Here is a 144,179-nt window from a genome sequence, read left to right as displayed (position 1 = left end):
TAGTGAAACAGGAGTCTGGAGAAAATGCCATTAGTAAAGGAGAATAAACATACTAAGCAGGGATTTCAAATGCATTTAAAACCACAGAGTTTCCATGGCATTTTGCCTGCTAACAAGTAAATGGAACATATCCTGAATTATTGCAATCTGTCAAGGAGAGCCAGGCTGTGTGAAACCACTATTCTATGCTTCAGAGGTATTTAATTCCCAAAATCAAATGGCCTGCATAAGCTTTGATTCAGCATGAAATTTTATTTTCCCCAATGGCAACATGCATTTTTTAAACTGAAAGATTACAGATTTTACTCCCTCCCTCCTTTTTTTTCTCCCCCAGAAAATGCTCATGAGAATTATCCACTAGTTGATATATTAGTGAGGTTATCTTTTCCAAGGCCTCCACAAAACAAGCCAGAAGCAGGTTTAAATACAATAGTCTGTTAAAAGTAGTGCTAGCTAACTGTATTCCCTGACCTTGTTCACCTGTTTACTTCCCATGGAACTGCCATCCAGGGAAATATGAACTGTCCCCAATAGGATTTGAGAAGCCAAAGCCAGGATATAATTTGCATTTTCCATATAATATTATCAGGACTAACGGCATATCTCGGCTAGCTCTCTGTTCCCACAATGATTAAACATAAGCCTCTGGAAAGCCACAAAGTGGGGGGATAGGTGCAAAAGCCCATTTCCATTTGGTTCTCCAACAATTGGTATTCAAGAATATAATATTTCTGATACTCAAAGAAGACATTTAGTAGTCCAATTCCTCTTACTAAAAAATTGATTCAGCTCCTGCTGTATTGGTGGTTATTTTCAGAATCTTTCCCAACTTCTAAATATTTATTTAGTTTGTTTAGTTTAGTTTGTCAAGCATGTATGAGAAAACAAGTAATAGGTATGAACGTAACATATAAACATAAACAGGTATAAATATAGACATAATAAATGAGTACAAATAAATAAGAACAGTAGGACAGGGACAGTAGGCACGCTGGTGCGCTTATGCAAGTCCCCTTACAGACTTCTTAGGAATGTAGTTAGGTTCACGGTAGACAGTTTAAGGTTAAAGTTTTGGGGGGGTTGAAGAAGTAACACAGTCAGGTAGTGAGTTCCAGGTGTTGACCACTCTGTTGCTAAAGTCATATTTTCTGCAATTGAGTTTGGAATGGTTTGCTTTGAGGACCTGATGTGTTGCAGTACCCTTCCTATTGTGACAGAATTCTTTCACCTGTAAGCAGTTTATAATAGCTTAAGAACCTGGAAAAAAAATTAAACTATCTCTTTCAGATTGTGGAAGAATAAACAACAGCAATGTTGTGATCTTCTGATGATGGAGGATATGCCCATACAGAAATCTATACCTTCTCTTCCAAATCAAAGACAAGATTTCAGCAATGAATATGCTTTCTGAAAATAATGTTTCTTGCAAAAGACAAAGCATGGTGATAAACAAGCTGTGATGAACCATGGAGTATTATGTGGAAAAGATGATATTACTACTATTCTAAATATGCAACAGGCAGTATGTTCCTATCAAATATCAAGTTGTACAAGGATATGACAACAATGATGGGTTACAACAAACAAACAATACACATTTCATCCAGACACTATTCTCTTTTCTCAGTTGAAAGAAAAGCTACATCTCCTCTTTCTTCCCCTTTCTGGTTGGTAACTCTAAAAATTGCAGGGCTGATAGAAATGCCTCTCCTTCTCAATTTAAATGAGTAGTCCTTCTCGAAAAGTAAAGTTGAAGAGGTGAAGAAATCTGTACATATCAGAAAGATAGCAGTGAAAGGAGAAAGGATTGATCTACTTCAGAGTGTATTGCAGGCATGCTTTTGAGTAATGTGTTAGAGGCTACATTGTGAAAAGTACTAGGCAGGGCCATTATAAATGCTAAATTTGAATTTCCTTTCAATTTATCTACACTGGTTTATATTTAATCATTTTCACCTTCTGTTGAATTACATATAGGTAGCAATTTCTGCAGAACTCTGGAGATGGCAAGTAAGAATTGTGAGTGGTACATGAGGCTTGTGGGACCACAGGTGGGGCCACTGTTGTTCAGATATTGCTATCTGAAAAGTGTTAATTCCACATTGATCCCACATTCTTTTTGTTGTTATCTCCAGTGTTAAGTTCGGAGAAGAAGGGAGGCCACACCAGAGCATTTCTCATAACACGCTTTATTCTAGGAATAAAGGGGCTGTCGCGTCTGCAGCTAACAGCAGACCTGCCAGCGAACAGCAGCTGGCTCAACCTAGCAGCCGGCTTTTATAGCCGACTGTCGAAGGGAGCCAGCCAATGGGGACTAAGAACACCCCCGCAGGAATTGCGGACCTGATGGGGAACTGGTGTCAGCCCCGAGGACATAACACCCCTTCCCCCCAGATACGAACATGAATAGTCTTTAAGGTATGAGGGCGGTTTGTGTTGCCGCTCTGACCGCCGTAGCTCGGGTGCAGGATCGGGTGGTACAGAGTTCGGGACAGCGGGGGTTTGGTCCATTGGGAGCTGTCCAGCCACCCGATCTTGCTCGCCGGTCGCCGGCCGGGTTGTCGAATCGCTTCGGTCTCCCAGTGTGGTAGAGGAGCTGCTGGGGACGGTTGCTGGTTCTGTAGGATGGTCACGGTCAGCCATCTGCTCTCTCGGTTCGGTTGGTGGAGACAGGTCACTCTGAGTGTCCCAGCTAGGTGCCGGATGCGGTGCCTGGAATGTTGCTGTGGTCTCTGGGTTGGTGGTGGCGTGCTCGTTCTGCCGGCTCCTCAACTGATCCAGGTGTCTTCGCCAAATGCGCCCGTCTTCTAACTGGACGTGGTACGACCTGGGTCCCGTGATGGCCACGATCCTGCCAGGTACCCACAACGGGTCTCCCGCGTAATTCCTGGTGAAGACTTGATCCTGTAAGACAAAACTCCTGACCCTACTGTTAGACCCAATAGGTGTGTCTGGGCAATAGTGAGGGTGCAGTCTGTCTAGTATTGTCCTTAAGCATCTGCCCATCAGTAATTCTGCCGGAGACTTGTTTGTGACCGTGCAAGGGGTCGAGTGTTGGCTTATAAGGAATCTAGAGAGTCTGGAGTGCCAATCGTCTTGGGTGAACCTGGCGAGGGCCTCTTTGGTTGTTCTGACTGCTCTTTCAGCCAACCCATTGCTTGAGGGGTGAAAGGGAGCCGTTAGGATGTGCCGGATGCCCAGGTTGGCGACATACCGGCTGAAGTCTGTGGACGTAAATTGAGGACCGTTATCTGACACAATAGTGTCCGGGAGACCGTGTGTGATGAACAAACGAGTCAGTGCTTGGGCGATCGCTCGTGTGGTGGTTGAGAGTAGGAATGCCACATCGATCCACTTAGAAAATGAATCTACTACTATTAGGAACGTCTTGCCATGGAATGGGCCGGCCAGGTCAACATGTAGACGAGACCATGGTGCGTTGGCGCTTTCCCATTTGGTGGGAGGGGTGACTGGGGGCGCTGGTCGGGATTCTTGACAGGGACGGCAGGAGCTTACCCATTTCGCAATTTCGTCGTCCATGCCCGGCCACCATACATAGCTCCGTGCCAACGCCTTCATTCGTACAATGCCGGGGTGCCCCTCGTGCAATGCCTTCAGGACGGGTCTGCGTAGTGATTCCGGAATGACAACTCTGGTCCCCCATAGCAGACAACCCTGTAAACTGGAAAGTTCCTGTTGGCGGACTTTAAAGGGTGAAAATTCGTTAGAAGGGTTACTACCCGGCCACCCCCTCCGTACCCAGTCCAGGACCTGGGCGATCAGTCTGTCCTTCCTGGATTGGAAGGCAATGTCTCTCACAGTGACTGGAATTCTGAACTCACTGGTGTCAAAAATGGTGTGGACTGGGGCCGGATCCTCCACGGGCGTTGGTAGCGGGCATCGGCTGAGGGCGTCTGCATGGCTGAGGTTTTTTCCTGGACGGTGAACTAACTTGTATGAATATGCTGCCAGGAATAAGGTCCATCTTGTCATTCGGGGGGACAAGACTTGTGGTGTTTGCTTCTCTCCGGAGAGAAGTCCCAGCAGCGGTTTGTGATCTGTAACCAGTTCGAAGTTGTGCCCGAACAGAAATTCATGGAATTTTTTAACTGCGGCTACGGCAGCTAGGGCCTCTTTGTCGATTTGGCTATAATTGTGTTCTGTCGTTGAAAATGTTCTGGAGAAGAACGCGATTGGGGCTTCGGACCCGTTGGGTAGTCTATGACTTAATACGGCCCCAATCCCAAAAGGTGAAGCGTCTGCCGCCAAAACTAGCGGTAGATTCTGGTTGAATTGAATCAGTACAGCGTCTGAAGTGAGGAGTGACTTGACTGCCCTGAAAGCGTATTCCTCTTTGGGTCCCCAGTGCCATGGAACATTTTTATCTAAGAGTCTATGCAGTGGTTCCGCCACTGATGCCTTGTGCGGCAGAAATGATGCATAGAAATTCAGCAGGCCTAGGAAGGCTTGTAGTTCTGGTTTGGAAGAAGGAGTGGGTGCCTCGTGAATGGCTTTAACCTTCGATTCTACAGGGTGGATGCCAGAGGCATCTATTCGGTACCCAAGAAAGTCCACCTGCCCAGTGGCTATAGTGCATTTTTCTTTTTTTAGTTTGAGGCCATGCTGTCTGAATCTGTCCAACACCCCTCTGACTCTGAGAAAAAGTTGTGTTCTGTCCCGGGCTGAAACCAAGATGTCATCAAAGTACGGAACCACGCCAGGGAGACCCTGCAGGATCCGTTCCATTAACGACTGGAATATGCCCGGGGCAACACTCACACCAAATTGGAGGCGCTTGCATCGGAAGGCCCCTCTGTGTGTAACAATGGTTTGTAATTCGGCCGTTTGGCTGTCCACAGGAAACTGTTGGTACGCCTGTGACATATCCAATTTGGCGAATATCTTTCCGGGTTCGAATGTGTGCAGTAAGTGCTGGATTACTGGCACTGGGTATGCGCTAGTCTGTAGATAGCGATTAATTGTGGTCTTGTAGTCTGAACACATTCTTATACTACCGTCTTTTTTAAGGGGTGTGACAATAGGTGTCTCCCACTTGGCAAAATCCGTGGGTTCGATTACCCCTTGTTTTAACAATTTGTCTAGTTCCGCATCCAGCTTAGAACGCAGAGCAAATGGCACTCTTCGCGGCTTTAAACGGATGGGAACTGCCTGGGGGTCTACTGAGAAAGAAATAGGTGTGCCCTTGTAGCACCCTAATTCATCGCTGAAAACGTCAGCGTAATCAGAGAAAAGTGAGTCGGTGTCGGAGGACGAGACAGCATGCACCCCCGTTAAGCTAAGGCCAAGAAAGGGGAACCAATCCAACCCCAAAAGACTGGGAAGGGCACCATCAACTACCACTAATGGCAGGTGGCCTTTAAAGGTTCTGAACTTTACTAGGAACTTGCCTGTTCCGATTACTGGAATGTTCTTCCCTTGGTAGTCTCGCAAGGATAGGCGACTCTTCTGCAGCTGCTTTCTGGACAGGCTGGGACGTAGTTTCTTGAGTGTGCTCCATGAAATAATCGAGAGCGCTGACCCGGTATCGACCTCCATTAGGCAGGGTTTACCTTCTAAATGAATGGAGAGCTTAATTTTATTGGGTGTTAAGAAGGTATGGTTAGCTTGATAGCATGTAAAACAATTTTCTACTTGCCTGGAAGGCCCTGAGGGGGCGTAAGATGGTGGCTTTTGTGGAGCCACATGCGCTGCCTGGCACACCCTGGCGATGTGTCCTCTTCTGCTGCAGTTGTTGCAGGTGGCAGGTTTTGAACCTGCACGTTGCCCTGGCATGGGGACCCCCACAGGAGAGGCACAGCTGGGTGTGCCTAGGTGCGTTGCCTTCTCTCGGCCTAGCCCCTACCTGTGGCTGCTTAAATGGCTTGAGACGGTGCACCTCAGATTGCTCGATGGGCTCTTCTTCGTTCACTGCCTCCTCAGAATGCACAGTGACTGGGTTAGTTTTGGGGGTGCTTCCCTGTATCTCGGCCGCTGACTGTGTTGCCAACTCTGCAGCCAGGGCTTCTTCGATGGCTTGTGCGAGGTTGAGGTCCTTCCTTGCCAACAACCGCCTCTGAAGCCTCGTATCTTTGACCCCACAGACAAGTTGGTCCAGGAGCATGTCATCAAGGTAGCCTTTAAATTCGCAGTGTAGGGCTGCGGTTCTGAGGGCTGCCATATATTGGTTTATGGTTTCTCCATCTGCTTGCTTCCTCATGCGAAAGGCGAAGCGTCTCGCGATCTGTGACGGCTTTGGCGAATAATGATTGGAGAGGGTCTCCAGCAGCTCAGACCATGGGACATTCTTGAGTTCTCTTGGGGCGAGCAGTGCTGTTGCTGTGTCAAATACAGTGGCCCCACAATAGCTCAGGAAGAATGACTTCTTTTTGTTGTCTGTAGCATCGGCCAGACCCACAGCGTCAATATAATGGTTAAATCGGTTCTTGTAAGAGTCCCATTTATCTTCGTCTGGCTTGAATGGCGGAAACGCCGGATTTGTATTCATGTCTGGTTCAGTTTGCGGCAGGCAACAAGTCTCACTGGGAATACAGGCCCTGGGAAAGGTAGCAGCTACCGTTCGTAGTGCTATTTGACGAGTGTTCAGCTATTGAATTCTCTCTGGGTTGTACAGGTAGCAGCTGCGGCTCGCAGCGCTGTTTCGGTCTAGTGATTCAGCTCGAGGAATCTCTCTGGGTTTCTTGCTCTCTGCAGCCCTTGGTGGCTGGGAACAGACGTTATAACTGACGCCTGTTTGAAATTCGTGCCCTTACAAGGGCGAGGCGGCAATAGCTGCAGCTGCGCGCTGACAGCGATTTGAATTTCGCGCCTAGATTTCAGCGGTCGTGAGCGTCGCGCTGGGGCTCCGCTACACGGAATTCCGGCACACTTGCTAGAATACTACTGGGCAGCTGAGGCTTTCAGTGCCCTACTCTCTTGTAGCTCATTTGTGCTCTTGAGCGGCTACACGCTCCGCTTCGTTTCTGTTTGAAATGGCTGACCGAGCTCTCAGCGACGCGGCTGCGGTTCAGCGCTTCAGGTTCGTGACATTCAGCTCTTGTATTGCTGCTGGTTGGCCAGATCCCATCCTCGTCGCCAATGTTAAGTTCGGAGAAGAAGGGAGGCCACACCAGAGCATTTCTCATAACACGCTTTATTCTAGGAATAAAGGGGCTGTCGTGTCTGCAGCTAACAGCAGACCTGCCAGCGAACAGCAGCTGGCTCAACCTAGCAGCCGGCTTTTATAGCCGACTGTCGAAGGGAGCCAGCCAATGGGGACTAAGAACACCCCCGCAGGAATTGCGGACCTGATGGGGAACTGGTGTCAGCCCCGAGGACATAACATCCAGAACACAGGAGAAATCCTACAGAACATTAAAAAGACGTGGGTTTTTTTGTCTTTTCATACATGTATTTATACCTCTGAGCACTTTTCTATGGTGTTCATGAATTACAGGAATCCAAATGAAAGTTAACAAAGGAATGGCTGATCATTTTGGTGCTGTTCTAGAGAAAGCTACAACTGATGCAATAATCAAAATTTGAAAAAGGCCTCTTGAATGTAGCTTTCATAGGGTCCTCCAATAGATAGATTATGGGACTGCATTTTTAAGGGAAGCAGAAATTCACCAAGACCCAAACTTATCATCTGAACCTCATCACTCCAAAACCAGTTGTCTTCTAAATCAATAGTCCCTCCAACTTGTGTGCATTGAATATGAGGTTGTTTCTCCCCATCCAGGTCCTGACAACCTCCAGGCCCTGGTTAGGACTTCTATCACATTTCCCATAGGGGAAACATATAACTGAGTATCATTAGTATGATGATGATAACTTATTCTGCACTAATAGATGATCTCCCCACGTAGCTTTATATAAATAATAAAATCAAGCCCTTCGTTTGAATGCCTTTGGGCTCAATCTTTTCTCATCAGCAAAGAGAACGCAGTTGCTCTTGATATGATCACAGAGGTCATTTATGTAGAGTTTGAAAAGAGTTGGTCCTAAAACACTGCCTTGGAGGACACCACTGTTGACAGGTACAGAATTTGATAGGACGCTCCCAATTTTGACCATTGTTGTCTGTTTGACAGAAATGCTTCTATTCAGTTATGCAGGTGTCCAGAGATACCGTAAGATTTTAGTTTTAGGAGTAGTTTGTTGTGTACCACTGAATCAAAGGCTTTACAGAAGTCTATGTAGATTGCGTCTATTGCTTTGCCCTGATCGAGTTGTATAGTCCATATGTTTTTGCAGTGTAGGAGTTGCAGTTTACATGATAGTTTTTTCCTAAAACCAAATTGTTTATTAGAGAGTAGGTTGTTTGTCTCTAAGTGGAGGATGATGGATTGGTTAATAATTGATTCCATGACTTTACAGGTGACGCAGCATAAAGAGATTGGTCTGTAAAGGCTGGGGTCTCCCTTTTTGAAGATGGGGATGACCTTGGCTTGTGACCATAGTTTTGGCAAGGAGCTGGTCCTGAAAGATTCTTCAAAGATTATGCTCAGAGGTTCGGCTATGGCAGTGGATAGCTTTTTTAAGAAGTAGGCACATATTCCATCCAGTCCAATAGATAGAGATGGTTTTAGATTGAGCAGTGCTTTTTCAACATTGTCTTCTGTAAAATTGATATGTATTAGATAATTGTAGTTGTCTGTGGTTCGACTAGGAAATACTGGGCATGATCCATTGCTGTTTACAAATACTGAGCCAAAGTATGTGTTAAAGAGGTTGGCTTTAATAGTGTTGTCGTTGATAATAGTGTTGATCCATGGACCAGGGTTTGGGGACCCCTGATCTATCCAATACAGGTAGAAATGTTATTCAGAACCAGAGCACAACTCATCTGTTCCATAATGAAAACCAGATCTAATGTGTGACCAGCAGAGTGGGTCAGAGTCTGAGGATTTGGGACAAGCATATGGTGGTCATGGGAACAATGAATTCTTGTTAAAAGTCTATGTAATAAAACTAGATGAAGTAAATTGAGAAAGGAATGGGGTTTTAATGTATGTATGAAGATGGCATATAAAAATAAGTGTCCAGTAAAAACGATACACTTTGGAGTAGTTTGATCATACCAGGAAAGTGAAAACAGTAAAACAAATATATGAAAGCTTGAGAGGAAAAGTAAGATTGAGAATGTTGTGACTTGAAGGAGTTGATGAGATCCTCAAAAAGACAGGGTAAGAAATTTAATAAGAGAAAATATATGAAGCAATGCATGGCCATGCAAGAAACAAGAATTGTTTGCAAGTCTGAAGACCTAAATTAGTGAATGATGTTGGTGCAAACTAGTTTGAGAGATTTATTTTCTTCTTTAAAATCAAAGAAATTATGATTTCCTTGTTTTATTATTGCTTGCTCTGCTTCTGTATTCGGTGTAATGTGGCTTACCCCAAAGAAAACAGTATTATGGGCAAGTATTTAAAGCACTCTATTTTGTATGTTTAGAAGTTTATTTTTTAATATAAATGTATTGCCAGAATGTAAACAGATACCAGGGTCCTATTACCATATGTGGTGGACCTGTCCAATGGCGAAAAAAAATATTGGTTAAAGATAAAAAGGTGGTTAGAAGAAATGACAACACAACAAATAGATTTAAAACCAGAACTGTTCTTAATATGTATACTACTGGGGAAATATAATAAAAGAATTATATATTTAATACCATGTTTCTCCAACAATACGGCCTCCACCAATAGGAAGGCCCAGCATGTTTTATTGGCATAAAATCAAATTAAGCCCCTCCCCCCAAATTTAGGCCTATTTTAAAACATGCAAAATAAGGGGGAAGGGTGGGGGGACTTGCCGTTAGGAGCGTCCCGCGGGCAGCAATTCCTCGCGACCAGCTGCTCCTAATGGGCAATCATGGCAGAGCACAGAGAGCTCCCTACTCCTGCCAAGCACCTTTGCGGCAGACCCAAGACCTTCAGCGCCCGCCGCTGTTGATTTCCCTTCTGCCCATGCCGCCGCTGCATTTGGAGCTGCCGCTTCCACGTTTGGAGTGCTGCCGCTGTTTGGAGCACTGCTGCTGTTTGGAGTTGCCATGTCCACATTTGGAGCTGCCGCTGCGTTTGGAGCTGACACTTCCACATTTGGAGCACTGCCGCTGTTTGGAGCACCACCGCCATTTGGAGCGCCGCTGCCACTCCAAACACGGCGGCAGCTCGAAACACAGAAGTAGCTCCAAACATGATGGCAGTGCTCCAAATGGTGGCAGCACTCCAAATGGCAGTGGTAGCTCCAAACGTGGCGGTGGTGCTCCAAATGGCGGTGGCACTCCAAATGGCAGTGGCACTTCAAACACAGAAGCAGCAGCTCCAAACGTGGTGGTGCAATGGGAAGAAGGGAAAGCAACAGCGGCGGGTGCCAAAGGTCTTGGGTCTGCAGCAAAGGTGTTTGGTGGGAGTAGGGAGCTCTCTGCGCTTCACCATGATCACCTGTTAGGAGTGGTTGGTGGCGAGGCTGCCCATGGGGCGCTCTAGGTGAGGATGCAAGGGGGGGAATTAAGTCACCCCCGAAAAGACAGCCTAGCCATTTTTTCAGGGCTCAAAAAAAAAATAAGGCCCGGACTTATTTTGTGAGAAACACGGTATTACATGTAATAACGGCAGTGAGAATTATGTACGCACAAAACTGGAAAAATGAAAATACACCTATAGATGAAAATGTAATAAAGAAAATATTAGACTGCGCCAAAATGGACAGGTTAATGATGAAAATTAAGAAGAAAGAGGAAACCTACCAAATGTGTGGAGGATGCAATTCCCAAAACTATCAGATGATAGATAGATCAATAGATCGATAGATCGATAGATCAATAGATCGATCGATCGATAGATAGATAGATAGATAGATAGATAGATAGATAGATAGATAGATAGAATACTTTATTGCCCAAATGTGATTGGACACTCAAGGAATTTGTCTGCAATGCATAAGCTCTCAGTGTACATACAAACAACAAAGTAATATTATCCTAATATGATACCAATAAGAAAAGTTAATAGAACAGATGAGAAGGATAATAGTAACATAGTTACATGCTAATGGGTAAATATGTAGAATTAATTATATAGAAATGTTGTATGTCAATGAAAATTCTAAATCATTCATGTAGAGTTGTCAGGAAGTTGAGTCATGGCAACAGGACTTCTTTTCCTTTTTTCTTTCTTTTGGTTTGAAATGTTTTGCTGCTTATCCAAGTATCTTCTTGGGACTAAAGGCATGGCTCAACTTTCAGGTGTACTGTAGAAGTGCAGTCGTAGAGGAGACCTCAGATCCACTTACCTGAAAGTTAGCCCAATGAATCCAATGATATTTACATGTGAATAGACCTGCACAGGATGTCTTGTTCTATGTTATACCAAAAGCACCGTGTTTGATGTATCTGAAAGAACATATAAATGTATATATCTCCAGCATATGGATGGATATACAGTATATCAGCCTATAAAAGAGATGCAGCATACAAAGTGGTCAGATTTTCTCACTAGTGATCATGTCATCTTAGTAGATTCTTGGAAACCCGAGGTCATATTCTAAACCTAACCACAACACTTGGTGGTGGTATTGAGTGAAACTCAATCTCTCAAGCAAAATCTTACTCTGGGGTGCAGGTCAGGGGTCAAAAGGATTCCTGCAGTCCATCAGTGTTCCCAAATCAAAACATCTCAAACAGTGACACATTTTGCATCACACAAGTGTTCTACAGCTTGGCATCAGAGTAAGCATGATGGAATATTGTGGTAAAGATCCCTGAAGGATACACAGTAAGTTTTTTTAAAAACCCACTCTGCACAGATATATAAAGTCATGTAGCTTATTATAGAGTCAATGGCAGCTTGCCTGACTCGAAACATTTTCTATCACAAAGACACCAGTTAAAACCTAAGATGGAGCTATTGACTAGGCTGGAGGAAGCAAGTCTGTCTTGCTTTGGGTAAAGCTATTAAATGAATGTAATCTCCTGAGGCTTTCCTCTTTCCCTGTTGTGGTTAGCTGGCAGCAAGTGTGGATGGCTGAGGAGAGTGAGGACTCAGATGAGGGGCCAGGACCATTAGGAAGTGGGCTGCTGCCTTCAGAGATTGTGGGGGCTGGCAGCAGTGATGAGGAGGTTCCCGAGGAGCCTGTGCCAAGTGCCATATGCGCAGGATTGCTCATAGGAAACAGCAGCTACAACAGCATGGGCAACTCAGGAGTAAGGCTGCAAGGTAATGGCTCCTCCTTCAAGAAGATAAAAGCCAGCTGTGAAAGGAACATACTTTGCAGAAGGCAAAGATATTTTGAAACTCCAGCCTCATGGATATTCCAGTATCCTGAGTTTGTATTTGAAGATTCTTGTATTGCAAATTATTTCTTGTCTGTTATCTTTTGGAAAGTCTTGCAGTTTGGCAAGGCTTGTGCTTATCACAGCTAATTATTTTGTAAAAGCATTACAAGGTTTCTGTTCCTTTTGGATTGTGTTTGATTTGTTGGAAAAGGGCATGGGTCAGAACATCCCCCAAGCAGGCTTGGAGAAGTAGGAACACTTTGTCCAATTTGCACAGCATTTTTTTTTCAATGAAAATTTATCCAAGCTATATCAATTTAGATGCCACAGATGGGCTCAATCCAATGTATAAACCTCTTGGAAAGATTGTGCACCAACACATATATACATACACAATACATACATACATATATACATACGTACATACATACATACATCAAATGACACGGATTCAGGCAATCCACCTTAAAGATACAACTGCACAATTCAGATTTTTTTTCCTAGATTCAGGAAAAATGCATTTTTCCAATTCCACTGGTATCATCTTTTTCCAATTCCACTGGTATCGAGGCATGAGTTTGCATTGTTAAGAATAGTATACCATGCTAATTTTTTATTAGAATTATAATAGAACTTTACTGTCACACTGCCCAGTATCTTTCCAAATATAATTCATAGTGTTAATTGTGTCAAATACATAGCTTACCTGAGTGAAGATACTCTTCTTAAAAGCCCATCCACATTTTAAGAACTCTCCTGGTAAACATTTTTCTCATTTATACCAATCACAGAAAATGAAATGAATGAAAGTGAAAGAGAACTGTCTAGATGGTTGCTTGTGCATTCTAGAACTCCCTGACAAGAATTTATATTATTACAATATTCTTCTGTTAATTAATACATGTCGAGTGTATACCCAGATTATATCTGAAGATTCAAAACATCCAGTGTTATTTGGTTCCAATCTGTTATCAATAGCTGGAAAATCTGAACTGAAATCTCACTAATAGGGAATTCAGAAGTGCTATTCCTATGCACAGATATTACCTTGGAACAGAACATTTCAGATAAAATAATTCTGCCTTTTGCTCCAGTGGGATAACAGGGTTGCAGATATTATCTGTTTAAGAGTCTATTTTTGGTTTAATGACTACAGGAGTCTCCTCCTCAGGTATTAGCTTGCTTTCTATTACACATGGCCTCAGGAGGTACACAATAATACAACACAAATGTCATTCTTTGGGAAAGTGTTCCTATTAAAGATCAAGACCTTTCTTTAAAGAGATTCAAGATATATAATTCAAAGCCTCCATCTAGTGGTAAGAAGGGGAAAGGAGAGTTTTCTCCTTATTCACACAATTCATAAGGTCTAAAATAGTCTCACCATAAGCTCCTTATAGACCAGTCTCTCTCCCTCCCTACCCTCTTTAGCAGTTTCACATTGCTGTGTAAATGTCCCTTCTGCTCTGATCTATTTTCCCATGTTTGCTAGATAGCCTTCTTGGCATTAGGAATGAGGGCAAGGGGCTGGGGGGGGGGGATGATAAAAGAATGAAAAAATGGCAGGTAACTGGCCACCTGTCTATTCTTGTCCTTGCCTCCACAACTCCAGAGAAAATGCCATGTAAGCAGTGGTGGGATTCAAATAATTTAACAACCGGTTTTCTGCCCTAATGATTTCTTCCAGCAACCAGTTCACCAAACTGCTCAGAAAGTTAACAACCAGTTCTCCCGAAGTGGTACAAAATGGCTGAATCCCGCCACTGCACGTAAGTCCCATATTAAGTGGTAATAGGAATATGGAAGAGGCCTAAGGATAAATATGGTCAGATTGTTAACATAATTTAAGGCAGTGCCTTGTTTCTGAGTTAACATTCAAAAGGTAAGAGTTCATTGTAAAAGAACTCAGGTAAGATGGGAGAAGAATGCTTCCACATTTGCTCATTTTGTTGATTGAGCTTTTATAAATTCCATGAGATTAATTTAAAAAACAATTTATTGAAAGAATTAAACAACAATTTAATTTAAAAACAGCAACAGTATCCACAAAGGATTGAACAATGGGTAGGGCAAGAAGCAGGGCATATTTTCAAGTCCACCTTTTCAAAGGTATCACTTAAAGATGTGATTCCTATAAGCCAGTGGAAGGTTCACAAGACAAGATGCTCTTCTGAAAGTATGTATTTCCTACATGAAAGAAATACGTTACAGCAGTTTGAACGGTATTGCTGATCCAATCTGCCACTGCCCTAGGGCAAACAACCCATCTGTTAGTAAGAACAAATCAGGGATTCTCCATCCAATGACACAAGAGATTGGGAAATGGTCACTTCCTGACATAGCTACAAGGATGAAATGCCATGGTGGAAGAGAGAGAGAGAGAGAGAGAAAGCATATCTATCTGTCCCAAATAGTTTGTCACTAATGCTGGTCACCCATCTCTTCCAGAGGAGCAAGTACAAATGACGTACTCTTCAGAAAGCACAGGATTGTGTGCTGAATGGTTTATTTGCAGACATAAAGTGTTTGATATGGTTTCGGGGAGAAAAAAAGTAAGATGGGCACTCCAAATAAAAAGGGGTTTTGTTTTTTTGAGTCATGCTTGAATCTTAATGAGTACATAGGTTTTTTGAAGCCTGTTAGTTTTGGATGGTCTTCTCTGCAAATACTAGAATCCTGCTGAGTATTTTGAGGAGCAGCCAAGATCAGCCAAGTGTTGCCATTTACTATGGTGTATTTTAAATACATCTTTGTAATTGCACATTTTGTACAAGTACATGAATAACTTGGGGCAATAACTTTTATTATTGTATAAAGAGTAAGTGGTCCTTAGATAGCCAGAATACATGCTTCTTGTTATAATTTCAGATTCTGAATCACTATCAAGCAATAAAAGTTAATCTTTGTATTTTATCTTTTTATCCCTAGTCTTTATTCTTAATAAACCATTTTTCCTGCCTGGTCTGTTTTTTCTACTGAAACTCAACTAATTTGTTCTTTGCAAAAATGGGGATAACTTTGCTTTTTAATTGAGGTTCTATATGGCTCCCAGACATGTTCCTTTCAGTCAAAGGAAGAGATGGAGAAGTGAGTCTCAAGGCAGATTCTTTATCTATGAGATATAACATAAGTCAATTCATTGTGGTTTAGTATAATGTGTATAACTAGAACTTCTTGTTGAGGGGGCAACAGCTGGGTTTCTTCTTAGTAGCCATGTTAGTTCAGATATACTTATTATGGTGTCATAATTCTATAAGGTATAGTCCCAACCTTTTACCACAAAATACTAAATGCTTTTCATGGCTGTGAAGAATTGATGGTCATATGAGGCAGAACTGATCAATAGAGAGAAACAGGAGGGTGTTAGAGGCTCAGTGATGGGCTTAACTGTGGAGAGTTACAGATTGGAGGACAAGGAACTGGTCTTCCTCTTCATGGAAGAAGAAAAGAAGAAAACCTGTCACATAACCTACATAGGCATAGACATTTTAATTTTTTTTAAAAAAAAATCAGATGGATTGAATGTTAGGCCCCAAAGGGAGGGCATATCTAGGAAAGAACATATATATCATAACCTTAATGATTAAGACCTATACAGTTCTTAGTAAATTCTAGAAGTAAGAACTAGATACTTGCCCCTCCCTTCCAATAATCCATCAACTCCATTTTTTAGTTTTTATACGTACCTTTGTTACTTTGTAAGTAACTCAAGGTGATAAACATACATAACATACATTTTCTCCTCCTATCTTCCCCACAACAACAACCCTGTGAGGTGTATTGGGCTGAGAATGATTGACCCAAAGTCATTCAGCCAGTCTTTCATGGCTAAGGTGGGACTAGAACTCACAGTTTCCTAGTTTCTAATCTGATACCTTAACTGCTAGACCAATTCATACCATGTCTTCCTATGAAGACTGATAACAAGCATATGTATTCTGAAAGGTGAAAGATCTCCTTTTCAGATTGATCCATTTGATGCTTTATATGAATTTCAGAATCTAGTGGTTTAGTTAAGAGAGATCAACATAATCTTTAATGTCTTCACTTAATTGTTCCTGTCAAGCATTCTTATTTATTTATTTTCAATTTATTAGTATTCTATTTGGCAGGTACTTAAATGTATGCACAGTATAAAGATACAACACTAAAGTCCAACTCTACTTGGTGTTCTCAGAGCTTGTTTGTTTTCATGAAGACATTTCATTACCCAAACTAGGTAACATCATTAGTGCTAGTGCTAGTAACTAGCGTTAATGATGTTACCTAGTTTGGGTAATGAAACATCTGCAAGAAAACAAGCAAGCCCAGAGAGCACCAAAGACCCCTCATTTCAACCCTGAGCTGCAAATATTCTCCTTTATTGATAAACTTTAATTTATTCTATTTATATCTTGCTTTGCTACTTACGGATATTCATGACAGCTAGCAATAATTAAAATATGGAATATAAAATAAAAAGATCAAAAATCAACTCAGATGAACACTATTAATGAACAGTTACAAGCCCTTCAAAATACTGATATCTTGGCTGCACTTCTACAGTCAAAGAACAAAGGTGAAGAATCTATATACCTGCTTTGCAAAGAATGGATGTGATACAACTTGTCAGACAAATCTCTCAGAAAGGACATTTTTAGAAAGAACTTCCTGCAAATTTTAATGGCTAGATAGGCCACTGAGTTAAATTCCATTGAAAACTTACCAACTTCTTTTCCATTTGTAGCCAAGTCAAGAATCATACAGTAATTTCTTCAATTTCCAGTTTGAGCATTCCTGACTGTATATTTTATGTAATATGTAACATACCGTGAAAGAGAAAGGTGTAAGTTAAGTTGTGCTAACACTAGATTCGTATGATGGCTAAAACTGGGGAGGGGGAGCAACTTAAAGGCAGGGAGAGGATAAGCCATAAATTCATAAATTCAGCCTCTGAACAACAATTAACAATTAAGTTGGTGGAAAGAATAGAGAGAAAAGATGATATTAACAAGGCAGGGAAATCAGAATTACAGAATTTACAGAATAACCAAGTTGAAAGGGACCTTGGAGGTCTTCTAGTCCAATCCCCTGCTCAAGCAGGAGACCCTATACCATTCCAGACAAATAGCTGTGCAATCTCTTCTCGAGGAAAATCATTCTACATTTAATTGTTCTAACTACTTGGAAATTTGTCCTTAATTCTAGGTTGGATCTCTCATTGGTGAGTTTTCATCAGTTACTTCTTGTCCTGTCCCCAGATGCTTGGAGAATAGATCGATCTCCTCTTCTCTGTGACAGTCCTCAAATATTGGAAGACTGCTGTCATGTCACCCTTAGTCCTCCTTTTTGATTAGAGCATGGTGTGTAGAGTTCTTTCCAATCTCTCAGTCATAACTGCGCTCAGGGTCATAATGATTGGGAAAGGAAAGAATTTTGAGTGGGCAGGATGCAACATTCCAAGCCCCCCACTGACTTTCTGTTCCAGGGAGGTACATGGAAGAATTTTGGGGGGGGCATTTTTAAACACAATCTTTCTCAAAATTTATTGCAATAATGGTAATTCAAGTTCATTGTACATACTTTTAGTCAGGGTTCTCCCAAAGTCTGGAGATATCCCAGTTAAAGGTAGATTTAATTTAATCTATCTTTTACTTTCCCTATACTGCATTGAGTCTTGTTTCAGATCAGTTGTTGGAGTTAGGCTAATGTATAAAACCTTAACCCCCTTTACACAATCTCCTCCAAAGACATGAAAGCCAACTCAGTGACCTTGGGCCTGTCATTTTCTCCCAGCCCAATCCACTTTACAGGGTTGTTCTTGTGGAGAACATAGGACCGTGATGGTGAACCTATGGCATGCGTGACAGAGGTGGCATGCAGAGCCCTCTCTGTGGGCACACCAGCCATCACCCCAGCTCAGCTCTGCTGCACATGTACACACACCTCCCACTGGCCAGCTGGCCTTTGGGTCTCTGCCGTGCATGTGCGAGGGGTGGAGTACATGGGGGGGACACATCCTCATGGACAAGGGGTGGGGCGTTTGCATGGGATGTGCATGCATGGGGTGGGGTGCATACGCAGGGGACGTGCACATATTGCATTTTGGGGATGTGCACCTGCTTTGGGCACTCAGTGCCAAAAAGATTAGCCATCACTGACATAGGAGAAGGAAAGGAGCATTAAATATGTCTGACACCTTGAGTTACTTCTAAAGTAATAAAAGTACGATTTTGAAAAATCTAATGAACAAACAAATATTTTGTTGAGTTGGATGGAATAATGAAGTGGGAAAAACATGCAGTATCTGGATTCATGAATTATTTCCACTCCTTTACCTGGAGTGGGCAAAGAAGGAACAAGTATTTTCTTCTATGTAATGAAGCCACTGTCCATCCCTAGGGATGTATAGGGGATCTTTTCCTGATTTTTTTTCTCTGTAGCTCCCAGACTGATCCAGTCAGTTCTCAAAATCATTCTCCCCTCTAAAACATTAGGTTTTGTTGTGTTCAACTTTTTTGAATTAATCTGTCATAGATGGATGTACAGAGTCATGACTCTGTTTATATAATTTAATTCCAACCTTGAGTCGGAAGGTAAGAACCTTCACATTTGGATGGGTCATTTTCTCATTCAGAGTTAGAAGCTGTCTAAATTTTACCCTGCTATTATCAGCTACAGAAATTATTACAGGATCCCAAGGTTTTCCTGTAGTTGGGACTGAACATAGATATAGGCACCTTCCCAAAATCAACACTGACAAAAACCCTTTAAAAATGGCCAGTGAAAACTCAGAATGCTCAGTAGGCATGGAAAGCTGATTGATTGCCACTGGATTGATCCTGAATAGGAGCACTTCCTGCTGTGACATACAGGTGAAACTCGAAAAATTAGAATATTGTGCAAAAGTTCATTTATTTCAGTAATGCAGCTTAAAAGGTGAAACCAATATATGAGATAGACTCATGACATGCAAAGCAAGATAGTTCAAGCCGTGATTTGTCATAATTGAGATGATTATGGCTTACAGCTCATGAAAAACCCCAATCCACAGCTCAGAAAATTGGAATATTACATGCAATCAATGTACAAGGATTGTACATAGAACAATATCGGACCTCTGAAAAGTATAAGCATGCATATGTACTTAGTACTTGGTTTGGGCCCCTTCTGCAGCAATTACTGTCTCAATGCAGCGTGGCATGGAAGCTATCAGCCTGTGGCACCGCTGAGGTGTTATGGAAGAACAGGATGCTTCAATAGCTCTTCTGCATTGTTCGGTCTCATGTCTCTCATCTTTCTCTTGGCAATGCCCCATAGGTTCTCTATGGGGTTCAGGTCAGATGAGTTTGCTGGCCAATCAAGCAGAGTAATCCCACAGTCACTGAACCAGGTTTTGCCGCTTTTGGCAGTGTGGGCAGGTGCCAAGTCCTGCTGGAAAATGAAGTCAGCATCCCCATAAAGCTCGTTTGCAGAAGGAAGCATGAAGTGCTCCAAAATCTCCTGGTAGATGGCTGCATTGACCCCGGACTTAATGAAGCACAGTGGACCAACACCAGCAGATGACATGGCTCCCCCAATCAACACAGACTGTGGAAACTTCACACTGGACTTTAAGCATCTTGCAGTGTGTGCCTCTCCATTCTTCCTCCAGACTCTGGGTCCTTGGTTTCCAAATGAGGTGCAAAAATTGCTCTCCTCAGAAAAGAGGACTTTGGACCACTGAGCAACAGACCAGGTCTGTTTTTCTTTAGCCCAGGTAAGAGGCTTCTGACGTTGTTTGTTGTTCAGGAGTGGCTTGACAAGAGGAATACGACATTTGAAGCCCATGTCCAGGATCTGTCTCTGTGTGGTGGCTCTTGATGCACTGACTCCAGCCTCAGCCCACTCCTTGTGAAAGTCCCCAACACTTTTGAATGGCCTTTTCCTGACAACCCTCTCCAGGCTACGGTCATCCCTGCTGCTCGTGCACCTTTTTCTTCCACACTTTTCCCTTCCACATAACTTTCTATTAATGTGCTTTGATACAGCACTTTGGGAACATCCAACTTCTTTTCCAATTACCTTTTAAGGCTTTCCCTCCTTATGGAGGGTGTCAATGATGGTTTTCTGCACAACTGTCAGGTCAGCATGATTGCGATTCCTACTGAACCAGACTGAGAGACCATTTAAAGGCTCAGGAACCCTTTGCAGGTGTTATGGTTTAATTAGCTGATTAGAGTGGGACACTTTGAGCCTAGAATATTGAACCTTTTCACAATATTCTAATTTTTTGAGATTGTGGATTTGGGGTTTTCATGAGCTATAAGCCATAATCATCTCAATTATGACAAATCACGGCTTGAACTATCTTGCTTTGCATGTAATGAGTCTATCTCATATATTAGTTTCACCTTTTAAGTTGCATTCCTGAAATAAATGAACTTTTGCATGATATTCAATTTTTTCGAGTTTCACCTGTATTGTTGCAGTGGCACTCATATCCCCTCCAGCCTTTAATTTTTTTTTTAATAAACTGCAATTTTCCTCCTTCGAGGGGGAGTGCTTCTGAACTGTAAGAGCAGGAGGACTGTTTGCTCCTTTACTGAAATTATATTTAGATCTTATCGTTTTGGAGCCTGCTAGCAATGGTTGAAATATATTCAAGAATATTCTCAATAGATTTGCTTACTGGCCACAAAATCGTTCAGATGTTTACAATAAGATTGTCAGGCCAACTGGCCTCACTCAGGCTGAGAGTCCGTCCTTCTCCATTTCCAATCTGGAAGTTATTTACTAATCCCCACCTTATCAGAACTGTACTGTTATCAGGTATAGTAGGCCCCAGAATGTATAGAAACTATAGGAAATATAGTCATTGTGATTTATTATTTTATGTTTTAACAACAACACCCCAAAATGACATAAATGGATATACCAAAAAGTAAATGTGCCTATCTCTTCGTGTGTATATGAATAAAGATGCCTTGGGCCAGCACAAATAATGATTCAAAGATTGGTTCTGCTTTCCAAAGGCATGAAACAACTATAGCCACTTGAAGGCTTGGTTTGGCTGCTATGAGACCTTCTCAACATCTTCTCAACGTATTCTGACAACTAATAAAAACATTGTAGCCATCTGCATTCAATATGGCAATCCAGAGTGTTTGCACACCCATCAACAATGCATTAGAAAAACATTATTATTATAATGTATCTACAATGATTAGATTTGTCTAAAATAACTTTGTTCTTGTGATTATTCTTCTGACAACACAAATTATAGTATGCACTTTTATTTTTTTAGAACTTTGTAATAATGACCCTAGCAAGTAATACAAGGATTGAATCAATGTTTTAAGTTACCTCAATGTATACTCAACAGAAAATATTGGCTGAATTCAGTGTACAATATTGTTGGATTATTTTTAAGATTTATACAAGAACTTTCTACCAAAAATATTGATATGCTGGCACTGCTTCCAGAAATGATAATATTTCCTCAACATAATATGTTCCCAACTTCTGCCAATGCACCCCAGAAAGATTTTAGTTTATACAGCATAATTTTTGCAGACTGTGGGTGTGACAATGGCTTATCTTTACAGAATGCTTGATGGTTTCCTGAAATATATTTTAAAAGAATTTTATACTAGAGTTCCAATTCAGATAATCCTTCAGTTTTTAGTTCCGTTTAATTCAGTTTTCAAGACATTCAAGAAAAGTCAGCTGTTTCAAAAGTTTGATAAAACTTTGATGAAATTCCCTTGCTATCAAATGATGTGTGACTATATAATGTGTTGAATATTGTTAGTGAAGTTATCTTATGCCTCTTAAATAATATATAAAGAATCTGGATCTATTTAGTACCAAGTTAGTATTTATGACTCTTTTTTAGACAGAGTTGAATTGTTGATTTGGTTTTTTCAATATTTAAGAAGGAATAAATCCTAAAGGTTCTCGTACCAGTTCAGTGCACTCACTGAACATGGTTTTTATTCCTTATAGTATGAATTAATTTTCTTGACTGAAAGCTTTCAAAATAATGCTTTAAACTTAATATACCTCAGCCTCGATTGTATATTTGCTTGTATTGCATAGCTAGTTTAGTCTCAGGAGATTTTTATAATAATGATATATAAATATATCCTAAATAGTATTATGAAACTGGGAGTAAAACTGTTTGGAACTGGAGTATATAAAGTACTGTATAGTTACTTTAACTTCAGCAAGCAATGGTAAAGAAACATGTTCCAATGATTTAAACTCTGTTGCAAATGTAGATATAAAAGAATCAAAATTATGTTTTTAAAATATGATCAATAAATATATCCTGCTGCATATCTAAATCCAACTTGAAGTCCAATATCTTGAAACTGGTTTCTGTGATTTTTAATTGATATTAGCACAGCAGAAAATTAACCTCCAAACCTATTATTTCATTTCATTGTTATAATTCAAACTGCAGCTGAAATATATCTCTGCTCAGGTTTTTAAGAAAATAAGGTAATCTATAAAGAAATTTCATGGTGGTTGAAGACTGTTCCCATTTCTCCTAATATTTGGCACTTCTCTTTTCCTACTGTATATAAGCAGGCATTCTTGTTTGATACCACTTACACGACTGTAGTTTACGATGCACCTCCCATCAGCGTCTAGGGATGTCAAAAGTCACTTCCCCTGGCTCTTCAAAATCCTGGATATTGCTTGTACATACATGTGGCAGCTGTCTAGATCATGACAGAGGGCCCCACTGTGACCCCATACACTTGTGCTGTATTTTATCCAGGGAAAAACAGAGCTTGCCAGAGGAAGGGAACTTTGCTTAAATTGGCATTACAGTGGGGCTGCAATTGTAAAAAGATGTTAATTAACATTTTGAAGATGTTGGTATTTATGATTATGGTAGTGATGAGAACAATCTCTGTAGTTAGAGAAGGCAATTCTTTTTATATCTTATATTTTACCTGATGAAATTAGACAACTTAAAGTCTCAGTTGGAGAGGGCTGGAACATATTGAGCTCTTTACAAAAGATAAGCTGTTAGTGTGATACCAATGAATAAAATGTATTATCAAAATTTACTTATCTCTACATATGTACAAATATTTAACAACATTTTTCCATTGTGCCATTTAATTAACAGCTATTTTAAAATCCATTTTTCATATCACTTTTAATCATTTCTATACAAAATACAATCATTTAGAAAGCTCATAACCTCCAGCCTGGTTCTTATATTTCTAATTAATGTCTGTATATCAATGAAGAGAACATCATGTAAAAAGTGACTGATAACATTAACTTCATTAACAGTCCTCCTGTGGAAACTGGCCCTACATCATTCAATTAACACATTAATAATTAAAATAACATTTCAGGATGAAATGTTCTTCCGTGCAAAACCCTCAGATAACTGAATTATGGGCATATTAATTCATAACAGGCTTTCTTAATGGGTCTTGGCCTTTGTTTAACACCTAGCACATTAATATGCCCTGAACTGATTTTTCCCACTTATTTCACATATGGTCATTCCTTCTCATTTTAAAATTACATAGTTTTTAAAGGTTACTAAAGAGATTTCAGAAAATGGCAGCGGCATATGAGAAGTAACTCGGCTTCTTTTATTGCTGTCTCTTTCTTCTTCCTCTGAAAGATGTGGAACCATTTCTCTCCCTTTGTTAACCTTTTGAGGTAGATCAGACTATGAAATTAAAGTCAAGTAGATTTTTTTATTATAAAGTCGTAGTAAAAAAAAATCTTGCAAGCTTGAATCTGCTTCCCTTCTCCTCTCTTTATGTTCCTGAGAACTAAAAAAGATTTTATCTGAGATGCTTTCTCAGGTTACAGTTCTGTCCAGGACTTAGGTTTCTTTTATCTGATCGCTCTCTTGGTAGCAATTCTTCCCTTTGTTAAACTTAAATTTGGTGTTTTTAAACCTTGATAAGTTGGGAATGGAGTATATGGTTGGTTGGAGCAACAAACTGATAAAAAAATGGAATGGTGTTTATGAAAAATGGATTTTACTCTAAAAATGCCCTTTCTACTTCAATGTATTTGTTTTGCCTTATTCAAATAGATGGGTAACCCTATCGCAGGAAATCCCACAAGACCATCGTATGATCCTCAAGCCAAGAGGGTGTTTGGTATGCCCTTCAGGAATTCTTTGTGATTTATTTATTTCATCCAGGGCTGGTCTGTTGGGACATGCATGGTGAACAGTTGGGGAACAAAGAACTTTTCTTAAAAGGGACTTTACAGCAACTTCTCCTTACAAAGTAAAAATAACTGTGGTCATGGCTTACATTTTAGCTGGGACAAGTGCTAGAAAATAGGCTTGACCTTAAGATATAGAAGTCTTTGAAGAACATGAAGCTCTCTCAATGTTACACATACTTCTTGGCTAGAGTTTTAAAGTAACATAGACAGAAAGCATGCAGTCAACAGTAAAGATGAAAGATGAGATAAGCTTTCTCTAGTTCCCCATGAAAGAAATGGATGAACTCAGAGGAATTTGGGGGATGTCATCCTAATAAAGAGTTTTAACTTTAATCAAACAAATATAGGATGTAGATTAGATTTAGAATGTAAAATTAGCTAAAACAGCATGGAAAGATAAACAAACAATTGTTCTGCTGATGCAAGTGCAAATATACATTTCACATGCAGTGGAACTGCACAGCCTGCTACAAAACAGCTACTATAATAGGACACACCCTCAGGAGGTTGCCATGGAAATGTTATTATAATACTGATGTGCAAAGGCAAACATTTGAACAATTATCTACTTGTAAGAAAGATGTAAGTTACCAAGTATGAATGAACCAATGCTGATACATATGCTTTAAGGCAGGTGTTGGCAACCTGAAGCTCCAGAGCCGCATGTGACTCTTTCATCTCTCTGCTATGGCTCCCTGTCACTCTGTCGCAGCAGAGAGATGAAAGAGCTGTCATCCTGTCAGCAGTGGCGATGGTCAGAGCCTTCATGTAGGAGGAAGCACCCCTGTACATGCCTTTGTGTGGCAATGGAATTGCACCTTCACTGTGGTAAATTTGCAGTTGCTACCAGCAAAAAGGGCTGGGAGAGAATGGTGGGGATGTATCTTGTGGGGTGGGGGCCATCCCCCAAACCTGGTCTTCCTCGTCCCTTGTTGGCAGAGCCAAGAGAAAGAAGGGGGCAGTGTGGGGAAGTGCTCCCCTCCCCCAACCCCCAACCACAAAAGCCCAATGGGAGGGGGGCAGCTGGCCCAGCAGAAGCAGCCTCATTGGTGAGTCTGACTGGCCAATGCGGGTGCTTCTGCTGAGCCAGCTGCCCCCATTGTGAGTCGGACAGTGAAGTGGGTTAGGGGGACACTGTTTGGCACCTTCGGACAGGAACTTCCCCCTTTGAAACATGACATGCCTTTGAGGAAGTTGGGCAGTGATGACTGGGTCCATGGGGGACCCAGTGGAGGTGTCATGGCTGCTCTCCCTCTCCTCAGCAAGCCAGGCCTGGAGGAGCACGGGCAGTTGTTGCGGAGAGTTGCAAGCTAAGCACCAGAAAATCAGCAGGCATGCTCTAATGTCATCCCAACACATGTTTCCAGTGTGCGCTTCTCTATCCCGAAGTGGGATTAAGTGGGGGTTAGGGGGAAGGGAGTAGGGAGTAGAGAGTAGGGAGTAGGGAGCAGAGGGAAGGGTATGGGGGCTTCTAGGATGAGAAGCCTGGCTGGCTTTTCTTTTGGTGTGGGCAGGGAGAAGACCCAATAAAAATCCAATTTCCTCCAAAAAATGGGGAAAATTAAGGCCAGGCAGTCCAAGTTCAAAAAGGGGAGTGGGGTCTGTTTGTCGGATGATTTGAGAGGAAATCAGTCAAAATCTGAATGGGAGGCTATTCAGAGATGGATCTGCCTGGGTCTTTTCTTTCCTCCCCCTTAGATCCCCCTTCCCGCCTTTCTTCCCTAGCCTCATTTTAACGGGAGGGAGAAGCAAGGTGAGACAATAGTAGCTAAAAGACTGCAAGCGGAGAGCAGATAAAGAACCCCATCCATGGTATCAACCAGCTCTTTGCCTCCCCATCAGCTTTGGAGCATTTTCCATGGGGAAGCAAAGGACTTCAGTTGGAGACAACGGGCATAAAATGCACTAGCTCCAGACTGCATCAAGTTCTCAGACTTGTAGCCCCCCCGCAACCTTCTCTCTCTCTCTCTCTCTCTCTCTCTCTCTCTCTGCTCCCCCAAGTCCAGAGGGGACTCCCTCCTGGGTTTCCTGGTTCATGTTTCTGAATCCTGGTTTTTTCTGGGTGGGGGAAGGAGAGACACTGCAAAATGTGTGCTTAAATCTCATGCAAGTGCAAAGTCCTGATTATTAAAGATGGGATGGGGAAAAGATGCCATTCCTTTCCCAAGGACCCAGGGAAAATAGAATAAAAATAGGTGTGCGTGCGTGTGTGTGTGTGTGTGTGTGTGTGTGTGTGTGTGTGTGTGGGCGGGTGTAAATAACAGCCTGGGATAGCTTCAGCCACAAATAACAGTTGCTGTTATTTTTGCTGAGAGCTTCTACATTACACAGCATTCTTTAATAAATACTAACAATAATGAACCATTATGTACAGGATTAAATATGAGTTGCACAATTGTTTCTGCCTCTTGGTTCGGGGCACAGAAAATACCACTTACTCCATTTTCATTTCCAAAAGAATCCAGGGTCTCTCCAGACCTGTTTAGTAGCTTATCAGCGTCCCAAATCTTTTTTTTAAAAAAAATCTTACTTTTGGTTGAAATAATAAGATCAGCTTTCAAGGAAAGAGACAGGGAGGGGGTATGTTTCTGTGGTGTAGTGGCCTCAACGGAGAAGACAAGATAATTTTTTTCAGGAAGAAAGGAAGGAAAGGAAAGGAAAGGAAAGGAAAGGAAAGGAAGGAAGGAAGGAAGGAAGGAAGGAAGGAAGGAAGGAAGGAAGGAAGGAAGGAAGGAAGGAAGGAAGGAAGGAAGGAAGGAAAAAGAAGGAAAGAAGGAAGGAATAAGGATGTGATGACTCCCCAGAGGCTACTGCACTACACTCCCATTATTCCTGACTATTAATTGTGTTAAAGAAATCCACCAGGGAGAAGTCAAATTGTGAAAGAGTGATTGAAATTCCTCACATCGAAAGTAAGTGATAATAGGTCATAACAGAGGTGTACATTCTCCCTGATGCAGTTTCTTGTGATGTGCCCTATGATTTAAATTTCAGATACATTTATTTTTCTGCTGTCCTCCTGTTAATTCAGTGAGGTATCCCAGGGCACTGCCAGGATTGAAGGGGATCCTGCAGAAGATGCCTCTGGAGCCAGTCTCATCTCTCTACCCATCAAGCATTCCATGTCCTGGTTCCTCTTCCCCATCTCCATTTGCTCTTCTAGCACATTTTTCTTTCCCTTGATATAACAGGTAAAAGTCTTTGAACTTGTACCTGAGAGCTAAACTTTAGTTGTACTTAAAATCTTAATTTCTACAGAGGGGCTCAAAGTGTAAAGGAGAGAGAAAGTCAGACAGAGACAGAGACAAAGAGAGACAGAAAGAGACAGAGAGAGAGAGAGACAGAAAGACAGAGGTGGGGCCAGGCATGGTAAATAATTTAACAACTGGTTCTCTGTCCTAATGACCAGCTGGGTAGGCATGGTTGGGGGTGTGTGTGTCACGTGACTAGGTGGGAGTGAGTGATGTCGAGTTGGCCACACCCACCCAAGTTTTGTGGCTGCCAGTGTTCTCTTTTCTGTGGGAAAATAGGTCCAAATGGCTCTTCGAATGTTTAAGGTTGCTGACCCCTGCTCTAAGGAAAGCAAAGGTGACAATTTAACATTTGGACTTATTTGTGGTCCATAGTAAAATACATGGGGAACTCCATTACCCATGAAAACAAAATTAGGGTTAGGGTTAAGGATAGTTCTCCTTGGAGTCATGGGCAAAAACTAATGTCAGAAATAGACTCTTAGAGATTCTTTAAATAAGGTGTTCAGACTTCTTTTTAGACCACAGTAAAGTACATGGGAAAATCCCATTGCCAATAAAATGAAATTAGGGTTAGGTTTAGTGATCGGGCTGCTTGGAGTCAGGACCAAAAACTGATCCCAGGGAAAGATTCTTAGAGGTTTTCTAACTAAAGAGGTAGTGACAGATTTTCTTTCAGATTTCTTTGTAGAAAACAGTAAAATTCTGGGAAAATCCCATTGCCAATGAAATGAAGCTAAGGTTAGGATTAGGGTTAGGTCTTCTTGGAAACTATAACTGATGTCAGGGATAGGTTCTTAAAGGTTCATGAAGGAAAAGGACAGTGACAAATTTTCATTCAGACATCTTTGTGGACTACTGTAAATTTCATGGGAAAATCTCATTGCTACTGAAATGAAAGTAGAGTTAGGCTTAGGCTTAGGCCTCCTTAAGTTACATCAAAAATGTTAAGGAATAGACTTTAAAAAGTGTTGCAAGGAAAGAAATGGTAACAATTTTTCGTTCAGAGTTGTTTGTGTACCACAGTAAAATATATGGGAAAATCCCAATGACAATAAAATGAAACTAGGTTTAGGTTAAGGTTAAGGTTAGGTTTCATTGGTGTCAGGGTCAAAAACTGATGTCAGGGATAGATTCTTAGAGGTTCTCTAAGTAAAGGGACAGTTACAGTTTTTCATTCATTCATTCATTTTGTGGACCACAGAAAATTACATGGGATAATCCCATTGGCAATGAAATGAAACTTGGGTTAAATTTAAGATTAAGTTACAGTTTGGGTTATGGTTGGATCCTTGAAGTCAAGCCATTATAAAATCCTTTCATTCAGGCTTCTTTTTATACCATATATATAAAGTATATGGGAAAATGCCATTGCATTGTTTGAAATACTTGGTGTGAAATTGACTATACAAGATTGTATATATGCTCATATGTATACTGGAGTTGTTCTGTCCTCACTACGTTAGTCTGTGGGCAGCCTCAACATACAGCTAAACCCACCTATCTTCCAATAAAACAGACCATGTGTGTAGATCTGAATGCTTTATTAAAAGAACAGGATATGGTGAAACTGAGGAAAATAAGGATACATACAATGAGAACCAAGTACAAGATAGACAGTATTGAGTTACTGTATTAATAAATACAAGCAATCTAAATCTCACCAGCCAGTGGTGGGATTCTATCAGTTTCTCTACCAGTTTGGTGATCACACACTTTGTGTGTGTGTGCATGCGTGCAACTAAAGTGCATGCATGCACAGCCTTCCAAACACCAGCTGAGGCTCTGCTGCACCAATCAGCTGAGAGGATAAAGAACAGAAAAGTGCAGGGGCAGGTGAGAGGGCCGATCCTGAGCTTTTCTCTTCTCCTCTCAGCTGATCATCGGAGCTTTTTTTTTTTTTTTTACTACCAGTTCAGCTGAACTGGTAGCAATTTTTGATACTGGTTCAGCCAAACCAGGCCAAACTGGTAGCATTTCACCACTGTCACCGGCAATGCTCTGTGTGGGGGATGTGGGTTTGTCCTTGGATGACCATGTGCCACAAATTAAGATGGATTCTTCTTTATGCTTCTGCCTTCTACAAATGCTAAAGGAATGGAGTCTGGCTTCCCAGCATGCACTTGTTTTGAAAGAGCAACAATAGTATATAAAGGTTATATGCTGGGGCATGACAGGGGTCTTTGGCCTCTAAAGATTTCTTCACATGTCTTTGTGTGTCTGACCAGAACTCCACAGAATCAATAAAATTCTGGAGAAGTATTCTGTGTAATGGCTAAGTAAAGAAACAGAACTAAACTTTTCCTTCCAGGTGCTGGACAAAGGAGAGTAGGGGTTCTCATGGAATCTCTGCAACATCCGAAACAGTAAAAGAAGGACCAGCATATCTTTTCCTTCTGCAGATCCATATCAGAGGTACAGATTTCTTGGTAAAATCTGAAATTGATCCACACTTTTAATGTAATCTGATATCATCCAGTTTTATTATTTATCCATCTAGGGTGGCCTCTTTTGCTTTTTCCCTGGCCTGTGCTCACTAGACTACATCCACAGTGCAGCAAACTAAGCCTTAATTAAGAGGTAAAATTATTAAAGCCACAAATTATTATAGCCTGAGGATGCTCCAGGCCTGGTGATACCAAACAGATGGTCCAGGGCAAGCAGGAGCCCTTTAATAAAAGATTGTTTGCAATTCATGAGCATTAATTATGTCCACTCCTCTCATTTTCAAGTGTATGGTTGTCAGGCGTGGCATTGTATTGCAAGAAAGCATGATGAATGAGCCAAACCCCATCTGGTTCAGGACAGAGGCTTTGTGTAGCAAAAATTAAAAGTATTGTCTTTCATAAAATGTAGTGATTGGAATGTTTCAGCCTGTAGATTCCCTCCTTTCTTCTCTATCTACCTGCCTTTCCTTTCCTTTCCTTTCCTTTCCTTTCCTTTCCTTTCCTTTCCTTTCTCCTTTTCCTTTTCCTATTATTTATTTATTTTTTGTAAGCAACAATTATCTGAAATTCCACTTGTTTTCCTTTAATGATTTGTTATTTTTCATTTATTTATTAATTATATTTGTATTCTGCTGCTATTCATCAGTGTGTGAACATGGGACAAATGGAACTTCTAAAACAAAATTAAATGCATTAAATAATACAAATAACTTAGTGTCAAGATCTAATCTAGAACACTCAATGAAATAATCAGTTTTCAATATCTTCCTGAGTGTATTAGAAAGGAGGTCTGAAACTGTAAGAAATAAAATATTTTTAATGAGGTTATCTGGAAGTAAAGATTTAAGGAAAAAAAACCCTATTAATACTAGTTGCATTTTCAACAATATTTTAGACCATTATTTTTGCCTCAAAAATAAGGCAAAATTGAAAGGAATGTAGCTGTTCCTGCTCTTGGGGTCTGTTTAAATTGCCAAACAACAACCAAATGGAATAGTATGTAGCCTGCATAACTACATATAATTTGCAAATAGCTCTTTGGTAGTAAATTTTTTATTCTTTGGTACAGTATATCATATGGTAACTGATCTATAAAGCACACTTAAAAGTAGCTACAATGACCTTAATACAGGTGGTCCTCGACTTGGTACCACAATTGAACCCAAAATTTCTGTTGCTAAATGAGACATTTGTTAGGTGAGTTTTGTCCCATTTTATGACCTTTCTTGCCACAGTGGTTAAGTGAATCACTGCAGTTGTTGAGTCAGTTACATGGTTGTTCAGTGAATCTGGCTTCACCACTGATTTTGCTTGTCAGAAAAAAAATCACCAAAAGTGATCACATGACTCTGAGACAATGCAACCATCATAAATATGAGTCAGTGGCCAAGCATCTGAATTTTGATCACTGGGATTCTGCAATGGGTGTTGGTGTGAAAAACGGTCATAGTTCACTTTTTTTCAGTGCCGTTGTAACTTTGAATAGTCACTAAATGAACTGTTGTAAGTCAAGGACTACCTGTATATATAATTATAGCCCTTGACAATCAATATCATTCAAGTTATGGTGTTCTCCTTCAAGTCCATTAATGCGTAGTACTTAAGGGGCACTCCATTTGGACCCCATAAGCTCCAGAATTCCTAATCCTGTGGGTTTGCTTTGCTGAGGTTTTTGGCTGCTCTGAAAACCTAGTGTTAGGAAGATGCCCCCAGCGAGCATCAACCAAATCCCGGCTCTCCATTATTATCAGCAGCGTTGGAGCTCCTTGCTCAATTTGCTGAGGGAAGCGCATCATCAACCAGTTCTGTGATAGACATTTGAGAAAGGACCCTCTGCCTCAACGGCTGCTTTTTGTTTCCCATTCAGCCCCTGTCCTGAGGCACTCCCAGGTGACTGACTTGCACACAAAATCCCAACAAGCATCTGGACTTTTGAGGAAACTATAACCTACAGAGCATCCACGCTCAACTGCTGAATTCATTTATAGGAAATCCCTTGCCTCTCCCACCTGCTCCTGTGGGGCTGTGGGTCAGGTGCAGCTCCAGGCCTGCCCCCATGCAGTCAGAGAACCAGAGTATGAGGCACGGGTCATGTAAGGACTTGAGGGTCTCTCATTAAAGGGGTGGGGGAAGGGCAAACAATAACAACAAAAGATTAGACACAGCATAGCCATTCATTATCTCGCTTCATTCTCGGATCCATTAAACAGTCCCTTTTCCCTGGCAAGGGAATAGGTGACAGGGGATGCTGTTTTACTAGGGCAGATGGGATCACAGCCAAATCACACCCCAGGTGCTTCACAGTGCATTAGTGGTGAAGCCAAAAACAAGAAAGTGGGATGACAATTCCTCAAAGGACAGGACTGAGGCCCAGCAGGAAGCCCTGAAGTTCATCTGTATCACAGACACTAATTTAGTTTAATTTACTTCAAAGGCCTCCTTGAATCAGTCGGGAGAACATTCCCTTTCTTCTCTGTTTGGTGAAGTCCATGGGCCTGGAAGAACAAGAGGCCAGGCCACTGAAGCCATTGAAGGAGACCCTTCTGAAGTGAAAGCAAAACAAAAACAACATTAGGACAAAAGCTGGACTGAAACAGCAGTGTGACATTTAACTGTGGTGGCTCTCATAATGTATGTTTAAAGGCTACCCTCAATCGGGGGCTGTGAGATTTTATATATATATATATTATCCCAATGCAGCAGCTTGGAGGCAGAATACATATTAATTGGCCAAATATATATACATATGTGTGTGTGTGTGTGTGTGTGTGTGTGTGTGTGTGTGTGTATGTGTGTGTGTGTGTGTGTGTGTGTGTGTGTGTGTGTGTGTATATATATATATATATATATATATATATATATATATACACACACACACACACACACACACACACGCATATGTATATATATTTGGCCAATTAATATGTATTCTGCCTCCAAGCTGCTGCATTGGGATAATTCCATCTATCTGGTACACCATCTATCTGGTACACCAAGGTAGATAAACATATATAATGAATTGTTGTTTTGTTGTTAGTTGCAAAGTCATGTCCGACCCATCACAACCCCTTGGACAACGTTCCTCCAGGCCTTCCTGTTCTCTACCATCTTCTGGAGTCCATTTAAGCTCAATATGATGAATAAATGATCAAAATACGTTGTTGCTTTATTTTACAATTTTTGTTGTTCTGCAGCTGGGCTGGCACTGAATACATTATGATGGATTTTCCACAATTTTAAAAAATATGTTTTAAATAAAGCTTAATATTTCTTTTACTATATTGTGAATCAGTATATGCCAGAGTCATTCCAATCTTTGCAAAAATACATTCAATTCACTGTGGAGATTTTGCATGTGATTATATCCTAAATCCTATATTTCATCATAGTCACATATCTATAAATATTTTTTTAAAGGATTTTCATAGACGTGAGGGTTCTGACAAAAGGATCTACAACACAGATCCATTAACAGCGTACAAACAACACTGAGTGAGAACATTATCATGATTTCAAATCCTATCAACTTTCTTCAGGATTTTCTTCCCTCTTTAACTCTTTCTTAAGATAAAAAAGTTCTGTTTGATGGATGAAGTGGTGGAAATGAGGGCAGATTTACCTGGCAAGGGGATACAGATGGGATCCATATGATCGGATGCAAACTGCTGTGCTACCCTCTAGAGGTTATTTTTCTATACAGTATGTGCTATAATTAAGTCCCCTTTTTAGGTGCAGGGTTTGTCTTCTTCCTTCCACCTCTCTTCTTGTCACCTACTTCCTTGAAATTTCAAAAAGGTTGTAGATAAAAAAGGGAGGGGAAGAATTAGGAAGGGACAAAAGAAGCTATAGATAACAAGTGACACTGATGGATGTAAAATGAGAAACCTGAGATCAAAGCCAAGAGAGCTGGGTGACCTTCTGCTGATGGAATACAACAGCCAAAGTGGGATGGCTTCAGTCTCTACAAGGGAATGGAATTTGCTGGCCTGCATTTCCCTGCCCTGCATTTCCCAAAAGTCCCTAGCCAGCAATGCTAGAGCAATGGTCTTGGCTATTTTTCAAAATAGCATATATATATTTTTTGCTATTAAACCTTCACTGCAAAAATTACACTTACCATTAAGTAACTACCATTATGATTTGATGTACAGTTAAACCCTCCTTTGCAGCCTTTGTGCCTGCACATTATGTTGACCTGGGGTGTGGCACAAAGGCAACACAGTCAGATAAGCAATAAGAGTCCCTTTATTATCTCCAACTTTGCCCCCAATGTCCAGGTGACCTTCTGGCTGGAGAAAAATTCTCCCCGGAACAGCCTTTGACTGAAGAAAATTAAGAAGAAAATCCAAAACACGAGCAACACAAACTGTAACTTAAAGTCCAAACAAGCCAAACTGAAGTATTTAGTTTGGCAGGGCAGGAGCAAGAATTTCAGACTTGAAGGTATACCAAAATTCATACAGTTGGGAAGACGCCAGAAACACAGATAAGCCACGACAACACAGGATAAAGTCACGTTTGCTCCCAGCAGCCTGCCTTTCTTATCAACACATTTGCTCCCTGCCACACGGAACCTGCCTTTCTTATCAACTGTCTTTCCAGCTGTGGCTAATGAAGGGAATCAGGGCCCTTTCCTCCCCCGTAAGCCAAACAAACCATGTTGTTCTCTTCTCTGTTCCACCTTGCATGCCCTAGGATGAAGAGGGGGTGGGCCTGGTTCTTCTTCTGAACTGCCTCTCCCTTGTTCTATCTCTTCCCTGCCCAGCCGGACTTTGCCTTTTCCCAGCTTACCCCACAGCCAATGGAGCCACACTTCCACTCCGTATCAGCTGTCTGGCTTCCTCCTTGGATTCAGACTCTGACAAGGGCATGACACACATCAACAGGCATCCCCAAGAGAATGAATTCCCCACTATTCCTCTCATATATTTTCATATCCCCCAAAAGAGTTTGGCAGCAGTATGTTGAGAACCACAGAAGAGGCCACCCTAGTCAAAGAAGAGTCATGAAAATGTCTCTTTGTAATACAATATAGGTAGTCCTCGACTTACAACAGTTCATTTAATGACTGTTCAAAATTACAATGGTTCTGAAAAAAGGGACTTATGACCATTTTTCATAGTTATGACCTTTGCAGCATCCCCATGATCATGTGATCAAAATTCAGACACTTGGGAATTGGTTCATATTTATGACCTTTTCAATGTCCCAGGGATATGAGATTCCCTTTTGCAACCTTCTAACAAGCAAAGTCAATGGGAAAACCAGATTCACTTAACAATCAGGTGACTAACTTATAAACTGCAGTGATTCACTTAACAAAGCTGGATTCATGTAACAACCATGTGATGCACTTAACAACTTCAGTTATTCAATTATGAAGCCTGGCTAGAAAAAAGGACATAAAATGGGGCATGATTTACAGGAATTACTTTACTTCGCAATAGAAATTCTGGCCCCGATTATAGTTGTAAGCTGAGGACTATCTGTAATCACTCTTTCCTGAGTTTTGGGGACTATTCATTTTTTTAAAAAAATAAAAGTTTTATTAATTTTCAATAAACAAACATACACAAACAAAATACAAAACATGAAAACATAAAACTACTTTTTGGAAAGCGGCTTGGGACTAATCATTTTATGCAAGCAAAAAGAAGTAAGATAGGCTTCTCACATTAGTAACGTGGAAAACAAAAAAGCGGTGTGGTAGAGAGTTGTCTTTGCTGGGCATGTCCTTTTGCTGGTTAACATTGGGGGCTTTTTAAGATTTTGTAGAACCAAATCCATCTTTTAAAACATGCTACTTGTTTGCCATCATATGAATTGGTTTTTATTGTCCTGCTATTTTGCTGTTGCTAGATCATGTAAGAAGCCTTTGTTGTCCTTTGGAGACAGAAATGGAAGGAACATGAATGTGAATTGATTATCATATGTGAAACCTATCAGCTTTATTTAGCTAACATGTCATGCTTCCTGATAAAACCATAGACAACTCTGAAAAGGGGCAAGAGTTACACCACATGTGTCTTGTTGATACAGCTGGAATGAAAACAATTACATCAGAGGAGTTCCTTGGATTTAGGATACACATCAATGTAGGTGCAACTCCATTGTCAAGTGAGTGAACCGATTTCAGTTTAAACTTGGATAAATTGCCGTCCAAGTTATGATGACTGATTTTAATTGTCAGAGGGGAAAAAAGGCACACAGGATTAAAATCTACAAATTCTGTACCTCAAAGCGGCTTTTGTTCACAATGCAGCATGAGGCTCAACCAAGTAGTGAGCAATCCAAATGAGATGTCAAGCATAACTGGTATGACCAAAATGATCCGTTTTGTGTTTGGAAAAGCACAAAAAGAAGACAGCTTGTTCTTGCCATGCAACTGCTAAGTGAAAGTCCCAATTGCCAAATACATAAGGATCAGATAATTTGCAAGCATAATTTCTCTGCAAGCATGCAGAGAAACCATGCCAGAATGTTAATCTTCATAGTCCTTGCCAGGCCTTCTATTTTCTTGTTATAAAATAATTTATTCAGCAAGTAACATAAACTCTGCAATAGATTTTTGTAAATAAAGATATGCTCAAACCAACTTCTCTTGCTTCTAAATGTCAGGGTCAGATGAAGTTGCCAAGAATCAGAGCAGAAATAGAGGCAGATGACTAAGGTTACCATTTTGTGATCCTGAAGCTTGGATTTATCCTGCTGGACATTATCTAACACAATAATGAAACAAATGGAAGAGACTTTTCATCTTCATGCTGGTGGACTAGATGCAACTTACCTTCATTGCCAGTGGTGTCATTTTATGTAAATTGGAAGGAAAGTAACATCCTCAATATACACAGTAGTATATTATATGAATTTCTAAGTTAGTGGCAACGCGTTGCATATAAATTAGAATACAGTTATAAAACAGGAATAAAATATACTTAGAGCAATAGCAATAGCACTTAGACTTATATACCACTTTATAGTGCTTTATAGCCCTCTCTAAGTGGTTTACAGAGTCAGCATATTGCCCCTAACAATCTGGGTCCTCATTTTACCCACCTTAGAAGGATGTATACTTATAAAAGTATATTTGGAATATACTCTATAAATTAGGTATCCTAACCAATGGGCTTTTGTATACTTAGAGTTGATTGGTTGAAAAAAAATTATTAAGTAGCAATTTTAAAAACTTCCTTGCATGAAATAGTTTGATGTGCTTGGTGTAAAATTCTATTTTGGTTGTCTCTGCCTCTGTCTGTCTGTCTGTCTCTGTCTTTCTCTCTCTCGCACACACACACACACACACAGAGGGAGAAACATGCAAAATGAAGGGTGTGTATAGCTGTGTATTCTACTGAGCTGTGTATTCTACTGAGTTGGGTGTGTATAGTTGTGCATACTACTTTCTCTTTGTGTATGCACTCTTTACTTTGGTGGTGTGGAATTATCTTAAATATGGAGTTGTCTTTTGTTTGGATAATTGTGGCATGAGATACTTGGCTGACAAAATGGAGGATTACTGAAAAATACTTTTTCTGGCCTGGCCCAGCCTTGCTAAGTATTTTTTTTAGAAATCTCATTGCTTCTCTAAAACTATGCTTTCTAGATAAGCCTGTAAAAAATCTATGTAAATCTGCCTTTTTCTTCACAGAACCTCAAAAGATTCAAGAATAATTCCAGTATCTCAGAATCTGTAAATCTCTTAAATATCAGAGGTGCCGCTACTTAACATAAGCCCTAGCATCAAACAGAATAGAAACCATTACTGAGAAATAAAAAAGCTTACTCCCCAAAATCATAGTATGGGTATTTTTCCAATGTTAATGAAAATTGTAGCAGAACCCATTCAGAATTTCCATTCTTCTTTCATTTTCACACCTGGTTTCATTGTATAGGTAGATCTTTTTAAATTCCTATTTAGAACAAGAAAGAGGGCCAAGAGGCAAAGTATTTGCATGGTTGTAATCTTCCCAGTGGCACAATGTTTCCTAAATTGTAGCTGATTTTCACTAGCAATTGACTCTGTAAATGCCAGTATAAAAGTTTATGCCACATTAAAATAACAAGAGTAGGGGAAAAATTCTACTAAAAGATAGCAATAGAAACCTAATTGTTATGGTTCCTTTTATTTGTCTAATAAAATCCTGGGCATGCTTGAATCAACAATGAAGAAACTTTTAAGGTAGAATATACAGTAAAGATTATTGACTTGATTAATATGCTGCCTAGGAAAAGCTTCAGAAAGAAAATTAGAAGAAAAATATTAACATGTCATCATTGCATGTTTATTATGGGAGAAGCAGTGATAGGCTTGAGATCTCTGTATGCCCTTACCTTTAGTTTTTCAAGGCTCATCAAGACACAATATTTTATAGGGTGGAAATATGACATGGCATAATTTCTACTTCCTCCAATGCATTTTGAAGCCAACTGCATTTTCAGCTTTATTTGCACCAGCCTTAGAGGTTATACCTCTGAGTTTTTCAAAATGCACTTCATTTACCAATGAGTGAAGAAACCACATTCAAAGCCTAGTCCTCAATGTTCAGTATTACATGCTAAGCCTGGTTGGTTTATTTAATAAGATACAAGTAAATGCAGGTAACATCCAGATACTTAATAGCAGTAGCAATAGCTAGCATTTAGACTTATATACAACTTTATAGTGCTTTACAGCTGTCTCTAAGCAGTTTACAGTGTCAGCATATCGCCCCCAACAATCATTTTACCAACCTCGGAAGGATGGAAGACTGAATCAATCTTGATCGTTCAGAATCGAACTCATGGAGTGAGCAGTGAGTTAGCCTGCAATATGGCATTCTAACCACTGCGCCACCATGGCAGCTTTCAGATAAGTCCTTTTTGCATGTTAAAAATCTCAAGCAAGATCACGTCATCCCCCCTTCTTTGATAATAGCGAGAAAGCCTATGCATGTACTTTTCAAGATATGTAGTCCTTTCACAGAAACCGAGGCACTGATAATACCTATGTTCAGCTTATGAATACATCTGTGAATACAGATTTTCATGCTTCTCACATGGCTGTCAGAAAGGGCAGAAAGTTTTGTGAAAGGTTGGAAGATAATGAGATGGGCACTGCAACCTTTCTTTCCTAGGTGACCCTTTGACACAGCACTATGACGGTAGAAGCCCGTATCCCCTCTTTTCTTCTTCATGTGCACAGGCTGATTCTTTACTGTGGTTTGTATTTTGCTTTCTTCTTATTTTTGAGAAATGCTGTCTAATGTATTCTTTGGCCTTTAAACTATTTTCCATTAAGTTTAAAATGTTCTTGGCTCAATAACCAGTGGAAAAAAGGTTATGATGCTCCTGCCTAGGAACACTCTCTTTCTTCATTTTAGTAGGAGTGGATGGAACTGTTAACTGAATTATCTTGGTCAATATATCCTGCCAAATAACAAGTATTATGTTAATCAGCATGATTAAGATGAAAACCATCCAACGATCTTCCACTTGCTATGAATGTGAATGTTGGTCTTTCTAGTTATCTTATCTCATCCATGATATCGATTCATTTTAAGAACCTGTGAAAATCACATGTTTCTATGTAACAGAGACCTCACCTCTATCCATTGTCTGTGAGAATTTCTGCCAATAAGAATAGATCGATCTTGCCCAACCCAATGCTCTCCAGGGGTGATGGATTTTTGACTTCCAGAATTCCCAACCAAAATGCTGTGATATTACTAAAAACTAAAGGTTTCCCCTGTCCAGTTGATTCTGGCTGCAGAGGATGGTGCTCATCTCCATTTCTTAGCGAAGAAGACAGCATTATCTGAAGACATTTCCGTGATCATGTGGCTAGCATTATGCTAATAATAATAATAGCATTATGTTGGTGCATAAGCGCACCAACATACCTACCGTCCCTGTCCTATTGTTTCATATATATATATATGTATCTATGTATTCATAACTATGTTTCTACTTATACCTATTATCTTGTAAGCAATTGACAAATAAAAATAAATAAAATAAAAATTAAAAACAATGAACACTGTTACCAGTGGTGGGATTCAATTTTTTTTTAACTACCGGTTCTGTAGGTGTGATTTGGTGGGTGTGGCAGGGGAAGGATACTGTAAAATCCCCATTCCCCTCCCACTCCTGGGTGAATGTTACTGTAAAATCCCATTCCCTCCCCTCCCCACTAACCTGCTTTCCATTTCCATTCTCCTGTACAGGGCAACAAAAGAAGACCCAGCTGATTAGCTGGGACTCAGGAGGCAGAGAATAGATGCGGGGTGGGGCCAGTCAGAGGTGGTATTTGCCAGTTCTCTGAACTACTCAAAATTTCGACTATCGGTTCTCCAGAACTGGTCAGAACCTGCTGAATACCACCTGACTGTTATCTTCCACCAAAGTGGTACCTATTTACTCTCATTTGCATGCTTTTGAACTGCTACGTGGGCAAGAGCTGGGACAAATACTAGGATCTTGCCCTGTCATGCAGCACTTGGGTTTCCAACCTAGCCTGACAGCTTTCCAGATAAAAGCATCTTTAACTGCTGGGCCATCTGATATAACCAAAGTGAAGTATAATGCATGTGAAGATTCATCCCAGAGAACACCAGATTGGGGAAGGCTAAGGTCGACTGGGATTAATTGTTATAAAGACAAATTCTTAAATTTACACGAATTGAGTTCACGGACCAGACTATGCTGTGTTTTGCTTGACCATATTTTACTGCATAAAACACAGGAGTCTATATCTAATGATGCACTAAGTCAAAACTAAATCTTAGTACAGTGTATGAACTGAAATATAAACTACCTAAAGTAAATTTAAATTTAAATTTTCACACGTTCAAGGCCAATGAAACTCATTGGCTTCTAAATGATATTACTGAACGATGCAAGAGCACCGCCTATTGGCTAGACAGCATTTATTGTTTACATTTAATTCACAGCACTAGTCCTTTTTTTAAAAAGTGACAATAATTTTTGAAACAATTGTGGCCCTTTCAAGTTTGAACTGCTGTGACTATACTCAGCTAAATCATTTTACTCCAAAGCTAAAAACAAATGAATAAGAAGCATAAATGAAAACTAAATCAACTGTGTATGTGTATTTACAAGTACAAAACTTAACTTTGCAAAATATTATTTTGTATCGATTTATGGTGCAATGTACATGAAATAATCTCTTTATGTATTGCTTAAGTCTTTAATGTCTTGCTGTGACTTTCATTTTCAGATATTTTTCTGTGGCTGCTAGAGACAGTTACAGAAAGTGGAGATCTTAGATTCAGCAAGTTCTGATACTTATTCAAAATCTATTTCCATACAGGAACAATTAAATGTATTTATATAGAAATGTGGTTACAAAGACTGACCATACAGATTAGCTGGCTCCAATGCTAATAAACATGTTTGTTAGCTGTTATTGGCATTTTTAAATGGGAATGTCCCAATAAATTAAAAACAGCATCTTAATTCTCTTATTTTTCCTGGTAGCACCATGACATCAAATGCAGCACATTGACTTATTGACATCTGACCTCCAGAAAAATGAAATAAGCTTGACTCTATCCGATCAAAAATCCTATTAATGCAACGTGTCTCATGTTGGCTAATCAGATGCCTCTAGGAAGCTCACAAGCAGGATAGAAATCAACAGCCATTTCCAATAAGTCCTATGTAGAGAGACGTTGCTAGCTGCCATAGTTAATTTGACCATGATTTTATATAGTTTCTTCTTAAAAATTATCCATTAACCAAATTTGTGGTAGGGAGTTGCGTAACAGTTTATTACTGACACTTTAAATTTCTAAGCATTTTTTGTTGCTGTGCAGGCATCAAAGATGACCTCTCATTAGAAGGTAGAGATCTACTGAAGATTCCTTTGTGATGCTTTGTTGCCTAGAGGAATAGAAGCTATGCCCATTCAAAGCAATGGTTTCTGACAATAGCCATTTAGCATAGTTGTCTACTGATACAAGTTTCAAAAAATGAAGAAAGTATCTTCATTGATACTTAATACAACAAGAATTCTTACAAAAGAATTTGTATGTATAAAGACTGTATTATCTAAACCATATCTAAAACAAGAACTTACTGAAAAATTTACTTTTAAAATGCACATTTTCTCAAGAACAAGAGTGGTAGTGCCACATTTCTCCCCAAGAGGGCAAACTTTCATTACATTTTAGCTTGCTACTAAGAAATAAAATGACAATTACTACCGCGAGACTGTAGTTAAAAAAAATAAAATAAAGTGTATGTATGTTTTATGTAAAAACTATTCCAAAAAGGTTCAACAAAATGTGAAGTGAATAAAAGTTTGTCCTGAGAAAATTCATTTCTGAATCAAGATGGTGTCTGTGTTATGGTAAAGATGGCTTGGTTTCTGATAAATTTGCACTGATAGTTTATCAGTGATATTCCAGAAAAACATTCCCATGCCAGAGAATTCTGTATCTTTCAGGGTAGAGACTCTGAAGAATAATTACTAAAATTTCAGGAATAAAAATCAAGCAACAAAGTCTAATATATTGAAGGTTATGCATCTCAAATACATATAGAATACCATAAGGACTGCAAGATTCACCAACTGGTATAACATTGCTAGAAAGGTATATGCTTCCGAGTATGTAGCATTCAGAGGTACAAGCAGGCTTTCATTTACAGGACATAGGTGAGTTTAGGAAGACTTGGAGATACTCGAGTTTAGATAACCTGCCCACTTTCATTCTCCTTTTGCTTTTTTCTGTTGAGCCATATTTCTGAATCTTAATTGCCTTAAGGTCATTATAGCCCAGTGATGGCTAACCTTTTCCATGTTGTGCCAAAAGTGTGTGCGCACACAGGTGTGCGCTTGCGTGCCTGAATCCATGACACAATGTGTGTGACCCCTGCGTGCTACTCCCACTCCATGCACCTCTGCGCTTGTGCATGCAGCACCCCCCACGCTTGACGCCCCCACACAGATACCCAACGATCAGGCAGATACCTGGGCTGGTGGTGGGCATGACCTCTCGTATGCTGGCAGAAATGGCTCTGCATGCCACTTTTGGTTCGCCATCACGGTTATAGCCTGATTTCTTCCCACATGACCTAGAAAAAAATGGCGCTGAATCCTAGTTTCAGATGTATATGCTGTTCTATTTGGAGTCCTGCGAGTTGGGTGGTTTCTCCTACCCCGTATCTTTTTAATAGGAACAAGTTGCTATAACTTGCCCAGGAAAGGTGGCTGATTTTAATACTTTTGTCAGTCTTTTCTGAAATGATTTGTGAAAATGCAACTGTTTAATGGTGGGATTCCAAATTGAGTGCTACCGGTTCTACGGGTTGTGCTCTGTGAGTCAGCTAAGAATCAATGGAATAAAGGACGCACGCGCCTAATGCGCGCTTCACACGTGTGCGCTCAAAGATCGCCCTCTTGAGTTGAGCTGTTGACAATATGCTCTGCTGTGTGAATCAGCTTAGCTAAAAAATCAGTGCAATAAAGGATGGGAAAGAACAGGGGTGCGTGGGCGGGGCCAGCCAGAGGTGGTATTTGCCAGTTTTCTGAACCTGCCGAAATTTCCACTACCGGTACATCAGAACTGGTCCAAACCAGCTGAATATCACTTCTGAACCATTCCCTTTCCCTCAGTTCTTTCATTCCACCTCCTTTCTTCTCATGGAAAAGTGAGAAAGGATAGAGATGATCACTAGGTGCCCTTGTGGTTATTTAAGGAAGTACAGCACTTTTCACAAAACTGCACCTCCTAATCTACACCAATGGAGAAGACTGTCAGAAAGGTCTTCACAAGAGAACGTATATTCCTAGCATTCTACAAACACTACCGGTGCCTTTTAGGCAGCAAGAAATTCAGCTAATCCAGAGGAATGCTTAAGGTCAAGATGGGGCTTGCTGATGTAGGCTTGCTCTCCATCTAGAAGCACAAACTCCCCATACAACAGTTGCATTAATAGTGCTGGCAAATCTGTGGTAGTCTTGCACCAGAACTTTTCAAAATTCAAAATATTGAATTTGTAAATTAAAAAGAATGCCCTTAAAATTATCAACAGAGTAGCTTTACAAGCTTCAAGTGTAGAGATATACACATATAGGGATTCCATGAGTGCTAACCAAGCCACACCATTCTGTGGTTAATGGTCATTCTAAATTGGGATTAAAGGGCTTGGTATCCATCAAATACTGAGAGCATTTATGTGGAAGGCAAATAATGAGTTTGTTAATGGACATTTTGAAGCACTGGCATTTACAGAACTTTGGATTCAAAATTAGACCAATACTGCTAAAATTCAAAGTAGGTTCTTTCATTATACATTAAGTAATGCTTTTATAGCATCTTCTAATGTCAACAAATGAATAATAATGAAGTCTGTCCTTAATATTAAACATAATAGGGATTGAATGGATCTAGAAAATGTAAGCCACTAATAAGAATGCCTAGCTGATCTGGTTGGTTTGATTTTGGATATTTGATGGGAATCTAGACAATTGTGAATTATTTTGTGAAATATTAGGAAATAAAAATGAGTTAATGGAGTATGCAAATCTGTTTATACAGTCCATAAATAAAACCAGCAGTTGCACCAAATAAATATTCTATACCAATCCACTAGGGTTGACTTAATCTTGATTTACTAAATGAGGCACAAATTCACTTGTTTCCAACATCTCTTAACTAAAACTAAGCAAAACCACATCATAGCTTATAGCACATTGTGTGCAATAGGTCACTAGTTTATCAGTTGCCCAACATAAAGGTTCATTCAGAACGATTGATTGAGATGCAATATAAGCCAAAGCACTTTAGTTATTCTGGCTTTTATTTTGTTGCTTCTTAGTCCACACAGCTGGTATAAAATCAGAAAAGCAAAGAGAAATAATTGCATAATAAAGCCTGGAGTCTTAGGATTAGACAGCACTGCCTTTACTGCTCTGGGCAGTCACCTGTACAGTTCATTCCCAGACATCTCTGGAAGGACAGAAAAAGGTTACAGAGCAGCTTTGGTGGGGGGGAGGGGCAGCAGATTCTGTAAGCTCTATAGGTTGCTTACTTCCCTTCTGCCCACGAAGGGAACAAGAAAAAAAAAATCCTTGGTTATAAGTGCTTTATTAAAAAAATAGCAATAATAATGGATAGCGACTTTCCTACATACAAAAGCAGTTATAGGTTGTATATATTACACAGAATTATTTATCATTCCTATTCCTTGGCTTTTCTCAAAATGGTTACCCCAATTTCCAGTGAGCAACGGTTAAATGGCTTAGCGATATAAGGAATGGTAAATAGATAGCACCATTTCACGTATTTGGTATTTGATTTCAGAGGATTTAGGGAAAGGAATTAGGGTGGACCATAGAGCTTAGAAAGCGTCATTCAACTTTTCTACTTTAGCTTATTCTCCAGGAAAGAGAGAAAAGTCTTCTCTGAAGATCAGCCGGCATAGCTGAGGGAGTACTACTAAGCTAGTTAAAAATCACAGTTTTAATTTTAGATCATCATCCCGCCCGTAGTGTTCCTTTCAACTGACTCAGCTTTCATGCTAGCCTTAGCTGATTTAACATATGCAAACATTTCCTTCCTTCTGAAGACTGAGGCCTAATTCAGGTTCTTTGCATCATTTCTGTCCTACAAGGAACTCGGGTGATCATACCTGGTGGCTTTAAGGAGGTGGTAACACTGGCAAGGAGCTTTGGGTTGCATCACTGAGGCAATATACCTCACTGAATCCTCCACAACTTGGTTATCATCCCAAGCAGTTGTTGATAAGCTGGGCTTACCCACCCTTAACACACCATCTGCTTTTAGGTAGAAGTTCCTCCCCTTTCTGTGTAGCATTTGGTCTCCATCATTTGGTTAAAAGGGCCACAATGCAGACATGGGCTAAGGCAGGTGCCAGGGTACCAGGCCATTCTTAGCTGGAAGGGCCAGATGGAGGGTTCCTCAAACTGGGCTTGGCTTGAGGGTGACAGTGGAAAGCTTGGGAGGAGGGATCCACTTGCTTCCACAGCATAAAGATAAGGAGGAAAAAGCGGCACTCTCATTACATTGTTAAGAGTTAAGAGTTCTTAGGCACTTTTTTTTAGGCTTTAGATATGGTGGCAGGTCAACAAACAAAAGCAAACAGTACTCTGTACATATATGTAAAAAGTGTTATAAATAGGCTTTTTAAACCATAGATACTATATACATCTCCAATGAATACAGTAATCCTTCTTTCAGCTCTCTTTCTTCCTTTTTTCCCCCTTAATAACTTTGTGGGTTTTGGAGGGGAAGGGAGTAGGTGGGAGGGTTGGTGGTTTGGGGTGGGGAGAGAAAGTGTTTGGTTTTTCATTTTCTATTTTGCTGACACCTCTTGCCCTGAGGGCTCTAAGTCTCAGTGACCTCCCTTGACTTTTCACTCGCGTTTCCTCAAGATGACATAGATCACCCCGCTGAGGATAGCCAGAGGGAAAGCCACCCAGGACAGAATGTAGGCAAAGCCAAAGGAGGCATTGTCTGAGGAGGGATGCCACTCTGTGTGCCTCACGGTGAAGATGGCCGCAGCACTCATCACGCACAGGCCTAAGGCAGAAGAGAAAGAGAGAGAGAGAGAAAGAAAAAACATGAGCAACCAACCAAGTCCATAACTGAGAGACCAAAGAACAAGAAAAATACTTTAGTTTAGGAAACTCCCTCCTCCCCTCAATTCCAACCTTCTGATTTCAAGAAATGGTAGGAAGTTGGCAGCCATGTTTAAGGCATTGTTATCTCTTCCATTTTGGCAGAATAAAAGCCATGTTTTCAAAACATCCAAATTTTCTTTAGGGACAACCTAATTGTCCCAGCAGTTACAGAAGATCTAGTGGTGTAATGCAGAGGATACTCTGTACTGTTCAGTTGAAAAAAAGTCCTTCATTTGATCAACAGATAGGTGCTCTTTTTAAGTTCAGGTTGTCACTTTTAAGTAGGAACCACAATCTGGTTGGAGCTCTGCTCTGCAATCCCCAGCAGATTTGTTAATCCTACCTTGTCCTTATCAGTAAAGCCAAGCCTGACGTTTCTATTTTTCCATCCTGCTGCCTCCAGTATTTAAGCTCCTGCGATCAACATTTAAGCTGCTCAAATCAGGCCTCTGTGTAGTAATACCACTAAGGTCAGCTTTTTTGTATTGCCATCTCAGCTTGATGGGTTTTCCCTTCCTTTTGCTTTTTCTGAAAGCCAGCATCAGAGTTTGCCAGGACTACACAATGCCCCTTCTATTCACGGTCCAGAACAAGGCTTTTCCATTGATCTCTGCAATTCTCCAATCTGCTCTATGGGCCACCAGTTATTTCTGTTCCTACAATGTGCCTCAGGACCACCTACACCTCAATGCAGTAATATTTGAGCCCTTCTTTCCCTCTACACTGTCCCCTTTGTTTGCAGAAAATGCAAGAGTAGGAAGGTGTTGAATTCATGAACTGCTGATGTAGGTCCCATTCTCTGGGCCAACAAATAGACACCCACAACCAGAGCCCACATTCTGCAAGCAAAACCTATTGTCTCTCTGCTTGGGTAGAATGGAATAAAGTAGAGCAATGGACATTTTTTAAATCATCTACAGTCTTTAGAGAAGAGAGGTATAGTTTGCCTGTGGAAAGGGCAGCAGAGAGAGGATCTGTAACTTTTAAGCAGAAATACTCAACCTCAATTTTGGCATGTGTCAAAGGGGAGGAGAGTTGTTTCACTGGGCGATTCAAATATTTGTCTTATATTTTGCTTGCAGGAGGAACCCAAAAGGTAGCACTTGGGATTATTTTCCTACTGTTCTAGGAGTATGTATACACAACAGGAGCACAGGCTGCAGGCCTCTACTTCAGATCCATGATGATGCTGAAATTCACCTCTCATATTTCTCTAACTATTGCTACAAAACTGGAAGTACATATTGACAGTTGCCTTCCGCTTCATCAATATGCTAGTCAGCCATCTTTCCACAGGCATTCTGTCCCCTTGCTTTTCCAACTGATAGCACAAATTAGCTTGTAACTGGGGCCCTTCTGAATGTCCTTGTATGGAAGTAATCAAAGATTCTGGAGCTGTGCATATCTTTGCACATAAGTTATAAGCCATAGATTTGAGCTGGGGAACCATCAAATAAAAGTCAAAGGACTTTTTAATATTTGTTTTTGGTCTAAGACTTCCATCTTATTGGTTGCAAAGTTAAGAAGAGGAATTCCTTCCATCACATTTCTGCCAAGTTCTCCTACTTGGATTATTAAATTGCTAATAGAAAAAATGAATTTGTTTTAAAAAGAACAGAATTAATATTACTTATAATATCAGGTGATCCAAATTCATAATTTAATACAGGCATCCCCAGTCTGTTTAACTCTTTCACTCAAATTTGTGTCAGTCATAATTCTTACTTACAAATGGGCTGCCTTTTATTAAAAATGGTGGACAATATTGTCCTGAAAACAGGCTGTACATTAAAAACTCAAAACTTCAGCAATTTTTTGGCTTGAGAAAGAAGAACACCATCTGCCATTTTTAATAATATACAGCCTGTTCACATCTAGAGGCTGTCCTTAAGTTAGACATTATTCACCTAGGAACTGCCTGTATTTGGATTCCAACTGGAGAAAGTCATTGGGCTATGATGGCTGGAGTTCCTTGTGGGTGTTCAACATGTTTGTGTTGTTGTCTGGTTCTGCCATTTTGTTACTAGTATATGCTCTTTCTTGCTCCCTTTTGCTATATATAGTTTTATTTTTTTTATTCCATGAGCGCTCACAGATGGAATTGGGTGGTCCCAAAGTCAAATGAAATAAAAAATATGCTCATAATTTGAGATTGTTATCTCAGTCACATAATCCCTTACCAAAATCCAAGAAGCTATTCACTCCTGATGCTTTATAGCATCAAGGCTTATTTTTGATAAAGTCACTTCATTTTACACATAGTAATAACAGACGCAAATGTTCTAAAAAGTCAGGTGCTTAGTTCTGAGATCTTCATCCACATTCTTCCACCAAACAGCTTATATATGCGTATGCTCTTGAGATTATCTGAATCAGCTTTGTTTCTTCTGGGAAAACACTGTATAAGGAGTAAAATCAGACTACTTTCTCATTCTGTTCCTTTCAGCACGGGGGTTGAATTATACAGCAACCACCACCACCCCCCATCAGCCATTGTACCATTGCTCTTCCTAGGCTGAGTCATAGAACAAAAGGTTGATTTAGGGCAGAGGCTTTTCAAAATAAAATACTGGATGGCTTGAAACCAGTGCTGCCTCACTGACTCCACCCAGGAATGCTTTTCAGATATTCCACCCAAGAGAAACTGAGTTTCATTCCCTCACATTGATCCTGCCTATGAAATTGCAAATAGGATAAACATGGGTGAGGGCCAGTCTTAATCCTACTACAAAGAAACATGAGCGTTCTATAATTCCAGCAATGATTGCAAGGTATAGATAGAATGTTTACAAATGCACCATCATCTCCCTACTACCTGGGGAATGCTACAAAGAAGCATCACCAGGAATTTTGAAAAACAATATATTTCCTACCCCCTCCGGGTTTTTTTTGGGAGGGGGAGGGGCCAAGGCAGCTTGCATTCTGGATATATTTTTTTCTTTTTAAGGACACAGACATGAACAACTGTAGCTAGGTTGGAGCACAAGGAGATGAAGGGTAGTAACACAGAACTTTGCTCCTAACACAAAGTGTACTGAGCAGCATATAACACTCCCAGCCAGATCCTACCACAAGCAAACTCATTGGTTGAATTGGCAACTCATGCTTGATAGTACTTCAAGGCTGAAAATGAAATATGATAGTAGCTGGGAAGTCTGCCCTGAAAAAAAGCCAATGTATGGGTGACACAGCCCAATGTATTTGGAAGGCATCAGAGTAGGGAAACCGGCTATATAATATTCAGCTCATTTTAATACAACAGGTTAAATCACTGGCCCAGAATGCAGCAGGAATGTACATTGGATGAATGTTGTTCCTTCTAGTATGTTAGAAGTAGGCAGGCTTTATTCCATTCACATGTTCTCCTGAACAGATGGTAATCAGTCCAGTCCAATTCAAATTTTTGTCCCTGGATCTATATTCATGTCTTAATACTTCAATACTTCTTTTTAAACACCTTCAAAAGAAATTAAACTATTTTTGGAGGGACAGCATAATACATGGTTCTTGATATTAAAAGACAAGGAAAGAAATAGCTATTTCAGGATTTCATTTTCTTCTTAAAATCTAGCTTTGGCTGGCAATTTATTTCTATTTTTAATTGGCCAGTAAATATACTGTACATCAAATCCATAGCTGAACATTGCTCTGAATACTGGTTGGTTTGATTCCTAATTTAAATAGTTCTCAAATTAATTCATTTAAAAGTCCATTTCAACAGAGACACTAGAATTTTCTTATTGGGTTTTAAGCAAGATGTTTTGATAAGGGTGCAAACAGAGGCAGTAGGAATAAAAATGTGTAAGAGAACTCCAAGCACATGTTTAGTTTCATGGATTTATAAACTCTCTGAAAACCTATTATTATAAGATACAGAGATGGGATGAGGCACTCATAATGGGACAAAAACTACTGTTTTCTTTCACAATACAAAATACTGAAAAAGATGATACAAGGAAAACCTGTATCTTGATCTTATTGTTATCATCCCAAATCAATTCACTGCAGGATTATTTCTTCAATGAAAATGGATTTAAATTTATCACACTGTTCCAATATACATTGGTAGTAGACAGGTGTTTAGGTCCATTCTAACCACCATTATACCAGCACCAAAATTTTCAAATAGAAATGCTAAAGAATATTAATTGTTGAATCTCCAGATCTATTATCCATATCCGATTAGCAACTGAAGTTGAAATCTTATATATTAATATGGCAGAAATCCTCTTGAAATAAGTGCACATTTCAAAGTGGATACACAAGGGTGTTTTGTTAGTAAGCTACTGAAGTTGGCTCAAGATGATGAATGGGATTTGCATCCACACAATGCAACCTATCTAAAGAACACCAAGTTGTGTGACTTTGCAAGAGATTCCTGCTTGACTGGAGTCACCCTGCTTTCTATTATTAGACATGGCTTTCTTCTCTTTGCAAGCATCCCAAAGCACACGTTTCTCCACTCTACTTACCAGCAAGGATCTGGAAAATACCAGTAAGGTAGAAACGTCCACCTTTAGTGAGTGTGAAGAGCTGGCAGAAGAACAGGAATAAAGACTTAACACTGAAGATGACAGAGAGTATCATCAAAGCTTGGACAGATTGCAGCCATTCTGGAAAAGAACAAATGAAAGAAAAGTCAAGGACAATATTGACCAGATAATATTTCTACTGGTGCATATACTCAGGAAATTACGGAAACATTTCCAGCTCTTCCAGCTGTAGAATTCAACCAACCATAAAAATAAATTAAGATACCTGCTTTCTTCCAAATTTTTGGAATTTATTTTTAGACCTGTTCCTTGGTTTGGTTTTTGTTGAGATAAGCAATAGTCTGAAAATATAGCATATTTTGTTTGCAAAACTATAGACATCTGATTACAAAGATAAGAGTTTGCAAAGCTCAGGTATACAAGACATATTATGAAGTGAGTACTTTCAGTTCTAGTTGGGACAGGAGAAATGAGGATTATTATGTTGCAGTCCAATACCCCAAAAGGGGCTTGTTTGGGATAGGTGAGATTAGGGGCATAAGTCTCTCCATATAAAAAAGATATATCAAGTCTTCCTAGGCATAGTTGCTGAAAGAGCTTGTAAATCCAGTCCTGAATATACAGTGAGGATCACTGGCAAATTGCTGTCACACCCTTATTGTTGCTATCATCCAGCAGCAAGAGTTGTACCTGCTAAGACATGAGCCACATCACTGATGAAATGCTAGGAAGAAGTACTGTCCCAGACTATAACAGTGGGAAAAAAAAGGGTATGCAGGAAGGCTGCAGAAGGCTATCATCAAGGCTGAGATGTCAATAAGTGGCAAACATTAATACCCCTGTCCTCTTTTCGACCTTTACAGGAGACATTGGACATTGCTGCCAAAAGGATAACAAATTTACACTATAAACTCACTCAAAGCCACCCTGGATATTTGAGTCAGAGGCTATTTGTGAGCCTCGTGGGTGGCTAAATGGCCTTGCCAAACAAACACTATAAAATGCCACAACTGTGCTGTTTTGATGCTGGAACATTTTTAAAAAGACGTTATGTAAAGCAGAGTTGACTCCGACTGGTCTAAAGAGGGAGAATGGAATTAGCTCAACTCCACGGACCACTTCTACCTATTTAAAGCTATGTGGAAATTAGCAGTTCCCACAAAAGGATCACTGGATTTGTACTAACTACTTTTTTGTGAATTCCCTTTTGCCTTTGTTTATATGATAAAACAAAATAAAGGGAAAAATAACCAAAGGTTTGATAAAATAAAATTGTACAATAGCCTTTTTAGCTCTTATTTTTATTAAGCCTAGAAAATTTAAAAAAGGACAAAACAATGATCTGCATTCATGCACATTCTCTGTAACAAACCCCATCAGGGACTTTCCATTTTTTTCCCTCCAAAAAAATGAAGCAGAAAAAAGACCCTTTAAAAATAAGATGAATCTTCTAATAGTTGAGGAGCATATGAGAGGCACATACTTTCTTATTTATTTATTTCTATCTAGGGCATCCAAAATTTCTTTGTTCTAGTTCTGTGTTCAAATTTGGCAACTTTAAGATGTGTGAACTTCAGCTCCCCAAATTCCCCAGAAAGTCCACACATCTTAAAATTTCCAAGTTTAGAAAACATCAGAATAATCCCAATAGATTTTTATACCATATGTACATCAACCTTTTTGTTTGCATCCTTTTTAACAAGACAAGAATTTGTTACTGTTCTTATCTAACGTTGCATCATTCAGTGCAAATGTCATGCATTGTACTTGTGTCATGATGCACAAAGGACAAACTTAGGACAAAATACATGCAAAAATATAACACTATTCAGGTTTGTTACAGATGCCACTACCAGTGGCACTTTGCTCTTTTTTATCCAGAAACTCAGATGTAGAAATCAGCTTTCACAAGTACAACTGTTTACTTTCTGAACTAAAAGTAATTTAAAATCTGAATTTAAAATCTAGGTGTCCAGATTAGCCTGGAGTTCCAGAAATGTGGTGAGACGCCCACACAAAACACTACAATGTGACAGCATCCAAGAGCTACAGTTCCCACATATTATACATTCCAGCAAGGCTTGATCAGTCTGTGTAAGCATTTATTCCACCTTAGCACTTTTCATATACCTTGATTCTATCCAATTCATAGGAAATCTGTTGTTGCTTTGGGAACTACACTTTGATGTGTCCTGTAACTCTAGATAGCGTTTTTCATACATAGCACAAACTACATTCTTCTAGAAGTGCCATTGCAAAAAGCTATGACTGCTGTATGTGGTACATCAGCAGACTCCATTTTTTGTCATGCTGAGCCCAAAAGGTTCACCATCATTGTTCTAGAAGAAAACTCTATGACTGTAGGACCTACTTTGACAGGGTCATATATAATGCATTTTCATACATAGTCATTCATACAAATAAACTGTAAAAATACATAATAGTGGACATATGCTTGAGCTGTTTTACATCTGTGCCCTCTTGGCTGGTTAAGGCTGACTGGGAGGGGACACATGATGGGGTTCTATTTAGGGAAGGTTCTTGAGAGAATCACATGACAACTTCAAAGGTAATAAGATAAATAAAACCTCTGGTAAGAGAAAGTGGAAAAAAGAAGCAAAAAGTAACAGCTTTGGATTACTCAGATTACTTGGTGATTTTGGAATTTTGGTTATTAGATTTTAAATGACTAAAATCAATCGGGTGGTTGTTTAAAAGTTTAAAATGGCATCACTCCTTGAAGAGTTAAAAATGGAACTTAAAAAACAGAAAGAAGATGCACAAGAGGGAAGAGGACCTTTTGGCTTCATATTTCAATTCTTAGAAATGGAGATCCTGAACTATGAGAAACAACAAGAAATGCTTGCAAAACAAGAAGGGAGGAACAAAGAAGAAGCCATCTTTAATGACCAAGCAATTCTATGTGGGGTAAAAAAGGGAAAGGGGGGAAAGAGTGAAAAACTTAAGATCTGAAAAAAACAACCAAAAAAAGAATAGCTTGAAAAGCAATTACAATACTAGGAAGAAGCAGAAGAGAGGATTACAGAAGGGAGAATTAGAGAGACAAGGGGTCAAAAAGGGGAGGGAGAAGAGGGGGAAGATGGAAAGGAAAAGAAGTTATAAAGGACAGAAACAGGATATAGAGAAACAGGGAAAATGTACAAGGAATAAAAAGGTATTTTTTTATCCCTATAGCATAGCATTGTATAACATCTGACACAACAAGCTGGACTTATTTTACTGGCATTAATACATTGGCACGTAATTCATTAATTATTGCGGTTATAAATGGCTAACATATTCTAACCATGATTATACATGAATATAATTCTTGTTATCTAAAACTGGCTGTCTTTAATCATTTGTTTAAAAAAAACTTTGTATGTACAGTTATCTTTACAACCTCTTTTTTAAAGGACTGTCCAATTTTCTTGTGCTCTTCAATCAAAGGCTAAGGACAAACATTTTTACACTGCATTCTATATTCTAAATTGATGCCTAGAAATATTAAGATGAAAAGCAGAGACACATCCATATAGTAGATCGGTGCTGAATAAGAATAAGAATAAATCTTTTGTTAGTGATGCTCTTCCCCTTATTTCCAAAACACACCAACATTCCTATCATATCATGTTTGACAGACTAAACTATAGTAATTAGTTAAGAAAACTCATTTTCCAGAAAGTTGATCCATACAAAGAAGATCATGATGATCAAAATTAGAGAGATAATATTGCTTAAGAATTTCAGTTCAGTCTCACTGTACTTTTTTTTTTTCATAAGTAAAGACCAGCTGTGTTTCTGGTGTCCAGATTAAATCTCAATTCCCACACATACAGTGTATCTCATGACTCAAGATACTTCAGCTGATTGTCCATCAGAGCATCCTGCCTATTAGAGTTTATGTTGAAACAAATGAAAGCAAATTCCAAACATAACTAAAGAGCAAAACTATGAAGATGAAGAATGCTCTAAGCAGCTTTCGTGCAAGGAATTTGGAAGTAGTGTTTTTTTTCCTGTTCCATGTCCAGTTTCTCTTCTTGTGCAATAGGATCTCAAGTATCATAATGGGTATCTCTTTGGGAAGAAAGGATATTTGCTTTATGAGTAGTCCTTGATTAGAGGCTGGTGTGGTATGAATGTGCCTGTGTGTATGTGTGTGAGAGAGATCAGGGAGATTCCTTGAGAAGATGAAAAAGTTCTGAATTGCAACATCAGGAAAAAGCTATGCCAAATTTTATGTTTCATTGTGTGGGAATTATTTTTCCATGATATGATCCCTTATAACCAGAGAAAAGGGATATATGCAACTAATGCAACAGTATGGGTGGGAAGGTTTTACACCTGCAAACAATGCTTCTAGTTGCCTCGAGACCTATGCAATCTGCCCTTTGCTACAAGTGAATCCCACAAGAGACAAACTAAGCAGACAAGTTCTTGTTACTGATCTACAAAAAAAAAAAAAAAATACAAGAATTGTACCTATTTTAAAGGAGAAACTGAACGGAATGCATTGAGAGAGGCATTCTACTGGATGCCAAACACTTGAAAGGGTTTTAATATCTTCTTTTCTAAAATAACTCAATTGCTGTTGTGGGTAAATTAAAGTACATGGTGGACATTTTACTTCAGGCCTTTCAACAAAGGAGCTCCTAAAAATGTAACTCTTAGCCATTAAGAGTTGTTAAAATGTCACTGTAGTAATACATAAAGAAAACATTTTCTTTGGTATTCTTTGGTATTTGGTAATTTTCAGATGTGTTGAATTTGCATCTACAATAATCAGCACTAACAATTCCACCAGGTTTATTGAACTAGTGCAGAGGTCTCCAAACTTGTCAACTTTAAGACTTGTGGACTTCAACTCCCAGAATTCTCCACCCAGCAAGTTTGGGGACCCCCGAACTAGTGTAACATCACTGAATACACTTGAAATGAATTAGTCATCTAATTCAACACTGAGCATGTGTCAGGCTTAAGAGTCTTGTTTTGTTTAGATCCCAGAGGTTCAAAACACACAAAACCAATAGCTGAAGAGAAAGTCATAGAGTAACTCATAAGTATTGCCAAATTATTGCCTATGATTTTGCCATCTGCACATGCAATAAAAGAATTACAGATCAGAGGTTGTGAAACGAAAGTGTGACCTGCACAAAAACTTAGAAAAAGGTGTCAGTTTGTACAAAACTGACACTTTGCATTTTTATACTACTGGGAATCAATAATCAGGAACTTTTAGAGATACATAGCATATCACAGATGGATTTATTAACACATACCTATTTTTGACCCACCCTGATCTATTTATTTTGTATTTTATGCATGCAAACTCTTGACTTCAATATTACTTTTGCCAGGCCCCATTCCTTTAAAATTGGTTTGAAGGTGCTCTACAATCATTTTCTTTTCTCCTGCCTTAGAACGCTGAAAACCAGGGTTAAAAATTAAAAATTCTTCTGACATGCACAAACAAAAAATATTACTAAAATCATTCTTCATAAAAAAAAGTAAGGAACATTGCTTGCACATTCTCATCTTCATCTGTAGTTTAAGATATGTTCTTTCTTTGCTCATGTGGAGAAAGATCCCAGAGACGTCCAATGAAGTAGCTGAAAAGATGTCAAGCCATCTTTTCCCTTGGAAGGCCTTTAAGCAAGGAATTGAGTTAAGACAAGAATACTTGCAAACAGATGAAAATATTTTTGCTAAATTATTCAGAATGAGTTAATGGCAGTTTGACTAGGATTATTTCCTAATTTTAAATCAAAATGACTACCATCATTTCCCCCCATTTATGAAATATCCTTATTGTCAATTTGCATGGGGAGGGCGCTCAGGTCTCCAAGCTGCAAATAAGGAAAAAAAAATAGGTGTTTTTCTCAGTTTATTGTTAATTTAGAAAAATCCCACTAAAGAATGAGCTTTCGATCACCAGATTACTTGTAGTGGATCACAGAGGTTCAGCAGTATTTCCTACAAAGGCTGACCAGGTGCCAATGGAGAATCTATAAAGCAGGACAGCCTCTTGTTCGCATGGCATGATGAAAGCAGACTGTTCACTTTTCACTGTAACTTTTTTTAATTTGTGCAACATCATTTTTAAAATTCCAGGGCAGAACTGTACACTGACTTTTCCAAGAGTGTATTACACCACTTCTCTAAAAGCACCATAGAAATGATCTATAAAATTTTGTTGGGCCACAGAGAAATCTCACCCGCAGAGCAACCCCTCAAAGCAATTAATCCAGGCTGCGCAGAAACACAAGGCTGCTCAGCCCACATGGCCCCCGGGAAACCCCCCCCGCCCGCCCACTCACTCCTTACCCTGGCAAACTTGTCTGCTAAGTTGCTATTTTTCCTTTTTCCGACCATCATCTGTTCTGCTGTGCCGGAAGACCTAGATTAGCTAGGAAGTAGGAAATGGTTGGATTTCTTGCTTTCTAGCTAAGCACAGCCGAACCTCCCTTAGGACTGAAGGTTTGTTTGCAAGCAAATTCAGTGCAAACTCACGGCAAGCAAATTTGAGAGACTGAGCTAGCCGATGGCAGATAGATCACTGAATGATTCTGTGAGCAACTCAATCTGCCTGCTTTATCTGATTTTGGATAAAAGTTGCTTTTTTAAATAAAAAAATTCAATATTTACATGCATGGTATGTCAGTTAATTTTATGAGTTTGCTTACAAGCAAATTTTATGTGACAGACTGAGCTAGCCGATGGCAGATAGATTTCTGAATGAATCTGTGATTCTGTGAGCAACTCAATCTGCCCACCTGCTTTGCCTGATTTTGGGTAAAAGTTGCTTTTTATATAAAAAATTCAATATTTATATAAATATTTATAATATTTACATACAAGCCATGCCCAGGCAGTCACACGACCAAGCCACACCCAAAAATTAGGCCATGCCCACAGAACCAGTTAGCGGTCCCTGGGATTTAAAATTATGAGTTTGGTGGTCCCTGAGGTCCAAAAGGTTGGCAGCCCCTGGCCTAAAGCATGTGACTTTTTATAGCATACCCACTTATCAATCTACTGTAAATCTCAACTTTTCTTCATGATCAATCAATATTAAGATTTCTCTGAATTTGTCTTTTGTGGGCCATGTTAATGTCTCTTTTCTACTTCTAATGTACACAATTAAAGTAAAATAGAAAAAAACATCAAAATATGAAAGAAAATTACAAGAAACTGAAAATATCTAACATGGGGAAATAATTAGAGATTTGTCAAGCAGCTCCCAAGCAAATCAAGGCTCGGTTTGGTTATGACTTAAATGAGAATTTCAGTGTTGTAGACTAGAGTGGAAAGTAGGAAAATAATATCCTGAAAGGAGGCAATGGGCAAACCACATTTATGCTGCTGCCGAAAAGGCATGAACATTCACATATTGTAAGTCACTAGGAGTTAAGCCTAATTCATGGGTTCATTACTTACTTTCTATGTTAAGAGGGAAGACAGAGAAAACAGATCAGTTCATACATGATATTTATACCATCTTCCTCAGTTTCCAAAAACACATAATATGGCCTTCTGAATATCTTATATTGACCCCAAATCATCAGGTAAAATGTCAACATGTGCAACCTACAGTCTGTGAAAAGAATTCTGCCCGCATAACTTCCTGACTTTTTGAGTATCTTTGCCTCCAAGCAGATGAATATGAGGGGGAAATCCAGTGCTTTGGAAAGATATCAGCACTGACTTAAACTCCACTGGAACTTGAAGCAAGCACTTCATGTAGAAAACCTGAAAATGTTAAAGAGTTGAAACAGTTTGGTATGATGAAATAAGCCAGAATACCCACCAGCGCTGTGAGAAATGGATCAATTACAGAAAGAACATGGTTATAGGTATTGCGACTCAAGGTGGTGAAATAGTTTCCTGAATTGAAAGGGGAAATTCCTTTCCTATACTGTATGTTTAAATGAAATGAATGAAACAGACGCCAAACTTAACAATATTATATTCTCAATAAACTAGCATGCCTTACCATTCTCTACTTGTGCAAAGTAGACTAGTGCCACAGAGGTAAATGAGAGTGGATGCTGAACAGTATAAATATGGGAGTTTCCTGTACAGATCCACATTTTCAGCAGAAGGGCTTTTGCTAGTTTGTTTTGTGAGTTACAAAGAAACAAAAAAAAAACATGGTTCTTTCTCAACACTTATGCAATGAAACAGAAGTGCTATCTTCTTGTTCCATTTATCACCATGGAGTACCAGGCTCTAAATTGTCACCCATGTTGAAGACAGTACTTGCTGGAAAATACCAAGCCAGTTTTTTCACAAGAGAGGGAGAAAATAAAGAATGACGAAGAATTCAGTTTGATGTTTTTCCTTGGCAACTATGCTACAGTGTATGCCTATGAATGCAAACAACCTTAGCTTGCAAAGTTCAACAGGAGTAATACTGCAAGCACACATCTACATGGTTCAGTCACTTAATCAATTTTCTCCTAACAGCCTTTCCAGACGAGGTGCTTCCTCACATCTTGTTCTGTAGCTCCCATCCTTCACTGTCCTCATGATTTGCAAACAATAGGGTGCACTTTGTAGGGGCATTAGATTTAGAAATGTTATCTCCCAAGAAATGACAAATATTCCAAGAAGAAAGGGATCTGGAGAAGTTTGGCATTTCGACATCTTCCTCAAATGTTTCTTTAACAGTTCCTTACGAAACTTCAAAATCGCTCACTGAAAGTTTTGTAGTTGCAATAATCCTTTTTAAAGATTATAATAGGCAGGGCAGCCAGAATTGAATTCTAGAGCTCTTCTTGCAGCAATGACCATGCAATAGGTAGCAATTTAACAGAAGATACCACACAGAGAAAGCTCCAGTAACTCCACCAGCACTACCAGCACTGGGTAGAAAGCAGAGGCTTCTTATGAATATGGAAAAAATGACTGGTCTAAACCATTAGTAGGGCACTCCAGAAAACAGATTGAGCCAAGAACAAGTAATGTGAATATAGACTAATATGTAAAGAACAATACAAGATCTTTTCAAACTACAGTATATGCTGACCCGAGTCACTGCAAGTGGGACAGCCTATACATTTGATTTACTAACAAGTAAATAAAGAAATATGCTGTATCATAAATAGTTGCCTCTCCAATGATTTCTGCACTAGGAAAAGCCTCACCATCCCAATTTCGGCATATCTGGCTCCTACTATATGCACAGAATCAATAAGAAAATTGGAAACTTCAAAGTCTTTCAGAAATAAGACTTTACATTTTCAAAGATCAGAACTTTGTTTCATTTCATGAAAAACCTACCTTGTTGTATACCAAGGTGAGGAAAGGGGAGGGGAACAGAAGGACAAATCTCATTTCAATATTGGCTATCCTTGGATATTTGTATTATCCAACTTTGATCCAATCTCCAACTTTCCTTTTTTGGCTTGCAGGTTCAGAGTGCTCTGAATGAAGTGGATTATCTGCACCATTTTCAGTCTGTGTTCAGGCTGGAGTAGAGCACTGAAACAGAATTGATCATGCTGGCTGATGAGCTTTGGAGGGTTTAGGATGGGGGTAGTGTAACTCTCCTGACTCTCTCAGCAGTTTCTGTATCACCATCCATTGTATCCTCTTGGACCAGCTCCAGAGACTGAGAGCACCATTTTGTGGGTGTTCTTATTTCTCTAATTGGTGATGGTGGGCAAGAAGAGATTGAACTCTAGTCTCCTGCAATGTAAGAACTTGAGTCCCACTCCTCTTTTAACACCTTCATGAGACCGCTGGGTATGGTAATCTAGTGGCATAGGGTATGGTTATCCATGCCTGCCGGGGTAGGTAAAGCTGATCTAGGTCATCCCCCACTGGGGTGTGGTAAGTTTTTATCTTTGATTCTGTATGGGGTTACATTCTTTTGGACTGAGTTGGTACCCAGTTTGGGAGTACTCTTGGATTCATGGCTTTTGCTAGATGAACATGTGGAAGCCATGGCTGGTGGGAGGAGGGGTCCTGCATCCATTTTGTGTGCCAAATGCACCCTTTTCTGGACCAGGAAATGTTGTACATGGTCACTCATGCCCTAGTTACTTCCCCTTTGGTTTACTGCAATGCACTTTACATGGAGCTTCCTTTGAAGACCACTCAGAAGTTCCAGCTGGTCCTGAATGCAACAGCACAGACAGTATTGGGTGTTCATAGGTTCCTCCATGTTGTACCTCTATTGTGCAAGCTGTTTCCTCTCGGAAACAATTTTCCCAGTTTCCTCTCGGGTGCAATTCAAGGTGCTGTTTTATCACCTTTAAATCCCTGCACAGCACAGGATAATCTTACATGGTTATTTGAAGGACTGCATTTCTGCTTGCCCCACTGGATCAAGATAAGATAGGCATGCTCCAGAGCCTTTCCCTGAAATCCTGCCATTTAATGGGACTTTGGAAGCATGCATTTTTCATGGTTTCTCCTACCCTATGGAACACCCCCTCCCCAAGATATTCAGAAGCCCCTTCCCCCCACTGTTTTAGACTTTTGGAAGGCCATAAAGATCTAGATGTTTACCAAAAAGCTGGGCTGGGCTGGGCTGGGACAGGAAGAATGGGATTAGCATAATTGGAGCATTCTGGAGGTATCCTAAGGGGATGACTGAGGCACAAGGTTTTGGTTTGACAGTTTAACCATTTTATTGTTTTATAGTTGCTTTATACTCACTGTACTGGTTTTACAGTTGTTACAGAGTTTCTCAGAGTTGTTCGGCAGCCATATAAATCTTTTAAATAAATCAATAAGATATGTCATCTGAAAAATGGCATCTGGCCTTGACCATCAGCTCATTATTCCAGGCATCCTTTGACTTTATGGCACTACTTTCAATGGTACTGCTTCAACGGAGAAACTAACCAGTAATCCTTTGATATACAAGTGGGACACCATCCTAAATTCCTGAGATAAGTCTTAAATGAAGAATGCCTGGCAAGGCAAGCTGAAACTATGATGAGTGCAACATTTGAACTGACAATTATGATTTATTTATTTATTTATTTGCCAGCCATCTCGCAGCTCAGGCAACTCTTGAGTAGCAAATAACTGGCCAGTTAAACTGAAGAATGAATGTCAGTGGTAAAAATGTACCAAAATCAAACAGGCATGTTCCAGACAAGATGATATGCTAGGTGACATTGTAAAAAAAAAAAAAGTATGAATGCAAAAGTTATGTTTTTTTGCCAATTTAAAAATGGGTACCAAAAACATAAACAAACATAAATAAATGAATACTACTGTGATGTCTGATTATTCAGGAAATAATCACATCTTTGACACTGTTACTGAACAAAATATTTCAGCAGATGGCAACATCTAGCAGATTTTAAGAGAATGTGAGAACTGTAACTGGATATCTTGAAAGGACTCAACTTGACTGACTTTTTTAAAAAACATTGACCATATAGTATAATATGAATCTATGTGAATTAGATTTAAAATTTATATTACATACACTGCTTTGATAAATTTTCTCTGGGGACTTTTTTGCCCACTTTACATACCCTTAAGTTTAGATACTGTTACCTTAAATTATTTCATCATCTTTGAGAACCATAATTTCTAAGGATGATCACAGTCAAACACTCCATTTGTCCCCTCAAAAGAAAACAGCATTATTTAAGAGGAAAATTGGCAAATTATGCTAGGTAAATGTAAAGCAGGCATCAATCATATATTCTGCTATGTGGTTAGTAATTCAAGCAGGCATATCTGCAAAGCTATTAATAATTCTTCACTCACTGATATGTATATGTAAAATAAAAAAAATAAACTTGGGGGGGGGATAATTCTAGAGCTAGCTTGCTGTAGTGGTGAACACACTACACCAAAAACAGGTAAAAAAATGGAAGACCATGAGCTCTAGTCCTGCCTTAGGCTCAAAGCCTGGGAGATTTGGGGTTAGTCCAGGGTGTCAAACTGGATTTTTTTGAGGGCCGGATCAGCACACTAGTTCTCCTCTGTGGGCCAGCCAGGGGAGATGGGAAGGATGCCTCCTGCAGCACTTTGCTCGCCAAAACAGGGCAGAGGAGAGCACACAGGGTCTCCTGCATCCCAGTTTGGCTGCCAGAGGCACTGCGGGCCGGTCCTTCACTATTTCCAGGCTGACCCCACGGGCCAGATTTAAGCATCCCGTGGGCTGGATCCAGCCCACAGGCCTGGAGTTTGACACCACTGAGTCTTTCAGTCCTGAGCAGAAGGCAATACAACAAACAACTTCTGAAAAAGCTTGCCAAGAAAACTGTAGAGTCTAATCCAAGCAGTCACCAGAAGTCAGTACTGACTAAAAGCACACTCATGCATGCACCCGCTCACATCATTCTACTAAGTTCCTGAGCAAACCATGCCAATTAAGGTAAGATGTAGTTGGGAAAATATAGTAATACATGTCCTGCCAGGTGCTATTGATATTTACAGAGCTATTGAGCAGCATCAGCACACAATTCCATTGTATGGACTTACAAGTAAGGGACATTTTTTTTTAAGTACTCCATCCCCTTTCTGCCACCGTAAACACAGACAATGGCTTAAAAGGGTTTCATTTGTCCCACATAGCAGCAAATAAAATTTAAAATTAGCCTTTTATTTGAAAAGCAGATAAAACAATCAAAGCTACAGCCCTTAGGTTTTCAGCAAAAATCTGAGCAACCAGGTCTACTGCATGAAGGCTTACAGAAAAGAATCCAAAGAAATTTCTAAGTTTCAAAACTGAACTACATGGCTCTGCCCATTGGCCAGCGCCTCTTCAAAAACTACAAGCAAACTTCTGTAATGAGGATATCTAAAAGATTAATCATTGCATCCATCTACAGATCCATGGAAGAAATAGAAATCTTCAGGTAGCAATATCTAATGATATTACCTGCAGTCAGTTAGGAACATTGAACATAGTTTGTATTCAGAATAAGGATAAGGAGCCCTATAACAAAGAAGGTCTGGATGGACTGCCTTGGGATGCATTTGCGTAGAAAATATGTTGGCTCAACTACATCTACTAGCAGCCCCAAACCAATAGGGAAAGATGTAAAGAATTTAGTTCAGCAACATATGGAACCACACAAGTTTCCCATTCTTGGTATATAAGATTTGGCAGTGAGTGTACTGGGAGGAGGGACAGGAATTGACCCCAAAGGAGGAGTTGTAAGAACATGGTGTTGCATATAGTTCTCTCTCTGTTTCAATCCATTCTATTCTAAGAGATATCCAAAATAAAAATGTATCCAAAATAAAAATCAAATACTTCCTGGTGGTTGTCCTTTGGGACACGTCCTGCACATTTGCAAAATGTTGAATTCTCCCTTGTGTAACCTTCTGTTACTAAGAGCAAAACATTCCTTCATCTTTCTCAGCTGTGCACACAATATTACTCCTTCCCCCAATGTGGAGGGCTCATTAAATATAAAAGGGTTGAAGGGCTCATTTAATATACCGTAAAAAGGTTTTATTTGAAATTAAACAGTGCCCACTACACCCATGACTTCAAAATCTGTAGTCCTGCATACATTCAAGCTGCACAAAAAGGAATGTTACTGAATGCGGATTAGAAACTTTCAGATTTAACATATAAAACCACTACATTGTTACAGAGATGTGTCCAGGTACTTGCATACTTATTAGGGGATAACAAAGCATCCTTTCCATTCACTCCAAAGAGGAACACTGATCATTGCTGCTTTCAGTGAACATTGCAACTGAAATGGGAACATTACAGAATATCCCAACCTTACCAGACAAAAGATTGATCATGGAATAAATAATTTGGAATATATAGAAACACACACTTGCCAGTTGTCTGCAACTCATTAAAGCAGACTGTCTGAATGAGTTGGAAACAGATGCTGTATTTATATGCCTGCATAATCTGAACCACTGAGTAGAAAGCATTAGACAGCCTATCAGCTATTCTTTATATCTGTGTGGGTCTGCAATTAAAAAAATAGACTGGGCAAAGTAATCCACCAATTCAATATGCTCATGCTGACATTCACTACTATGGAACCAAGGATTTAGAAAGAGATGTTGCCCTTGACAATGGAACTCAGTTAATGGGGACATTAACAAATGTTGTTCCAGCAACTTTTAACACAAAGAGCTAGCCCCAATTCTGGTCACCTTCCAGAAACTTCTCAAAATGAGCTTTTCTGGAGGGAATTTGAGGGCTGATGCCAGATGCTTTATGTTTGTCTATTTTGACTGCTGGTTTTATTTTATAACATTTTCATTGTTACTGTCATTTTTAATTTATACCGTGAATCAATGAGTTTGTATATCATTGCAGTAGGATATAGTAATGCGGTATAAAAACAAACAAAAATAGACTATACAATCTTGAGTTTTTGCCCCACTGTATCATTGTAAAATACTAAATTATTGTCTTACACAGCAGCTTTCTCCAGTGCTGTGTCCTAGTGATGCATCAGATCAGCTCTTCTCAGAATAAGCAGCCAACAAGATCAATGTTCATATTGTAGAAGCACTATTGAATTGAAGTCCAATACAACAAGCTGGGAGAGGCTATTAAATGTGAACATTACTTGGTTGTAAGATGATGCATAGTTATCTTCTGAGAATTATCACAATTCCAAAACACTTTATACTAAGAACTTGGCTGAATTTTCCTGCATGTGGGGCTCCATGTCCAAGCTACAAATGCTTTTTGAACTCCTTTCATCAATTTATCTCATAATTCTAGTCCAATTCAGCAAGTGGGCAAAAGACTAGGGGAAACTGAAATAGAAGCAAAAGATGGAACACCATTATTTTGTCTGCAATTTTACCTCTCTTTCATAATCCAGCAGTTTTTAATATCCAATCTTGAACTTTTGTTTTTGATGTCTAGTATTATCTTAAAGGAATTTTAGGCTAATGACCTCAGGGAGAAATTCTAATACATTTCAACTTCCACAATTTAGATCTAAAGTCACATGATCCCTCACAATTGCTCCAATTGGTTAGGGTAGACCTTATCTGATGTCCCCAGCTCCTGTAAAAATGTACTAAAAGTAGCCAAAGTTGTAGCAGTTTCTATTTTTCCTGCTTGCATGACTTGGAGTTTCAGGAACAGAAAAAATAATAAGCATGGGATACATTCAAAACAATTAATTCATTTCCAAATATTTTCACAGGCTCAGAGTTTAAAAATGTATGTAAAGAAAGTTTCTGCATCTTCAAAGGAAGGAAACATTATGGTTTCATTCTAGTATACTGTTGCAATTCAGTATTTCTTTTGAACAGAGAACAAATTAGCATAGATCAAACTGCTTACAATTCACCTCCCTGAATATTGTCCCAGAGGGATTATTTAAAAAAAAACATTTGCAAGAAATATCAATCTACACTTGGTGACTGTAATGTGGGCAGTGGGGGGGGGAACACTTTTCCTTTTTATCATCAAAAAGTCTATTTATCCTATGGGGGAGACTTAGAAGTATTTATTTCCTTTCCTCTTGGGGTTGTGTAATTGAGAAGACAGTTTTTCTAATTAGAAAAACAGAACATCAAAAAAGATAAGTGTTCCTCCAACTCCTCCTCTCCCAGTGGTGATAACTTCGGCTGAAACTACTCTGAATACAATGAAAAACAAAAAAGCATCTACCCAAAGCAGCAATTCAGAGATCCAAATAACTACGTCTCACCTCAAATTTGCAACAAAGAATTTGATGCTCCCTGAGAGGAAACTGAAAGAATATTCTAAGTGAGAAACACTGAAACATTTTTGTCAACAATATCCAAGAACTAAGTGGCATAGTGGCCAAGAAATGTCATATATGACGCTGGATAGAGTATATAGCTGTTGAGAGAATAACCATCTATAGGCAATGAATTATCTGTACAGAGCAAATAAAAAAGGATTCAGATTGGAGTGTTATTTCTTTTTGAGAAAAGCTGTTACCATAATAATCCTAGGTTTAAAATGCTATGGGGGGGATGTAATAATGCTTTTATTTTATGTAATCAATACTTTTTAATTTAACATAGAGAAAAGCACTTTTACACTCAGGCAGGAAAAACCAAAGGTACAAGTACAGATTAGATGAAATCTGGCTCAAAAATAGTAACTTATGAGCAGGATCTTGGAGTGCTAGGTGAATGATCACTTAAATATGAGTCAGCAATAGGCGGCAAGCAGCCAAAGAAGCTAATACAATCCTTGGTTATATAAACAAGAGGCATAGAATAAAAATAATGTGAAGTATTAGTACCACTTTATAAAGCCTTAGTAAGACCACACCCAGAATATTGCATCCAGTTTTGGTCACCACATTACAAAAAATGTGTTGAGACTTTGGAAAAAGTACAAAGAAGAACAACTGATTAAAGATCTGGAGACAAAAATATATAAAGAACCATTGTAGGATTTGGATTTGGCTAATTTAAAGAAAAGAAGTAGTGGGGACATGATAGCAGTATTCCAGTATTTGAGAGGCTACCACAAAAGGGGAGGAGGTTTGACTAACTTTCCAAGTACCAGAGAGCAGGAAAAGAAACAATGGACGGAAACTAATCAAGGAAAGAAGCAACCTGGAATTAAGGAACCTGGAAACTTCCTAACAGTGAGGACAATTAACCAGTGGAACAGCCTCCCTCCAGAAGTTCTAGGTGCTTCATCACTGAGGTTTTTAAGAAGAGACTAGACAGTCATTTGTAAAATGGAATAGGGTCTTCTGTTTGAGCAGGGGATTGGACCAGAAGACATCAAAGATCCCTTCCAGCTGTATTCTGATTGATTGATTATCCAACATCACACAGTTGCAACTTACAAAATGCAAGCAGTTTGTTGGCCAAAACCACATGTCCACTTAATTCAGTGGTTCACACTGAATGTGAGCCCTTTCAAATACCCTTAGAAAACTCATGACAGGGTCTTATGGAAAATAAGCCATGCTCTTGATTGGGAAGCAAAATGGGACCACCCAAAAAACAAGACAAAATCAAAGGACTTCCTAGCTACACAGAAGATGAATTTTCAAAGTAAAAGGCCTGACAAGGACCTATGACCAAAACACTGAGGCTGATGACAGAAGAAGGGAATCCATAAGCTGCAGCAACAGATATTAACAAATTATATACAGGAATTTTAACAAAGATTTAGTCAAACAATCAAAGACCAACCTAAAAGAAAACTCATACATGATTTTCCTTAATGCAGGCCCAGTTTTATCTTTATTTAGTACATCTTACACATTGATTCAAAAGTCCCATTTTTTGTAGTATTTACCTTTCAATAAGCAAGCATAGGATTGCAGCCTTAGTGACCCTAACATTTATTCATGTGTATAACACTACTGCCTATGGAATATCTCTGCCTACAAATATCTATTCATAGATTAAAAACCATGGTGTAGCATAACATAAGGTAATATGTAGGCTGGGCTTATATATAGGTGTTACTGTATTGATTCACTGTTGCATATTCCAAAGGTTAAAGAAATATCCAGTTTTGTGGCTAGATTAAGGAAGCAGGACAGAGTCAATATTCTACACATAAGGTATTAAAAATCAACCATTACTAGATTAACCACTCACTTCATGCAGAATGGTTTGATGGACAAACCAAGTAACATACGATGAGCACCCATTTCTTTAATAGACGTCTGACAATCAATTTAGTACAAAATGGGAAGGAACAATGCAAATTATATATTCATTCAGAAATGGAGCTAAATATCTAGATAGCATTAATGAGCCAAGGTTGTCTAAAAGCCTGGCAAGATGATGGGGAAACAGGGTACACATTCGAGCAGAAATGGAGGTAAATCGTGAAATCCTGTCTAAACTGCTTCCAGTATTAGTAGGTCACACTGTTTCAAATGTAATACTGGAGTAAAAAAAAGAGATGAAAGAGACATATTTTAAAAGAAAGCCACGCTCATGAAAAATCTCACCATTTGTGGATGAAGTTGTGCAACGAAATGGAGACATAGGAATGGTGCAGTTCAGCCAAAGGTCTGCCCTGTGTCCGTTCCCAACGAGCCATTGCTGAAAAAGAATGAATGGTTTATCAGTTTGGAACAGTTGATGAAGAGTTTGGAAGGGGGTAGAACTTAAATGTTGCCTTCCAAGTTAAAGTAGTTAAGCCAGTCAAGACTGCTTAAGGCAGGCCTGTCAAACTCGTAGCCCACAGGGTCGGATGCATCAAGCACTGGCCACGCCCGGTTTAGCAAAGGGGGGAAAAGTCACGATACATCATGTGATGCCACCATGACAACACAGGTTTGACACCCCTGGCTTAAGGAATGAAAGCAATTAAAAGACCCTCTTTAAGATTAATGCATCAGCAAAGGCTTCTTTTCAACAGTGAGTGTAGAAATACACATCCTTCTTTACATTAGCTGAGAGAAGACCTTTCTTTGTGCTTTGATTCCTTTGACCGTGTTACAAAGAGCCTTCAAAAGAAAGGCAAAAAGCCAAAATAAAATATCTCATTTTTTTTTTCAAAGCTTTGCCAAATTTCATGGGAGGAAATTTTATTCTCTTCAATCTTCTTTTCCCAATGACAGAGCACAGATAATTATTCTGGAGCAGAATACCAATAAAACACATGGCAGCTAACACAATCAGCTATCTTGGAGAATTGGCACATCTGCAGTGCCAGGACTAGAAAATCTAGTTCCTCCAGATGGTGCTCAACAACTACCCCAGCATCGGCCATGGAAACTGGAACTGCTGGAAATTGTCATTCAAGTAACAGTTGGAAGGCCACTAGTTGCTATCCCTTTAAAAAAAAAAACATAAAATTGTGGCTCTTAGCCACTTTCAATAGTCTGGAAATTTTTCTGTGGTTACTCAGTAAGAGGAAATTTTTCCTGAATCATTCCCAGTGTAGAGACAGACCCACATTTAATTGGCCTCTATGCTTAAAATGTTGGTGTATTTAATTTAGCTAACAGATTCCCCCAAAGGCTATTATATTCTCCAATACATATAAATACTACAGTTAGCATAGCAAAAGTTATGAGAATATCAATAACTCTGTTGTGTTTGCAATATAATTTCACATTAAATTTAGAATAAACAGGTAGGTTTTAATCTATTTTAATAGATGGGGCGGATATATCTCATAAAGAAGCTGTGAATTAATTGCACAATGGAGCACTAGGTGCAGGCAATAAAAACAGGCAGGATAGTTTACTTACACTGACAATTGTAGAAACGAAGAGAAGAACAAGCACCGAGATATGGAGCACAATGATTCCCAACAACAAAAGGAGCATTTTGGCAAAAGTGTTCAGTAGATCTGGAAAGGGGGAAAATACCTTTTAAGCAGAGGTGAAAATGTTTACTCATGGATGAGGTTAACCGTTAGGCAAACCTGAATTTAAAAAATGAACAGCAGAGGGTGCCTCTGAGACAGAACATAGCAATGTTTTAAGGCGCTCCTCTCTGTTTGATCACTTAAAGAAATTCACCAAATGTGTTTTTGTTTTATGCAGAATGAAGCTAAGAATATGCATGAAAGTGGGAGAGTTTCCAACTTCTTAACTAGGAGCTTTAAGTATAAAACAAACAGCATTAATTCTGTGTGTCTGAATGTGATTGTTTGGAGCAGTACAGGCTAAGATTTGAAATAATTCAAATTTTGGAGGAGGGGGTTTGAGGACTTTCACTGCAACCACATGGTAACTAACACTTGCAGAAACTGCAAGAAAAAGGATGCCACATTCACTATCAAACAATCCATAAAATACACACAAACTTTCCGTCCCTGAATTTGATTCCCTTTTTTCTTCTTTCCAGATTTGGAAAAGTTATGGTGACACCTGGTTTGCTGAGCCTAAATGCCATCACGTTCCTCAAAGTTTCTCTTCAGCCTACAGGAGAGCTCTCCTCTAAAAAGAGCCAGCAGACAAAAATCTCTTTTCTGAGGGTGCAACTCGAATCGTGTCAAAGGGAGAAAAGTCTAAAAGTGGGAAAACAGTGCCACGCTTGGACTAGACCTCGGAGATTGGCTGAGGTACTTTAGGAGGAAGGGAATGGAAACTTGCCACAAAGTCACCATTCTCCTTTAAATCATCAGCATCTGCAAACCAATAAACCACCAATCCCTCAAATTCACAGTCCAGCTACAGATGATGAAATAAACCTGACAATTATCAGGAGAGGGTGGGGAGAGATATTTTTCAAGCTTATATAGTATTGGGCAGGATAGAATAAGGGAGGGAGAACCGGATAAAATCCTAAAAGTTAAAAAAAGCAACAACTGAGTGGGGTTTTGTGAACTCAAGAAAATTGGTTGTGGGGTGGGGGAGCTTGAGAACCTTATGAACTTGATCTAGGTGGGAAAAACCTCTCCCTGTATTTAATACAAACTAGGAAAAAGGGAAACCACTACCGCAACCCCGCAAACACACACCACACTTCAATCTACCAATGGACTGCAAGGAGGAACTGAATTCCAGGCAGCGGGAAAGGAGGGGGGGTGGAGAGATTTACGTGCTCAAATATTTCAACCCGTTTCTAATTATATCAGGGCCGGCATTATTTAGAGCGGCTAGTTTTCAAACGGGAATTTATATTAAGATCTGAAAAATCCCGAACCAGAACCAAACTTGTCTGCCGAGGTCCGGATAAGCTGAAAAGGGTCTTTCCCGCTCCCCACCTCTCCCAATGATTGCGCAACTTAGCCCGTTTAAGATTCAGGGAGGAGTAATGGCAGACGTGGATTTGCGCTTTTCGTACAATAAAAGTGCCGGGGCAAGGAGGGAGATTTAGAACAGACCCACCCACCCCCTCCTCCTCCACCCAGAATTGAGTTTGCGTGTCAATTCCCCGTCCCACAAGAAGAATGGAGTTGGAAATGAAGCGGCCTACTTACTCCGCTGCAATTCGTTTTAATTTCTGCCGGGTGTTTTTCTGCCGCTCGCTCTTTACCACCGGGGGGGTGTGGGGGAAAAAAAAGGGAACCCCCAAAAGAGGAAAGTCCGAGAAAGTGGCTGCCCGCGTTTTTTCTCGCCGAAGACGAGGGGCGTGAACTTAAAAACGTTTCGCCTTCTAGAGGAACAACGCCCCAATCACGGTGGGGCGCCTAGCGGGCTGTGTATGTGTAGCACGCCGACGGCCAGGCAAACCTGCAAGCTGGCTGTGCCCCAGCTATAAATACTTTCTCGAGGAGAAGGGGATGAGTTGCCGGGCCCTTCTTTAATGCAGCGGCTCTCGGGTGCTTGCGGCGCCTGCAACTGACCGGAGGAGAACGAGCTTTCCGCGAAACTTGTATTTCTCTTGCAACTCCAACAAACTCTCCCTTTTTATGAGCCCCGTCTTAATTCGGGAGAGGGAATAACAGGCGAGTCACGTATAGAGAGCTACGCGCGCCTCATCAGCGCAGGTGCCACCTTTCCATGACGGATATTCCTCACTTCAGTCCCAGCAAACTCCCTTTCCTTCCCCATCTGGTCCCCCGAAAGCGATTCTTCCCCGCCCCGTTAAAAGAGAACACCCTCTGATTTCCATTATCCTCGCCGCCGAGGGAAATCTGGAGGGGATCATAAGAAGCCTTCGGAAGGATGCGCAAAGACGCCTTCTCTGAGCTTGGTGGCGAGTTATTTCGGAGCACAGAGGCGCCAAGGATTGCAGAGAATGCACATCACACCACGTTTCCCAGAAGCGCTGGTTGCCTATAGTGCGCCTACTTCACACATTCGCTTGACACACAGAGTACCCTCTTAGCAACTCCAGCGGGAACTTGTAAGATTACTTCCCTTGTCCCACAGGTAATAGTCCTTGATTCCTTATCGTGGGTGATGCCTTCCACCACCCACGAGGCTTTCAAACCGCTCTCTTCCCCTCCCACGTTCTGGCTTCCCCTGGCCCAGAACCGGGAGGTCTGCGGGCGGCGCACCTCCCTCGCAAACTCTCATATGAAGTTGTCCGCCTGAGACTAATTTCCTTGTGCAAGAGTCCTTTTTCTCTCTCTCGAAGACTTTCGAACAGCGCTGGTACTGTATAGAAACGGGGCGGGACCAAGCCATTGATAACTGTCCAGCGAGTTTCTGTGCTGCAGCCCCCTCCCCCAATCCCAAATAAGAGACTGAGAGACTGATCTGGATTAGAAAAAAACACACAGGTGTTTCAGGATTGTGTGATATCCCGAAAAACTTCCGACTCCCTAAGTCTCCCGAGAAGCGAACCTGTAGAAAAGTCTACCCTAGACCTGCGTAAAGATAATAATAACTTACCAAGGCTGAAAAACCGCGCGCTTCCTTTGCAGTATTCCCTAAAACAAGAGTACCCAGTGGTTTAAACTCCAGGAACCGAGTCCCGCCTAACCAAAGCCGTCGCAAACCACTCCGGGATATATCAGCGAATGGGACGAGCCCCAGCTGTTTGCAATCCCTTTACTGCTAGCGCAGATCTCGTGCTTACTCGGTTTATTCGGCCCCCGTTCCAACGCCCAGATATGTCATGGTGGCCTGAGAGAGAACACCCTGAACTATTTAAAGGGGCAGCGCCTCTATCTTTATCCCCCAGCAAGGAACACAGCAAGCACGCAGAACTTACGGGGGAGGGGGGGGGAGCGAAGCATTACTCCGCTAGGGTGTGGCTTTTTTGGACTCTTCCCCACCACACACCGAAAAGGCACGTGAAGCACCAAAAGCGACAACGGGGTCGGTTCATAATATCCCTGGCAGCTGTCACTCAAATACCAACGCGAGGGGCAGACCCTATAGTGCAGTATCTTATCTGCAGATTCAGTGCGAAAGATGATGGAACCCCTAAAGCTGGTTTCCCTCCGCTGTTCAAAGACAACTTAGTTAAAAGTATTAAAGAGACGCTCTTTAGAAACTTTTTTTTAAAAAACCCGACTACTGCGGTTCCCATATTTGAAACAACCCTGGACTTCCAATGCTGTGCCTTCTTTAATATTGGGGTTTTATTCTTCTGGATTTGTGTTTCTTTTCCACAGTTTGTTCAAGCATTTTGGAGGAATTATTGAACAGGTGGTTGACTGACTGTAACTCTCCCATATTTATTTGTCATATTTGTATTGCCACCGATCTCATGGAAAAGTGACTCTAGGTAGTGCATAATAAAAATCATAAAATCAAAATATTGAAACAAGTTTACTTAAAAATCCATATACATATTAAAAGCAAGGCAGTAGAGAAAAATAGATGTTAAAAAAATGCAGCCATCTTATTACACTACTGTCAGATCTCCAAGCCTTTTGATGCAGCCATGTCTTGAGGGCCTTCTGGAAAGATAACAAAGATGGACAAATTGCATCATGGAGGGAATGTTATTCCACAAGGCAGGTGCCAAGGCAGACAAGGCCGATATTCTGGGTCCCTCTAGATGAAACTGTTTTGTAGACATACCCACAACATACCTCCATTGCTGGAAATGATGGAATGGGCAGATATAATCAGGCGCAGGTATCCCTCAAATAATTCAGCACGTGCCATGAAGAGTTTTGAAGATCAATACCAGCATCTGGAATTGGACCAAGAAGCAAACTAGCAACCAATGCAGCTCACAGAGCAAAGGTATGATATGTGCCATTGTAGGGGTACACATAAACTACCTGTGTTGCTGAATTTTGCGCCAGCTAAAGCTTCTGGACACTTAAAGTGCAGCCCCATGTAGAAAGCATTACAACAGGCAATCTAAATGGTGACCAGGGTATGAGTGGTTCTGAGCATAACAGGAGGGGTGCAACTGGCACACAATATAAAGCTGTGCAAAAGCTTTCTTAACTATGACCACCATGTGAGGATCACCCGAAGCTGCATATCAGATCTGTTTTGAAGCAGTGCAATCACATCCAGAACTAAAGAAGGGGTAGTCTCTGAACCAGAAGGCCTCAAGATCCAAGCCATTCAGTCTTGTCAGGGTTTAACTGAAGCTTATTTTTCCCCATCCAGGCCTCCACAGCCTCCCAATACCAAGATAGGATACAAACAGCATCACTTAATTTGCCAGGGGCAGAGAGACTGGGTATCTTTAGTGTATTGACGATAACTCACCCTATGGAGACAAATCATCTCAGTCAGCAGCTTCACGCACAGTGGTTGCCAACCAGTGGGCCAGGGACCACTGGTGGTCCATGAGAAAATTTTAGTGGTCCGCAGAGAAAGCAGCCCCCAAAGCAATTAATCCAGGCTGTGCAGGAACACAAGGCTTGCATTGCGCACAACATGAAGTATTGAGGGGAGAGGGGAAAGAATGGAGGGGGTGAACTTGCCCCATTTGCCCCCCGTGCCTCACCTGACCCCCTGGCTGCTTCTTTCCCTTCTTCTGCTTTTGGCTGCATGCAAGGAAAGCAGCAAAAGTCTTTTTTTTTCTCTCCCCTCCCCCAAACTCCACCAGAAATGAGTCTTTGGGATCCTGCAAGGCATCCTGCTCCAAGAGGCTATGCCGGCATGACAAGTCTCACAAAGACTCATTCTGGCAGAGTTTGGGGGAGAGAAAGAAAGACTTCTGCTGCTTCTGCTGCTGTCCTTGCATGAAGCCAAAAGTTTCTCTCCCCTCCCCTCCCTTGAGAATGGAGCTGGAGACAGTATCCTGCAATCCCAAATAAAGAATGTTCGATTGGTAGGAAAATGAGGTGGGGAATTTTCCTGCAGACTTTTGGGGGGATTTTCCCAGGGTTTCTGGTCCGTGGGATTTAAAATTATGAGTTTGGTGGTCCTTGAGGTCCAAAAGGTTGGCAATCCCTGTTCATAGATGTTAAATAAGAGGGGGAAGATAATTGAACCTTCAGAAACCACACAAAGTAGGGACCAAGGGCAGGATCTCTCTGTGTTAATCTGTCAATCACCACTGTTTGGAACTGACCCCGAGAAAAGGAAGCAAACTAGCTCAATATTGCCTCCCCTACGTCTCCAGAGCTGATCCAGGATAGGTTAATGGTATCGCAAGCTGCAGAGAAATTAAGGCAAGGCTGGATGCCCAACCCCTTCCTGCTCCTGCCAAAGATCATTCAAAAGCATGGCCAATCTTGCATCCATACCTACTTCTGAATCCTGACTGAAAGGTGTTCAGATGGTTTGCTTCATTCAGAGTTCTTTGAAGGTACTTTGCAACTGCTTTTTCAATAATTCCCCCCTCCTCAAATAGAGGTTAGATATAAGATAAAAGCTGCCAGTAGGGTGGTAGGTCTATGATTTCTTGGGGAGTAGACAAGCTCACTCTTAAGAGGGCAGGGAAACATCTCTCTCACTCAAAGAATTCTCCACTGTTTGGATCCACTAACACAACACTCAACCCCATAGCTTTTGCATCAAGTTTTTTTCCCCCAGCTCCAGTGGTAGGATTCAGCCAGTTTGCACCACTTCGGGAGAACCGGTTGTTAACTTTCTGAAGAGTTTGGTGAACTGGTTGTTGGAAGAAATCATCAGGGCAGAGAACCAGTTGTTAAATTATTTGAATCCTACCACTGCCCAGCTCCACTTTTTTTAAAAACACACTTCTTCCAAACTAGAATTGCAAAGATTGGTCCTCCTTCTCCTCCATTAATGTTACCAAATCACTACCACACCCCAGGTAGCCCACACAATCTGCTTGTGAAGTATGCCTGTCAGGCACAAGATAGTTGTATAAGTGTACTGTAAAGGCTGCAGTGCCATGTGGACTGCCTGAGGAACTCTTGAACACACTGACAATTCTTAATAGCTACATTGAGAACCAGGTTGTGTGTCCTTTGACCAATGCAATTTGAGAGCAAATTGGGCTTCCTTTAGATACCACATAGAAATCCTATTTTTATTTATTTGTAAAACTCATGCCCTTTCTGATTATGTATTTCATTCATTAGACTGGAGAGTACAGGATTTCCAAATTTCTTTAGTTTAACTTATGACAGAGAAATGAAAAGTAATGCACGTGCCAAGGCAAATCAAGCCATCTCATCGTTACTTAAGCAGATAATCAGAATTTCCCTAAGGCATACGTTATTTAAAGGAGAAAAAATGATTAATGGAAAATAATGAATTTGTGCTGATTTTTTTTTTTTTACTATGTACCTGAAGCTGATTCTTACCTCCTTTTGCCAATCTGCACAAAACTAGCACTCATATTTTGCCTTGAGATATTCTGATAATTGGCATTCTAAGGGGAAAAGAATCTGGGCCTTTAATGGCATGCAGATAAATGCAGCTTGTTTCAAAGATCTGAGTAGGCACTTTGTTCTGAGCTCACAATACCCACTTTATTTTAGCTGGTGTTTTATAGAGTGCTTGCCTTTTAAGAGTTCAGAGTTGATAGCAAGAAGTCAAAGGAGGCATCACTGTAGGGAAATGAGCAGGAGATACTTCTGTATGTTTTTCTGAGAGACATGCAGCAAATTCTCATGATCACAAAGCATGTGGTTGGCTGATAATTGGTAGCCTCACTAAAATCAACTTCTGATATGGGTATCAAAGGCATTATTTTCCTCCATTGCCTTACATATGCATGGAATTATCATATTTAAATTTTGTTATGATTTAGCTGACAAAAAGGGCTAAATATCAAGATGTAAAAATATGGATGATCACATGGCTACACTGTAACAGTCATTTGGACTTTTGCCCATAGGATCAAACTGAAAGTGTCAAAACTCTGTAGAGAGAGATTTCTTTATTAGATGTTTAATAACTTTTATGACTTTATAAGTAAATCAAGGCATATCAAACATCTCTTCTTCCTCCTGTCTTCCCCACAACAGCAACCCTGTGAAGGACATTGGGCTGAGAAAGAGTGACTGGCCTAAAGCAGTGGTCACCAACCGATAGGCCACGGCCCACTGGTGGTTCATGAGAAAATTTTGGTGGTCCGCAGAGAAATGTCCCTCCCAAATCCAGGCTGTGCAGGAACACAAGGCTGCACTGCCCACATGGCTCGCAGGAACACAAGGCTTGTATCGCTTGCATTGCAAACAACACAAGGTAGTGAGGGGAGAAGGGGAAGGGCAGAGGGGGGAACTTGCCCCACTTGCCCCACACGCCTCGCCTGGCCACTGGGCTGCTTCTTTCCACTTCTTTCTTCTTCTGCTTTTGGCTGCATGCAAGGAAAGCAGCAAAAGTTTCTTTGCCTTCCCCAAACTCTGCCAGAAATGAGTCTTTGGGACACTGCAAGGCATCCTGCTCCAAGGGGCTGGACCAGTAAAGATTCATTTCTGGCGGAGTTTGGGGGAGAGAAAGAAAGACTTCTGCTGCTTCTGCTGCTTTCCTTGCATGAAGCCAAAAGTCTCTCCCCCACCCAAGAATGGAGTTGGAAACAGTATCCTGCAATCCCAACAGTATCCTGCAGAGAGAGACCCTGGGAAAATCCTAAAAAAGTCTGCAGGAAAATCCCCCACCCCATTTTCCTACGGATCAATCATTCTTTATTTGGGATCACAGAATACTGCATCTCTCTCTCCCTTGAGAACAGAGCTGAAAAGCAGGTTAGGAATGTGGCTGACTTGGAAGGTGTGTGTGTGTGTGTGTGTGTGTGTGTGTGTGTGTGTGTGTGAGAGAGAGAGAGAGAGAGAGAGAGAGAGAGAGAGAGAGAGAGAGAGAGAGCATCACCACCAATCCTCCAAGGTTAGGTCAAATCTTTCTCTCTCTCTCAGCAAGCCACTGTCAGCAAAGCTACCGTCAGTCAAAATTCAGATTAGTGGTCCATGAGATTTAAAATTATGAGTTTTGTGGAGCCTGGGGTGCAAAAGGTTGGTGACCCCTGGCCTAAAGTCACCCAGCCAGTTTTCATGCCTAAGATGGGACTAAAACTCAGTGTCTTCTGATTGCAAACCACTACACCAGATACAGAGACAGATATACACATATGGATACACATACAGATGCTTGATTTTTTTTAAACTTTGAGTGGTTTTCAGGAATTGAACATATGGGGAAAAAAAATAATACGTTCAAATAATATGGTAACTTTTCAACAGTAGGTTGTATATCCAAATCAAATCCCAGTTACTATTTTAGACAACTAAAGCAGCATTAATTTGATGCCTAATAGAACTAGATATAATATGTACCAAATAAAACTTAAGAGAATAAAATTAAAGAGTCAGCCCAACTTTCTACAAATTCTAGCCCCTGAGTGTGGTTAGAAAGGATGTGCAAAGCAATCTGATTTAAAACTCTCTCTGTTCTGAACTATACTTAACAAGTTAAATGGTTCTCAGCCAACTTTTCTTCTCCAAAATATGGTTGTCTACTAACAGAGGCTGACAGTAGCAGGAGGAAATGCTGAGAAGTGGCAATTGTGATAAGTCCTCTTCCTCAGGCATTTGGAAGTCCCAGCTGCTTTTCATGTTTCTGTTCATGGAAAGAGAGAGATTTTCTTCAAAACTTTTATATCTCATATATTTCAATTCAAATTTGATGAAGACCAAATTTGTAGATCTTGCAGTTTAAAGTTGAATTTTGTTAAATGAAATGACTAGGAAGGAGTAGTTCTTTAATATCCCAGTGACTATCAATATATCCAAGCTCATTCTCTGATGGGTTTCCTCAATGTTTTTGCGATTCAGTCTCAACAAATGAACTGCAGAGCTGTTCTTATTGTCAGGCACAAGAACTTTCAAAATGCTTCCAGCTGATGTTATAAAGTGCGCTGGGAACACACTCACTCCAAAGCAATCTGTCTTGAAATCCTATCCCTCCTAGAGGCCCCAGTGTATATAGGGAAAAGGACACAGGGAATGATAATATACATTGTTCTCCAAACAGAGGAGTTGCTTTTCCCTGTACAGAGTGATTTTGCTAAATGTGGTTTCTCCTCTGGCATAGGAAAAAAAGGTGTTTTCCAAATGACTTATAGTACTGTATCATACTATAAGCCATCCTAGAATTCCCAGCTAGCATGGGCCAAATGACCAAAAGCAAGACTACAAGGTGCAGAAGTATAACAAATATTCCAAAACATGCAGAGTGCAACAACAGCTTGTTCCAAAATAATTATGTCTTCAGGAAAAAGCCAGAAACATAGGAGATTTGTATCTAGTTCTGCTTGAATGAGGCAACGAAAGAACTGTAGATTTGAACTGATTTGGTCCTTTCCAAATGTAGCCTTTGGATTAGTGCAACATTAATATTTGAATCTCTCCTGTATCTATGTTGATATTTAAAGTAACAGATTGTAATTTAGTAAAAGCTATGGGAGTGGTTTTTGAAATGAAGCTACAGAGGTCTTGATTTATCTCCATTTTAAAAGCAGAGAAAAATCTAGAATCACTTACCTATTCATTCCCTCGTCATTGTACTGGCCTATAAACAGGTTAGCAAAGGTTTTTTTTTTTTTTTAATGTTCAATTGTGTTCAATTTTCAGAAACTGACTTGACACGTCCCTGCAATTTTCTTGGCAAAGTTTTTCAGAAGTGGTTTGCCATTGCCTCCTCCCTAGGACCAAGAAAGAATGACTGCCTCAAGATCACCCAGCTGGCTTGCATCGAAAGCAGGACTATAACTCACAATCTCTTGATTTCTAGTCTGATGCCTCAATCTGGCTCTCTAACGTAAGAGTAAGTTTGTGTTTATATATGCCTTCCAACTTTAAAGTGATCTGTGCTGCAAAAAATTATCTTTAGGATCCCATGAAGCATTATCAACATTTATATTTCTTCATCTCTCACATCATCCATTTCAGGCCCTCCAGAAACCAAGGGGGAGCTAATCTGGTAAAGCAAAGGGGAAAAATATAATACATTTAAATTTCCATATCACTTTTTCACTATAATTTTAAACTTGGCTTTATTTCTCTTTTTCTCTTTTGTATGCTCACCCAAGTTGACTACTTACATGTACAATCTAAGCTGCTAGCTAGCAATTTACAGCTGGAGCAATACCTTTTGCCAAAAGAAAGCAAGCCTTATCATGAGGCAAGCTAACAACTTGTCTTTGGATGGCTAATTGGGGAGATTCAAATATACTATTTTGGGCATAAAATCTGGCATTAATCTGGATCCTGCTTAAGGTTAACTCTAGGTTAAGTAAATTCAAAATGCCCACCCAAATATTCTTAAAACAAAAATATTTTAATTCAATAATCTAGTTCATATATGGCACTAAGGCATGGCTTGTATAACCATGATTAAATGGATCTTTCACTATATACAAAACCAGGAGAATACTAAATCAGGGGTATCTTCTGTAAGACTGAAAGCCACTCTTGTCCTTTGACTGGCAGGCTGGGGGTTGCACTCCAGAAAGAAGTATGTGATTCAGGAATAAAACTAAAGTTGATAAAATTTAATTTTGTAATAAAATTAAATATTACTTAATACACTTAATATGCCCATTTTCTAGATATTTAATGGTTTTTCCATGCATTTAATGGTTTCCCTCCTTCTGTGACTTTAACAATTATCCTTTGGCAGCAACTTTTAGAGACCTTAGGAAGCTAAACCAAGATTTTGAGAGGCCATAAATCACCTCAGGTTGGGCAGCCTTTTCAAATATCTAAACCATGGCTTATTAACTGCACGTGTGCTCACTGATTCAAAGCCAATTAAAGTACTTTATGTACCTATGGCTTAGTGCAGCATGTAAACTTTTCACACCTTTAGTTCACACAACAGTATAATCACAGATGTGTTTTTCAGAGAAGTAAGACAGTTGGAAGAGCTGACTCCTCCCTGGGGAAATGTTTTACAGTGAAAATCTGCATTTCAGGCAACAAGTATTTGAATATCTGATCAATTAAAATACAAATAATGTTCCTGTTTGTGAAACAGTTTGATCCTAATGTAAGAAATCACAACTTGCAGCTCTTAAACAGAAAGAAAAAAAAAACTTTCATCCTATCCTTTATCCAGCAGAAGTTGGGTAGAGAGAGCCCCTCTTTTCCACTCAAGCTAGAAATACATTTTAAAGTGAGAAGTATGCCAACTTCTATGGGGGAAAAGCTAGAGCTAAGGAAGACTCATCTGGCAGAATCTCCTAGATTGGAAAATGAGGAGGAAGCACATACATGAGCTCTCGCATCCTGCCAGTATCCTGTCTCAGAAACTCTCTTTTTTGGAAGGAAAACTAGTCCAAGCAGACATGGGGCCTCTGGACTTATTTATTGAGCATGTGGTTTCCATTATAGCTCCAGGGATTTTAAACCTACGCTGCTTCCAAATATTTTTAATCACGTGAACAAGCCACATGGAAAGTTACTTTTCCTTCTGCAAAGAGAAGGGATGAGGAGAGCTGAGCTATTCAGTCGGTAGATTTAATTTAGAGACATAAAAAGAACCAGATTCCTAAATTAAGTCTGTAAGTAGATCCTCTGCTTTAGGATCCCATGCAAAAGAATAAACTTGCTTAGGATTTCTGCAAACATTTTCCAGTACTCCCATGAATGGGTTTGGAACTAAAGGAAAAAAACAGAAGCAGATATTTGTGGTGTTCAAAGCACTATTCTGGACTAATATTAAATATGCCTCCAACCAAATCACAAACAGTGTGTAGTTATAGCATGTCTGAAGAGCATCAAGACCAGGAAGGCTGAAACACGGTACTTAACTAGTTGAATTGAAAGGTTTCAGGAATGAGTTCATTTAAAATTGCACTGTTTTAACTATGATATATTGAATATATCTGTATGTTTTAAGCCATAAGCCATATATCAGGACCATAATGATGGGTTTATGCAGTTAAGTCAGGTCCTCTCACATTCTGTGATACCACAAGCCACTAAAATGATAAATTATTTATGCAGTCCAACCCAAGTAAAATAAAGGTTTTCATAGGGGATAGGATGGGCAAGAAATAAATATAACACTTTTTAGTAATAATACATTTGTGTAATATAGATATCACAGGTATCTCAAACTTTGCAGTATCACAACCATTTGTCTAGGCAAAACAGGAGTGAGTTTTAATAATTTCCTTGGAGAGCTTGGACAATCTCAAAACTTGCTTGAGACTTCACTCCTTGCTTGACTTGTAAGGCCAGATTCACATTTTTAAAATATAATATGGGTTCCAGACTACAGTTTCAGAATACTTGGTCTAACCTAAAGGAAAATAATAACAAAAATAAATAAAATAAACAATCCCAGTTCAATGCCGCACATCTCTGATCCTATCCCATTGATTCTGATAGCAGCTCAATCAATTTTCTTCTGTTTGACATTGTTGTGATGAAATCCTGGAGCACTTTCAAGAAGTAGATAAGTTTTGTTTCATGTTAGATTCCACTTGATCCTCCATTATTTCTGCATTTTTTCTATAACTACTAAGCTGTTTGAATGCCTTTGTAGCCACTGGATCTATATTATTTCTTAATTTATCGAAAGTCCACAAAGCAAGCTTCAAAAAAAAATTTGTTCTGATATCGTCCATGTTAGATATTAGCATACTCACTGCTGATTGGCTGAGCCAATGAAGTGGGGAATCAAATAGTGGTCACTGGTCGAAGCCACAGACTGCTGTAAAAGGAGCTGCTGCAGCTGCAGTCCTCAATTCTGTAAGAACAAAATAAAGAAGTTGAACAATCTCCATGTCCCATGTCTCTTTGTGCCCACAATTTAACACTGGTGATGAAGGTGGGATTCTGAGACATTACGGGACCAGTGAGCATGTGGCAGTCACGGCCGTAACAACAACCGGAATCAGAACAATGGCTGGAGCCAACTCGCCACCCGCAACATTTGACCCTGCAACAAAGGACTGGGAATCATACGTCGACTGATTCCACATGTTCCTAGAAGGAAGCGACCTTCTGAATATCTCTGAACAAAGGAAATGGGCAGTTTTCCTCACACACTGTGCGGGCTCACAGTGTTCATAATGGCAAAAGCATTATCAGCACCCAATGATGTAAAGATGATGGCATGGCCAGACCTAGAGTGAATCCTGAAGACACAGTACATGCCACCAGCTTACTGTTTAATAAAGAGGCATGAATTCTACCAATGGGACCAGAAGGAAGGAGAGAGAGCATCAGCGATTTCATCGCAAGCCTATGAAACATCGCCAGAGCCTGCAAATTCCTGAACGTGGACAAGGCAATGAGGGACCGCATGGTTCTGGGACTCCGGGACTTAACATTGTAGAGCCTCCTCTGGACCAAACCCAAAATAACCTTAAAAGAGGCGATTGAGGAAGCAACCACCGTGGAAGCATCCCAGAAATCCATGGCTGCCATGAGAAAAATGAACAAACCACTGCAGCTGCCACCAAAGGAAGCCATCACCATCCATCATGAGGACATCGAGTCAGAGTCAGAGGCTGCCAGAGTCAAGGATGAACACATGCACCAACTCCAATCTGAATGAGGCCAAAGGAACCAAGAGCGCAAGAGAAAGGAATTTTGGTGCGCCGGATGTGAGGTGTGCCATTTCCACGATGCAATTTGCCAGCGTTGTGACTGATGGGGGACATCGCAAAGGCCTGCTGAGCATCGCAACCCAATAATTGAAGGCAGAGGCCAAGCACCCCACCCAGGAACAGAGCAAACCAGACAGGAACTAGATGAAGCCAATTCAGCCAGAACCAAAGAAACGAGGAGCCGGCCACAGAGAGCAGTGAGATGCACCAGACAGTGACTGTGGGCCATTCCAGCACAACCAATGCTCAGAAAGTCCACATCCAAGTGACCATAGAGGAAAAGCCATGCCGGATGGAAGTGGATTCCAAATTGTACCTGTCGATGGTGTCCTGGGGCACCATCAAACAACTGAAGCCCAACATCACCAAAAACCAGCTAAAAAACAAGAGACTGACCCTAAAGGACTTCCAAGGGAACAAGATTCCTGTGATCAGCATCAGGGAGTTCCAAGTAACATTCAAGAACTACTCAGGAGTCCTGCCATTGATGATCGTCGACCGGGACTGACCAAGCCTGCTGGGACTAGAGTGGATCCAACAGCTAGGCATCGAAGTCACCAGAATAAACAGTATCACTGAGATTGAATGGGAGGACAGCCTAATGGAGGAGTTCAGGGACATATTTGATGGAAAATTAGGCAAGTACTTGGGGTCCCCCATATCTTTTAATCTAGACCTGACCATAGCCCCCATCAGACTAAAAGCAAGATGGGTCCCCTTCGCATTAAGAACAAAATTAGACGAGCAGTTAGATAAGCTCATCGCACAGGGCATACTAGATCCCACTGACCATGCCAAATGAGAGACCCCTATAGTCACCCCCATAAAGCCAGATGGATCACTGTGCATCTGTGCTGACTACAAGGCTATCTTGAACTGCACCCTCCAGCAAAGTGCTTACCCTGTCCCAGTGGTACAACACTGGGCATTCCCTGGGGTGGGGAAAGGTCTTTGCAAAGCTCAACCTCACACAAGCCTACCAACAATTACTGGTAGATGCTGAAATAGCAGAAGCCCACACAATCGTAACACAGAGAGGGGCATTCAAATGCAAGTGGTTACAATTCGGTTTCAGTGTAGCCCCCGGGCTATTCCAGAGCCTAATGGAGTACCTCCTACAGGGTCTAGAAGAGGTGGTCCCCTATTTCTATGATGTCCTCATATCAGCTAAGGACAAAGGACAATTACAAAAATGCCTAAGGGAAGTGCTAAGCTGTTTCCAAGAGGTGGGGATAAAGGTGAAAAAAGAAAAATGCCAACTACAGCTGACAAGGTAGAATTCCTAGGCTACCTAATAGACTGCAAAGGGATTCAACCCACCAAGAGCAAAACTAAAGCAATTAAGGAAGCCCCCAGGCCAAAGAACATGACAGACTTGCAAGCCTTCCTGGGACTCATTAACTTTTACAATATATTTCTACTGCAGAAGGCCACAGTCACAGAACCCCTACACGGACTGCTTGACAAAAAGGCAACCAGGACCTGGGGGCAGGAGGAGGAAGTGGCATTCAAGGAGATAAAAAACATACTCACATCAGACTGTGTATTAATCCAGTGTAGCGAGTCATTACTGCTCATCCTCACATGTAATTCATCACCATTTGGGGTTGGTGCATTCTCAGCCACACACTGCCAGACAGAAAAGAAGCCCCCATAGCATTCTACGCAAAGACACTATCTAAAGCAGAATGGAACTATAGCCAACTTGACAAAGAAGCTCTGGTGGCCATCACTGGAATCAAGTGATTTCACGAATACATCTATGGCAGGAAATTCACCCTGATGACCAATCACAAACCACTACTAGGAATTATCACAAGAAACCGAGCCACTCCGAACATCCTGTCGCCTAGGATGATGAGATGGACAGAATTCCTAACAATTTACAATACTGACCCAGAAAGAACTTAGATCACGCCAACACACTCAGTCGATGCCCCCCACCCAACCTGGACAAAGACCCAGCACCAGCTATGTCAACACTGTTAATAGACACTCTCGAGACAGCACCACTGACAGCAGCCAACATTGCGAGAGCGAGCGCAAAGGACAAAACCCTGGCACGAATATTAGACTGGATGGGGAGAGGATGGCCAGAGACATAGGAAGGCTAAGACACCAGACCCTTCAGAAATCAACGAACTGAACTGTCAGTACTAAAAGGTTTCATAATTTTGGGGGACCGGGTCATAATTCTCAAGAAACTACGGGAAGACATACTAGAAATGTTGCATGCCAGGCACTTGGGAATAGTTAAATGAAATCCTTGGCAAGAAGTTATGTGTGGTGGCCAGGGATGGATAAAGAAATAGGGACCTGGGTGGCAACCTGCAAACCCTGCCAAGAATCCAGGCCGACACCCCGCAAAGCCCCCCCACCATGAATAGGAAACACCACAGAGCCCTTGGTCAAGGTTACACATAGATTTTGCCAGGCCAATCAAGGGACAAACCTTCCTGGTAGTGATGGACACCTACTCCAAATGGTTGGAGATAAGCATAAGGCAGTCCACCACAACCGAAGCAGTAATTAGAACCCTCTGAAAGCTACTCGCAACACACAGGTTGCCAGAAGTCATAGCATCCGATAATGGGCCACAGTTCATGGCCACTCCCTTGGAGGGGTTTTTAGCACAGAATGGAATACAACATGCCCTATCACCACCCCTTCATGAATGGCCAAGTGGAGAGAATGATGTGATCCATGAAGGAAACCCTAACCAAACTAGGGCCCAGGGACACACAGGCTAAAGTAGATAGACTAATAAGCATCCAACACATAACTCCCAGCGCGACAACCAAAAAGAGCCCCACGGAACTATTAATGGGGAGGAAACTAAGATTGCAGGTAGACAAATTACACCCCCATTATAACACAGACATTCCAGTAAACTCATACAGTGGATGCCAAACATTCCAAATGGGAATGTATACACCTGAAATCTAACAGGGGAATTCCTGCGGATACCGGCAAGGGTGTCCCAAGTAACCGGCCTCCAGTCATACAGGGTAGAAACAGCCGATGGCTTGTCATGGAGAAGACACATCGGCCAACTCAGGGGCCAGAAAACAAGGGGAGAGACCGAAACACTGACCACACTCAGGGAGGAAAGGGAAGGCCTTGCCCGAGAACAAATAAGACAAATAAGAAAAATAGAACAGGCCCTAACAATTAACGAGGCACACCCTCAACAATTAAGAATAGCCCAAATGAACAAACAATACAGACAGAACAGGCCCTGACAACTAACAAGGCATACCCTCAACAATTAATGATATCCTCGAACAAAGAATGTAAACCCACCTGAGATCCAGTGGTGAGACATCATGGCCAGAGAAGAACAGGCCCGAGAGAGAAGTAAAAGGGTAGCCTCTAGTGGATACAAGATGGCCACACCAGCCAGAAATTTCCAGGAGGTTCCAAGAAGTTGCACCAGAACAACCATAAATCCAACTGAACAGCTTAATGACCAGCCAATGACTGAGCTGCACAGGTCAAGTCGCACCCACAAAGGCCCCATAGATGATAATCTATTCCTATTCAGTTGGTATATCTGAAAATTGTAAATTCTAGGTGATATTTAGGTCTTATCTTTTTTACCAATATGGTATATAAACCATGTGATTTCTACAAATACTCAATGAGTTCTTATGAAACAGGAAATTCTATCCAAGTGCAAGGTTACTGAAGGAAGGTTACTTGTTGACATTAATATGGGTTGAGTTTTACGGTGGCATGGTTAATGAGCGGAATAATGAGAATAATTTCTGATGTGGGCAGCCTTGCTATATTTAGAAATATGGTAGCTAAATTATACAATGTGATTGAACTGCAAGAATAGTTTGATTTCAGTTTTGCATGATCTTTGATATTAATCTAAGGAAATGCTTTAAATATATCAACCCAGTGTGTTAAATAAAGCATCTATTGAAAAAATAAGGCATATTAATTAATGACTTTCATTTAAATGACCTCTCCAAGCAACTCTGGACAAATCTGTACAACAAGATTCTGTGTCTGCTTTTTTACATAAGACAACAAAACATACTGCATGTATTCTACCCTGCTGGATCAATTAAAAATTGGACAATTATCTGCTAGAGAATAAATACATTGTCCAGACATTGTATTTATTTGTGATTTGGAGCCCTGAAAGTCTGTATGTCAAGTCAAAACAGAACATTGACTGTAATCAAAAGATATCAACGTACTGCACTGATGCATGTATGCAGGTTGATTAGAAGTCTTCAATTATCTCCAACCATAATTTCAGCAAGATAATAAGTAGATCATGATAAGAAATAATGTAAGTAGATTATAGATCTTCCAAAGCATGAATACTGTGAGTGGCATAGCTGAAAGTTTATGCAAGTTGTAATAGCCTTACATTCTTTTCTCTTTTTTTCTACATATTGTAACAATCATTGGTTGTGACATGCATATCTGACAATGATTGTGTCCAAGGAAAGCATTTTGCTAAATGTAACTGATGATGCTAACACAAGAAGGGCCCACAGTTTTTATGGGATACTTACCTCCTGTTCCTTGTTTACAGTTGCAATTGTCATTTTGAGTCATTATGAGTTAAGAAATATTGCACACAGATTGCTGTTAGATTTGAAGAGAATCACTGTAAAAATGAAAGCTGTGAATGAGTAATCAAATTCATTTGGAGACAATAAAGAAATTGCCAGGCAACAGGCATGGTGGTAATTGGTTGTGTACTGCTATAGATTGACACAAGATGGATGCCATAAAAATGTTTTTTGAAAAAATAGATCAGGCAAGGAAGTAAGAAAGAGCCTTTGGTAGACAATTAATTTGAAAGACAGTAAGAGAGAAAGCATATGAAATAAGAAATAGGGAAATAAATACATGTGAGAGCAGTGATCAAGAAATGCGTATAGCTGCTTGTGTAACCTGCATGTCATCAAATGACCTCTCCAAACCAATCATCTGCCAAATAATACTTGTTAAAATTAGAACATTAGCTAGGAGTTTTATTTTGACAACTTGGCAAGGATAGAATTTCCGTAAAGTTCACCAAAAGCCATGGATCTTCCTGCAAATGTGTTATGTAAAAATCCAAACATATTTTTAATCAACAAAGACTGTAATCCATAACTGGGCAACCTTCACTGAGGCATGTATTGTATTGTGTTGGGATGTATTGTATACCAATGGTGGGCAAAGTCAAAACCAAAAATAGTTGAGACTTTTCCACTTCCTTTCCTCTCTGTCATTCTGTAATTATCTCCCTCCCTCCCTCCCTTCCTTTCTTTATTCCTCTCTCCACATTTTTTTCCAATCCCTCTTTGGCCAGAGCTCTGAAATGCATTTTTTTGTAAAAGGACAGAAACTGAAGATCACTTTGGTCACATTCCAATTTTAATGGCTAGAATGACTCTGTTGGTCTGTTGGGTCATTATGAATAATTCTAGAATAACATGCCAGAGTGACAGACTGAATGATCTAGAAGGAAGGGTGGGGATATGTTTTTCAGATAAAAGGGATTTCCCACAAACTAATAATATTTACCCTCCTAGCTACTGATAAATGACATGTCCCCTAACAGTTTTTAGAACAGTCAGGAATTTTAAAAATCTACAAATGCCACATGTACACACACGCACGCATGCGCACACACACACACACGGCAATCCAAAATATGACGCTGAATTTTTATGATTATGAAAATTTTATGAACAATTTATAATAGATTAAATGGCCTAAATGCATTGGCAACAGGAACTCACTGCTTTGAGAAAGTCTAGCAAGATCATGGTTGTCTTGCTCTCCGGAGGGATGCTGTTGCAAGGGCTCCTGGTGAACTGCTGTTATGGCTCCTGGATCCAAAATATGACATTGTTTAATGGAAGAAACTTGGAGCGTGCCCTCCCTCTTAGATCTGGCGAGGTGATCAGAAACAATGAGAGAGATTGGCGATCCCACAAATAGCCTGGCCCTGTGCCATGTAGAACTTTGTAGATGATAAGAGCACCTTGAATTGTACCCGGAAACCTACAGGGCAAAGCAATTAGTATTATAGTTGATGGGCAGAATAGAAACACCAAAACTGTCCACATCACTGCATATGTCTCTTTTATTTTCCCTCAAAAATTAATTTAAAGCTGGCTAATAACAAAAATAAAATCTATAAAACCAATATTTTGGGCAGCAGTTAAAAATCTAAGACTCGAAGACTAGGAGAGAAAAACATGGCAATGTTTGCAAAGTTTTAAATTCTAGTAATCATGATTGCAGGGCCCTTGGCAATCCACCATAAGTGTGAATGGGTTGCCAAGCACCCAGATCACAACCCTGTGACTGCAGGGGTGGTGAAATGGCTGTAAGTTTGGGCACCAGTGGTAAGTGCCTTCATTCAGCACCACCATAATTTTTAACCTTTACTGAACAAATAGTCATTAAGGGAGCACTACTCTTAGTTTGAGAAGGGGATTTAGCTGTAGGATTATGTGAGCAAGTTGTAAATTATCCCGTGAACATTTCATGAGGAAAAGAAAAATGAAAGAGCTGAGCTCCTGGGAGCAGTAGCCACTGGAAAAAATTCCATGCTAGACAGGCTACCATAGAGATGAAACTTTTCAATTACATGTGTTAAGCCAGGAACAAATTAACTAGTTTCAGGGCTTAGCACTCTCTGAGTTGACCACTTGATGAGTAGAGCAATCTATTTTAAAAAGGGGAAAGAGTGACTGTGGAGGTTACAGTCCAAGATAATTTATTATTAAACCTATATGCTATCCAGCTCTTAATTACTTTTGGGCAGCTCATAATATTAAAAAAATACAATGAAATCAATAAAACATAATAAAATATGAAAAGTGTGATGCAGTGAGGCATCTCACTCTCCTTATTGAAAGCCTGGATGAATATCCTGGTCTCCATGGCTCTTCATGATCTCCATGGCTCTTCTCCAACAGGAGAGTTGGGAACTTTGTTCAGAAGGCAGGTGCTACCACAGAGAAGGCTTGCTTCCCTAGAGAGGATATTGGTAATGACTTGTGCTGGTTAATGACTGCAAGAAAGAAAGGCTAGTGCAGCCAATCCCAGCACAGCAACAAGTCAGGAATCATGAGTCATCCAATTCCTCAGAATCTGGCTTTCTCCTCTCTTTCCTCCTCCTCCTCCCACAAATCCTGAACTTTGGATTGCATGATTTAAAGAAAACCCCACTGAGCTCTAGTTCAGAACTTATCCTCAGATGAACTCAGTGAAAAAGCTTCAGAGTAAAACCAGAAGCTTTCACCATCTGTTCTTCTTTTCAGCTGCTTAGTCAGACCAGGCTCTCTTTATCAGCCCTGCCTCCTTCCACCAACTTGCAAGGGACTGTTGAGTGCAGAGATGTTCTATCTTTTCTACAGCTAATCATGCTGTGTTTTTCCATATCTTCTTGTGTCATATGAATTTCTAAAGAACATCTGTTTCAGAGGAAAAGGTGAAATAACTATGCAATACCTCTTGATCAGGGCTGTCAAACTTGCAGCTTTCAGGCCAGATATATCACGCACTGGTCATGACTACCCCCGATTTAGCAAAGGGAGAAAATCACGTGATGACAATGTGACACTGTGAGTTTGACATCCCTGTTCTTGATGGACCTCTCACTGGAAACATTCCATAATCACTCTCTTGATAATGATTGTGCACCTCAATTAGAAATGGCTCCTGATTCCACAGGAACAGAAAATTAAGGTAATTGCGCTATGCTGAGAAACTTTGTTTTTTTTTATTATTTCTGAGAGGCTTAGGTCAAAGCAACAATAATTACTGGAATTCCCCAGGAAAGAACACTTTAGTCAAAAATAACCCTTGACCAAAACAAATGAACAAAAATCAGCAGTGGAACAAAGAGTTAGTGTTGTCAACCACTAATGAAGCCAAAGGTCAATTTTAATTCCATATACTCATTTATTTATACTATTTAATGAAGACATTTTAAAACATGTGAGGATAGGAAGAGAATGATAGAGGGATTTAATTCGTATAAGGACAGGTGCTTTGGAAGTTGCATACCTTCTGATAGCTAGAGAGAGATAATAAACCTAACCCCTATGGTTGTATATAAAATAGAGACAGTCTATTTTAAAATTACAGGAGGTATACTTCTGGTTCAAAGAGTTGCTAAGAATAATTACTTCCTGTTTGGACCTACTGTTGTGATAGAACAATCTGCCAGGATGCAGTCAGAATTCTGTCAAGAGGATTTTCAGGCACATTGCCAGAGAAACAAGAAGAAAACAGACGTCCTCCCAACATAGACAATTACATAGTCATTGGCTGTTGGTATGGCATTTAAACATGCTAGTCTCCTTTAGAAGAAAATTACCTGAAATTTCAGCCAAATAAAAACAGACAGAAACATACACATTGAACAGTGTTTGGGGGCCTCATGTGTTCTCAACTGGTCCCTAGCCTACTTCTATATATTGCATATGTATATATACTGTATATACTTGAGAGTTAAATCCCTGAAGCCCAACACATATTGTATAACTGTGCTTAACTTTTTTTGTGTTTTCTATAATTTTTTTGAGCAAGGATTTCATAATATTGGTTCTACATGGAATCTACAGAAGAAGAGGCATGGCTTGTGTTATACCTGATACATGGAAACAAGAACCAAGGAAGAGAACAAGGGTGCTTAAGGAGGGCTCAGAAGACAACTATTTTGAGAGATCAGAAATCTGAGATTTTTCATTCACACCTGCCAGAATTACAAGCAAGGTATGCTATTGGCAACTTTACTTAAACATGTATATATCTCCTGAAATAACAACAGTACATCTTCATCCCTTCATCTTCATAGGGAGAGAGAGAGAATATTCATGGCTTAATATAGAGTACTAGTGGACATAATTTGGACTGTTCCATATAGAGGCCCAGTTTCCAGTTACCAATTCTGCAGCCTTAAAATTCCTTCACTATAGCTACTTTTTTTCATTGCTAAACATTTCCTTTACACCCCCCACCTTTTGTTGTATTCTTTAGAAATATACCCAGTTAGATGCCCTTTACCACTAATATTTCCTTTTTCTTTTTGGTTTACCATGCTTCCCCTAGATGCTTCTCATCTTTAAAGAGAGATGGAAAGAATGGCAGCGTGATACTATTTGTAATTTTCAGTGGAGGAAAGACAGGCCAAGTGAAGGGTGTGTGGTTCAAGTGGGAAATTAGTCTGAAATTGTTATGTAGGCACAAGAGGGCAAGGTTCAACTCCCCACTCCCCCTGCCTGGATGCTGCTGAACCTTAGCTAGTCTGGCTCAGTTTCAGACTACCAGTCCAGGGAGATTGCTGTGAAATAGGCATGAGCACTACAGTAGCTAACTGAAATCTTCATGTGTGGATCTGGTTATTCACGCCTAACATTTTCTGTGAAGAACCACCTTCGCATCAAAGAGAATATTCCCACTTTGAGAAAAAAAAATAGAAATCTTCATTCTTATAGGTTGCTGCACAAGATCTAGAATGTGGATACATATCCTGGGCTCTGCATCAATGCAGTATTAAGCTTCTTCCACTAAGGGAGATAGTCATATCAGGAAATACACAGTATACCACCTGGTACGTCAAGTACACCCTGGATCTGAGATATATCATCACACAAGAGATATATCTCAGACCTCACTGGATTTGAGATATATTATCACATATCTTTTTCCCAGTCTGGCAGCCTCTTTATATTGTAGAGCATCAAACTTAGTTTACCAGATAGGCATGCTGTGTACCCTGAAATCCTTATTCCCATGATATTCATCCATCAATTATTTCACCTGTATTTTAGGCTTGATGTATGGTACAGAATCACTTGAGGAACTTAAAGTGATGGACATGGATTGTGCCTGTCTATTATTGGGAGAATATGGGTGGGGGAAACCAGGGAGATTTTCTGGCTGGGTAACCAAGCCAGTATCCTTTTCTCGAACTTGTTGAAGCCTCTCTTTTTTTAAAAAAAAAGTCATGGCTGTAAGGATGGAAAATAAATTCAGTGTGTTAATGGATTCATGCCTCTAAGAAGCAGGGCTTTTTTCAATGGGGCACCAATGCTTTGGATTTTTTATCTCCCAAAATAAGTTTGTACAATTTCCCCTTTTCTGTTATGTAAGACAGCTGGAATTTATTTTCCAAAGAAAGGTGGTTTAGATCAGCGGTCACCAACCTCCAGTCTGGGACGCACTACCGGGCCTTGAGCCTTGTGGAACCGGGCCATGGGGAAGTAGCAGGCAAGTGTGGAACCACGCCTCTCTCCCCCCTCACTGGTCCACAAAGGTGGAAAAGTCAGGGAACTCTGTTTTAGATTATTTTTAAATTTTATTTTGCATGTTTACTTGCTATTGTTTATTGTGGAACAGGACTTCCATGACGTGGAAATTTCAGATTAAGATCTTTCTACTGACTCTTACTGAATGTTGATTAAATTAGATTTAAGTTAAAGATAATCAGAAGATGAGGAAAGGTCCTGTTGTCTACTACTGCATTCAGAATTTATCCACGGAACCTTGATCTGTCACTTTTGTCAGTAGACTCTTTCTTTTTGTAAAGCTTTGTGGTATCATTAAAAGGAGAACTGACTTTGATGTACAGAAATAACATGAGATGTGCATCTTAAAATCCGTTTAAATATCAAGAAACAGGAAGACTTTTCATGGATTTGGGAGGTGGGATGGCAAAGAAATATCCCATTGTTATCTGTGCTCATGACACCATTCTTCAGATATGTAATGTGGAATGATATGGTAATTATACACCAATCTGGGATCATGGAGATTTGTGGGTAATTATTGTACAGATTTTTAATTATAGAGAGCTGTTTTATAAGTGGATGTCTCTGAGCTTTCAATTTATCTCTCTAAATCTACCACAATAACTGCAGCCCACTTCTTCAAAAAACTGTGTTTGCAGACTTTTACAGAAAATGTTTCTTCTATATAGGACTGAAGGCAGAGGTAGTATTCAGCAGGTTCTGACCAGTTCTGGAGAATCGGTAGCAGAAATTTTGAGTAATTTGGAGAATACCACCTCTGACTGGCCCCACCCTCACCTGTTCTCTGCCTCCTGAGTTCCAGCTGATCACCTGGGTCTTCTTTTGTTGCCCTGCACAGGAGAACAGAGCTGGAAAGCAGGTTAGTGGGGTGGGGAGGGAATGGGATTTTGCAGTAGCCTCCCCCCAGGAGTTTGGAGCGAATGGGGATTTTGTAGTACCCTTCCCCTGGAGTGGGTCAGAATGGAGACTTTACAGTATCCTTCCCCTGCCACACCCACCAAGCCACAGCACGCCCACCAAGCCATGCCCACAGAACCAGTAGTAAAATTTTTTGAATCCCACTGACTGAAGGATTTGCTTTATCTTCAGTTCCTTTCCAAGGTACCCCCCCCCTTGATTATACCAACATACTGTATCTGGTATAAAAATGTTCCTGTGAGGAATCCAATTGATACTTTATTAAATTTACCTTAGAGCCAAACCTCTGCCTCAGAGGAAAGACAATAATTGGATAAGTCTAATAACTTTGAAAAGGAAAAATTGAGAAGTTTTTTTAAAAGAATATTCAATAATCCATTTTGAAGTTCCCACATCCCCCCAAAAAAAAAAAAAAAAAGGCACACAATGACTATTACTTACTTGAGTTTCCTCTGGGTTATTCCTTTTTCCACTGAGTTACAACTGTGGAATGGAAGAATTCCCATTTTGAAATGTTTACAACTATATACTGAGCTAGTAAGAATAAATTATCACTCTAAAAGCTGAGTCGGGATTGAAGATGCATAACCAGGATCAGAAGAAATCATTTGCTTGAGTGGAGAAAATAGAGAACTGATTTTAGTTTGCCTTCTTCAGGCAATCTATCCCTTAAACTGATGGATAGGGGATTTAAAACAATCAAATTCCAATTTCACCAGAGAGAAACACAGTATGCTGCCTTTCCCCTTTTGTTTCCATACAGTTCCTCCTATTCAGCCAGAACATATGACATCATTCCATATTCAATTATAAGTGGTAAGTACATCTGAGCTGTGATCAATATCATTAAAATTGGACTGTGTGCCACTGAGATGTCTACAGCAAATGTGTACTAAAGGAGAATATCCACCTAGAACAGAAGAAAATACACTAGACACACCATGTAGGAAAAGCTGTATTCCTATGCAGATAAACTTTTAATATATGAAAATATAATCATGTGTTCAGAAATAAAAACTTCATAAAAGTGCAACAAAGCAAACCTCCCCTAGACACACTTTATTACTAAGTCAAGTCCATAGTTCCCAAATTTCTTTGAAGTCAGCACCCATCTATGTGTACCCCACTAGCCTCAGTGTGTTAGGGAAAGTCTTCCTCATCCCCATACATTTCTCCTGGTCAATGAAAAGTGAATTGGCTTTGACAGCAAGCTCATGTTCCAGATTGGCTTTGGTGTGAAGCAGTGCCTGGAGAACATCTTCAGCATCTCTCAACCTCTGTTGCAGTCCCTGGATTGTATCATCAATTTCATATACTTCATTCACAAGGCTAAGTGGGAAGAAAGCAGAAAAGGGTATTAATACATTATTTTCATGCTTTAGGCTTTTCACCTTCTTTTCTTGTCAAAATTGACACAAAAGACTAGTGTATTTGCTGGGGGAAAGAAGTGGTTCAGAAATAGGAAAAATAGATAAAATGAGGTGCATTGGAAATAGGCATATATTTTGAAGTGACACCAAATGATGCATTCTGTTAATACACACACACACACACACACCACACACACACACAGAAGTTATATTTCAAAAATACTGAATTGGGTTACATGCATTAAATTCCAAAAAGTTTGCAATAGGTGACATTTTCTCAAGGAGTTCACTTTCTCTACAGTGTGAGTTAAAGAAAGCTGAATCCATAAATCTCCAGATTAAGGAAAGCTGCAAACTTTTACAAATTAAAAAAATGCTTTGAAAAGCCTTTATCATTGTTATTATTCAATACAAAATATTTGTATTTATATATTATTTATTGGGTAAACAGCCATGCAATAAATCCTACAAAACCCAATAATGTTTTTGCTCAGCATGTTAGCTTTTCACAAGGAAGCTTCCCCAATAAATTGACCATTTATTGCACTCAATGGCATAAGAGTTATTCTCCCCCGCCATGAAATCAATGAAACAAAATTGTCAGAGAAAGCTTCAGTGTGACAAAGCAGCACTACTTAGGGAGAAAATGAGAAAAGAATGGAAAATTGTGGTTTCCTGTTTGCATACTAGTGTTCTCACATGTCATTTTTTTCCCTCTTTCATGTCAATTCAAGTGACTGGGCAACTCTTTACCCTGAATATCTGAAGGATGAAGAAAAAGCAGAACAGATGCTTTCAAAAGGCACTCTAAGGTGAAAGTAGATTTCTAGCTAGTGAGCCAAACTGAAAAAGGAAACTAGAATCTCCATGAAATGTTAAGCAAGCATTATGCTTAGTGTTGTTTCCTGCTGCCTGTTGTAGCTGATACCAGGAGTTCAGAGGAAGTGTGCACAAGGAAGGACTTTCTTTACCATCGCTCCTAAAGAGAACCAGCTGGTCCATAAATGACTGATAGTTCATTCACAAATTCTATTCAGTCAGAAATGCAGAGTAAGCTAGCTAACTATTAGGTTTTGGCCTTTGAAAAAAAAATTAAGAGTCAGACTAAGTCAATTACACTTAGATATTATGGATACTAGTAGCTTGTTAATTGTGACCAAGATAAAAATTTGGGCATATTTCTATTTTATTTTGGTTCAGAGTTTACATCTGATTCATACTGCGCAAAGTTTAATTGTAAAGTTAGAATAAGAAAATTAGCTCTTAAATAGAAAATCAAACTCTCACTGACTGCTAATTGAATGAACTGAATTAGTGTTATACATGAATCTAAAAGGTTAAATATATGTGCAAATTAGAAAAAGTTATTAAAAACAGACATGGAAAGGGCTAAGCAAAACTGTCCCAACTTCTCTTTATTCAGTTTCCTAGGTCAGTGGTCCCTGACCCCCAGCCATGGACTGGCAGCATGCCAGCATCTGGGCCATGCAAACAAACGAAGCCCCGTTCACTGGATGCAGACAGCATACAAAACCACCACCCCCTCCACTCTGCAGAAAAAGCTTTCTCCACAGAACTGGTCCTTGGGGTGCAAAAGGTTGGGGGATGCTATCCTAGGTGGTTCCAAGGGATAAAAGAAAAGTTCTCATGGGCTCCAAGTCAAGCCTGCTACTTAAGTCCTTCCCCCATCCTCCTCATTGCAATATTAGACTTCAGGGTGGCTATATTCAAGGGAGGAGACTTTTTTACGATGTCCAAATTGCTGTCAGGGAAGAATGTCAGTTCTGATGCTTACAGGAGGAGTAATATCAGCCTCAACACCAGAGCTATCAAATCTGACTGCATCAATCCAGCCGGCAACAAAATGGCAGCAAAGAGTTAGATTTCCCTAACTCTTTGCTTTCATCCAAAGGTTTCCCTATGAGCCAGTTTGGTATAGCATCAGGCTAGAAATATGAAGACTATTGAGTTCTAGTCCCACCCTGGGTACAAAGCCAACTGGATGGCTGGGAGCCAGCCTCTGTCACTGTATTCTAGCAGGAAGGCAATGGAAACTCACTTTCAAAATCTTGCCAAGAAACTATGCTATGGTTTCTGTATCGGTGCATGCTGGCTCTGCAGTTGACTGTTTTTTTTTAAAGACTGAATGCCCGGTTGATTTTGGGGTCCCAAATTGGTCACCATCTCTGTATTTGTTCCACGGGCTCTTTGCTCCAAACTGGTATAATGTTTAGCTTGGTCATGGGCCAGGTTAGTAGTAGCCTTCCCTTTCTGCCCTTAAGATGTATGGGACTATAGTTCCCATAATCTCCAGATAGTACTGAGAACAGGTTGGAGGAGATTGTTCTGCAAAAAATATGCATTAAGTATTACAGATACCATTGGTAGGGTTCTTTTTTACATCAGGAAACCAACAACGCAGAAGATGTGTGGTTGATTCTGGTAGGTCCCTAAAATTATACTGAGGGATATTCATAGGATCTGAAGCCACAATAGAGCATGGGGCCCTGTATTTCAGAGGATTCTGGATTTTTTTTACAGGGGCATTTCTTCAGAACATTATGCTCCAGAACAAAGAAAAAAATTCAACCCCTTTTTGCCCTAAGAATGTATTGTTCTGTGGCTGGTTGATTAGTGTACTTCATCAAACTGTATCCCTGAACAGTCTCTAAGTCTGCAAGCTTGTGCATGGAAAACAGAGAAGATTGAGAATGTGATACGGGGGAAAATTGAACCACTGTGGAACTGTATATGCTTTACGTGAAGAAAGCTCTAGGCTTCATGCCTGTTGAACCTCAGTGAAAGGGATCAGGTAGCAAATAACGTGGGATAAATCTGGAGAGAAGCTCTTAATCAGATAATATAAATTACATACATACATACATACATACATACAGTAGTATGGCCTGATTAAGACTCCTTTCCAAAGGTCTGCCAGCTTTGCTGTTTATAAACACTTTTTATTTCTCTATTTTTTTCCTTCCCTTCCCTTTCTCCTTTCTCCTTTCTCCCTTCTCCTTTCCCTTCCCTTCTCTCCCTCCTTTCCTTCCTTCTTCCCTTCTTCCAATAAAAAAGATAGAGGATCTTGATTTCTCTTACCGTAACTGGGCATAATCTCGGCAAAGTTCTACATTAGGTCGACGTGTACGCTCATCCAGGCGAGTCTGGGCAACTTTCAGAGAAGATCCTTTTTCCCGAATAGCCTTCCGAATAGCTTCTATGGTCATCTCTGTATCAAAGATTTCTTGAAGAACCTACAATTTGGAAAAATAAGGGGAAGGGTTAGAAAATCAATATGATATTGATATGTGTCTTTAGTAAGGACTGTATTAGTTCCCCAGCCCCAACTGCATCTTAGTTCTATAAGATAACATGAATCCAGCTAGTGACTGCTACATTAAATCAATCATCACCTTTTTTGCCACTAGATTGTTAATTTTTAAAGCCAAAACACAGGGAAATGATTGAATACATAAAGCAACTGATCATTAAAGTCAATAACCAGATCTTGAAATGAAATTCAAATCTCATTTTGCCAGGCCCTGGCCAATGCTTGGCTTGACAAATGCCTCACCCAAGTTCAATTGACAGAACAGCAGTCCAGATGCTGCTCCCATCCCTCCAAAAGTTGTACATTCTGGGAAAGACCAAGGACTGGTATTCGTGATATTGCAATAAATACATCTCTATCTTTTCTGGAAAAAAAACTAGGTGGTCATGCTTTTGGCTATGCATCTGTGGGTCCAAGCCTATTTTCAAGGAGCATCTAATATTTCATGGGGCTACCCCAACAAAAAGCTTTCATCAAAGGGCTATTCTACAGTGAAAGGGGAGAGGGTAGTCATTGCAAGTAGGGGAAAGTTACATCCCCTTATGCTGCTCTCTGTAGTTACTACTGTTAGACTAGATCAGGATTGTCAAACTCAAGGCCTGTGGGCTGATCCGGCCTGTGGGCTGGTTAGATCTGGTCCGCAGGGCCAGCCTGGAAACAGCAAATGACTGTTGCCTCTGCCAACAAAAACGGAGCTTGGGGGGGGTGGGGTGTTCCATTTTCAGCTAGACAGACTCCTGCAGCCCTCTGCCAGTGAAAATTGAGCTTGGGGGGCCCATCTGCAGCCTCCCTGCACTCCACTTTCAGCTGCGACAGCCTCCTGCAGCCCTCTGCCAGTGAAAGTGGACCTCAGGGAGGGCACGTGTAGCCCTCCATGCTCTGTTTTCACTGGCAGAGGGCTATCAAAGCAAACTAAAAACAAAACAAAAAGAGAAATGTTTCCCCTTCTGCATTTGAGTGGGCAAGAAGGGGCAGGAAAGGAGAAAGGGAAAGAGGAAAGACAAAGAAAAAGAAGGGAAGATGGGAAGAGAGCAAGGAAGGAAAAATAAGGAAAGATGGGAAGGAAGAAGAAAGGAGAAGGAAGAGGGAAGGGAAAAAAGAAAAGGAAAGGAAAGGAAAGGAAAGGAAAGGAAAGGAAAGGAAGGAAGGAAGGAAGGAAGGAAGGAAGGAAGGAAGGAAGGAAGGAAGGAAGGAAGGAAGGAAGGGGATTATAATGAGAGGGAGGGTCTCAGGGAAGTCCTGCCTTAGCATTTGGCCACCACAGGTACCCCCGACATGAGTCATGCATCATGCCCACCAGGGCTAAGCCCACTATGGCCACCCCCATCCCCATTTCTGGTCCATGCCCATCCACCCCACAGCCCTCCGGGGTCAAACACAACCCTGATGTGGCCCTCAGTGAAACCGAGTTTGACATCCCTGGACTAGATCCAAGCCTGAACAACTGTAATTTTGAATAGAGATTTTGTATTTATGAAGGGGGCCTGGGGAAGCGGGGAAGGAAAAAAAAAAAGAACCCATGTCCTTTGCCTCTCAGAAATCACGAAAGAGAGAGAATTAAGAGTGTGTCAAACATGCAAGAATGCCCTCACAATTGCAAAGAATAGTTGTACTAGGGAAACATGTGGCCTGTGGAAATTGTTGACAATCCAGTAAAGTCTCCAGAGAGATTCTAGTTTACTCTATCATCTTGTGAGAAAGAGAGAATCTTTTTTTCAGGGCATAGGCTAACTCAAATCTCTAGTGACTTTCCCCTCCCTCACTATGCCCTAATAAATGTGGGAAAAGGAATGCCATTCCAGATTCTTCACTCAGAAAAAAAAAAGTGAAAATGACAATCAGCTCTCTCAGCTGTAGCAAACCTTTTCTGCAGGGAGCGGCCAGTGGTGATTAAAGTGTTAACTTGTCATTGTAAAGTTAATAAAATTATTTTAAAAAGGGAAGGCTGCTTAGGAAAACCACGGAGCAACTCTGAAATTCTGAAATGTGAAAATTACTGAGAATGTGGTAATTAATGTACAGGTAGTCCTTGATATTTGACCACAACGAAATTTCTAAGCAAGGCAGATATTAAGTGAGTCATGCCTCATTTTACCACCTTTCTGACACAGTTGTTAAGCAAATCATTGCATTTGTTAAGTGAATCATATGGTCATAAAATGAATTTGGCTCCCTCCCAATTGATTTTGGGAAATTGATCTCACCTTATGAGGGTGAAGGTTCATTCTCCAAGTTTGTGGGTTGCTTTCCGAATGTTTTGTTTCCAGGCTAGGTAACAAAGTTTAGAGAACTCCCTAAACTCCACTGGAGATGTTACCTAACCTGGTTACAAAACATTCAGAAACCAACCCACAAGCTTGGAGAATGAATCTTCATCCTCATCCTACACCCGAGCTACAGATATTCCCCACTATTGCAGATCTCACCTTAGCCAGATGGGTCTGAATCTTATTTTTGGCATCAGCAGTTTCAGAGATGCGGTTAGTAAAGGCAACATTTGCTCGGTTAAATTGGTTCCACATCTCATTGGCAGTCACCACAAGCAAAGTTTCAATATCATCCCTGAGTTTGGAAGAGGCAGCCCGCTCACTCTGGGAGCGCAGAATGTTATCATCAGTAAATTTGGCCCAGGATTCTGGCACTGAAACCCTGGGAAGGCAGAAGAGACAAACACGGAAAGTTGTAAATAGTATATGCGGCTCTTCCTTGAAACTAATTCTGGATATAAAGGTGTTCCAGTTATGTTTGCAACATTTGAACTGTTTAATAATTCCATCTGTGGTGTTTGGACATCCCATTTTTAAGCATGCCTTAACTATTTTTCTCCTAAGCGAGAAAGAAAAGGGAGGGGAGAGAAGGAGTGAAAGAGGAGGAGATCTGTGCATGCAAGAAATTTAAGTATAACTGCAGTCAGAAATGCTGGTGTTGTATTCAAGCCTGCCAAAATCTAGCCTCCTCCACAAATATTAATTTGTTCACCACGTATATAGCTTTTTAAAAATGGAAGGGGAGGTATAATTCAGTAATCATCGCCTTACATACTGTTTAGCATTCTGGATATTCTTAAATGAGCATGAAGAAGCATTTTATAGTGGATTGTTCCAACTTTCTGACTGGAGGGGAAATTTTTCTGGTCCATTTTGTGAGAACAATCTGATATTACGAATGGAATCAGTGGAGGGCACTTCTGGTTCTGGTGCCAAGGGCAGGGCAACTGGCAGTGCTAAAGGAGAGATGGGAGCTTTGGAGGAGCAAGATGATCTAGTGAACTGGCCTGCTTGAAAGTTAGAGTTCCCCAGCCACACTGTGCTCTTAATGCACTTCTATTGAGTAAAGCATCAGGTGAGGAACAAATGTCACCTCAGACACACTATTTGGCACTGGAGAGAAAAAGTAATAGCATCAAATAAGAGGCATAGATAGAATAGAGTAGAATTCTTTATTGGCCAAGTGTGGTTGGACACACAAGGAATTTGTCTTGGTGCAAATACTGTCAGTATACATAAAAGAAAAGATAAATTTGTCAAGAATTATAAGGTACAACACTTAATGATGGTCATAGGGTACAATAAGCATTAACTATGAAATCATCAAAGGATGGGCAATCATATGCAAATAAGTTACTTTTCTGAAAAAGTGATGTTTATGCTCCTTTATATCCCTGGGGGTTGCACAAAGGGAGCTTTGTATTGTAGACTTATATAAATAAGAGACTCATTTATAAAATCACAGACATTTCAACTTTGCATCAGTTGTAACTTCAGCTAAAACAGAATTCAAGGAAATAATCCACAAGTTTCTGTAATAAACAAAAGGGGATGCATGCCACTGAAGGCAGTATACAAAATAATCTCCCCTCATTTTATTTTGTCATCAATCCTGTGAAGTAGCTAAGAGAGACTGAATAATTCAGAGTCATCTATTGAATGGCAGGTCTGAATTTCTGTGGTTTATGTCTCCAACAGTTTAACCACCGTCACTGGTTCCCTTAAAAATGAAGGTGGTAGTCTCCATTCAACACTTACGTAGCATCAAACCGTTCTACACCTCGAAAATAGCCGATGCCATCAGATGTGTTCCTGAGATGGTGACATTTGTCATCAATTCGGTGAGCTGATTGCTTGTCACTCAAATCTTTCTCCATCTCATGCTGGGCTGACCTATCAGCTCTGTAGTGAAATGAGGGTGAAAGAGTAAACTAGGATTATAACTTTTGCAAGGAAAATCATTGGGCTTCTTAAACTCCTTTATCTCATTACAGTGGCAAACTGAGGGTTTAAAACAAAAGCAGAATATACACATGCGCATGCATACACATGCCTGCGCACATCTACACATGTGCAAAGTCTAAAAATCATTATAATCCAAAGGCTAGAAGTAAACAAAACCAACCAACCAACCGTGCTCATCCATGGGAGAACAACTGAGCACATAATGGAAAGATCAACAGGGTCAGGGCTGTCTGGATCTCCAGGGCCATGTTCCATAAGGCAAACACTATGACAGAGAAGTCATGACTCCTAGATCGCATGAGAATGGCACTGTCTAGGAATCCTAAAAGAAAGGAGCATGACCATCCCATGGATTTTGCTAGGGCATGCAGACACACATGGAGATAGGAGGTCTTACAAAAAGCTTAGTTCTCTGTGTAGAGTTTCATTGGTGACAATGAACACCCTGAATTTCACAAGCTCAAATCCAATGCAGCCCACAGAAGAAAATGATACAGTATATATTGTGAAATGTTCCAAACCACCCATGTTGCTGCGTTCTGAATCTGTTGCAGTGCCTGAATGTTCATCAAGGAAAAATTCCATATATAGGACATTACAGTAATCCAACTCAGAGCTAGCTAAGGTATGAATCACTGTGAGTAGGGGGTAGTGCTGCCTTTTTTAAAAAAAGAGACAGTTATTTTCCCTCTCCTCCAGGGCAATCGCCGGACCCAACAGAACTGGACCATTTTTGCTCAGTCTCCCTGGCCATTTTCAGTGGATACATGATGCACATATATTCTACTCTTAAGAGCTAGAGTTTTTATAGTGCTGGATTTCTCTTGCACAGATTGTATATTTGCCCTATGGGCCATGTGTTGTTATTTAGAAGAAAGTGTGTTGGTTGGTTGAATGCTTTACTAGGATCCACTCTCAATTCCTACCCTCATCCACATCTCTGACTTTCCCATTTTGGGGAAGATCTCTGTGCATTCTACTCACCTCTAAGTGAATGTTAGCAGAAATTTCTGGGCAGTCAGAAACCCAATTTTTATCACAGATTTGTATCATTCAGAGGCTTTTGCTTATTATTCATATAAAAGCAAATCAAGCCTTCTTCAGCTAACATTGTCTTCTCAATTTTCAGGGAGTTTTGATTGTCTGGCTAGAGCTTCACTTCAGATAACTAAAAATGAATTTCTAGACGCTGACTATCCAGACAAAAGGCTTAGACTGAATCCACACAAGGCTCTCAATGCTGATCCAAAATTGAAAAGGGGAAATTTATTCAGATTTTCCCAAATCATTTCCATGGAGAGGAGGAAAAGGAGTTATAAATAGCCATGAGCCCCCAGTCCTTTCTTTTATCTTGACTTTATGACATCAACAAGGATTGAAAACAGATTGGCACTTGCTAATAATGGACATTGCTGTCAGTCCTTGAGACGTCAAGTACCTTTCTAAGATCTCCAACATTTACCTATGTGTCTTTTACCAATACGGTATGGTTCAAATCCAGTTTTATGACTCCTAGACATTTGGTTTCTTTCTGACCTTGCTAGAGAAGAAAGCCATCCATACAGTATAAGAAATGATTCTCACCCTCAAGCTGTGCTATGGAGAAAATTGATCAGGTGGTCACATCAGAATTTATTTCTAAGGCCCTTTTAAAGAAAGTTGAGATTAAATGTTTTCTTACGCAAGCTGGGCCATTGCCTTATCCACATGTCTTCTCATTCTCTCTTGGCATGAATGGATTACATCAACCTCCTGGTCAAGTTACAAAAACAAAAACCCTGTCATAAATTTCTAGGGATTAGTAAAAATGATCAGAATTATAAATTTTGAAAAACACCCCTATTTGTCCTCTTTGACATTTGTTCAAAGTGGAAGATTTCTAGTCCTCCAGGACAGATTTTTTCTTTCAGACTCAGGGTAACCATTCCTAGGGGCTTGCAAACGACATGACTTTGGATATTATTAGACTTGGCAGGATTAAGATTTCAACCTTGTTTTGACAGCTTCTGTAAAATGTTGTGAGAATAATTTTAAGAGACCAGAGGAAGAATTTCAGCCTAAACCAGGGGTCTTCAAACTTGACAGCTTTAAGACTTGTGGACCAACTCCCAGAATTCCTCCTCCAGTCATGTTAGCTCAGGAATTCTGGGAGTTGAAGTGCACAAGTCTTAATCTTGCTAAGTTTGAAGACCCTTGGCCTAGACCAGTGGTGGGATTCAATTTTTTTTTACTACCGGTTCTGTAGGCATGGCTTGGTAGGCATGGCAGAGGAAGGATACTGTAAAATCTCCAGTCAGAGGTGGTATTTGCCGGTTCTCCAAACTACTGAAAATTTCTGCTACCAGTTCTCCAGAACTTGCTGAATACCACTTCTGGCCCAGACAATGGTCTGATTAACAAAATCTGAGTGCAACGGAGGGATGGAGGTAGAGAAAGCATCTCAAAAAGGATCCTTCCTAGTTCTCTGGAAAGGAAAGGTAGGGGAGAGGGGAAATAGTTTCAAATTTGCAAGATTCGGTTTCTATAGCCTTACTACTAAAGGTAATATTCTCATCTACTCATGGTTTTGGTGTCCTGTTTGTGCTACTTTGAAGGCTGAGAGCTAGTTTGGTTTCTGTAAGATGCCAAGTATATATGTTTTCTCATTGTAAGACTTAAGACAACAATTTTGCAACAATATATGTTTTAAAAAACATATTCTAACACATTTAAAACATCCATTTTAGTCCTAAATCTTATCCCATTATATAAAGATTTGAATATTTGAATATCTAGGTTAAGGTTTCTAGGTATTACCATATTACAAGACCTAAAATGGACACCTAACATCAAAAACATCATCAAAAAAACACAACAAAGAATGTTCTTTCTGAGCCAACTCAGAAAGTTCAAATTGCCCAAAGAGCTGCTGATTCAGTTCTATAGAGGAATTACTGAGTCTGTCATCTGCACCTCTATAACTGTCTGGTTTGGTTCTGTAATCCAACAGGACAGACACAGACTTCAGAGGATAATTAGGACTACAGAAAAAACAATTACCAACCTGCCTTCCATCGAGGACCTGTATACTGCATGAGTCAAAAAGAGGGCTCTGAAAATATTTACAGACCCCTCACACCCCGGACATAAATTGTTTCAACTCCTACCCTCAAAACGACACTATAGGGCACTGCACACCAGAACAACTAGACACAGTTTTTTCCCCGAATGCCATCACTCTGCTAAACAAATAATTCCCTCAACACTGTCCAACTATTTACAAAGTCTGCACTACTATTACTATTAATTTTCTCATCACTCCTTATCATCCATCTCCTCCCATTTGTGATTGTAGGACTGTAACTTTGTTGCTTGTATCCTTATGATTTATATTAACTGTTTCCCAGTATGATTTGATTGCTTAATGTACCCTATGACTATCATGATTCTCGACTCGATGAATGATCTTTTCTTTTATGTACACTGAGTGCATTTGCACCAAGACAGATAACTTGTGTGTCCAATCACACTTGGCCAATAAAGAGTTCTATTCTATTCTATTCTATTCTTTTCTACTCTACTCTACTCTACTCTATTCTATTCTATTCTATTTAATATTTAATTTTCACTTAAATTTTCTAAATTTAAATAAGCCTGAGGCTGATATATAAGATGATCATGCAAAGTAGGCTGTGGAGTTTTTGACCCATACACTATGGTAGATTCTAGTCCCACAAACTCTTCTTTCTTACCTCTACTTCAGAGGTGGTATTCAGTAGGTTCTGACCAGTTCTGCAGAAACAATAGTGGAAATTTTGAGTAGTTCAGAGAATCAGCAAATACCACCTCTGATTGGCCCTGCCCCCATCTGCCTCCCAAGTCCCAACTGATCAGCTGGGTCTTTTTTTGTTGCCCTGCACAGGAGAACGGAACTGGAAAGCAGGTTAGTAGAGTGGGGTGGGAATGGGGATTTTACAGTATCCTTTTCCTGCCATGTCCATCAAGCCATGCCAAACCCACCAAGCCATGCCCACAGAACCGGTAATAAAAGTTTTTGAATCCCACCACTGCTCCACTTGTCAGTCACATATCCCCACTGACCCAAATATCATTTTGTTTTGATTTAATTTCCTGAAACATTTCTCTACAATGTTGATATCCACTTGCCTTTGGTCCAGGCAATAGGCAAGGGATGCACAATTGTCAAGGACTTAATTTTTTCAAGCCCCACTTCCCCATTAAAAATCCAACTTTCTTTTGCATAAAAGCATTCTCTAGATTGCTTTGGGAAGTAAGTTGATGGCATTAACAACAGGTATTATGTTTTGGAGTTTTTTAAATATATATGTGTGTGTGTAAAATGGATAATGTAATGGGTTTATCCAGAAGTTCCTGGGTCTCATGAGATTTTTTTTTTTCATGAATGATCTTTGAAAAAGAACAGTGGCAAAAATTCTACGCAGATTATAGCTCTTAATGTGTGACGGGGGTTGGGGTCAGCTTTACATGGAGAATTTTGTGACCTAGAGCCTGGGCTCAGTATTATCCCAAAATACTAGAACCAATGGAAGCTTATAAATGGAAGTTCAAATCCTATCAGCCCAACTTTAATAATTTTCAAAAATGGAAAGGTCAAGAGTGTGAGGAGCATCAAGATTTACAGCCGGCAGTTCTCATAATAAGGAACCTTGATAGTGGGGGAATGAAGCTGCTGAAGAAGTAAACACTTGAGAGCGGGAAGCACAAAAAAAGAAAGGCCAAGAGGCAGGATGTACAAAGGAAGACTGAGCCAAGAGGCAAATCCAAGATAGCAATGAGATATGCGAAATGTTTGCTGGGACATTTCCTGACTTCTATAATATCCAGAAACTACTGAGAGACCAGAAGAAAGAACTTATTAAATAGTGTAAAGAATAGTAAGTATTCCAAGCACAGTGTTTCTATGACTTTTTTAAAATCAAAGAATGATTCTTAAACCGATTGCTTTCCTCTACTAATTGTATTTGAAACATGAATAAAGCATCTCTTACATTGTTTTCTTTTCATAAGCTGTCATTTATTTACATCTATATTTACTTACTTTCTTTCATAATTGCCCAATATATATCTGAAGACAAGCAATTTGTGCAAAGTTACACTCTAAATGAAACTCAGACAGGCACACATTGGTGCATTTGAGACATTCAGTCTCTCTTAGCCCGATCTACTCACAGGATTGTTATGGGGAAAATACAAGGTGGGAGGTATGTTGGATATGTTCATTAGCTTGAATTGTTTAAAAAAATATTAAGGCAGGATACAAACAAGCAGTTTCCTTTTTCAGGTAATAAATGAGCTTACTGTCAACAATTGCTTTTCAACATCATCATGAACAAGATCAATTCCCATTCTCTTCTCTCGGTGAAGGAGGCATTCCTGGGCTACCTAATAAGGGGAAAAAAGTTATTCTGTATCTCTATGTTGAAATATTTTTTAAAATGTGCTAAATGTGTTCCAGGATTGTAAAGTATGTTGCATGTTGAAAAAGGTATTCTTCTGTGACACCTATATGTCCTTTCAGTGATAAGTATGACCTTCCTATCTGTCTAATGCAGCAGTGTCAAACTCAATTTCATCGAGGGCCGCATCAGGGTTGTGGATGACCTTGGGGGGCTGCAGTGGGTGTGACCAGGGTGGGCATGGCCAGTGTGATGTCACTCATGTCAGGGGCGCCTATGGTGGCTCAAGTGCTCTGTCAGTGAAAACAGGCTCCTGAGCTCTGTTTTCAGCTGCGACGGCTTCCTGCATGGACGGCTTCCATGCACAGCCCTCCCGAGCTCCATCTTTGCTGGCAGAGGCACTGTGGGCTGGTCCCTTGCTGTTGCCAGGTCAGCCCTGTGGGCCAGATCTAAGCACCTCCCCACATGGGCGGGATCAAGTCTGCAGGCATTGAGTTTGACACCCCTGGTCTAATGTGTTTTTTCCAAGTTCTTTCCTTTAGAACTTAAAATCTTTATTTGACCATTTCACACAAAATCACACAAGCTAGTAGCAAACATTGACTTAGGGTTGTTCCAACAAACAACAGGAGTGGGATAAAAAATTGAAATATGTTTTAATTTATCCATTTATTTAGATATTTAATATTTATGCATACATACATACACAATACTGACAAGATGGAGGGAGGGCGAGAGGAAGGAAGGAAGGAAGGAAGGAAGGAAGGAAGGAAGGAAGGAAGGAAGGAAGGAAGGAAGGAAGGAAGGAAGGAAGGAAGGAAGGGTCACTCCATACAAGGGTGATGATTGAACAACTTAGTAAACATGGAATGTATGATGTAGGGAGAAAATGAAAGGGATAAAAATAAAATAGAGAAGGGAAGAATAATGATCTGGAGATAATTATTTCTACATTGCAGGTTTCAGTTTGTATTCACCTACTTATCAAACACTGAGGAAAAATAGTTGTTTTTAAATCAGAAAAAAACTTAACTTACTATTTGCTTAACCTACTATTTCTAGTTACTTTTTATGGAGTGGTATAACATTATTGTTTGCTAAATTTTCTACATGGCAAAATGCATGATGATTTATCTGAATTAAAGCAGTTTATTGATCTGCCAAAAGAAAAAAATTAATTCATTGATACTGATTCCACCCCCCCCCCTCAAACTGAAGTTAAAAAATGAGTAAGAACACAATTGATTTGATTCCTACTGGACTGTTAGTATCAACAAAACTAAGAGGAAATTATTAGGAGAAATACATAAAATATCTGGGCTGCTGCCAAGTAATCTAAAATAACTTTACTGGACCCTAAGAAGGCATTTAAACAGCTGAACCAGAGCAAGTAACATCACTGAAATATCAAATGTATTATCAATGGAATTGATCGGTTTACCTGAAGGGGCCCTTCAGTTTCTACCAATCCTCTTTCTAGACGCTTTTTCATTTCTGTAAGAGCATTTGTCTCTCCAATCATTCCGTCTATTTCATGGTTGAGCTCTGTTTTCCAAAATATAATATCATTGACTCGCTCTCCTATATTTTTGGTTGTTTCTGTTTGGGTTTTCCTTGTCTGTTGATCCTTATCCTGGATCATCCGGGAAGTATCCACTCTCATTTTCTCAGCATTGTGCCGTGATGCTTCTGAATCCTTGTAGTTGGTCAGATTTGATCTGTACCAATCATCAGGAGAGTACCTATTAAAGAGTGCTGTTCTGTTGGACACAAAGGGGAGCATGTTGCTTGGGGTGACTCCCTGAGAACTCTTGGAAAATGGTGCTAAAGTCGGAGTGATAGCAGCAACTTTATAGTAAGTGCTAGGTCTCCAAGGAAGGCTTAGGCTGTGGGTTAAAGAATAATGAGGGAATCGATTCTTATAACTTGATGCCATGGTGCTGATAGCCGGCAGAAAATTTGATGGTGTTGGTCTTGGATGGGCATATGTGGCCGTCAAGGTAGAGCCTACGAGCTCCATTTTGACAAAAATCTATCCAGTCACGTATCCTGCACCAACAAAAGAAAGCATGCATGCAAGAAAGTCCCACTTAGTAACAAACACAATAAACTCAAAACCTAGTTGGCAAATGCTGCTCACCACATGCAATTGATCCTTGACTATCATGAAAAGGTTAAGCAATGATTTGTTCTTTAAAGGAATTATTGTTAAGCTTAGATTTCCATTGCAGACAAATCTAATAATTGCTGATTACGATATATAGCATTTTATATTATAAATAGATCTCTCATGCTCTTATAATATTGGCCCACTAATAAGCAGATAGTCATAGTAGACTGCTATAACAACAACAAAATACCCCAAACTAACTTGCCCTATACGAATATCACATCGTAATTCATTATGATTCTCTTAATAATGTCTCAACTCATTTGCTGTTCTTTCAGATGAGTCATTGAAAAGTCCAACTCCATATAAATCCTTATGGCTGCATAAGCATGTGCCAATTTCATACTGAACCTTCATTTTTAGACAATTTCAGAATTTTTATTGAAAAAAATGTTTAATTGATGTGTGACTTTACTGATTATGAGATGTGAAGAAAGGAGCCATTGTTCCAGACTCATTGCCAGTTTTTTGCCTACTATTTTAGCGTTTCTGAGAAGAAATGGATTGAATATTAGATTTAAATGTGAGAAATTCAAGTTCAAATCCAGGGTTTAACTATGAAATGTACTGAGTAGCCTAGGGAACCATAATTCTAATCTAACTTTTTTTTAAAAAAATATTTTTTTATTCTAGAAAAAAACATTTATTTGACATACATTTAAAACAGACAAATCAATATGTGTGTGTGTGTGTGTGTGTGTGTGTGTATACATACATACATATATACATTTTACAGCATATATTGAGCAATGGTTAATTTTTTTTTCTTTATCTTTATCATTGACGTGATCTGCCTTGCTACAATAACTCTTTTGTTCTTTTAATGTTTTAATTTCTCTATATAGTTTATGATTAAATGCACGTCTTCTGTCATTTCCATAACTTATCCAAATATCAAATATTACCTTTTCTTTAACCAATCATATCAAATGTCCATGTTTCATAATAGTAACTTTTTTAACAGTTTGGTTAGGCTATCCATCTCAGTGCATTCATGTATTTTTTAATAACCGTATCCTCTGAAGGGATGGAAGACAGTTTCCTTTTGTGCATAGGTTATTCTGGCCGCAGTTATGATGTACAAAATCAAATATTAATATTTTTTCTCCATGTTTGAATCTATCATACTTACCAGAAAGATTTAGGGTTCAAGTTTTAAATTTTGTTTTGTTATATTTAAAATCCAATTTCTAATATTTCTCCAAAATTTCTGAGCACATGGGCAAGTCCACCACATCTGAAAATATGTTCCTTGTGCGTAGTTACATTTCCAACAGTTGGGTGGTAGGTTGGGGAACATCTTAGCCAGTCTTGCAGGAGGTAGGTGCCAGCGATGAACCATTTTATATAAGTTTTCTTTATACGAGACTGACATGGTTAATTTGTAATTTGTTTGCCAAATGTGTTCCCACTTAACTAATTCAATACTATAACCCACGTTTTTGGCCCAAATCATCATAGATTCTGTGACCGTTTCTTCTTTTAATTTGTATTCCAAAAGATATTTATATGTTTTACTAATTGTTTTCTTTTCCTCTCCTATCCATATTTTATCTAATTCTTGTGGGGTCATATTAAAGCCAAATTGTTCTCTATCTTTTTTATTTGTGCAAAGGGCCACCATGCTATCTCCTTTCCTTGAATTTGTATTTGGTTCCTATTTTTAAGCTCTCCAATGTCATATAATAAATCTTTATACCTGACAATATTTTCATAATACAATACATTTGGATGTGTGACTGCTTCCAATGTAGATAGCCACAATGGAACCTTTGGGTAGTGTTTTTTTTAAAATCTTTCCCCAGATATTGAACAACACATTTCTTACATGGTGCCTTTGGAAATATGAATGTTGTTGAGATTTTCCATCCCACATGAAGGCATGCCAGCCAAGTTGGAGATCAAAACCTTCTAATACTAATAACCATCTATTTTCTAATTTAACCCAATCCTCAATCCTAATCTAACTCTTGTATGAATTGATCACACACCTAAAGTGCTGTCAGACAAATAAATAATTACTCAATAAGAAATTAAAGAGAACATAATGTGGTCAATTGCCTGTAGGTAAAGCAAATATTTTGTTTCACCCTGCAATTGAATATGTGAATATCAGTGGTGTGTAGCCAGTAACCTTAAGATAAAAGATCACCCAAGGTCAGTTCTTTGACAGTGTCTTTTTAGAATCAGAGTAGTAACACATTTGAAATAGTATTGAAAGCTTATCTTGGAGACAACAGTCATAAGGAAGATTGTTGGTTCAAATAACCACAAGCTAAATCAGTCCATTGTCCTATTCAGTTAGGCTTATTGTCTGCTGGAAACCTAATATTCCTGGCCATCTAATGTACATAATACACAGTCCAGTAACAAATACAGAAGATTCTCCTGAGCTGATGAAACTTTACTGCAGCTGCAGGAACAGAAATGAAATAAAACCAAAGATGGCAGCTGAAAGTGGGCATTGTCCCACAGGGTCCTCATAGGGCTTATTAACCCCCTTATGTTCCATGTTAGATTTTCTTTACTGCCATTCTAACACACATTTGCCTTTATTATAATTGCACTACAGTAATTGATATTTAATTAATAATCTTGTGAAAGTATTTGAAATACAATGCCTCCTTTTTGACAATACCCAAATCCATCGCTTTTTCATTGGACTCAATGGGCACCAGTGTATTTATCCTGTAGAATTAAAAAATTAAGATAGGGAGCATTGCTTGTTTTTTCCCCCTGACCTGTTGCTGAGCTTCATTGCTGCTTTCTCACAAAGCATAGCAAGAAATCATGCATCTTCAACAGGAATTTCTTCGTGTATGGGGTTTATGTGTGAGAGAATGGGGGGGGAGTGAAGTTTCCCTCTCTCTCAACAACTCTGGTCAAATTTCCCATAGCGTGATTAACCAACATCCTGAAAAGGAGGTACTTGGTGGAAAAGGGGAAATTTCTCCTTTCTTCTGCCAATTTTATTCAACATAAAAAAAGAAAGAAGAATAGAAAAGGAGAAGAATAAATATACATGTGATGTTTCTGTTTTTGTGTGAATGGATACGGGTATGGAATTTCAGATCTCTTATTTGATAACCAATATGATATTTTCAGCTGAAAATAAGCCTATCTGAACATAGGAGCTTGAGGGCGGGGGGAACCCTACTCTTAATATACCCAGACCTGGCAGACCTTGTCAGCCAGTTTGGTATACAGTAATGGGTGACCATGGGCCAGTCACTCTCCCTCAGCCTTAGGAAGGAGGCAATGGCAAACCAGTTCCAAAATCTTGCCAAGAAAAATGCAGGGACTTTATAGTATTATCAACAATACTAGCCCCCAAAAGAATAAATCAAACAAATGAAAAAAGAGTCTGTCAAAGAAGCTTTTTAAGCAAATTCTAGCAAGCACGTTCAGAAGCTTCCACATAGCCTAAACTTGTGGGCCATGTGACATTTTGTGCTGTCAAACTTGTTTAAAAGCCATGTTCTTGAATAAAGTACATAGAAAGCTACACAAGAAAAGCTGAGTTTGGAGCAGAGGATAAAAAGGCTTTCCCACTGCTCTGCTAAGCAAACTCTAACCTGTGCTCATCTACAGAAATTTTCACTCAGATCGTTTTATAATTATAACTTGTAATCCCTTAATTCAGGGTAGAGTCAGAGCGACTGGATGGAGCTCACAGCAGATACTGTTTTCATTCAGACCTATATTGTGCATTATCTCATACTGTTTCTCACACTGTGCTTATAATTATTTGTTAGGGTTAGGATTAGTTCAGGAAGTCTAAACAATGATAGCCATATTGTGATTACTACCACTACCATTATTACTACTACTATCGTAGTATATTTTCTTATCTTTAATATCCATGAGTAAGTAATGTTTAAATAATGCATAATTTTACACAGCAATCAGACTTGAGTTATTTTATATCTATTTTTGGAAATATAATTATATGCACCAAATTGCCCAATAGCTTTTTATTACAAACTACAGCAAATGGTTGAGAGAAAAAAATGCCCCTGTAATAAGGAAATCAATTATCTTCTTTCCGTTTGGTAAATCTAAGTGCGTTTTAAATTCAGATGCACTGATTTATTCCCATTGGGTCAGATGACAAAAGGTCTGTTAAATAAACATTCCAGAACAGTTGCTAGAACTGAAGCCTGGGGCATTTGGGTCTCATAATTACAAATTAAGACAAGATACTTAGCAGGTTTATACTGTATTTCTGTTGAGAAGTGATATTCAGAGGCTTGCTTTCCACCCCCCATTACTATTATGAATAAATTACACCCCATTTCACAAAATGAAGTTTATAGAAAGGATTTGGGAGCGGAATATTGTAGAGAGCAAAGTGTTAACCATCTTATGGCATCACTTTCCAACCACAAATGTTATCGGTATCCTTGATCTTTCAATCCCACATCTCTGCCTTAACTTTCAGATCAATGTGAATAAATTAGAAGTAAAATTTACATAATTTGTAAACATTTTAGGATATTATTAATACTGGTATATTGTATATTGCTATTATTCAAATTCTGTTTTCCTCCTAAACTTTTTCCCATACTCCACCTGTCTGCTTTCTCCTCTTTCTCTTTCGCATCCCATGGGATCTTACAGTACTTACAGTATATATATTTGTTTTCTTAAGTTTTCGTGGGTACTTGGCTTTGTGCAGTGGATTAATTTTAGGAAGTAGGCAAGGAGCAGAAGGATATTCTCTTATCTTAACTTGCCCCTATGGTTTCACTTTCCATGGATCAATCCAAAGACTCATTTCCTAAGAAGCCATGAGTGCAAAGAGAGTGAATTGCCCTGTGCCTGTCTTTTCTTTCTGCTTATTCACCTTGAAGGACAGACAAGTAAGACACTCTACCTAAAAGATTAGTATGTACAACGATTGCTGGGTGTTCCTTGAGAGATGCTGCCTCCCTGGTGCCAAGAGAGGCCTTCAGAGAAGCCAGAGTAGCTGCTACTCACCTATCTGCAGATGGTGCTAAGGAAGGGATGGGAAAAAACACCTTCCTGGATCCACAGGTTGCTGTTCATACAGTGGCCAGTGTCTCTACTGTTCTTCCCTCCCACACTAGGCTTCTATCCCACCCTCTCACATTGTGACATACATCTTTTCAGGTCCGTGCCATTGGTTAAAAGGAGAGTAGAAGGAAAGGGGAGGGGCAGAGGAGAGAGGTTGTTAAGGACTCACTTGCTGCTTAGTAACTCTATTCTCTGTCTGGTAAAGAAGGAAGGGCAGAGAAAGAAAAACTGGCAGGGGAAGGGGAAAAAAAGGGTTCTGAAAAGATCATTACTTTGCATGAGCTATTAACTGCATATGTGTGGGGGTAGTAAGTGTGCAATGGTGCCCATCCTTCCATGGGATGTAAGATTGCACAGCTCATGGAGTAAAAATGCCAGTGAATCTCTAGCTGTATGGAATCATAACAGGAAAGGGGTGCTGCAAGTAAAAATAAAATCTTTTCAGGATAACTGAGCAACTAGAGACTCAAGAGGAAAAGGAGGGGAAAAAATATCCTTACTTGAACACCACAGTTGTCATGATTGCCATGGATGACTTGAGCTGAAGCATAATTTGAAAATAACATTCTTCCATAGAACTAATGATTTGTTGTTGTTTTTATTATCATATGTAAAGTTTGGGGGGGGGGGGGATATGTGAAATGTGTTGCTGTAGCAAGCAAACTGAGCCCTCCCTGAGGGTAAAACCAAACCTCAGTGACTGACACCACACTCATATAGCACCTTTTAACATTGCTGTTCTGTTCACGCTTACTTATAAATAAATCCCACTTTGTTCACTGAAGTTTACTTACTGTCTAAACTTTTGCACCAAAATGGTGTTTTGGGAACCTAGCCTAATGTATGCAGAACATGGCATCCCAATGAAACACACGCACACACACACACACACACACACACACAAAACCACATTATATAGATTAGAGAGCCATGTTCCTAAAATCTAAATGCAGTGAAGTACATTTCAAACCTATTGAGATTCTCTTGGCACCCCAAAATCCAAAACAATCTTTGTTGCTTACTTGCACCTGACTGAAGAAGGAACCTGGTCTCTCCTATTGCTGCTGCTGTGCAAGAATTTGTAGGAAGAGTCTATTAAGCTTTCCTTTTCAACCATACTCTATTATTAATCATGAGTTACAAGGTTTTTATTTATTTATGTGAGCCAGGGAGGAAATCAAAGTGAACGTTCAAGGAATGAGCTGGACGTGCTATCCATGTACAGAGAGAATGTCCTCGAGAAAAAAATTGGTTGGCAAATATGAGGAATACTCCAAGAATTCAGTGGGTTTATTTCACGAGTGATATTAAGTGGGAGGGGGCTTATAAAATGAGATGGCCAGATTCAGTCGCTTAAACATGGGTACTTGGTTGGAGCACAGTTATTGTGATCAGAAGTCATACTCATGGCAAAAATATAGCTTATGCATTTGCATAGCCTAAACTGTTGCTGAATGTGGGCTAATATACCTGTCTCAGGATAATGTTGCAGGATCCTGTCTGGGTCAGTCACAGAGACCAGAAATTTAGTCTTCCAAGCTTTTGGACTCTTTTTTGCCTTCCAATTATTATTTTTTTGTAAACGCCTGTAAACATTTGGTATCCTCTATATTACTAACAGGGACACAGTGGCTCACTGGCTAAGATGCTGAGCTTGTTGATCAGAAAGGTCAGCAGTTCGGCAATTCGAATCCCTAGCACTGCATAATGGAGTGAGCTCCCATTACTTGTCCCAGCTTCTGCCAATAGTTAAAAAGCATATAAAAAATGCAAGTAGACTTCTGGTTTGAGTTCCTTCACCAACAGACCAAAACTGTACGCAGTTTTGATCCGTGCTCACTGCTGGAGCACCCCACTCCGAGCCAACTGGTCTTGGGGCTAAGCCACCCTGTAGAGGTGGTGAAGAGGGGGGAGACTGCCAGCAGGGTTGAGGAGAGCCGCATTTCTCCTCCTCAACTGGCCTTTACTCCCTTTCCTGAAGGCGGTTGCAGTGGTGGTCAGAAATGGCCACCTCAAAGAAGAACTCGACTGGAAAAGAATGTGCAGGAGGAAGATAAGAAGAGAAAGTTTTGGCTGACTGGGTTGAACTGCAAAAGCAACAATGTAAGGTACCCTGGAATTTAAATTATTTAAAAAATAACATTATTCCCAAAGAAGATTTTGAAGCAGCGAAGGAAAGAGGGAAGGGAAAGGATTTGGGTTTTTTTTTCTTCCCTTCCCTATACTGACAGCTAAGAGACTTAAGCAAGAAATTGAAAAAAAAATCCACTTTGGCATCAATAGGCATTTAAGCTTAAAATAAAATGTCAAAGGGATAATAAAGATTTCTGGATAGTTAAAAGCTTTTAAAAGCAGGAAAGGAGAGAAAAAGAATTAAAAGGCAGGATCTGGAAAAATGGAGGAGACTGCCTGGAACTAAAAGGAATTTACAGTGAAACCTCAACAAGATTCCTAAAAGATACATTTTAACTGAAACTTGGCAACAAAATAATAGAATCCCAGGAAGAGAAAGTAGAAAAAAAGAAGCAAGAAGAAACAGCCTTGGATTATTTGGTGATCTTTGGATTTTTAGTTATTACATTTAAATGATTAAAATCAATTGGGTGGTTGTTTAAAAGTGTTTAAAATGGCACCACTTTTAGAAGAACTGAAAATGGAACTTAAAAAGTACCAAGAAGTTGCACAAGAAGGGAGAGGTTCTTTTGGCTTTGTATTTCAACTCTTAGAAATGGAGATCTGGAACTATGAGAAACAACAAGAAACTCTTGCAGAAAAAGAAGATTGGGACAAAGAAGAAGCCATCTTTAATGATCAAGTATTTTTTTTTTGTGGGGAAAAGAAAGGAAAGGAGGGAAAGAGAATGAAAAGCTTAAGATTTGAAAAAAACAATAAAAAGAAGAATAGTTTGAAAAATAAGTATAACATTAAAAAGCAACAGAAAAGGGGATTACAGAAGAGAGAATTAGAAGTAGAGAGATAAGGGGGTAAAAGGGGGAGGGAGAAGAAGAGGGGGAAGAAGGAAAGGAAAAGAAGTTATAAAGGACAGAAACAAGATATAGAGAAACAGGGCAAAGGTATAAGAATTGAAAGTATAAACCTGTTTAGAGATAATGGGTGAAAACTTAATTGTAAAAGGGATTCTGCAAAGGTACATAAGATAGTATAGTTATATTGCAAATAGAAATAATTTTAGAAAATATGATTAAGATGGATAAAATATTTATCGTAATCTAGTGGAAAGTTTGTTAATAAAAAAATGAAATAAAGTGAATGAGAGAATTAAATTAGGAAAGGATGGGAACATTTTAATTATTATTAACAATTTATAAAATATAAGTGAAGAGAAATTATGGGGGGAAAAGAGAATTAATTATGGAAAGTTTATAAGTGTTCCCAAGGAAGTATGATATTTAATTGAAAAGAAATGCTAACAATGTTAAGATTTTAATGAATATTAATGATAGAATTGAATTGGAATGGAATGAGTGCTTTATTTGTATATACATATAATTTTTTTTTAAGAATATAGTGTGTATTTTAAGAATGTACCAAGCAGAATTCGATTGAAAGTTATGTATTATATTGAATGTTATAATCTTAAAGGTATACATTGAAGCTTAAATAAGAGTTGAATGGATAAAATTAAAAGATATAAAGGTGTCATACTCCAATTAGTAACTACAGGGGAAAATTTGTTTAATGAGAAAAGATAATATGAAATTGAAACAGGACAGACAAAAGTATAAATATAATGATTTGAATTGAGATGAGATAAAAATAAAGTTGAGAAAATTAAAAGAGGGGAAAAACTATGTAGAAAATGTAAAACAGTAATAAGATATGGAATAGAACACAAAAATGAGCATGAAATTGAGTTTGTGTCTGGATGAAGAAATGATAACCTGGAACCATGCTATTGTCAAAAAAGGATGTTTTTTTTTGTATTATGTTTTTTTTGTGTGTGAAAACCCAAATAAAATTTTCAAAAAAAAAATGCAAGTAGAAAAACAGGGACCACTTTGGTGGGAAGGTAACAGTGTTCCGTGCGCCTTTGGCATTTATTCATGCCAGCCACATGACCACGGAGACATCTTCAGAGAGCGCTGGTTCTTCAGCTTCGTAACGGACATGAGCACCACCCGCTAGAGCCAGAAACAACTAGCACATATGTGCGAGGGGATCCTTTACCTTTACCTTTATATTAATAAAACTTCCAACATCTCTGTGGTGGACATTCCTTGATAACTGGCACTTGGAGTTTTTAAATCTACAGCCCTTTTGGTTTAGGTGGACTTAACTTAAAATGTTGTGACAGTCACAAAATAAGCTGCCTGAAAAAGCCAAGGGAAATCATCCAAACCATAAAAAAGCAAAAGATAGAATATTTTGGACATGTGATGTGACACCCAGAAAAAATACAGCATACTCCACTTAATCCTCCAAGGAAAGATTGGAGGCAAATGAGGTCCAGACAGAAGAACATCATGGTTTCAAAATCTAAGGGACTAACTTGGACAAAACTCAGCAGCACTTTTTTGAGTGGTTGTTGATAAAAATAGTAAGGCCAACATGATCGCCAATGTCCGATGATGGGTATGACACAAGAAGAAGTCACAAAATGGCTACCATGGAGGGGACATGCATATTCCTAACATAACCATTCTGATGAAGATAGGTATTCATAAAATGCCAAGAAGTGAACTGGGGAGAAGGTTTCCTGCTTCCCCTTCTTATACCTTCTCCTCATGAAAAATATATCCTGAGTGAAATTTTGAACATATGTAATCTTGTTGGATAAACATTTTATCCCATGAAATATTTCATCCCATATCTAGGTCACGAAGTAGGCCAATATACGTGCTTCATGTCTTCGTCCCTTCCTGGTTGGAAATGTGGATATTTCAACATTAACAGTTCAGAAAAGGAAGAGGTTGAGGATTTATAACATACTCTCTCAATCCTTTTTTCAGCAAAAACAAATGCCGAGATACCCAACTTGCTTTATAAATAAAGTGCTGGTAAATGAGAAAGTTATTGACGTGAGTTTCCTAATAAAAAGCTAACCTGAATGTTGTTTTTTAACTGGTTAGGTTTATGTAGATGATAATAGCACATCCGTGCATAAGAAAAGGTTGCTGAATCAGATCATCTAAGCTTAATGGCTAGCCCAGCATTCTTGCTTTATAGATGCCTTTGAGAACATTAAAGCAGAACATGAGGACAAGATTCTCCCCACCTCATTACTCTTCTCCAGTATGTAAGTAATATATCTAAAGGCATTAAAAGTATTTCTGCCCTGCTTTCTATCTAAGCTGATTATTTGATGATGGCATATCTTTTGGCTTCTCCTTCCTCTCATTCTCCTTCTTTTTCTTCTTTTGTTTTTTGATGTATGCATTACAGTGTTATTACTTCTCGCTATTTAGAGCTTAGAGATTGGCCAGGCTACAGAAAATATAAATAAATGAAGTAGTAACAGACATGATATTTTGCCTCCTTGGGGTAGTATCCAGGGGTGGGATTCAAATTTTTTAACAACTGGTTCTGTGGGCGTTGCTTAGTTGGTAGATGTGGCTTGGTGGTCATGTGACTGGGTGGACATGGCTTGGGTAGTCATGTTACTGGCCAGGCGTGGCCAACTCAACATCACTCACATTGAGGCACGCATCTTCTCGCCTGGCCTCTCGAGACTGTGGGTATGCTGCAACAGTCATAAGTGTGAAAAATGGTCATAAGTCACTTTTTTCAGTGCCTTTGAATGGTCAGTCCACACAAGTAAAGTACCAGCAAAGGAGCGGAAAAGAACTCCAGAGAAGTCCCTGAGACAGGAAGTCTAATCCTGCCAAGAATGTACAGTAATAAGGGTTAACGGAGAGGCAGTTTCTGTAAGCAACACCAGAATGTTTCCTTCCTGTCTTCCTTACAGGATTAAGCCAGTAATTTCTTCTAACAACCGGTTCTCCGAACTGCTTAGAATATTAACAACTGGTTCAAGCGAATAGGTACAAACTGGTAGAATCCCACCCCTGGTAGTATCCCCCCATCACAATGCAAAGAACTATAGAAAAATGCTGTTAGAAATGGGATGAAATTGTCAACTGCCAAAGTTCAAAGTAAAAACCTAAATCATAATGTGACTTGCTTGAGTCTGGCTTAATGTATTGTATGAACACAATGACTGAAGCTTGTAAATAATAATGTATGCCTAGTGTGACAAGTAAATCTAATAAACTGCTTTTTATTCATCAGACCTCATTAAACAAAATATACCTTAATACTGCATAAGATGAATCACTATGGGATATTACTTGAAATAGTTTAAACCATTATTTGTGAATTTGCACCAAAGGTGGGTTTATTAAAAAAATTAGGTGAAAGTTCCTAGAGGGTCCTTAAAAGATAAGAAATGTAGACATGGAAATAAATGGAATCTTTCATTTACAAATGTTCAGCTAAAAGGGATTCTAGGTATACAAAGTAGTATTAGAAAGGTTTGTCAACAGACTTTAAATTTCTCCAAATCTAAATTTCAGATTTGGAGTTTACCTCATATTAAGTCATAATATGAGTTTGTTGGGTTTTGGCATAGCATGTTATGGGAACTGAATTAGTCTGTGAAAATATGAGGTCAGATTTCTTCCCAGCCAGTAATTTAGACAAGACACATTTTTTCCCTCTCTCAACACTACCAGTTTTGGGCTGCAAAACTCCAGCCAATACTACTCATTGGCAATGTTTTAAGAGTTTTCTGTTTTATCTGATTTGGTTCTGCAACTCAACAAGACAGACACAGACTCCAGAGAGTAATTAGGACTGCAGAAAAAACAATTGCTACCCACCTGCCTTCAATCAAGGACCTGTATACTGCACGAGTCAAAAAGAGGGCTGTGAAAATATTTACAGACCCCTCACATCCCGGACACAAACTGTTTCAACTCCTTCCCTCAAAACAACGCTATAGAGCACTGCACCCCAGAACAACTAGACACAAGGACAGTTTTTTCCCGAAAGCCATCACTCTGCTAAACAAATAATTCCCTCAACCCTATTCAACTATTTACAAAGTCTGCACTACTATTACTGTTAAATCTTGTTATCACTCCTTATCACCCATCCCCTCCCACTTGTGAATGTATAACTGTAACTTTGTTGCTTGTATCCGTATGATTTATATTGACTGTTTCCTAGTATGATTGATTGCTTATTGTTCCCTATGACTATCATTAAGTGTCGTACCTTATGATTCTCGACTCCTGATGAATGTATCTTTTCTTTTATGTATACTGAGAGTATTCCTTGTGTATCCAATCACACTTGGCCAATAAAGTATTCTATCCTATTCTATAAAGTATTCTATTCTAATGGTCATCCAGATTTTTTTCAGCCCTGATTTGGTACAATTACTTTTGGACACCCTCTCTTTGAATGTTTTCTACAACCTTATTTTCTAGATCTGTCAGAATGATTATGGAAATTCTCATTCATCCAGGTCATGGTTGTCCCAAAGGTGCTTTTTCAGGAGGGAACTGGACTTTCTTGTTTTTCTTTGAAGATGTTTTGTTTCTCATTCAAGAAGCTTCTTCAGCTTTAGAGAAGGCTGTTCAATTTTGACACAAACTGAACAATGCGGTACATGCAGTACAATGCAATGAGACATGTGCAGATCTATACATTGGAGAAACAAACAACTACTTCCTAAAGACATGGCACAACATAGGAGAACAAGCCCATCAGGCAAGATTCAGCTGTCCATCTGAATTTAAAAGACAAAGCCACTCTTTTGAAGACAGCAAAGTCCACATTTTGGACAGAGCGGAATGCTGGTTTGAAAGAGGGATCAAAGAGGCCACCTAGATCAAAATCGATCAGCCTCCCTCAACAGAGGGAGGAGGGATACAACATCATCTAACTTCAGTCTACAATACAGTCCTTTCAGCAGTTGGAGAAGGCTCCACACTTATTTGCACTACTCAGGTGACCCTGAAGACACAGATAAACCTCCAAGTGGCCTCAACAACTCTCTAAAAGAATGTAAATGGCCAGATGTCTGCAAGGAATATAAATCATTCCATTCTTTACCATCCAGTCAGAACTGAAGAAGCTTCTTGGATGAGAAGCGAAATGTCTTCAAAGAAAAACAAAGTCCAGTTGCATCTTGAAAAAGCACCTTTGGGATGATCTGTCAGAATGATTAATTTCTCCTTCTAACAGCCCCTTCAATTAACCTGAACATTTTAATTCCATTAACAGATCTTACATTGCTCCAGGAAGAATGCTATTCAATTCTCAAATTAAGATTCTTAATCACCTTCCCTTATTTCTCTGGTACTGAACTGGCTGATTGTGTCAAAGACACTTCATCCTATTTGTTCTTTGGTATCGTTCGATCTCTTAGTGACTGATGTCTTTCTCTTTTCTTGATCCTGGAGCCAAAGGAGACAGACCAGAGGTGGTATTCAGCAGGTTTTGACCAGTTCTGGAGAACCAGTAATGGAAATTTTGAGAAGTTCAGAGAACCAGCAAATACCACCTCTGAGTGGTCCCACCCCCATCTATTCTCTGCCTCCCAAGTCCCAGCTGATCAGCTGGGTCTTCTTTTGTTGCCCTGCACAGAAGAATGGATCTGGAAAGCAGGTTAGTGGGGTGGAGTGGGAATGGGGATTTTGCAGTATCCTTCCCCCAGGAGTGGGGAGGGAATGGGCATTTTACAGTATCCTTCCCTTGCCATGCCCACCAAGCCACACCCACCAAGCCACACCTACAGAACCAGTAATAAAAAACTTTGAATCCCACCACTGAGACAGACACCTCTCTGTGTCTGTATGTGTAGATATGTACATAAACATATTAGAGTAAAATTATCCCTTTTAAATTCTCATCTGCAATCAATATATGGACTCATTAAAGTTTCTGGTTACATGTTATTTCCTGGAAAAAGAAATAATTGTAGAGTAGCTCTCCTGCTGATCTCCCCAAGTGTTTTGGCTTCAACCCTTATTATTCTGAGCTCTTCTTTTGTGATGAGGTACAGATAAAGATAATCAAGTTAAAAAAGATTTTCCCTTTCCACAATGCCCTATGGAGCTCTGGGCTTCTGTTATAACAGAGAGTAACATCTCTTGCAGCATCGTAAAACCATTACTTCCAAAACATAAGTAGGTAGATGGAGTATGATCAGCAGAATGCTCAGATTCATCTGAAGAGCAAAAATGTCCCAGGTAGCATGAAGAGAGCGAGGAAACCTTTCTTATTACTGCATTCCAATACAGGACTAAGGATATCTCCCCTTACAAATCTTGTCATGTTATGAAACTCAAAGCAAATTCTCAGCTGTAATTACAATAGAGGACAGCTGTCTTTTTTCGTGTCCAGCTTGTTCTTAACTATCAAAGCCCAAAGTGATTCAGCAAGGTTTATACTGCATTAAGCTGTGAGTCTAGATTGGGTGAAATAGGTTTAGAACACTTTCCCGGCAAGTAGTGTACAATCAAGTTTTACAAAGAAGGCCTTGAAAAATTCCTGTTACAAATGTCCTGTAGTTGACACCTTGGGAACTACAAAGCAAGGGTGGTAGGGTAAATAGAGAGGAAATGACACATTTATTTTTCTTTTAAATTCCATCTGGGTGCCCTGTTCTGTTATGATTAGTTTTATATGGAATGGAAGGTCCAGTGCCTTCTGTTTCTCCCCCTATATTAAAAAAAAAGTCGTTTCTTTCCAGTTGTCCATATACCCGAGGAACATCTGAAGATAGTGGTCTGCTTCTACCTTGTGGTTCAAATTCTATGATTTCATATGGTATGTTAATCATACAGAAATAAAACATTTTAGTAATACTTCCCTTGGGATTAAGTAGTGCAGAGTATTGGAACCAAGAAGTGCATATCTTTAAAAAAAAAAAAAGGTATGCCTGGAAGGTGTTTGTTTATTTTTAATAGAAATGCACATGAAGATAAATGTTCAGGAAATATTTTACTGTCACAGCTGAAACTCCTACTGATGTTCAGTATTCAGTGTCTATCAATAAACCATACCTCTGTAAACTTAAAGAAAAATGCTAAAACCATGCCAACTCTAGCACTGTTATTTTTAGCTCCTGGTCTTTAAAAGAAAAATCTAATGAAAATTTTGCAGATCGGCCTCCCTTAACTTGGTGCCCTATAGCTCCAAAATGTCCCAATCATCCTAGCTTTTGGTTATACTGGCTGAGAATACTTATAGTTTTAATTTTTCTGGAAGTTACCTGGTTGGGGAGAGCAAAACATATATTATGATTTGATAGTAGGCATGGTTCCCTGCCTACTTCAATTAAATAAATTAAGAATTAGTTGGAGGTATCAAATAGAATTATTATAAAACATTGGAAACCTGAATCTACACTTGCTGATATATATTGCTTGCCAATATTTAAATTGGTTTACTTTCAGCAAAGAGACAGAAAAGAAGGAACAATGAATTATTCAAAGCCGCCCTCTTAATAATTAGCACGAAATCTTTCTATTCTGTATATCTTCCAATATGTCACAATGGGAAATAAAGACCTGATTAACATTGATATTTATAAAAGGGAAATTAAGTAATGTATGTACTGTATGTTTCCCTAAATGTGTGCATGTGTATGTTTGTACACAAATACACTTGCATGCATATTCATGCAGCTTTTCATACATAAAAAAAAAACATTTCTATATTGAAAGCTCTGCCTATTCCCAAAGCTAATTTCCATGTGGCATACAGGTCCTCTAAAAACATCTCAAAAGAAACATAAAATTAAGGATGTAATTTTGTAATTAAAACGTTAAATAGTAATTCCTGGATTCAGAACAAACTAATTTTCCCTCTGTTTCTGCACTTGGCAGCAGAATTCAGTATGTTAGGCAGCCAATGCTGTAGCCACAAAATTGCCCCAGCAATGCAGAATTTTACTGTGGATTTTATTTTAAAAACTGCTCACTTCACTTTGCGTAAACATTTGTGCCTTTCAGTATCAGCTCCTTTTAGTTCCTGCAGATGTTTCCACTAAACACACTTCAGCTCAAATCCTGTGGTTGAGACCTCCAATAGAACATCTGTATGACACGACCAGCTCTTTTGTGGGAAAGTGAGTGGATTCAGAGGTTACAGTATTTGCTGACTTGATCCCAATTGCTCCCTGAAATATTGACATGTAGAGAAAGCCAGGCTAGCTTTCCTGAAAGTGTAAGATCAATGACTCCCATTCTGTTTCCTGCTACTTTGAATAACAGTCAGCAGACCTGGGCCCCTCATTAGAAAATACAGCTGTACTGCATTTCCAAACATGTACAGTAATAGCACAAACTGCAGCCAACAACATTCTTCAGAGCTCTGGTTTCCATAGGGTTGGATGCTATAGATTTGCATTTTATTTCAGTCTTAATAAATCCAATCCCCAATGTACCAAAGAGAGAGGGCAGAGTTGTGCACGTAACCTTATCCACCCTTGGATGCCCGTGCAAAAAACACACCCAGTATATTTCATTTACTCATGCAGCATTTGGGGAAAAAATGCTCTTGTTGATAAATTGCAGTAAACAAGGCCTTCCCATGCCTCAGGACAGCTAGAAGGTAGAGGTTTGTCTCTGTCATCCAGGTCGTGGTTGTCCTAAAGGTGTTTTTTTTTCAGGAGGCAACTGGACTTTCTTGTTTTTTCTTTGAAGACATTTCACTTCTCATCCAAGAAGCTTCTTCAGCTCTGACTGGATGGTGGGGAATGGAAGGATTTATACTCCTTGCAGATAGCTGGTTGTTTGCATCCGTTTAGAGCAGGGGTGTCAAACTCATGTCCTCATGACATATTGGGACTTTCCCCTCCTTCACTAAACTGAGCATGGGCAGGGCCAGCATGTAATGCATCTGGCCTGCAGGCTGCAAGTTTGACACCCCTGTTTTAGAGGGTCATTTAGGAGCACTACTTAGGTGATCCTGAGAACATAGATAAACCTCCAAGGGCTTCAATGACCCTCTAAAAGGATGCAAATGACCAGCTGCAAGGAATATATATCCTTCCATTCCCCACTATCCTCTTAGAGCTGAAGAAACTTCTTGGATGAGAAGCGAAATGTCTTCAAAGAAAAAACAAGAAAGTCCAATTGTCTCCTGTAAAAGGACCTTTGGGACTAGAAGCTAGAACCCCTTTTATAAGAGGACCATGCTCTTTGAGGGGTGCTTTACTTCAATAAAGGCCCAAGTAGAGCATCTTCACAACCTGTTTCACAGTGCAATGCTGCGCCTCAGTTTTGATAGCAAAGCAAAAAGACCACACATTTCACATTGCCGCAATTGCATGTTACAAATGCCAGAAGCTTCCAGGCAGCCTGCAAAGAGGATTGTGTGGAGGAGGCTATGTAGAGAGACACAGAACACCTCATTGAAGGAAAGCAGTTTGCCTGTTTGTTTTGGCAAATGTACCTCATCATATTTCTGGTACAAAGCACCTCACGGAGGAAAATCCAAGCCATCTCACATAAGCTTACTTCATCATTCATACCGCTGTACAAATGAAGCCTCTACTTTGACCTGTAGCCTAGTGATACAGCCAATAGGAACACTGCCAAATAAGTGTATGTCTGAAAGTAGTGTGGCCCAATTTACAACTGCTCTTATATCTCTCCTTCCTATGTTTCTTGAAAATATTTTGGTTTATTTAGACCAGCATTTTTTAAAGCATGGTCCCAGAATCCCAAGATCCTCTCTGGGGTTTGCAAAGTCAAAATTATTTGTTAGCTTATACCGATAAACATTTAGATTGCTGTTTACCATGTTAAACTTTAAAATGGATGCATCTGCTGCCACTACCATTGCTCTTGATTGTTTGATGGGATTTTAATATTGCATTAAACAATTGTGAGAAGCAGTAGTAATGGTGAAGGCATCCGTTTTAATGATTAATGTGGTAACTAGCTCTCAATATAACCCATACAAATAAAAGGGTTTTTTTTTGGGGGGGGGGGTTCCTCTAAAATGTTTAAGTCATGATCAAAATGTATTTACAAGTAGTCCCGGACTTACAACTACATTTGGGACTGAATTTTTGGTTGTTAAGCAATGTGGTCATTAAGCAAGTCGTCTCAAGACTGGATTTAACTTCACAACCATTTTTACCACATTGCTAAGTGAATCTATGGTTATTAAGGTCATTAAACTTCCCCAATTGACTTTGCTTGTCAGAAGCCAGTTGGGGAGTTCACAAATTATGATCACATGACTACAAGATGCAACATCATAAGTGCAACCTGGTAGCCAAGTACTCAAATTGTGATCACACTATTGCAAGGATGATGTGACGATTGTAGCTTTCAAGACCGACTGCAAGTCAGTTTTTCTGAGGTTGTCATTAATTTCAAACCATTGTTAAATAAACAGTCGTAAGTTGAGGACTACCTGTATGTGGTTACTAGGAGTGCAAAATTACTTGATGGCACACAATCAATCCAGTAATTTTTTTAAAGTGGGAAGTGGTCCTGAGAGAAAATAGTTTTAAAAAATACTGATGTAGATTGAGATTCTACACAGTGCCAACAGTAACTTACCTGATGGTCACCAAATAATTTAGGGCACCTATATTGGGCTGCATAATTCAGATGATCACTAGATGGCAATGAAGAGATTTTTTAAAAATCAAATACATTGCCTCCATCTAATGGTTGCATGGATTTTTGCCATTGAGATATGGCAGACCTAAAAAGTTTTAGATTTCAGCCTCCGTAGCATAATTAATGGCAGAAATTACAGAAGTTGTAATTGAAAACATTTGGAGTAGATTGCTTACTTCTGTTGTGAGCATGTATAAGAAAAAAAAAACGTATTAATCTGGAAAGACTTGGAATCAAATCCCCACTCAATTATATAGCTAGCAGACAAAGCTGTTATCCAAATCTGTCCTGTTTCTGTAATATCCAAGGCTAAGAAACAGATGCTTCAGTCTAAGGCAGAGGAAAGAAATGCAGAATTTAAACCCTGGTGCTGATATGTTAATATGGCCAGGTTGCTGCATTCTGCAATCTGCCTTCAATAGATCTCTCTTTGGGAATGCAAATCCAACACATGAATTTAGGAGTGGAGGATTGAAGGGTGAGATATGTTGTCCTCATTGCAGACAGACACAGAATAACCCTTTATAACAGGGATCCCTGGTCCTCAGACCACTATTGGTCCATGGCCTGTGGCAACCGTCTGCGCATGCACAATTGGTGGGCAAGCATGGGAAACTCAGTTTGTGCAAAAACATCCCCTTCTCCCTGCCTCCACCACCATTGCTGCTGGTGCATGGAGTCAGAAAGGTTGGGGATTTCTGCTTTATAATTACAATCCGCTCCTAAAGGATCTAGGTATTTGGATTCTGTAAATAATAATAATCTCATCCTTTTATTAGCAAAGGGAACCAGCATAAGATGAAGAATTAAATACTTTTGTCCTAATATGTTAACAGGTTCCCATATAACTTCCTACTCCCGTATATGCTTTGAAGTGAAATGTAAGTCAAGTAAAGCAGTATGATTGGCAATATCTCCAATTATGTCCAGTTTGTTCCTCAGGATATACAGATGCATAATGAAGAACACATATAATCCATACAGTTTGCGATTATCTGCTGGCAAAGAAAATATTAACACTTATGCAACTTTGTCTAGTAGCTGGTCTATAAATGGGCCTGTTCACCAGAAATAGAGATCTTCCATAAGTGAAGAAACCGCTGTGTGTGATGTTGTATGAATCAACCCTTATTTTCAGGCTGTTATTAATTACTGATAGTCTAATTGAATAAGCATTTCTGACCAAAGATGTATGAAGTTAAAGCAATATTAACATTCAGTACTTCCAAACTGTTTTGGCTCCTAAGAGCAATCTTTTTTCTGCCATCAAAGTTTGCTGATCTACAGTAGCTACATTTAAAGGCTGATGGTTGAACATAACAAACTTTTTGACCTACAGATCAAAATAAAAGCTTACTTCTTGCTTTCATAGTGTTTTTCCCAAATATCTTTGCTTCAATAGTTTTATAAAATCTTGCTTAGATTTATCCAAACAACGTTCTAAATTAATCATGCTTTTTAAAAACACACGTTTCACTCAATCACTTTTATAAGGAAACAAAAATATAAAATAAGTGTAAGCTCTTGATCAGTTTTGTGCCAACCAGACCTCATGAAATAACTTGTTTCAAAAAGTATTGTTTACCTCGGTACTCCTGTATAATGTAAATGTTCGTTTTCCTCCCAGCTCACTTTTTATATTTTTCTCCTATGTCCCAACGTAAAATCCTTCTGACTCTTAATATTAGGCAATTTCCAGTGGCACTATATTAGAGGGGAGTAAAAGAATAAATTGTAGATACCCACATCTATATACATATAAATGCATAATTTGATATGTACAAGTATATAACATATGTACAACAAAGGACAAAATTGAACTATCAAGTACTACAATTTTAACACCAATAATCAGTTATAAAAATGTTATTATAGCACCATATGCCTGAGAAAGTAAGTAGTTACATTTCACCATTACACATTGGGAAATCACTTCAATGCATAATCTTTTGGCTAAACCAGGCTAAAGTCATTTAGTGTTTGTGATTAATAAATCTGAAGAAGTCTGTAAATTTAGGAAGACTGAGGCAGAGGTGCTAGTATTAGATGCTAAATCAAACAAGCTACACATGCCATGGGATCTACTATGTAATCTAATTCATCACTTTCCAGCATAGAGAAATAAAAGGTGAACAGTGCCCATTGTCAGTCTAATTAACTCTTCTACTCTGAATAGGGAAAGAGATTGTCTTATCTTTCACTTTCAGTAACAAAATATGTTCATTGATGATTGTCGATTTTAAACTACTATCAGTTATAACTTTCCATTCTTATACTTCACTGCTTTTTTCTGTTCTTTCCCCAACTCTTACTTTTAACATAGTATTCATGTGATAATACCATGTGATTTCTGAAATACAGTTCTGTAAAAAAAGAATCTTAATCCTTCAAACTTTCTTAATTTTTGCATATTTTCTGCTACTGAATGTTAGTACTACTGGTATAGAATGGGAGAAAAAAAGGCATATTCATACTGCCTGATTGCCCCCTTGCCATGAGGGGTGGTAACTGTTTCTGAAAGGCAGAGATTGACTAAATTGCCTGCTATCAATCCCCTATTCCCCCTCAAAGTGACCTCAGGGTACCTTTTTTCTGCTCCACTTGTGAAGTACACTTTTCCTTATTATGATGTTTCTAGTGTTCCTGTCTGAGAAAGACCTGAAAAACCAGAGAAAGAACTGGAGAACATAACAAAATATGAAGAGAATAGAATTTCTATAGTAATAGATGGTTAGGATGCAATACCAAAACAACTGGAACACCACTTGAACACCATCAGCATTGACAAAATCATCACCAGTCAATTGCAAAAGTCAGCATTATTCAGAACAGCTTACATCCTGCACACCATCAAATATCTATATCTACCTCTCCCAAGTCCTGGGGATAGACTCCATAGGTGGATAAAAATAACAGATCCAATCTAAGCATCTGGCTGACGATGTGACCAATTCTCTTCCTCCTCCTCCTCTCTCACCTAAAATAAAGGAGTTTCACACACACACACACACACACCCATTTCCAGATATCCCAAACAAATTTATGGGCCTTTAGGGGTGGGGGGAATGGCTATCTTTTTTTCTGAAAAAAAAAAAAAAGGATGGAATGCCATAGCAGCAGAATTTGTCCAATGGGGATATGTGGTAACCTGCAATCCAGATTACCTTGCAAACAGTTGCCAAAGTAGCTCAGTGTGGACAAGTTTGCCCTATAACAATTTAGATTGCAGCTGGCAGGAGCATAGAATAGGAACAGATGAAATTTTAAATACAGACATATAAGTAACAAATAGCATCAAAGTTTGGTAGTTGATGGCAGAGTTCCCCAACCTTTCCAGCTTTGCGTACAAGCTGAGTGGGGGAGAAGAGGGGATGGTTCTGTATGAGCAGTGGGCAAGCATGCATGTAGCTCCATTTGTGTGAGTGGAAGGCATGTGCAGATGCATGTGCTTGCCCACTGCTCACGCAAATAGGGATACAGGTGCACTTGCCTTCATGGCTTATGGCCAAGTAGTGGGTCATGGCCCCGGGGTTGGGGATCCCTGATTTATGGTGTTTCAGGCATAGAATTCTGGAAGACATACCCCAGTTTCAAGTCCAGACCAGCATTTCTGGTTTAGAAGATTTACTTCTAAAACTGCTAAATCACTCCCAATATAACTTGAGTCATGGGAAGTTCAACATGTGAGGAATTATTAATTAGATGGGCTTCTAAGTGCAGATACCAAAAGAAAGTCATAATCAACATGAGATCCAGTTCAGCCTAGCGGTATAAAGCTTCATGTTAGAAACCAGGAGACTGTGAGTTTTGGTCCTGCCCTAGCCCTGAAAACTGGCTGGGTGACTTTGGGCCAGTCACTCTTTCACAGTCCATGATCTCAGGCTCGGGCACCAAGCCAGTCAGTCAATTCTTATCGCAACCAAAGATCAACATTCAGTTGATAAAAAAGAAAAGGATCTGCACCTGTGGGAAAACCACAAGAAAGAAAAGAAGAATGATTAGCAGCATGCTTTAGGTCTAGTGGCTTAAAGACTAAGAAGCGTAACTATAGAATATGTATAGAATACTCTGCTGATAAAAAAATAAGGTAGCTAGGCACCAGCAACTATTCTCCCAATACCAGTTAAACAGAATATTTAATACAGATAATTCAATAACAATGTTGGTTCAACTTTGATATAAGATGGAATAGAGGAAAATTCTGATCGGTTTTCAAGATTCTGCCATATTTGCTATTCCTACATTAATAAATTATGTTATGTCTTTGGAACTGGTTGGAGTTCCCAACCAGGTCCACACTTTAGGCGGGAGCATCAGCAGCTCCCATTGGTTGGCTCCGTTTGGCTATCGGCTATAAAAGCCGGCTGCCGGACGGAGCCAGCCGTGGTTGTTCTCCAGCAGTCTGCCTTGTTAGCGGGCAGGCTCAACAACCCTTTATTCCCCTGAATAAAGCCTTTACTTATATGCTCTGGTCTTGGCCTCGTTTGTCCCTTCGCGCCACAACACTCTCACGCTGAGAGACTATCAAGGCAAGAACATCCCTGTCCTCGGGAAAGGCAAGTTCCTTGTTAAATTCCAAACCTTCAAAGGCCATTTGCCTTTAGTGGTGGTTAATGGTACCCTCCCTAGTCTTTTGGGGTTAGATTGGTTCCCCTCTCTCGGCCTTAATGTCACAGGAATCCATGCTGTCTCAACTTCTGATGTAGACACATTATTCTCTGACTATTCCGATGTTTTCAGTAGCGAGCTGGGTTGCTACAATGGCACACCCATCTCTTTCTCTGTAGACCCCCAGGCAGTTCCTGTCCGCCTGAAATTCCGTCGGGTTCCCTTTGCCATCCGCCCCAAATTGGACGCGGAACTTGACAAACTCCTCGAGCAAGGGGTAATTGAGCCCACTGATTTCACCAAGTGGGAGACCCCCATAGTCACCCCGCTTAAAAAGGACGGTAGTTTGAGAATTTGTGCTGATTACAAAATGACACTAAACCGTTATCTCCAGGTTAGCGCATACCCCGTTCCAGTTATCCAGCACCTATTGCACACTTTTGAACCCGGCACAATTTTTGCCAAACTAGACATGTCGCAGGCATATCAACAGTTCCCTGTCGACAGCCACACAGCAGACTTACAAACAATTGTAACACACAGAGGGGCATTTAGGTGCAAACGCCTCCAATTTGGCGTTAGCGTGGCCCCGGGGATTTTTCAGTCACTAATGGAAAGAATCCTCCAAGGTCTTCCAGGAGTAGTCCCCTATTTTGATGATATTTTGGTCTCAGCGAAGGACAGGCCCCAGCTCCTCCAGAGGGTGAGAGCAGTATTGGAGAAGTTTAGACAGCATGGTCTCAAACTCAAATGGGAGAAGTGCACCATCGCCACTAAACAGGTGGACTTTTTAGGATATAGACTTGATGCCTCAGGCGTGGAGTCAAAAGTAAAAGCCATCCACGAGGCATCCACACCAAATAATAAAACGGAACTGCAAGCTTTCCTAGGTTTATTAAATTTCTACGCCTCGTTATTGCCACACAAAGCTTCAGTCGCTGAGCCTCTACACAGGTTGTTAGATAAAGACGCTCCGTGGCACTGGGGCCCCAAGGAGTCTTTCGCATTTAAAGCAATCAAATCACTACTCACTTCTGATGCCGTTTTAATTCAATTCAACCAACGCTTACCTTTGGTTAGGAGCTGTCCTTAGTCACAGGCTCCCCAATGGCACAGAAGCGCCAATTGCCTTCTTCTCCAGGACCCTTTCCACGACTGAAAGAAACTACAGCCAGATTGACAAGGAGGCTCTGGCTGCAGTAGCGGCAGTCAAAAAATTTCACGAATTCCTTTTTGGCCACCATTTCGAACTCATCACAGACTACAAGCCGCTCTTGGGACTTTTATCGGGAGACAGGCAAACTCCACAAGTTCTGTCCCCCAGGATGACCAGATGGACATTGTTTTTAGCGGCCTATTCGTTCAAGCTGACTTTAAGCCACGCAGATGCCCTCAGTCGCTGCCCTTTACCGACCCCAGTTGAAGACCCAGCTCCGGTGCACGCGATCTTCGAAGTCACCGAACTTAAGCTACCAGTAACTGCTGATGACATCGTGGCACACTCCAAGAAAGATAGACTTATCACCCAGGTTCTGGACTGTGTGGGGAGGGGGTGGCCAGAAACAAAGTGTTCAGTTGACTTTGTCCCATTTAAAACACGTCAACAGGAACTATCTAAACTCCAGGGATGCCTGCTGTGGGGTACCAGAGTCGTTGTCCCATCCACCCTTCGCGTACCCATATTGAAGGTGCTGCACGAGGGCCATCCGGGTATCGTGCGAATGAAGGCGCTGGCTCGCAGTTACGTATGGTGGCCCGGGATGGACGATCAGATCGCTGAGTGGGTAAGCTCCTGTAAACCCTGTCAGGAATCCAGAGCAGCCCCACCAGCAGCCTCACCCACCAAGTGGGAAAGTGCCAATGCCCCCTGGTCACAGTTACACATCGACCTGGCCGGTCCGGTCCATGGCAAGACTTTCTTGGTGGTCATGGATTCGTATTCTAAATGGATTGACATTGCCTTGCTCCCCACGACCACCACGTAGGCAGTTGTCAAAGCCCTGACCAGACTTTTTGTGACTCATGGGCTCCCGGACACGATAGTCTCCGACAACGGGCCGCAGTTCTCGTCCTGCGAATTTAGCAGGTATGTCACGAACCTGAGCATCTGACACGTCCTCACAGCCCCCTTTCACCCTGCTAGCAATGGGATAGCGGAGAGAGCCGTCAGGTCGGCTAAGGAGGCACTAGCCCGATTCGGTCAGGAAGACTGGCATTCCAAGTTATCCCGTTTCCTCCTCAGCCAGCATACAACCCCATGCACTAGCACTAACAAATCCCCAGCTGAACTGTTAATGGGGAGACGCTTAAGGACCACTCTTGATAGGCTACATCCCCACTACTGTCCTGATACCCCGTTGGGTTCTGACAGCCAGGTGCGAGACTTTGCCTTGCAGGACCCAGTCTTTGCGAGGAACTATGCAGGAGATCCATTGTGGGTGCCAGGGCAGATTGTAGCCATCACCGGTCCAAGGTCCTACCGGATCCAATTAGAAGACGGTCGAGTATGGCGGAGACACCTGGACCAGCTACGCAGGCGGCGGAGCGACCGGAACAGTGGTGAGCCGAATCCAGCAGCCAACCCTCGAATCCTCACCCAGTTTCCAGAGGGAAATTCCCTGAGGGGCCAGACATTCCCACTCGAGCAAAGTGAACCAAGAACGGACCTAGACCGCCAGCCCGGAACTCCAGCATGTCCACCCAGCGGGAGCACCGACCGTCCAGGCCGAGACACTCTACCGAGCCAACCCGAACGAGGGGAGACTTCTCGTCCCCCGGATCCAGTGCCAATCCCAGAGGACTCCATAGCGGCCTCGGATCCGCACTCCTTGGACTCAATGCCAACCGGCAGTTCTCCTGAGCTACGACGTTCGGGTCGCCAGCGGAGTCCCCCATCATACCTCAAAGACTATGCATGCACCCAGCCAGGGGGGAGGGGTGTTATGTCTTTGGAACTGGTTGGAGTTCCCAACCAGGTCCGCACTTTAGGCGGGAGCATCAGCAGCTCCCATTGGTTGGCTCCGTTTGGCTATCGGCTATAAAAGCCGGCTGCTGGACGGAGCCAGCCGTGGTTGTTCTCCAGCAGTCTGCCTTGTTAGCGGGCAGGCTCAACAACCCTTTATTCCCCTGAATAAAGCCTTTACTTATATGCTCTGGTCTTGGCCTCGTTTGTCCCTTCGCGCCACAACAAATTACATTTGGAAATCCCTGCTGTGCTTATTTATTGGCCCTGCCTACCTCAAAGGATTTACCTAGGACTGATTTGAAGTAACCCTGACTTGCATGAATCTTACAAACTTTGGATTGGCTCATTATATCACATAGATTCTACACATGTCATAATTTTACAGAAAGTAAATTTCTGAAGAAACCTGGGAAAAAAGGTTTAGGAAAAAAACCTCTAGGATTACACTGCTCAACAATCAAGGGATTTGTCTTCTGGAAACAGGGAGAATCTGGAACGACTGTGAATCTTCCCAAGAGCGGCCATCACTTCCCACAGTACAACATAAAATCATCCAGCAAGTTCAAAAGAAGGCCTCTGAGCAATTTCCAGGAATCTTTAGGCCTCACTCTTGTCCTGGCTAAAGTGTTCTAACATTAGAAAAACACTACATAAAAATCAGAAAATAGCAGCAAATTCCAAGTTCTGTACTTCAGTTTGAAATCATAAGTAACATCTATAATTGAAGAAACTCTTCTGCATTATTTGTGAGGGGTTTTTGTTTAGTTTTGTTATTATTCATTCTGCCTGCACCTCTGAAGAACTTCTTCAGCTGCTGCCTGATTCTAATGAAGAAAAATTCAGATCTGATGCCTGCCCACTGCACGCAATAAAAAAGGAATATTTTCAAAGATTCATGTAAACTTCCAAAGACAGACAATTCCTACTCCTCCAGCACTGGCCTCAGTTTTTGTTTTAATATCACCATTCTCTCCTGCCCCTAACCCAGTTGAAAATAACACTGTAAGTAGTCATACTTGAGCTACAAATAGCTATTTAGTGGGGAAACGGCAGTCTACTGAAAATTTACAATGCAATGGAGAAGACAATGTTCTTTTTCTTTCTTTCTTGAAACCTCATTTTTAGTATACCGCTATGTGGTGGCATCTTAGGTTGAGAATTACTACCATCTAAGTTCAGTTGTTTATGGAGCCGGAAGGTATTTCCTTCTCCACTGCTTAGAAAAAAGAAGTTGACAGAAGACATAATCAGCATTTGATCTTTTTCAAAGGCTGTTTCCAAAAACCAGAAGCAGGGGCATTCTTTCCTTTCACCTCAACCGCCATTCTTTTGAGTGTCTTTTCTCCTGAAAGGTTTCTATTTCAGAAAATCATTACAAATATTGCACATCTTCTAATAGGTGTGGTTACTTTTCCTTCCTCCCATACATGCACCCTCGACATCTTTTTTCTTGCTAATGTTTTATTTTTTAGATCAGTGCCCCCGCACCCCACCTTTTGGGCACCAGGTCCTGTGGAGAGAGGTTTTTACATGGACCAGAGGGGGCGTGGTTTCATGTGCTGCCTGCATCTCGTGAATGGGGCTTTGCTTGTTTGCATGGACTGGTTTCTGGCATGCTGCAGCTTGGTACCAGTCCATGGACTGGGGATGGGGACTCATGTTTTAGATGCTACAGCTGCAAGTTGAAACTTGATGGTATAGAAGGAGATCTGTAGATCTTTAGCTAATGGGAGGATAAGTGCTATGTATAGTGTCTACTTAGACAAAACAGAATGTACTTCCAGTAAGTTGTTTAATAAGAGGTGAATACCTTTTTCAGTTCAGCATTTGGCACTGTGGATCAATTTGTCATGTTACATTTTAGCAAATTCTATGATTCTGTTCAGAGGACTAAGTGATGGGAGAAAAGCAAGGACATTTATGACCTAACCTTTGTGAGCTAAGCTGTTTCACTGCCAAGCACGTTTTGTTACAGTCACCAATAAAATTGTTGAAATGGGAATTTTTAAGAGCTACTATAATCTTTTTTTCCTTTGCGTGTTCAGATGTCATTTTCCTTAGAATAAATTTTAGCTATTTTTTCTTTGGAAATTAATAGCCTCTCATAACCAAGAGGAAACATTTCATAGCCATAAACAGAGTTATGTACAATTAAATAGTTGTTTATCATCATCTTTGAGAATTGTTGTGAATAAATCAAGTTAGGGTCCAGAGAAGAAATTTTTGAAAAATATTCTGGCCCTGCAGTGATAAAGGACTGTTCAGGGCTTGGGATTCTGTCCAAGCCCTTCAAGGCATGCCTATTCAGGAAACAATATCCACTTGCGTTTCTGCAACGATCATTACTGCTCATAGAGTATTGTAATAGAACTTTGAAAGCCTGTCAAAACAATTGTCCAACTCATCTTTTATCTAGTGCAATTAAGGTAGGCTATTCTGAGTTTCTTTCCCATGCTTCTCTCCTCCCCCATCTCCCAGGATGAGATAATTTCTTTTGCAATGGCCTTATTTTCTCCTCTGCTTTTCCGGCAATGTCCAGGGGACACAGATTCCCTTCTGCTAAACCACGGGTGTCAAACTCACATCATCACAGCAGCATCATGTGACATATAGTGATTTTTTTCCCCCCTTCGCTAAACTGGGCATGGGTGTGGCCAGTGCATGATGCATCCAGCTCGCAGGCCGAGAGTTTGACAGCCCTGCTCTAAACTGTGACTATTATGTTCTATGATAAATATTATTAGAAGATAACATTCAACAGAAGTATATCTGTTTGGGGAAAGCTGCAATACACCATAAGTAACCCACTACAAATTTTCCCAAGGACCACTCACTCTGTCCTGGTGCTACTGGGTAATTTCCCTTCAAAGGGAGACATTGGAATCAATGTTTACTTCTAGAGTGATGTTCTTCTAGGGTGCTTTTTACAACTTGCCAATCAAATCTCCAGCCTTGGGATTTTCTAATGGTTTTCCATCTAACTAGTAACGAATTCCAACCTTGCCTAGCTTTTCCCCAATCAGCCAAGATTGCCACCTAGCTTGGGTCTTTTTTATTGCATGACCCAAACATAATTATGTTTTATTCATCTCTGTCCCCAGGAAATGATATCCAAATTAAACATTCAACATGAATTAATAGAATAAAAAGAACATGCACACTCATGCACAACTACAGAGACAAATATTGATCATGTCATTTCTAAAACTTGGAATGTATGCAAAACAACATTAGTGGAAATATCAGCAGGTCAGAGCATAAAATAAGGCCAACTAAAATTTAAATAATAACAACATAAATAATTATTGAAAAGGAAACTAAAAGTATTTCACTTGCTCTTTCACCTAAAGCCAAGCTGTAGAAAGAAGGAGTTGGATTGTTGCATTGAAAGGTTGCATTGAAATTCCTGCCCACCTTCCAGAGAATGTCTGAATAGCCTTCCATGGTTAGTTGTTGTGTGTAGAACATAATTTGTCATTGGCCTGTTTATTAAGGAGAAAGACAATTATTCCAGTTTTGTTAATTTCTCTCAAACTCTTACAGTATTTTCAGTTAAGCCACATTTGCTAACCTTGATAATGAATCTAAATCCAATTTTAATTGAATCTAAGGCTACCAAAACCATAAGACCATAGAACTCTGTTCAGTTATCCTTCCCTACATAGATACGATGAGGTTGTGTTTCCAGTTCCAAGAAAAAATATTCATCCTCTTTTATTTTTTTTTATTTTTTTGAATATTGGTATCTTTACCACTGAATATTATCAGATCTTTGTATGGTTCCTACTGATCCATAAAATGAGATTTGCATGAACAAATGACACCAACATTTGATGATGTTTTCATTTATTTCATCAACTGTCATCCAAATGCAATGTGCCAGTGTGGAAACATAATCATCCTATTAGATTCAGTAAGTGGTTGGTAGCCTCCAGCTACAATAACTGCAACAAAACACTTCCAGTAGTTAATAATCAGTTTTTCCTGTGTAAGTATTTTGGCTCATTCCTCTATTACTAGTATGAATCTCTTGTTTCAGGTTGCACCGCAACATTTCAATGGGGTTTTAGTCTGGACTATAATGTGACCACTTGAAACGTTGAATTTGTTTCGCCTCATCCATTCTTTCGGAGACTTGCTTGTAAGTATGGAATCATTTTGTTGCTGCAAGATCCTCCTAGGCTTCATACTTAATTGGTGAACAGATGACCTAAAATTATCCTCTAGTTATCTGATACAAAGCAGAATTGTTCTTCCTTCATTGATGACAAATTGTTTAGGTGGTAAAACAATAACTATAATATACTTTCTATAATACTTTCATCTCTATGCTTGGCAATTGTTATAGGCAGAAAATTAGTTTCCATCAGACATAACAACTCCCATGTACCCTGAAAAGTTCTTTTCACTCTTCTGTTCAAAGAACATGTCTTCAGATGTCTTCAGGATTATGCAGATACTTTTTGGAAAATATAGCTTTAGTGTTCTTTACTATCTGGCCCATTTTCACCAACTTTGACTTTAGCCTGTATATGAAAGAAACCCACATGTCCTTGAATGAAATGTCTTATGAGTTCCTGGATGATTTTGTGTTACGCTCTTAGAACAACTTTGGCAAGAGAGGCATTCTTGGGAAGACTCGCTATTGTCCCAAGCCAAGGGTATGCCTCTGATGTTGAGTTGTGGAAACCCATAGCTCTGGAGTTGGTTTTGTAACCTTTGCAAAACCAAAAAACATACATTCCTTTTAATGGAAATCTTTAATAATTTATTTTAAATGAAGAATAACATGCTTCTAGAATCTTAGAGGTGAGAACCTCACCATGATGAGTTTTGTTGTAAGGCAGAACCAACACACTTCCAGGCAACCCCTACATCTAGATTAGAGCAGATCCCAAGCAACTTAATTCATTTAGCAAAAAAATATAACTCTTTATTCAATAGATTATTTAGCAAGCATAAAAAAACTCCAATTAATTGGCAAAACAAAACAGACAAAAATCAGGCAGAGAAAAAGACATCAATTACAGGCAATGATTTACATTCTCACAAATGAACACAAATATACATGTCCCAGGATAATGTTGCAAGATCCAATCTGGGCTGGTCACTGGGACCAGAGGTTTAGTCTTCCAAGCTTTCGGACTCATTCTGGAGCCCATCTTCAGGGAGCTTCTCTCTACAGTCTCTAGAGAGAAGAATGGGGATGGGCTCCAGCATGAGTCCAAAAACTTGGAAGACTAAACCTCTGGTCCTGGTAACTAGCCCAGATTGGATCTTCCAATTTACATTCTCTATAAGGATGGTGTGTGTGTGTGTTCCAAAAGGAGTGGCCTTTGGATAGTCCAGCTTCAATCCTTAGATTATGTTGTACATAACAGCAAAATAAAGATGGTAGAAAGGATACCTGATGATTTTTCCTCTGTTTTTCATATAAAGAAAATTGGAAACAATTTGGAACAGTGGAATGATAATTCTAACATGCTTTACAAATGTTGTCCAGACACCCTAGTTTAGATCTTGTTCACATCTACAAGACAATGAAGAAATAAGTGAGGGTTAGGACCTGTTGAGCTCGCCGCCATCACACACCCTGACCATTTTCTATCTGAGCAAAATATGGAAGAATTTTTAAGCACAACTCTAATAGCAATGGTGATTGGTTTTGAAATTGAGCTGTTTCCTCTTTTCTGTGTTTATTTTATCTATCA

General features: G+C 39.9%; 2 protein-coding genes and 1 long non-coding RNA gene across 4 annotated transcripts; all 3 read right to left on the bottom strand.

Moving 5' to 3' along the window:
- Window positions 1-44,939: 44,939 nt before the first annotated feature.
- PMP22 (peripheral myelin protein 22) lies at window positions 44,940-73,629 on the bottom strand. Of its 2 annotated transcripts, none has more exons than XM_026702143.2 (5): window positions 73,463-73,629; window positions 70,424-70,524; window positions 69,173-69,266; window positions 51,273-51,413; window positions 44,940-46,699 (listed from the first exon to the last, which is right to left on the bottom strand). In XM_026702143.2, the coding sequence occupies exons 2-5, from the start codon at window positions 70,499-70,501 to the stop codon at window positions 46,533-46,535; spliced, it is 480 nt and encodes a 159-aa protein (XP_026557928.1). In that variant the 5' UTR covers window positions 70,502-70,524; window positions 73,463-73,629; the 3' UTR covers window positions 44,940-46,532. The 2 variants fall into 2 exon arrangements, with proteins under 2 accessions (XP_026557928.1, XP_026557929.1); XM_026702144.2 differs by lacking the exon at window positions 73,463-73,629 and adding an exon at window positions 72,103-72,328.
- Window positions 73,630-74,638: 1,009 nt separating this feature from the next.
- LOC148126979 (uncharacterized) lies at window positions 74,639-86,132 on the bottom strand. The gene is made up of 3 exons (XR_015741441.1): window positions 86,055-86,132; window positions 83,556-83,656; window positions 74,639-74,717 (listed from the first exon to the last, which is right to left on the bottom strand). It is a non-coding gene; the product is annotated as an uncharacterized LOC148126979 (long non-coding RNA).
- Window positions 86,133-96,667: 10,535 nt separating this feature from the next.
- TEKT3 (tektin 3) lies at window positions 96,668-117,324 on the bottom strand. The gene is made up of 8 exons (XM_026701708.2): window positions 117,226-117,324; window positions 111,517-112,124; window positions 109,978-110,061; window positions 106,340-106,410; window positions 104,452-104,595; window positions 102,853-103,075; window positions 100,195-100,349; window positions 96,668-97,054 (listed from the first exon to the last, which is right to left on the bottom strand). Exons 2-8 carry the CDS (start codon window positions 112,093-112,095, stop codon window positions 96,838-96,840), a joined length of 1,473 nt encoding a protein of 490 aa, XP_026557493.1. The 5' UTR covers window positions 112,096-112,124; window positions 117,226-117,324; the 3' UTR covers window positions 96,668-96,837.
- Window positions 117,325-144,179: the final 26,855 nt, after the last annotated feature.

Source organism: Pseudonaja textilis, chromosome 2, assembly GCF_049901715.1.
Source record: "Pseudonaja textilis isolate UNSWEBS1 chromosome 2, rPseTex1.2, whole genome shotgun sequence".
NCBI lineage: Eukaryota > Metazoa > Chordata > Lepidosauria > Squamata > Elapidae > Pseudonaja > Pseudonaja textilis.
Note: the sequence above shows the minus strand (reverse complement) of the source record. Positions and strands in the feature narration are given on the sequence as shown.

Excerpts from the sequence above, each read along its gene's own strand:
- PMP22 (XM_026702143.2), bottom strand. The coding sequence starts at position 70,501 with ATGCTCCTTTTGTTGTTGGGAATCATTGTGCTCCATATCTCGGTGCTT. Across the intron at positions 69,267-70,423 it reads TCGTTTCTACAATTGTCAGT|CAATGGCTCGTTGGGAACGG; the intron begins GTAAGTAAACTA and ends ATTCTTTTTCAG. Across the intron at positions 51,414-69,172 it reads CACAACTTCATCCACAAATG|AATGGCTGCAATCTGTCCAA; the intron begins GTGAGATTTTTC and ends GTTCTTTTCCAG.
- TEKT3 (XM_026701708.2), bottom strand. The coding sequence starts at position 112,095 with ATGGAGCTCGTAGGCTCTACCTTGACGGCCACATATGCCCATCCAAGA. Across the intron at positions 104,596-106,339 it reads AAGGCAATGGCCCAGCTTGC|AGCTGATAGGTCAGCCCAGC; the intron begins GTAAGAAAACAT and ends ATTTCACTACAG. Across the intron at positions 103,076-104,451 it reads GTAGAACGGTTTGATGCTAC|GGTTTCAGTGCCAGAATCCT; the intron begins GTAAGTGTTGAA and ends CTGCCTTCCCAG.